The sequence below is a fragment of the Thunnus maccoyii genome, chromosome 8, assembly GCF_910596095.1.
Source record: "Thunnus maccoyii chromosome 8, fThuMac1.1, whole genome shotgun sequence".
NCBI classification, from domain to species: Eukaryota; Metazoa; Chordata; class Actinopteri; order Scombriformes; family Scombridae; genus Thunnus; species Thunnus maccoyii.
The window spans coordinates 30,552,258-30,696,436 of NC_056540.1; the positions used below are offsets into that span (position 1 = coordinate 30,552,258).

At 39.7% G+C, this 144,179-nt stretch overlaps 1 protein-coding gene and 1 long non-coding RNA gene across 4 annotated transcripts; one reads left to right on the forward strand and one right to left on the reverse strand.

Moving 5' to 3' along the window:
* The first annotated feature begins 3,491 nt into the window (after positions 1 to 3,491).
* On the forward strand, positions 3,492 to 119,445 carry fat2 (FAT atypical cadherin 2). 3 transcript variants are annotated; one of them, XM_042418423.1, is made up of 29 exons: positions 3,492 to 3,725; positions 17,114 to 20,380; positions 22,181 to 22,492; positions 31,868 to 31,926; positions 32,466 to 32,777; positions 34,695 to 34,902; positions 46,873 to 47,012; positions 47,947 to 48,009; positions 48,572 to 48,784; positions 49,212 to 49,422; positions 51,189 to 54,856; positions 55,177 to 55,573; positions 58,196 to 58,395; positions 59,284 to 59,437; positions 61,055 to 61,288; positions 66,459 to 66,848; positions 77,334 to 77,545; positions 81,207 to 81,344; positions 81,529 to 81,672; positions 84,967 to 85,164; positions 86,557 to 87,157; positions 88,111 to 88,311; positions 93,103 to 93,257; positions 100,057 to 100,498; positions 104,722 to 104,875; positions 107,222 to 107,327; positions 107,430 to 107,581; positions 108,310 to 108,590; positions 118,409 to 119,445. In XM_042418423.1, the coding sequence occupies exons 2-29, from the start codon at positions 17,128 to 17,130 to the stop codon at positions 118,912 to 118,914; spliced, it is 13,104 nt and encodes a 4,367-aa protein (XP_042274357.1). In that variant the 5' UTR covers positions 3,492 to 3,725; positions 17,114 to 17,127; the 3' UTR covers positions 118,915 to 119,445. The 3 variants fall into 3 exon arrangements, with proteins under 3 accessions (XP_042274357.1, XP_042274355.1, XP_042274356.1); XM_042418421.1 differs by lacking the exon at positions 3,492 to 3,725 and adding an exon at positions 16,973 to 17,015; XM_042418422.1 differs by lacking the exon at positions 3,492 to 3,725 and adding an exon at positions 16,973 to 17,015 and having other exon boundaries at positions 107,433 to 107,581.
* Positions 119,446 to 135,907: 16,462 nt separating this feature from the next.
* Positions 135,908 to 139,940, reverse strand: LOC121902207. The gene is made up of 3 exons (XR_006097493.1): positions 139,267 to 139,940; positions 139,001 to 139,124; positions 135,908 to 136,037 (listed from the first exon to the last, which is right to left on the reverse strand). It is a non-coding gene; the product is annotated as an uncharacterized LOC121902207 (long non-coding RNA).
* Positions 139,941 to 144,179: the final 4,239 nt, after the last annotated feature.

A 144,179-nucleotide genomic window follows, 5' to 3' on the forward strand; every position in this document is an offset into this window, starting at 1 on the left:
TAGATGAGCGTTTTACTGCACATGTTAAATGATTATGATTAGCCCACACACAGAAGATATAACACTGCCAGCTTTATATATATATATATACTGTATGTAAATCCTCAATACATACAAAATACAGGGTCCTAAACATAAACATTCTGGATAGATGTTTTCCTCTTATCATGGTGACAGCACTGACACAGGGGTATAAATGAATAACATCATGGAATAAGAGCATTGTCAGTTCTCTCACATTTGTTCAAAGATAAAGCGTTACAGAGCTTACTATGAGATATGAAGATGCTGCATGAGAAAAATAATGTTGTAAAGTCTGAGGTCGTAGTAAAAACATTATTAAGATAAACTGTTTATCTGACTTAATGCATATTGTCCTGTCAGTAAACTAAGAGACTAGCGAGCTGTGCGAAACAGATAATCACGACACTAAAACCGTCTGAGGAATAACGTGTGGAAGCGTTTTTTTTGGGGGGGGGATTTGACACCATAGATGGAGATTGTTGATATAAAAGGTAAAACCGCCTTTCAGTAACATTCCACAAATCAATTTTACATTAATTTTACAACGTGTTTTTTAAGATTAGGCTACGTGAGCTGCATTGAAATTTTGTTTGGATTCCTTTAAACTTTAAAAGCCCCAGTGAGCACACAGTCGATACACGGTATGGAAAACACGGCTTTTTACTGTATAATCTATGAAATCTCCAAAGAATAAATAAATCTGTCCTTCTGTAACAGACATCTGGCGTAAACATAAAGGTGATGTTAAACGAGATTCACTTTGCCCTGCTGTACTGTGAGTCTAATACTCATCTGCGGCAGGTTTATTTAGCTGTTTATTTAGCATTTCCCTCTGCTCACTGACAAGATAGTGATACAAAGTAGGGACCGGTGTTCTGCAGCACAAAAGGAATTATTCTAGTATTTACCATAACGATGTGTTACCCTTTCATTATACCTTTGTGTTGATCTAATCTGCTATCTCACTTTAACAGTTAACTGTGGCTTTTAGATTTTTGTCACTTACAGGTCGCTGAAAGCTACGCCACAGGTTGTGAGTAGTTCCTCGCTCTTTAGATCTTGATAAGGCAGAAATTACTTAATACCTCTTCATTCAGTCACGTTCTATAGATTAAGATACCACCACCGCCCTCATTATTCTCCCTCTTGTACTATACCACATTCATGGCCCGAGGCCAGGAGTTAGAGAGCTGTATGCACTGAGTTTTATTTGTAGTGTTTACACAACAGCAGCACAAAGCCTGTTGAGTTTCTGCTCTACAAAACTATAACAGCTAATTACCCTTCTCCATTAGGTTGGGATGGTTGGGAGTAGTCTGTTAGTCCCTGCTGTCACATGGTTAAACCCAGACTAGACGGCCAGTAAATTATCACACAATCTACAAAGCTCGATCATAGTTGTAGCTTGCAATCACTTAATTTAAGGGTGAGGTTGAAGTTGTTGTAAATTTTGCTTATTATCTAAAATTCCCATGTCAAGACCGAAACCGACAACGTTTTAGTCGCGATACTTTCTGACTTCCTTATCGTGTCTGTGGCCTCAACCAGTTGGTTCCTACTGAAGACATAAATCTTTAAAAGCTGGACACAAATAACTGTTTAATTTTGTCTTTTTAAACATTCAAACATTTCCTAAAACAGCTGGACGCTGTAGTGTTTAGCAAATGCTACTCAAACAGGATTAAACGGTGCATTTGCAGGGGACTATTTTAAGATGCGGATTAATACACAGTAGTTGGCACTCTAGTGAGTGTTTTGGGCAACAGGACGGCGTATGTGGGATCGAGTCAAAATAAACTACATTATCATGAGCAATGCATGTGCATGCATGTAATGAAATAACATGTCAGCCAGTGCAACGGTGTGACTCACTGACATGTTTTTAATAGATTTTGGAGGTTTGTGTACAGAGGAATGAGATATATCAGGCTTTGACATACTGTGGGCAGCACTAATAATTGGCCAGACTCGTAAAACCTCACTGTCAACAGCTTTGGCTCATTTTTTAATATATTTATTTTTGAACTTTTAATAGATCATCCATTGGAAAAACTGTACAGGCTGAAATCTGTAGATTATCCAGAGTAATTTAGAGTTTTTTCAGAAGTCATTTTCAGCATAACAAATATGTTCTCACATACACTGTATGTGTTTAGCAGCAGGAGTCCCGGCGGCAAATAGCACATCTCAAAAGCTCAGCAAATAAAACAAAATTTATCTACACATCCAGATGCTGCGAGGGGTAAGTGGGGTTTATTTTCTGTCGTTTTGGTGAAGAGACCCTTTAAGTGTTTTTGTTGCTGCAGTTTTATTGATTGTGCTCGGAGGTCTGTACAGGTCACACAGAGAGAGTTTCCTTCCACACTGAGACAATTCAACATTTAATTATTTGATTGAATGTAAAGCCTGGTTCAAAGTTGCTATTAATTGAGAGATTCCCCCAAATACATGAATATGCTTTACACAGACCCATTTAGTTTTATTTCATTATATACATGTAAAGACTTTGTTTGGTTTGATCTGTTGATGTCTGAAAACCTTTCATTAAATTACATCTGCTACAAGGAAAAAGTTTGGAAAACGATTAATCGATTGACAGAATCGATTGGTTCCGTCTTGTCGTTTGTCACCATTTGCTGTTTTTCTCTGTCATACACTCACCGAGCACTTTATTAGGAACACCTGTGTGATCTAAAACAACAGCTCTGCCATAAAACTCTACTTTTACGAAGCTTCTGTATTTTAAGTTTTTGTTGTCAGAAAGGTGATAATTCTACTTCACGTCTATTACTGAGGTCGTAGCGGGTGGTGATGGCGTACCGGGGTGCGTTAAATTGAAAAGTGTTCTTAATGTTGTGCCACCCTTGTGTTGGTTAATGGGATGGATAAAATATTAGAAACACTTTCCTAATAAAGTCGGCGAGTGTAAATGACAGTGAATTGAACATATTAAGGTTTTGGACTGTTAGTCAGATGAAACAAGCGAAAATGAAGCCTCTAAAGACATCATGGATGCATTTTTTCCACTATTTTTTTAAACATTTTAAAGACTACACAATTAATCGATCATAAAAATAATTGTTAGTTGCAGTCCAACTAAATTTAACTTGATGTATTGGTGAGAGATGTACAACATACACTGATGACTCCACACACACACACAAACACACACAAACACACACACACATACACACCCTAGAAGCGCAGTCCTGGCTGAGGCCCAAAGGCCTGAGCCCACAGGCAAGAGAGGGGGGAGGGGGGGGGGAGGAGGGGGGGAGGACAGCCCACAGTCTGGGCACATGGAAGGGGTGTGTGTGTGTGTGTGTGTGTGTGTGTGTGTGTGTGTGTGTGTGTGTGTGTGTGTGTGTGTCACAGAAAGAGAGGAGGGACAGTGTGAGAAATGGGTGGAGATGGGACTCCTGAGGGAGTGTTGAGGTGTCTCAGCAGCACTTTGGTTCAGAGCCTTTTGAAGGCGCTGAAGTTAAAGTTAGCGGCAGTAGAAACACATTCTCACCACTCACTGCATGTGTTTTAACCGTATCTTATCTCTCTTTTTTTTTTATGGACTTTACACCAAACAACTATGGGAGTATACCGGTTGTCATCGTCGTCCTATCAAAGGATTTTCAAAGTTCCTGAAGCGTGAGAGGAGGAAAAAAAAACACAAATATTCCTGGAAGAGTCACCTAACTGGACCTCAGGTAAGTTTTCTCTGTTGTTCAGCGTGCATGCTGCTTCGCTGCACTGCACACTGCTGTTTATTGTGGAGAATAACACCACTATTTAGTATTACAATATTACTAAACACTGCAGAGGAGTAGCTTTACTGTTACACTATAAACAGAGTAGAGGCATCTCAGAAAACTTCACTAAACTTTTCTTGCAATGTATCTATCAGACATTTCACTTTATATTTTTTTAAACATTTTACTTCCTATATCATCTTCTAGCTGTAATCATGCAATTGACATGTGTGTACAGTTTCCTTGTGATGCTTTATGGTTGGCAAAAAGGGACATTTTAAATTAATGAGTGAATCAATGAAGCGTTTATTTTAGACATATAGTCCATATTTAAGAAAGAGTTGAAAGATAAGAGTGTGTGGGCAACCGGCATATGTGTGTGTGAGAGTTTCGTAAAAGATTTTTAAGCCTTATTTTCTGACAGTTTTAGCTTGCAGCGTTTGCACGGGAGAGGTAAAGAGCAGCAGTGAGGACGCATGTCAACGCACGCAGCTGAGCTCTTTGACAGTCCCTCCCTTCTCTTCGTTGCTCCTAGATCTGATTTCCTTTCTGTGAAGTGAAATTTTGCTCAATCATATCTCTGCAGCAAGTGACGTTTCATGCACCCAGTCCTCTAAAATGTATGTTTTACATTCTAGCATAAGAGAAGATGAACATTTGTGGGTTTTTCTCTCCTGCTGAGAGCGGCTCCTGTCACTGAGGCCTGCTTGCACGGTTTGTACTATGAAATGTTGGATGGCGTTTGTGATGGATGGGCGCCAAGATAATCTTAAAAAAAAAAAAACGGACCAATGAATTTCTTTAAAGGTGACTTTCCATAATAGAAAGTGGCGCACAGGTTGTTGTTTCGTAAACCGTATGTGAAAAGAAAACAACACACTTGTTTTCCTGAACCTTATTTGACCTGAAAGCTACCTAAGGCAATATTGTGGTCAGATGTTCAGTTGATGCTTTCGTTTTAAGGCGTGTAGCCAAATAATTGGTTTTCATGACCCAGAAATGGTATATCTCTGATAAGGCGGTATAACTTGTTAAGTAGAATGAAAGCACTTTAGTTTTTCCATCAACTCGAGTTTTTGGAAGGTGCAAGGTTTCTGTAGAAAAGCACGTGCAAACTATTCAATCAGGACTGAGAGCTTTTTAAATGATCTGATGAGTAATTTGGTAAAAAGCCAAGGCTCATTACTGACAGTGCTGATAACGGGGCTGTTTGGAGTCGTTGAGATATGGTCTAGATGTAGCTGGAAGGATGAATGGAACTGGCTGCCATAAAGGATAGATGGACATAACCTTCCTGCAATCAGGCTGGCCCGTTAAGCTCTTCAGCTGACTCGCTGACGGTCTTACTGCCTAAATTACTGACTGACTGAGTGGTTGTTTGCCTGACTGTGAGTGTAAGCTGCAGAAAATCACAGAGGGAAGTTCTGAAAATTAAATAAATAGAGTGAAAACTAGAAAAAACCCATCAAAAATAGTTTGATATGAGTGGAAAATTGGATTAAATGTGCCCTAATCCCAATAAACACACACACACACACTTATCTCCCGCCTCCACCCATCCACCCCACTCATCCCATACAGTCAGGTCCAAACGAACCGTGTGACAGCCTGAATGATTGACAGGCTGAGCTTGTTAACAGGGAATGTTGCCGAGGCATTTTGGACCCTCCCTGTAATTATGGTATTTACTGTGAGGCCTGAGTGACCCTTTGGGTGTGGGTGTGTGTGTGTGTGTGTATGGAGGGGTAGTTTAACTTTAAAGGACACCCCCTGACCCCTCCACTCAACCTCCCACCCTTCACATGACATGACCTGCAGACTGCAGCTCTGAGTTGAAGGGCTCAGATGAAAATACAGTGAAACAAACTGTAGTATTATATTATTGTATGACAGAGTGGAACCTGTCATACAATAATAATAATAAGGGATTTTGTTTGATATGGTTTAATATATTATTGCAGAGGTTCAGTCAGTCAATTTTGTCTAAATGTTCAACTCTGTTAGAGGGGTTAAATAAATATTTTTCAAGTCCAAATGTAGTTTTATTGTCACATGCACACTGTTTATCCGTGTTTCCCACACACAGTTTTTATGACTGAACTACTGCGGTGCGACACCACAACTTTTACAGACGCTCTGACTGTAAAAGTTTTTGTGGGTGTGGACTTGAGCTCGGCATGATGTAAAAGTTGCAGGCATCGGGCGGGTCCTGGGATTGTTCTTGTAAGACAAAAAGCTATAGTTGACATCAGTTAGTTAATATTTTTGTCATTTTTGACCCCTGAAGAAATGCTGTATTATTGTACACAACTGCAGTATGGAGTTAGGAAGAAAAAGTGTGGAAGATTCTGTTATTATTTCATGGTATACAATAGAAATGAAGTGAAAAGTCCATTACATAGTGCCACATAACACATAACACACATAACATGAAGCAGAAAAAAAAAAAATAGCACAGTATATCATAAAACAGTGTGATATGGCTGCATAGTTCAGGGGAAAAAAACACTGTACATGTCTTTTTACAACAATATGATGCACCTGAGGCATTTATTAGGCTGGATAAGGCAAAAACAGACATTTCTGGTTATTTTATCCTATAGTTTCTCAGTTGATTTTCCTGAAATATCACTATATCTTGAGATATACCCATTTTGTGAATACTTAAGTAAATCAGCATCTAAACTTTGCTAAAATGAGGAAATAAGTCAAAGTCTGCTGTCAAACCCCAAACATTACGAGTGAAGACGCTCGTATATTTTGCTCTAGTTGTATACTTACCTCCACACTTGTATTTATTTCAAACAGACACTTCCAGTCTGTGTTCTCAGAGCTTCTGAGTTTAGCCTGACCGCTCTGTAGTCCTGACAGGGTTAAGTTCCTCCAAAACAGAGGGACACAGGGCTCGTCCTAATATAACCACACAGCTCCAGTTTAAAGGCCTCCGTGTCCTGGCTTCATGCTGTGGGTGTTAGAGAGGTTAGGTTTGAAGGCCGCGCCCTTCCCAACCCCTGAACCCTTCCAGACGGGGGGTTAGCATCGTAACCCCACCCAACACAATCCAACTGATCTGAAATTACACTCTTGCAAAGCCATTAGCTGTGAGAGTGGCTGCTTAATGGCATTTTGCAAGAACTAACAGTTTAGATTTAAGTGTAATGCTTTTATGCAGAGTACAGTAAAACAAAAAAAGAGCTTTTTATTCTTAGATCTAGATTAGATTAGAATGATTTAGCTGGAGGCTAACAGACAAAACTTGCAATTAAGGTGGGCTGTGGGCTGAACATATATAAAAAAACAGACTCTCTGTCATCAAACATTGACCCTAATGTTGTATGAAATGTAGTAATAATGCCCCATGAATAATGTAGTCCAACACTAATGCATGACATGAAATAAAATGAAAAGAGAGGAATTATTTCTACCGTTAACTGGAGCCAGTCATACAGAGGTCAAGGGTCAGAGTCATTGAGTGCTGATAACAGTCATGCAGAAAAAAAAGTAATAAAGTGAGAGCAGAGCTAGGAGGCAGTTTCCACAAATGAGAACAAGTCAGAGCGAGGAAAGGGAAATGATGGAGGCTCGTCTAGGCTCATCTAGTCCCACCTCTAACCCCCCGGACCCCTCGCTGCATGATTTAATTGGTATTTGGCAAAAAAAAGGAAGACATATGAGGGAGAGGAGCAGCTGCAAAAGTGAATTTCGAATCACAGTTTGTAGACAGTTGTCTTGTAAAACAGCTCACAGTTTTCATTCCTCTCATGGTGGTCTGGCAAAGACGAGTAGGAATCAATATTCTGTTCAGGCTGTAGAGAAGACGGTTGACAGATTACCTTCTTCTTGTGGACATCAACACACCTCTTGCCTGAATTAGAACGCCTCCAATAATGTATTTATCCGCTAACCTATTTCCTGGGAGTAACCCTGCAATATAAACACTTCTTAAGGGGCCGGTAAACTCCCTCTGAACGCTATTCAACCAGTCTGATGGTTGAATAGCGTAAGAAACGCCCTCCCCCCCCACACCTTTCCGATGGCGATTTAGGGGTGTGTGTGTGTGTGTGTGTGTGTGTGTGTGGCCATTTCTGTAACTTTCCTTCACAGACAAGCCAAGATTCACACCCACTTCAGGCCGGGATTGGCCAGCTGTGCGTAGTTAAGAAAGATTTGAATTTCTCTCTCCAGCTCTCCTTTTTCATTCATGACAAAACTATTTCCGTTTATGTGAACAACCGAGTGCAACACTATGAGAGACCGTCTGAACATATGTGCCGTTATCTCCCTTATTTCAATGATATCACGTCTCCGCTCTCTATGACAATCAGCTTTTCACTCCGCCTTTGAGTGTGGCTGCTCAGAACAACTATAAACACGTTTGATTTCTGACGTGGTCAGACAACATGTCGTAAGAATCAGTTGTGATCAACCATAAATCATCCTTCACAACTCATTGGACAGTGTGCTGTCATTGGACTTTTCCTCTTAGTCTTTATTCAGTCATTAATAGATTTTTTTGGCCACTTGGGGGCAGTGCAGCAAGCTGTAAAAACAACACTGACATACTTAAGCAGTTAATATGGCAAACATATTAGCAAACAGTTGGCTATTAGCATTGATTTGTTGTGTCCACCTGATGATGATCTTCTTTTATCTCTGGTTTGGTCTCCACCAACTCCTGAGTAAACTTGACTGGCGATAACTTCGCCTGTCTTGTCTGTCTTTGTAGTGTTCTGTGGGTTTATCTGACTTTTTTTTTGCTGAAAACTGCAGTTGTATCTGAAAGCAACGCCCATGAGAGCTTCGAGAGTGAACCGAAACAGTAGGTCAGGCGCCGGTAGTTTGTCGTTCGGTCCAACATGAATCATTCAAGCTCAATAACTTCTCAGTGGATGTTTTCCAGATTTGACATTTTGCGAGTCAACGACATAAAAATCCACCCCCGCCCCCCAAAAATAACACACATAAATGTATGAATGCTGAATTTAATCTGTTGCAGAGTATTGTATGAGATCACACAATATAAAAAAAAAAAGGACGTTAATCCCTCAGAGGATGTGTATGGGAAAGAAATAACACAAAGCTCACATTGTGCAGAAACTGCAAGATGTACAGACAGCAGGCATTCAAAAAGCTCTGCTGACAATTGACAGAATCCTCCCAGCTATATAGGGATTAGTATGGATTATACTGTATGATCCTCAAGGATGAAGTGGAGGACAAACCCCCTAAATGCAGTTTATTCACCTTAAAAGACTCATACAAACTTTATGTCATATCAAAGCGGGGACAAAAAAACTTTCTTTTGCTTTACCGCTTTTCTACAACGTGCTGTGACCCTCTGATTGTTGTTGCTCATCACTTCAGTAAAACACTTTCCCAGACACCAGAAGATTTAAAGTGGGAATGAAATGCTAAAGACCTTCACGTCTCACTAAGTGGCTTCAGAAACAACCTTTTATCTGAATGGGACCAGCTGCTATAATATCTTGTTGTAGCGCATAATTGTCAAATTTGACATTTTCAGGTTATTTCACTCAGAATCTTAAAGGAGGGAGTAAAACATGACTTGCACTTTGTAACAAATTCAGGGGTGTTTTTTTTCACCATAATAAAAAAAAAGAGTGAGCACTTAATAGACTGACACCAAGTAAAGCCTCCCCATCCATCACGGCTTAATACTGCAGCACAGAGTCATTACCTTGTTAGATTGTACCAAGTTACAGGCTATGGATGTTGATGCTTTTTTTATGGATAGGAGGAAATTGAACTTGGCAATTATGCAAATAAGAGATAGTCTGAAAGAAAGTTTAGGTTTCACGTGGAGGAAAACGTGTTTGCGTCATTGGGACTGTGCCAGGACAGGCAGATGGAGTATATTTAAAGGACGAGTTCACAATTTTTCAAGTCTGCCTTAAAACAATAGTCAGGAGCCCAAATAAACATTCAAACATGTTTTGTTTGAGTTAATTGTTTCTCCTGTTCATAGTGACCATTAGAGGATTCCCTCCAAATGCACAAATAAAGTGGATATCTTCCACAATAAGTCTTTTTTGTAACAATTCCCTCTTTTTGTCTCAACACAGTGTTTTTCTGTTGATCTGCGGTGGAAGTATAGTAACAAAAAGAGGGACTTTGGAGCTAAAAAAGACTGTAACGTTGAAAGATATCTACTTGATTTGACTCATTTGGACGGTGGAAGCTTCATATTAGCTTCAGATGAACTTGGACTGCGTTTTTTGTAAGTGCATTATGAAGGGATCTTCTAATGGTCAGTATGAACAGGAGGAATGATTATGGCAATAAAAACATGCCTCACTGTTCATTTGGGCTCCTGTATATTGTTTTAGAACAGACTTGATAACCTATCCTTTAAGACTTAATACATTTTTTGTCATCAGCGGATAGAGTTTGCTCAGTTGTCATGAAAAATGAAGAAGAAATATGTATAAAAATGCTTCATTAATAAATATAATAGATATAATTATAACAAGTATGTAATGAATGGATATAATTAATAGGGATGTGCAGAGAGTCCAGTATTTGTATTTGTATATGTATTTGTTGAGGCAGCAAGATTATTTGTATTTGTATTTGTATTCGAATAAAAGTGGAGAGAGGCTTACAAGTCCTGTTTTTGCTTTTATTACGCTTTTAATTTTAGAAAATGTAAGTGTTACAATAAGTGTTTATGAATAAACTACCTTACGAAGGAGGTCCCCAAGCTAAAAATATTTGTATGAAACAAATATTCGTAAAAAAAACGCACTATTTGTGCTTTGCCAAATAATGTATTTGTATTCGGGCATACCCCTAATAATTAATATCGTTATATAAATAGTAAATATTATATATTATATATTCACATACCAGTTAATGATGCTTACGGGAGGAATAGTTGTTGACAAATACATTCATTAACACTTAAAAATGTCCTTAAATCTGCACAGAAGAACATGTAAAGTGGTTTTATGCTGCTTATAAAATGGGTTAAAATAAAGTGTTAGTGGTCAGAGTGTCAGCCTCAACTGTCCGTGACTCGGCTTATCGTAGAGATGTGTAATGTCACAAAAAGACTGCTGACAGACGAATAAAGCTGGATATTAATTTACAGAAAGGTTTCATGGTCCTTCTGTTTTTTTTTTATTACGTTTGCTGATTCCTTTGAAACGCCCACATCCAAAAGCAGCACCTTGATGTGATTTACTTCGATATCATATTTCAGCTGAACCCCAGCAGCGCTCTCTCCTCTCCTTTCTCTTGGAGAATGGAGGTGTAATCATTTCACAAAAACCAGGAAACAAGTAGGAGGGATGAATGCAGTCGGAGGAGGAATAATGCCGTATAGTTTTCAGTGAAAAAAGGAAAATCCTGAAATCCTATAATTCCCTTATAAAACCACTTCTACCATAAGTATTTTACAGCAATTTACTGGTGGAGAGCCTTTGTACAAACATATGGAGATAATTACCTGTATGCCACTGGGCCTGGCAGGGCCTGCTGTGTGCTGTTGGCTTTCAGATCAAACCGCATTCCCTTCCCTCCTTTTATAAAATGCCCCGGGGGGTTAAGCCAGATTGGCAGCTATATGGATCCATGATGGGACTTGTCTGTGTTGCAATAGTCATCACACAGGAAATGAGTGACTACCTTTACATTTGTGTTGTGTGTGGTTAACAGTAATTGCCACGTAAGGCTGAATAAGTGAGGCCAAGAACAGACACATAAACTGAACTATTACTCTACTGAACTATTGATCTTTAATTTTATCATTACAAGCTACCAAAATCATGTCCAACGAAAGAAATGAAGGGAAAACCGAGCAAATCTTCACATGTAACCAGGAAGCATTTGCCTACAATTTTCTTTTATCTTCGAGATTTATCAGATTAACTTTAACAGATAGATTATCAAACGTTCTGTTTTTCAATAAATCAACTGTTTGCATTAATAAAATGGAGATTTAAATGAACTTCAATAGGCCGAATCAATTTACTCTCAAACTCTGAGTTCAGGGAGCGGCCTCAGACGCCACCCTGATGAAGGCGAGTTAGTGGAAAACGTTTACTGGGGTAAAGTTGTGCAACATGTTTTAATTTGCACAGTTTAGTAAACTTATCCATATAATCTGTGATAAGTTTTAAAACAAATGTCTCACCTTGTAAAATTACTAAATAAAGCTGCAAAAGAAATTAGCATCTTATTCCACTGAGTGAGACATGATTCGGTGGTTTGGTGGTGAGGAAACATGTCACCCAGTTTAACGGTGTTGCTCACTGATGTGTTTTTAATAGTTTTTGTAAAACAATGGAGGTCTATGGCACAGAGGAATAAGATATATCAGGCTTTGGATACACACATGATACATAGTTCCAGTCAAAAGTTTGGACACACTTTCTCATTCAAGGCAACAAACTTTTGACTGGTACTGAGATTTATAGAAAATCGTCAGCCAAATGCTTTAACATGAATCACAACTCCAAACTCTCTGCAGCTCTGAGAGTTCATTTCTGTTTTTATATGTCTTGAGAGGGGGGTGTAATTAATACAACAAAAAAAAATACATTAAGTTATGTTACGTATCTACCAAGATAAGTGGCTGCTGGTATCAGTCCGGCTGTACTTGAAATGCTCTGTGCAGAAGTGATGAGCAGCAACTATCACGTGGCCTCAGCCTGCAGCGGGAAGCTGAAACAGAGAAACTTCTCTGAGTTGTGTTTGCAGCAGATTTCAACACTTTTTAGCTTCCAGCAGAGAGCGATGGCCCCGGCCGTGTTCGCACTGACAGACAGAGGCGATGAAGATGAGAAAGGAAAAACCGCTGCAGATACTGTTCTGTCTGCGCTGGGAGCCATAGGGGTGATGGTGAAATGTGATCCAGGAAGCTGGAGCTGAACATGTGGCTGCAGGTTGCTACCTGGAACACACACTAGGAAAGAGGTGTGTGTGTGATGTGGGTGTGTGTGTGTATGTGTGTGTGTGTGTGTGTGTGTGTGTGTGTGATCCGGCTGTGTAAATGTTCATGTATTGAGCTGACCTCAGCAGCACCAGTAATGGCCTGAGGTTTCTGCCCTGCAGCACTGGATGTTTAGATGAAAACATGATTGTTTCCTTTCAGTCTCAATTTCAGGTTCAGTTTAGTTTAGACACTCCAGAGAAACTCTTGAGTGACAGATCAGTTTGCAGCAGAATCATGAAAAGCTTTTCAACAAACACCAACAATCCACTTGCTAGAAACTCAAATATACAATTCAAGAACCAAAAATCAATACAGTTTTGTTTCCTCAGACTTTGGATTATCTTAGATATAAATTATGATTTACAGCTCAGCAACTATAACACCTCGTTTGCAATAAATACAGAACAGCCACTTCCAACAATAACTATCTCTGCATGCGGTGTTTGGGACCGATATTAACGAGTGTGATGATGAGGCAAATAATTCTGATTTGTAGGATTCATTACATGTCTGGCTCAGCGTTCATTATATTGAAATGGAATTCATTATATTTCTGTGTTTTTCAATCAGAGTGTAATCCATCCTCCTCTCCCTCCTCTGGTTGCTCACTAAAGCCTCCAGCTGCTGATTTAACTTTGTTTCAGCCTCATGGGAAACACTACACGAGCAAATATCTGTACAAGTATTTCCCCAGACACTTGTTTTCTTTCTTCAGTTTGTGATGGCTGGTCTGCTTTTATTACATATTACCCGCTCATCAGTGATATGGTTTGTGCGTAGTTAATAGTAGTAATCGTTTACCAAAAAACAAAATTGAATGCGTGATGATTTCTGCGTTGTCTTTACTGGAGATCAGATCATTCTGCTTCTGATAAATCTCATTAAGTTCTTGCTCATTACTTACGGGATAACATAATTGTCCAGTGATTCAGTGTAAGTATTGTCTCATTTGTACACAACGGAACAAAATCTTTTGTACGTCATGTCTGCCATTTGAATAATCAGTATCATCGTAGTATTTAGGGCTATTCGGCATACCGAGCTGAGAGAGAAAACAAATTGACGGCCATAGCATAAACCTATACCGCAAACAAGCTTACGTACTTCATCGAGGTGTGCATTTAGATAGTGTTTACTTGCTTAGTCTTTCTTCAGTTCTGTCTGTGTTTTAGATGTTTAGTATTTAGCCAGTGTGTTATAAATTCTCCCTTGAAAGTACCTAAAGATGCCCAAAGATTTGTGATTTAGCTGTTACATGTGCTTATTCTGTAATGGTTGTCCTCATTGTGATGACATGCACACAATAAAATAGTAATCATAATAAAAATCATTGCTAGTTACCTCTATCTCATCTGTGTTAACCTGATATCCATTTTCCAAGTTAAAGATTTAAAGGGTCAGTTCACCCAAATCACAGAAAGACCTCTGTCCTGTACTGTTATCGAGCTATGCAGAGAGTTTCTGTTTTATTTGCTGATGTGCCAAGAAAATAATGTTTTCTTTACATTTTTGGGTGAACTGACCCTTTAAGAAGAACCTGGTTTGCACTGCTAATTCCTGCTGGAGACACTTATATTTAGACAGATTTGTTTTGTCCACAGGAATAAGCTTATTCAGGTGTTTTCCAAAGATGGAATCTGTCCTAATCCTATAATTTCAGCACCGAGGATTAATTTTAACTCATTATGCCAATCGTGTATATCCATATCCTTGAGACTGAGATCAGTGTGAAATTGAATGTATATGCACGTACTCTAAATTAGAAATATTCCACCGTTGCATGCATTTATGCAGTAAGACCTGCAGTATAGTAATAGAAGTATTTCAATTGATATTTTAGAATAAAATGAAAAATCCTCAAGTGTCTCATGTGAAAGGTCCCTGGCTTAAAATAGGACCAAGCCCGTAGACTAAATTATGCTAAAACCTATTTTAATCCAGCCTGACAGACATAAAATAATAGAAAAAATGACACTACAGAAAATCTGGCAAGATTATAAGATGCCTTAAATCTCTTCTGAAACCCAAACAGTGACCCTGAGACTAGTAATCTGATTATCTGTCACCAAGTGCCCTGACTGGAGATAAAGCCCCACATACCTGTCACCCTCCACTGAAACCTCTAGCGCCAGTCTACCTGGAGACGCAGACCTGAATGTTCAGTACATGGTATACCCAGGGAGAGCTGTTTTCATAAACCCTTATAAATTGTGAGATAATGTATGACACTGGTATTCATAACTCACGGCTCAATTTAAAGACATCTCTTGTCTTGCATTTTTGTGTTTTCACCCTCATCTAGGCACCAGTATACGATCCCCCAACAATGAGGTCAAATGTTGTAGATTTTCTTTCGTATTACTATCTGAACAAGCTTATTTTTGCAGAGGTGTGAAAGGGGGGGGGGGAAACGTGACACAGATCTTTTCATCTCTGATCTTGGGGGACGGCACTTCTGCCCTCCAGACTGAGTTGTGCGGATTGCCTTTAGCTGTAGATGGGCTGTCAGAGAGGCAGTGAAGGGCAAAGTCTTCTGCCCTCCAGTTCTCTCCGCTGTCAGTTCTGAGTGTTGTGAAATTCGAGCTGGCATGGTGTGGCCACGCATCAGCTGGGTGAGACCATTAGCTTGTGCACATTTGGGCGTTTGGTTTCTATTAAAGAGGTTGCATCTTCAAGCATGTGTCAAATCTGAAGAGAGGCCTTTCTTGCAATTCATTATACTTTACTTTTGCACTCCCACATGGGTTTCTTATGTGTGGTTTTATCTATCCTAATAGGATTAATTTGTAAATTGCTTACAGTACAGAATCACCTGTGCTGTGTCCCTTGATTTGTGAATAGCATTGAGTATGGTGTTGATTCATGTCCACCAATAAATGATTAAATTAACTGGTCTAAATCTGTATTTTATAAAGTTCCTGTGTTAGAAAGCGCAACGTTTAAACTGTTGGTTTTACTTATACTCCCTGCTTATCTTAATCCTGACCCCTCTCCTTGTTCTTTTCACTATCACTATGAGGGTCACCAAGTTTACCTACACACAGAAAAACAGCCAGAATAGCCAAGGAATGCTACATCCTGCATTCAAATGAAAGTAATGATTCCAGGGATTTCGATAACATCGGTTATGCAACCATAACTACAACACTGAAATATGAATAACACAGATTAAGATACAGATGAAGTTACAAGGTGGATTGTTGGAATATGATGAGACAGTTTTCTCAGAGTTTAATCTCAATTTCAGTTCATTATTATTATTATTATAATTATCAATTATCAATTTACTTTCTGAACTTGAAGTAACTGCCTTTTCATATTATGTACTCAAAAGAACCTACAAGAACACTTCTATTTATATAGTTTTCAGGTTCAGGTGTTTAAATATCACATCATATCTATATGCATCTATATGTCACACAGTGGAGAAACATTTCACTGCCACTGTCTTGTATAATGTGTATGTGACAAATAAAACTTTACCTGACCAAATCAAGATCAAGAGCATTTTTATGAGAAATGTATATGTCAAAGATATAGAGAGCACTGGTTTTTGTCCTTGACTCTTGATGTATCTTCGATGTTCTATATTGTATCTAAATTTGTTTTATTTTAAACTTCCTGTGGCCATTTTAGCCTGGTCTTCCTGGAAAAAGATATATTGCAACTCATTTCCTGGTTAAATGGAAAGTAGATAACTCAATAAATAACCATTCCAGCAGTGTGTGGAATCCTGATCCTTTGTAGATTATGAAAGCAGCAGTTCAGTGGATCATGCCTCTGGGGACATCTAATGCACACAGAGCAGTCACCAGCACAGACTGACAGTACACATGCAGTCGTTTACACTTGGATCATGACTGAACCACCCACTGTCATCTGCATGATACCGAATCATCAAATGACAAATCCCTCTTGATAGCTCTGCGATGACAAAGGCTTAAGTGTAATAATTTCAATGTTGCTAGTATTTGGCCACCAACGGAATAATTATGGAGAAGAGTTTGGGCTGCCACCTGCCTGAAAAGGCTTGGAGGCAAATTTCTGGTCTTGAAAGGGTGCGTTGCTTTCTTTTTCTGGTCAAGGCAAGTTGGAACAAGTCAGATCCCTCATCACAGGCCTCCTCTTTGCTGTTGTGTCATTGTGTATTCTTTGTCCATTTTGTAGTCCTTGTGGAGCTGGAGCTTGAAATGATTGGTGTATTTACAAAATAGTATGGGTACGATTGTTGTGTGTGTTATGTGTTCATCTGCAGATATAGGTGATACAAGATAGAAGAACCATGACTCACTGTAAGGAAACATTTTATGCCCTGTAAAGGTTTTTCCTGTTCCTGATTTACATTATATCACAAAATGTTTATTTATTCATTTTTGTTTCCTTTTCAAAGGTCTGAGGATCCACATGGAGGCACTAAAGATGGCAGCTTCAGGAACAATCGTCCTTACTTTAGCAACAGTCCTCCTAAATGTGGCCAGATGTCAGGGGAGTATGGGAAAAGGAAAGGACAGCTCACCACTGAGGTTCACACACCATCTCTACAACGCCACCATCAATGAGAACTCTGCCCCGCGGACGTACGTTGAGACGTCAGTGAAGATGGGCATTGAAATGACAGAGCCACTCTGGGAAATCACATATAATGTCGTCTCAGGGGACGACGACGGCCTTTTCCAAGCAGAAGCAGTTAAAGTTGGAGATTTTTGCTTCCTCAGGATCAAAACACGCAGCAGTAACTCAGCTCTCCTCAACAGGGAGGTTAGAGACACTTACACTCTCACCATGGAGGCCACAGAAAGCACTTTTGACTTCCAGGTGAAGACAAAGGTGTTCGTCCAGGTGCTTGACACAAACGACCTAAAGCCTCTCTTCTATCCTGCGTCATACAACGTGGCCATCAGAGAAGACACTCCACTTAAGACAAGTGTGCTTAGGGTTAGCGCTACGGACGCTGACATTGGGAGCAACGCAGAGTTTTATTACTCGTTCACCATCAGAGCCCATCCTTTTGTCGTCGACCCTTTCACAGGCACGGTCAGCCTCATCAAGAGGCTCAACTACACCCGGACGCAGAGATATGACCTCACTGTTTTAGCAGAAGACAGAACCAAGAAAATATCCGGTGTTCAGAAATTCGGTAATGTTGCGAGGGTCACAGTAAACATACAAAAGATGCCTATGGGGTCTCCAGTTATCAAGCCTCCTCCCAAACCCACAGTTTCTACAGACGGCAAAATAACTATCGATATCCACGTGGAAGCAGGGGTTAAGCCTGTGGAATCCCTTAATATTGTTGGAGGGGATCCCCACAAGTGTTTTGAGATAATCCCCTTAGGTGTGCAGGGTTGTGACTTCCAAGTGATCTCTACAAAGAAGATTAGCTGGTTTCAAACTCCTTTTGGGCTGAATGTGTCCCTGCAAGCTAAAGACAGGAACTTCCCGAGTTTACTCTCTCCAGTTACACAAATCCACATACCAGCCTATCATTACAGCCCATTGGCATTTTTGGAAGACACCTACATTGTCACACTGAGTGAGTTTTCTCCCCTCAAAACTCATGTCTTGAAGGTCTCTGTCAACTCAGTCCCGTATAATGTTACTTTTAGTATCAAAAATAATCCAGACAGCGCTAATTTCAAGATAAATCCCAAAACGGGGATTATCATAACCACCGAGAAATTCGACTATGAGAGTAAGGATCGATATGAGTTTGATGTGGTGGCCAATCAAGGTGAAGCGCAGAGTCACATAGTGGTTGAGATCACAGATGAAAATGACAACAGCCCACAGTTCACACTGACCTCCTATCAGGCCACACTGGATGAAAACACCCCCGTTGGCAGCAGTGTTTTGAAAGTATCAGCCACAGATAAAGATAAAGGAAAAAACGGCTTTGTGACTTACGCTATTGCCAACTCAGGCCCCTTACCTTTCACAATAGACCCATTTACCGGTGTTATCTCAACCTTTGAACACTTGGACTACGAGCTGATGAAACGGCGGTACCACCTGAGAGTTTGGGCCTCTGACAGCGGCAGCCCTTTTAGTCAGGTCAGCGAATGTCCTGTGACGATAACCCTGAACAACGTCAATGATAACATCCCACTTTTTGAGAGGGTGGGCTGCAATGCCACCATACCTCTAGATTTACCTGTGGGGAACAAAATCGTTGAGCTGTCAGCTATTGATTTAGATGAGCTGCAGCAGCTGAGGTATGTCATCGAGTCGGGGAATGAGCTCCAAGTATTTGATATTGACTCGGTGTCAGGAGCTGTCACTCTTAAGCAACCAATCCCCCTGCGAGCGGGTTCATTCAATCTGAGAGTTGTAGCTACAGATGGCAAGCATCACTCCGAAGCTTCAGTTGTCAGGGTAACTGTCACTAACAGAGGTGATGATCCAACTCTCCACTGTCAGGAAACAGGTATTTTCAAACAGGTGACTGATAAACTGATAGAGTCGATCAAACCCATTTTAATCAATCCAGAGGAAGACACATTCTCCGATATTCACATCATAAACCGACATTCTCCCAAATTTGACCTGAGTATCCCCAGTTCAATTGACCTCCCTGAGGACCATCCGCTTAATTCCACCATTGTTCAGTTCAAAGCAACAGATAATGACACAGGGTTTAACAGTAAACTGGTGTATGCCATATCCAGTGGGAATGAGGATGGCTGTTTCTCCATCGACATTTTCTCTGGTGACCTTCAGTTAGTTTGCCCACTAGACAGAGAGATTAAGGAGTTCTACATTTTGAACATCACTGTTTATGATTTGGGAACACCGCAAACATCTGCATGGAAGTTCATCGCGGTGAATGTCATCGACATCAATGACAACCCTCCAGCTTTTGATCAGCCCAGATACGTGATACGCATCCCTGAAAACACAGAGGTGGACTCCGTTATTTTTACAGCCCGTGCTAGAGATCTGGACGCAGACACAAATGGAAATGTTCAATACTCCCTGCTGACATCTACTGACATGTTCAAAATTGATGAACTGACTGGTGAAGTGACTGTGACAGGTCATTTGGATCGAGAAACCTCACCCAGGCATGACCTCTGGATCGAAGCCAGAGACCAAGCCAAACTCAGCCCTCAGCTGTTCTCCACCATTGACCTCGTGGTGGTTTTGCAAGACACGAATGACAACCCACCAAAATTTGTACCTAAGATTTATAAAATAAAAGTTCCAGAGGACGTACCGGTGGGCACCCTCCTTGTCTGGGTGGAGAGTGTCGATTTAGATCTAGGCAGTGGGGGTCTTGTCTCCTACAACCTCAAGAACACAGAGGGTGGGATCTTTCACCTCGACTCCTCCACGGGTGCTTTGACCCTCGAGAGGGAACTGGACTTTGAGAGGCGTCCATCTTACAACCTCACGATCCGGGCTGTCGACCATGGCCTCCCTCGCTCCCTGTCATCCTCCTGTTTTGTGGAGATTGAGGTTCTGGATGTCAACGAGAACCTCCATCGACCGGTGTTCTCAGAGTTTGTGTATGATGCCGCAGTGATGGAGGATGCAGCGGTGGGGACAACAGTGGTTACTGTTACGGCTTCAGACAAGGATCTGGGCAGAGATGGAGTCGTCCGGTACCACATCCATGAAGGCTCTGGTCTAGGAGTGTTCACCATTGATGAGGAAACAGGTAATTAACATTATGGTTATGATATTTTTTTGTGTGATAATAGGGGTAGTATTGTTGGAAATAAGAGGAAAATGAGAACATTTATTTTTCTCTTGATCTAATTCTGGGTTCTGCATTTGTCTAAATTAATTTAAAAAAACATCCTGCATAGCCTGAATCTAAATGATATTATAGAATTGACATAGTTTGACTAATTTGTGGAGCCTTTATGTGCCTGACTTGCATGATTAATGGAGGCAATATGTTTTCTTGATGATGTGATACCCTTTCATTTTTATATTCCTTGTCTTTATTCATAATTTTGCCCTCTATGGTGCAGAACCCAAATTAATACTTTTACTCATTGCTTCTCATATGTTTGAGTGCTGTGATTATTCTTTCAGCACGACTCCTCGGTTTTTTTCATTTTACATTATTAAACAGTAGCCTAGTTTACGACTGATCAGTCTGACTCCTTTTTATGAATGCACCCTGCTGGACTACAAGGCAAACTAATTCAAACAGTCTGTTGTGCTTATAGACTGAATTCTGAATTAAAACAGATCATACATGTAATTGGCTGAACTATCTCACCAAGATGACTGTTTGTAGCTGTTCTGTTAGGATAACTTGTCAGCCTTGTTTTGGCTTAAAAGTTGAGATTGAAAGTTCATTCTTCATTTTGGAAATCACTTGACAAAAACAATCACACCACAAGGTCCATTAGTAGCTGTACTGGAGCTTTTGAACATGCATGAAAAGTCTACAATTGAACATCTACAATTCCATGAAAACCCTGTTTGCTGAGGAAGGTCATATGATATGATTGAAATCTCCAGAACAGCTACTTATGGACGTTGTCCTGTCCTGTCCAGTTTTGCCAACTGCTGTTTCCAACATTTTTCAAATCTCAACATGTATTTAATATTTCCCAAAGTTTGAATGATAATGTAATAAAATAATGTGAATAAAAAGTTGCAGGATCAGTACCCCCCTGGCGCAGGATAAGGGTCAGATTCAGGTATAGTCTGCATTAATACCAAAGAAGCATCTGTGCATATTCAGTGTCAGAGACCAATATGTCTACACCACGTTGTCACAAAAGATCTTTAGCAGTACATTTCCTCATGTAGTTTCCCTTTTAGCTTACGATAAGATGAGACACGAGCATGGTTGTACAACATGATATTTCCTCTGGGGTGGATAAGGTAGTTTGTCATTTTTTCCATCAGCATATCCTTTGCAGAGGATACCCTGCGCCCTCTCAACATATCATAGTGCATTCCATTAGCCTGCTGCACTTAAGGCTCAGATAAAATCAGGGCAAATGGAGTTCTCTGTCATAATGGAACCCTGCTGAAATATATCTCCTTTTCTGTGTTGCTGGTGTTTGAGCTCTCCCTCAGGGTATCCAAATTCAAACTGCTTTTGAGGGCTGAACTGTCAAAAAGTCAGTTCTCACACCTCTGGCATACAAAAACTACTTTGTGGTATTCTCTCGCATGCTGTATAGGCTTGAATAGGTTTTGGCAACACAAACGTGTCACCGATGTTGCTCAGCAGAGAAGGCAAAATATTCTTCAACCCACATTTGGGCATAAATCCAGACTTTCTAAAATCCAGATATGCACCTTAAGCTAGATGAAAGTCAAAGTGATTGATATATCCTCTAGGGTGGTTACAGTTATTACATATAAAATTGATTATACTGGTGAGTTATTAATTTCTGAGTCACAGCAGCATGTTTGAAACAAGTAAATGCTGATTTTCTCTTCACACGTGAAGCAGTGTTTTTATTCCCCACCCTTTCATGTGTCTCAGGTGTGATTCGTACAACAGAGACGTTGGATCGTGAGACGGTCCCTCACTACTGGCTTTCTGTCTACGCCACCGACCTGGGAACTGAGCCTCTGATCTCCTGGATTCACATTTTCCTGGAGGTCCTGGACGTTAACGATAACGCTCCAGAACTTTCCCAGCCGATGTATTTTGCGTCCGTCCAGGAGAATGTGGCCAAGGTCAAGTCTGTCATTCAGGTTTCGGCCACAGACATGGACACGTCCTCAGAGGGAAAGCTTTCCTTCCAGATGCTGGAATCTCATCGGACATACTTTGATGTTGATCCCAAAACAGGTAATGAGTAGGAACATTGTCTACCACAAAACCATTAAACAAACGAATACATATGAAAACATACGTATTTTCCAAAACCATATGATGCTGTCACATGTTTTTTTTAGTTCAGTCTTCAAAAACAATATTCTATTTTCATTTTCATTACTTTACCTTTACATTAAATAGAAAATTCTATATAATATTTGCATAGTAACTCATAATAATGAAATTAAATGGAAACTGAACTGAAATTTAAACTTTCAAACATGTAGGCAGGTGCGGTTTAACAGGTCATAATGACCTAAAAATTATATGTTTTATGTACCATGTACCATTTTTATGTAACATAATCACCATTATTTTTTTTTTCACATTCTCAATATGATCCAACAGGAATAGTACAGATTCACAATGGTATATAATGCAAACATTCCTCCCCTTTTCCACCTTTTCCTGATGCCCATTGCCTCCTTATCAAACCCTTACCCAAAGCCTGCTGCCTGCCAATTAAATACACTATTATCATATAAGATAATCAATAAAGCCTGCAATGCAAAAAAAAAGGATTTAGACATATCATGACGATCATAGGTAACTTTTCATTTTCTAATAGTAATTAGGATCTAATTATGAAATTAGACTCTCTGACCTCCAGCTTTGTGAAGGTACGACATTTAAATATTTAGCACAGCCACACAAAGATTGTATTTGAAGCTTTTTTGCGAGCCAACATGCAGACAGACACAAGAACTCTGGGATAGGGGATGAAATTGGATCAGCATGGATAGTGTCATCCTGCCATTTCACGAGACGTTTGGACAGAAATATAGGCTGCGTGCTCCCTTGTGTTTGATTTGCATTTTGATTCAAACTCCCCCTGTGAATACAAGACATCTGAAGGACCTCTGTTTCGCAAATTGTTGTGACATTTGACATTGACATTGACATGTCCCCATGGCAGATTTACATTTTGATTCGGAGGTATTACTGGCAGCTGTAAAGCCTAACAGCAAGATATTTCCAAAAAAAGGGAGTTGAAAAATGGTTGATATCTCCTAATGCACTGCTGCAAGTCAGAGCAGAGAAAGGGATGCAGAACCTGGGTGTGTTGCAGAGCTGAGAGGCCAGAGCTGAAAATAAAACTTCATAAGAAGAAACACCTTCAGAGATCACTCACAATGTCATTCATCCGTGCTCTGAAAGGATGTGCAGTTTTTGGGAGAGAACATGGCACAAAAAAAGGCAAAATTGCCTGTAACCCTCCTCAGGTGTCTGCATGTTCATCTTTGACAGTTTCAGTTGTTGAGTCTCCTGGTGCGGACTTTGATGTTCAGGCAAATTAGTGCAGCATTAGCTCTCACGCCACAAGCTGCAACAAGCCCTTGTCCTCTTCTTATAATCTCCAGGTAGCTCTAGTGTTTGTCCACACCCTAAGGCCAGTATACTGAAGGATTACAGAGAGAGAGGGCGAGCTGTTTTAATAAAGAGACTCCACACAAAGGCAAGCGGGACAGGAGGTGTTGAAACAGCCAGAGTGTGTTACATTAAAACAAGCACTTTTTTTTGTGCAAAAGCAGGTGTATTTGATATTCAATTACTCATGCATACAAGCACAGGATGAAATGTGTTTGACTAATTTTATATCTGTGTGTACTTTGTACATTCTGAGGATTTTCTAATGTCAAATCTTAGCTGTAGTCTGCAGTGTTTCGAGTGTGGGTGACTTGAATTTATGTAGCACAAATACTGCACTCTGCTCTTTATTTGGATCTGTATTAGCCTTCAAAAGCTTTCCTCTGGGGTCAACGTAAAGTAGAAATAAAAATAAATGACAATTTAAAATCAGACAGAATCAAAGACCAATTAAAGAGAGAAAAAAATCACACATGAATATCAGAAAATAAACAGATTTCACATATTAAAGTATAAATAATTTTTAAAAAATCATAAAAAATGTCAAAACTGTAAAGAAACAAACTGAAAAAGAAAAAATGCATTGTAGAAACAATATTGCATTTTTTAAATATTTGCTCAAAATTACATGAACTGCCACTGTAACCTTATGTGAGCTCCAGAAAGACACTATAAGGACACAACTGTCCACATACAGTACTTCTATATACACTCTTGGGTTGCTTTTCATTGATTTGCGTTCTGCCCCTTAGATCCAGTTAAGGGAAGTCTTAATGCTATGACATAATTCTTCCCTTTTCTGACTTGACACTGCATGAAAAACCAGGTCCATAAGGAAATGGTTTACCCAGTTTGATGTGGAAGAACTTGACCTCAACTCCATCCAACACCTTCGGGATGAACCAGAACACTGAAATAAACGGGTCTTATCGCCCCAAAATCAGCTGTGAATGGCATTGTGGCTGAATGGGAGCAAATTCCTGCAGCTCGGTTTGTGGATTGTCCACATACTTTTATCCAGGTAGTTTAAATCAAAAGTGAAACAGCATGTAGGGTATAAAAAGATAATCTTATAATCCAACCTTTTACTTGGAGGCAGCGACACTCAAACTAATGTAACTGATGTGACGACGCAGCAGACAAAAAATACAAGAAAATTCATTCAATGATCCATTTAAATGAAGGAGATTGTGTGCATTGAACAATATAAAGGTGCTGTTGTAACTATATATTTAGAACATGATCGACCTTGTCTTATTCTCACAAATGAACCCACTATTACTTAAGTACAGGATGACTGGTGTAGAAACTTTTCATGCCTCAACAGGATAAAAATGACTCATGGATAAATGCAGGTTTCTGACGAAGCTTTTCTCCTCAAGCGAGTTTATACTTTATACCGCAGCAGGCATTTTCTGTCTGAGTCAACTTAGAGGAATTACTTTATAAAGTTTCAGCAGATAAGCATCTGTTTGAACAAGTTGACCAAAACAACAGGTTTGTGCACTGGATTCAGGGTGTGCCAAATTACCAAAATGACCCAAAATTGGTATGTCTCGGTTATGTAAGATCAGTGTAAGTTTCGTTATGCATTTCACAGAGGGAAAAAAAAAAGGTTGTTTGTTGACAAGGCCAGGCAAGTCAGGAATGTGCCCAATTCATTAGCATGTTGCAACCGCAGATTCCACAAATTATTGTAGAGCCTCTGACATCCTTAAACTGTTACAATGGCTGTCCTGCTTTATCAGCTTTAAGTTCACAAGCCACAAACTGAGAACTGATTAACCATTAAAGGAGAACTTTGTTTCTTATTGTCAACAAATCCGATGAAAACACCGAAAATAACCATGTAAAGATCTACTAACAAGTATTGCGTGTGTATCCGAAGCCTGATATATCTTATTCATCTGTGCCGTAGAGCTTGTTGTCCAAAAACAACATTGTTCCACTGGTTGACATGTTCCTTCATCACCATGAACACACACACCGTCCTGCTGTCAGAAATACTCACTGGAGCACCAAATGTGGAAACTAGTCCTCAACATATGCACAATTTACTCCAGTTTGAGTAATGTTTGCTAAGACCTGCATACAGCTGTTTTAGGGACTGACTGAGCCTTTTTTAATGACAATATATATGTTACCTGTTCAGAAAAATATAGCTCTTCAGTAAGAACCAATGGGCTTGGGGCTATATAGCCACAGACAGAGTCAGAAAGTCAGGATGTACTGAGGGTAACACATTGTTGATTTTGATCTTTTCATGGGATTCTTGACAGTAAGAAAAGCATAGAAAAACTCCGGCTTTATCCTCTACATGTTTCATTCCTTTCCCCCAAGGATCTCTGTCAGTTTTATGTCTATCTGTGCATCGATGAAGTTGAGTATGATTGGGATAACTGAAAATGTTTCACTTCTATTGAAACATTTTCAACTCAAACTTGCAAATCTTCACCTTAATTTAAACCACGTACCTCTAGTATGTTTTGCACAGCCTCTAAATTTCACATTTTTCACCAGAACAGACCTTAAGAGAGAGCCCGTCCATTCAGAATCGCTCCAATGATCAGATATCATCGCTAGTAAGTCAGGCAAACAATCTGATCTGATAACGATGGGTTCCTATAGACCCAGGGATACAGTTTGCTCTTGCAATTAGTGGTGAATTGAGCGGTTTGCTGCTCTTTTCAGGAGCTTGTTTACATACACGACTTGATTTGCATACATTTGTTATTGAAGAAGTAACTCTGTATTCATAGTTAGAGCTTCAGTTCACTTCAGTGCACAAAAGAAATTAACTTTCCAAACCAACCCAGGTGCATTTGGAGACTCCTGTCTTGCAATCATGTTTGACTGACTTTCTGTTTTTTGTTGATCCTGAGAGTCCTCCTCCTCCTCCTTCTCCCTCGTGGATATTTCTGAAATGTTACTCAGAAATGCTTCGTAATTCAATAGACTCCCTTGATAATGCGATTTTTGACAGTGCTCGCCAAGTGAAATAGAGGCAAAATTAAAGAACAAGAATGGAAGAAGAAGAACGGCCGACTGGCAGTGACTCCAGGGAGGGACGAGGAAACAAACAAACCGGGCCCTGACATGCTAGACAACACTGTTTATCTTCACGTGGTTTTTGACAGCAGTCCGCTGAGTGAAAACAGGCGGTGGGTGAGGGAGAGACTAAAGCTTTACCCTTGATTCCCATGTCTGCGCTAATGACAAAAACACACTTTCCAATGTGTCCCACCTGTCCTAATGATGTCCTCACAGCAGGGCTTGTTTGCACTGTCGTAAAAGGACTCAACGACCCTCAGCGGGGTCTCCACTCCACTTATGACCCCCGGCTCTGTCTACAGAGAACAGCTCTGGCACCGGAGATCACGTCTCTTCCTGATTTCTTTAACCTAAATTCTACAAAACAGATAGATGTGAGTGTCTAACTTAAGTGCCTCCCCTTCATGTGTTTATCCTGGATCAATCCAGCGGTAATGTATAACTGTGAACACCCGATGTAGTACAAACAGGAGTGTGTCCGCTGTTAATGTTAGTGTATATCCAGCCTTAACCCCGGTTGAGCTAAACATCTGAAAAATAAATACTCGGCGTTATTTATTTGTGCGCTTTTTCATCTAGATGGTTAGAAGAGTCTCTGAGGATTCTGGAAATACCTTCAGCACACAGAAGTGTTAAGATATGATCCTCAAGGTTTTCTAAAGTTGGTAATGTCTTTTTTTCCAGGAAAAGGGGATACTTAATGTTAATTAACACATGCTACTCCAACTAGTAAGGCCAATGTACACACATCCAAAAAGAACGACCAGTTGCCCATAAAGTCAAAAAAAGTCAAATTGAGAGCAAAAAAGAAGAGCGTTGTTTTCTCTGAGGGCAATTTGGTTGTCAAAATGAAAGAGTGCTATATATTTATAAAGCAATAAATACATAAAGAAAATACACAACTGACACCGTTGTCACCAATGTCGTCAGTCAACACTGCTCACCAAAATCGTATAAAAGAAAGCAACAACAACAACGAAATCCAGAGAAAAAGGTTCATTTACAGCAAGAAACGGCTGAATTATACTTTATTTAAAAAGCTAAAATCTGTCAGGATTAAAGACATCATTTACCCACGGTGTTTTATAGTGGAGGAGCCCCACCTCACCTGAAATAAATTATTACTAGACTTATTATGCAGCAGGGAAAACGAGCCGTGGCGCTGCATCAGAGTACGTTTGCTGTGCGGTAATTAATCAGAGCGGCACGTCACAACGCACTATCTCGGCTTACCAATTTTCCTCGGAGAAACTCCGAGCTGTCACCTTAATAAAACCCCACTTTTGATCAGAGCTGCTACCTTTGAAGGTGGTGTAAAGAAGTTAGTTATTATAATGAGGGAAGGAATTACAAAATTACAAAGTAGTTTTTTTGGTATAAGAGAGGAAGAAAGCGATAGAAAAATAAAATCTCGCAATTACAGGATGCACACAGGAAGCTGCATTTCCTGCTGCGTTGAAAAACAGCAGTGAGAGGTTCACTTAAAAAAAAACAGATGAAGGTGAGGTGAAAGGAGAGTTTAGTGTTCTCCTTTTTGTCTCGAGCTCAAAGCCTCCTTCACTGCAGATACAGAGGTGATCTGTGTAGTTAAGCAGTGAGGAAAAACAGGCAAGGAAAGTGTTTATATTGTACTTGGAGACTTTGAGTTTTCCCTCATTTTCACACCTGTGCATGCTTAACAGGAAGTAGTTAATAGGACTCGGACTCGGGAATCAGATGTGTTTACAGCTGTTCTGAACAGACAGAAAGGCAGAGTGAAAAGCCGACTGTCATAGAGAGTTAATCATCAGAGAAGCGGCTTTCAATTGACTACGGTCTTTCATTTATCGGAGTATACACCAGCATTAAAGGCCTCAATCCGCTTCAAAAGAAGTCCATGTCAGATCATCTAACAGCGTGTATGTTGAGTATGACTATTAAGAGTTATGACTCTAGCCGTGTCCAGACATTGTGTACAAACAAAACTAGTTTTCAAGTATATTCTTAAATTAATTTTTACCCTGATATCCATATGATGTCATTCCCCAATAGCACCCTTCACCTTTAAGCCTAATTACACTTTCACACACATAGTTTATCAATGCATCAACACATTCAACCTGAGTTTTAATATAATTTTTAATTAAACTTCTTATAAAAGTTAATTGAAAAACTTTTATTCAATCATATATGAGGCTGCCACCAAATATTTTCTTAATAAATAACTTAATCAATTCAATAATTTCCCAAGCTGACGTCTTCATATTGCTTGGTTTGTCCAGCCATCAAGATTTTCAGTTAATTAGTTTATCTGACAGAAGAACATCCTCACATCTTGATGAATGATGTAAACGGTTAATCGATCATCAAAATAACGTCCGATTAATTTTCTGTTGATCGACAAATCAATGAATGGACTCACTGTTGCACTCATGGTCATCTGTGATAGTTTAAAGGTTTGTTTCTGCTCATTGGTCACTTTATTGACTGTAAAATGATCGTATTGTGATCATATAGTTTCTATAGAGTCAGACCCACATAAAAATCTTGATTAGCAGCAGGATCCTTATTCTGTTCACTTAAACAACAAACATGGGTTTTCCTCGCTTATTCCTTTGGTGTGAAAGTGGATGAAAAACACACACACACACCCTTGTCTCTCTTGTCTCTCTCTTATCCAAACACCCCCCCTCCCCTCCTCCATTATTATTCTGTCAGCAGCATTAGCAGCCCTCCCCTGCGTCGCATCTGTCCCTATTACAGATAATGGCTGCCCTAATATACTTGACTTTATTTATTTAGATTAGATGAGATGAGGTCAAAAATATACACTCATCAGCTCTACTGGGAAATTTGCAGGAAAAGAAGAAATACAACAAAGTGGGAGCTTTAAACATGAAGTGTCTGTAGTGTGCTAAAAAAAAAAAAAAGATTAATTGTCCTTCACAAGAAGATTGCTTTGCTTTAATCAATTAGTTGATTTTAATCACAAAATATGTCAAGTGCTTTGTTGAGTGTTATTTCTTCTGTGGATTTGAAGAGATCCTTCAGCAGTTTTTTATTTGTCTTTTATTAAAACATATTTGTGAATATAATTTTGATGCAATAGATACGATCATTATCCCGGTAATGACTGATGACTCAAAGCTCATAAACAGACACACATAAATATTCTAATCAAGGGAAGAGCCTAGTGACTGATTAATCAGCCAATCTACTGGGAGTCTTCCACTTTTCATCAGACAATGTAAAACAAAACAACAAACACAACAAAACAAGAATACTTTTGATTGCGTCAGGAAAAAGTTCTGTTTTAATTCAGATGTATTTCATGCAGTTGTTCTCCTGCTGAATGTCCTGAACAGGTTACTCATGTGAGATGAGATGAGATGAGATGAAGAGTCCAAGTTTTCCCGACAGCTGCAGAATGACACACAGAGATTCCCAGCAAAACATCTGTGCAGCTGCCAAATGTGTCTGAGTAACCTGTCGAGCCATGTACTTTATATCTCGTATCAGAAACAAACACACTGTTAGAAATACAGACGCAAATGCTGACTGACCGCGCTGACAGTCTGCCGTCTGCGGCCGATAACGTGTCTTTGAGCGTCTCTGTGTGTTTTTTTCAGTGTCTGGCTGGTTGTAGTCGACCCTTTCGTACTGTTAATTTAACCTGTTGGAAACGAGAAAGAGAGCTTTCTGATTGGCTGTTCAGCCCAGTTAATGTTAGTGATTTTTACATTTCAGAATGTATCTTTTTTTAATCTCCAGGCATATCTTTTCTTCTCCCATAAGTAAACACCACAGCGTGTTTGCAAAGCCAAACTTGATTAACTTTTATCAGAGGCTGCTGATTTATATTCAGACCGTTTCAACAGATTGTCACTGGTTCAAAAATGCAGGTTTAGTTTACTTTTTTGTTATTGTTGTTGTTTGTACAGTCTTTTTTTGGATTGTGAAATATCTAGAGATTTGTTTAAGGGTGTCATATCCTTAATTTGATTGTCTTAGACGGTGTTCAGACTGAAAACGGTACAAGAGGCTGCGTTGTTGGGGGGCCGTGTTGTTTGAGGAACCTGAAATAGGATCCAGGAAATCCAGTTGGAGCTACAGATTAATGCATTTAAAGACTTATCAGAAGCTAAAACACAGCACAGTGGTTTGTAACACTCACAGACAGGATTACAGTTTTGTCTTTCGTTGTGACGATCACGAGGTAAACAGTCGGAAATGGTGTTCACGCAACAAAGTAATCCACCAGGAATGTCCGCTTGCATGTCATCTTGCCAGATGACGTCGGGTTGCGTTGCAGTAAAAGTTGAGCCCGGTTCAACGTTATTTTTGCCGGACAGCCGGTGCAGTTTTTTTGCTGAGCCATCTGCAGCGACACCCCCGCTGCTTCGACACTCTGAATGGGAGGGCTGCGTTTTTTCCACGCAGAAATGATGTCAGTCTTGGAACCTCGGAAACAAGAGGAGGATACTGGCTCTCAACCAAAGCTCATCTCCAGGACAGCTCATTTAGGATTGTGAGATGTGATCGGAAGCTTTGGATAAATCTAGAAAGTGGACATTGAGTTCAAAGATTTAGTTTAACAAATGTTTGAATTGTTTGCATGAAAACACAGTTATACACTCTCGTACTGTAGATACACACGAGGATATACTTAAAGTACACAAGCAAACACACATACACCAGCAGCAGCAGCAGCAGCAGCAACAGCAGCAGCAGGAGCAGAAATAACATCCATAAACCAAAATGTGTTTGCTTAGGTGCGATCAGCTCTGTTACAGCTGTGGCTGATGCACCTACGTAAACACACACACACCTACAATAACAGTAGCAATAAAACTTCTGTTAGTGTTTGTTTGTTTTAGGTGTAATTAGCACTCTCACTTCCCGGGACTTAAGACTCAGACACACTAACGTCATTGATTCTTTTGTGTGCAGGTGTTATCAGCACTCTTTCAGCCTTGGATCGGGAGGATAAACCGGAGCACAGTATCGAGGTGAGACTCATATAAACAGTATTTTCATTTCCCTTCAGATCAAAGCTGAAACAGTTATAGTTTCAGAGTATCAATAAATCCATAATAAAATAATAAAAAAAGTTCTACTGGCAGTTAAAGACAGACTTTTCTGTTTTACACAGTTTGATTTTCATTGCAGGTCTTAACAGTCTGAGATAAAACTATAAAAATCTGCCTTTAGATATGCTGTTAAAATCCAAAAGAAGATGTCATTGTATTGTGGAGGCAGCAAGAGTCTCTGCAATGTAAAGTTTACCTCAAAATCAAACTAAAATTATACCTAAAAACCACCTGTGGTACCTGGAAAACTATGTATCCAGTCCTTTATACATACTGAAGAATTTACTGACTGGAATAAAATCCATAAAACGTCCTGAGACATATTTGGAGACAACATTTGGAGCTACATTTCGGGGTAAATTAAAAGGTTCTGATACGCTACTGAAAGCTCTGTGTGGGAGTAGTTTGCCCAGTAATCATCATTAAAAAGTTATTAACACTCTTATCTTCATTCTTAGGTCATCGTCTTAGATAACGGGTCTCCACCGCTACGCTCCACCGCCACCGTCGTGATCAAAGTCCTGGACGACAACGACAACCGCCCGAAGTTCACGGACAAACTGTTCCACGTCAAGTTACCTGAACAGCGCCGCCGGGCGGGCAAACATGAAGTCTGCAGGATGGTCGCCCGTGACGACGATGAGGGCTTGAACGCCGTGGTGACCTACAAATTGCAAGAAAACCAGGATGAGAGATTTGAGATTGACCCGGTGACTGGCGTGGTGACATCTCACGGTGATTTCTGGCCCGGGAACTACAGTATTCTCACGGTAGGTGTTAAGAGCTGTTAAAAACTACAATCAGAGATGCCAGTTAATATTTTCATACACACTGACATCTCGCTTTTGCTGCTGACAGGTGGCAAAAAAAGTGCCTCCCGTCTTTCGGCGAGAGTAATAATGAGTTTGTATTTCAACAGGCCTGAGGTAAATACTTTCTCTATAAGGAGTTGTGCTTCATTTGCTCTCTCTGTAGAAGGTGTGGAGACTTTAAAGACTTGACCGAGCCCACCAGCTTTGTTAAAGAGGCTAAATTACCCGTGTATAATGCCCTGAATGGCACTTCGCTAACACCTGCTCTGAGACCAGTGAATGTTCTCAGTCCTTGTCATCACTCTGCTTTGTGAAAGGCAGAAAGGTTAATCAGCTGCAAAACAGCTCTGGAGGATTTCAGCAACATCAAAAAACTTTTTTTTTTGTTGTTGGTTCTCCGCTGACACACAGAACACTCAGTGAGATTTTTTTTTCTCTTGATGTTAATTATCTCTTTTCGTCGACAAATCCAATGAAAAGACAAAAACCAACAATGTGTTAATGTGTCCGTTCATCCTTCAATACTTTCCCACTTCCCTACTCTTTCTGTATCATTTTTAAAAAAGGCTCCTTTAACAGCTGGGCACTGAAGTTTATAGCAAGTGTTACATAAACAAGAGTAATAAGTGCATTTATTAGGGACTATTTCCAGTCGCGGATTTATACTTGTTTGCATTAATTCGTTCCAGAATACTAGTGAGTATTTCTGGTAGTAGGATGGACCGGTGTGTGTGGGATTGAGTCATAATAAACTACAGTGTGTATCCATGGTGATGAAGGAATAAAAATACCTGCTGAACTGCTGATAACCGCATGTTCAGTGAGCCAAACAACTCTGAAGCCAAACTTCAGAAGTTTTTTTTGACTTATGCAGTGGCTGAGCAGCTTTCTTTGGAAGGAGCGCCATCACGTAGTCTCCAGTTCAGTACTAGAGGTGGGGGATTTCACCAAAAATCATATTTTTAAGACTTGATCCACGAGACAGTCGAGCAAGAATAATAAAAAGAGCACGGACATCCGGTTCAGTAATGAGATAGCAGGAAACGGCTAGTTAGCTAGCGTTAGTTACCCAATAGGCAGGAACAGATGAATGATGTAGAATCTGCTCACTTTTTAGGTGAGTCCTGTGGCAAGCCAGATAATACTTATAAGTATCGTTGGGTCTCTCTGTAAATTAAAGAGTATGGTCTAGACCTGCTCCATGTGAAAAATGCCCTGAGATGACTTTTGTTGTGATTTGGCGCTACATAAATAAAATTGAATTGAATTGAATTACTTAAGTAAGCCAGGTAATACAACAAACACAAATCAGGAGCTCAGATCAGTGTGCAGTCTTTTTTTCAGTCTGTCCCTCTTAGCCAGGTAACTAGAACAAACTAGTTACCTGGAGTCACGACAGTCCCTTAAAGTGACGCAGCTGCACATATAGTTTAACTTTTCATGTCACAGTTAAAGGGAAGTGACTCAAGACGGTTAATGTTTCCCGCTACTGTCAACATTACTTTAAAATAACTTCTTTGTGCTTGTTGTAAGAACTTGATTTTTATGATGTAGACATTTTACACATTGTGCAAAAACAAAAATTATAATAGATTGAATTAAGCCTTTCATGCACTAAAGTAAAACAAACAATAAAAATATTTTTTACTCTGTGATTTAATAATTCATGCATGAAAGGTTTAATTTGATATAATGTCCAGTATTCTCTACTCATAATAAATCCAAGGTCCAAACGAGCTTTTTTTAAAATTGTGTGTTATGTGGAGCCAGTCTGACTGCAGGTCTTCATTGAGACCTCAGATTGCGTCACAGTTTTGCTATTTTTTATTAAAACTCTCATTAAAATGTTAATTTAATTTCTATGTTAATTTCCAGATTAAAGCTACAGATCAGGGCAGCCCGTCAAAGTCGTCTACAGCGAGACTAGACATCGAGTGGATCGTCCGTCCGCCGCCCTCCGCGGAGCCAATCACTTTTGACGAACCCCACTTCACCTTCGCCGTGATGGAAACGGAGCCTGTCACTCACATGGTGGGCATCATCATGACGGAGACGCATCGACTGAGGTGGTTTGATATCATAGGTGAGAGGGAAGAACACACACACACACACACACACACACACACACAGCGTCTTCACTCTGTTACTGAGTATTGATTGGAAGCTGTTTGCTGTTCAGGTGCGGTGAGGAAAACAATAAACTTCAAGCAGTGATGAAAAACAAGCATCACACAAATGAGAGTAACAGTCTCCTAAAACAAGACAAACGATGGATTACAAAAAAAAAACATGAATTTGTTTTCATGATACACCCAATTTGACAAGAAAGAGGGAAAAACAAAAACCCGGCGCTGAAATCAGACCACCGTGATCACTGTATAACGACTTCTCATAGATCACACACAGTCTCTGCTTATGTCTGTTGTTACGCTCCCATATCCGAGGCATTCGGGACAACATATTAGGAAATAATATCTGACATTCACCATATTGCCACTTACACCAAAGTGCTGACTTGTAGAACGCCGGCTGGCCCGGAGGATACAAACAAAGTTACGACCATCATCCATCTTATGAGCCTCCATATAAACAGGAGACTAGTTTCTAAAGGTCAGCAAAGTTCTGCAACAGTGAATGATATTAGAGCAGAGCAGATACAAACGATATGAGCAGGACTTAAAGGAAGACAATCTACCGTTACATATCATCAATCTTTGAAGTTCAGTGTTTCCAGACGTTTTTTTGTCTTCCTAAATCAAAGAAAAGCATCCTTTTAAAGAAACTCAACCCTGTTTTGCTCCGGGGGTTGTAGAAGTTTGTCTCTGTCCATCTTCCCGAGCGGATTCCTCCCTGAAAGCTCTTTCTCTTTGATCTCTGGGGACTGACAGAAAGACCTCAGTGCATCTCTGGTACATTTTCAGGGATCAAACTCCGCTGGTGCTGCTGGAAAATATTCCATGATGTCATGATGTTTATGTGTGGCCATTTATCAACAGGAAGAAGACACAAAGAAATGTACAGAAAGAAAAGAAGAGCAAAGTACATCAGCAACAGAGTTGTCTCTTAAAGGACCACTAAGAAACTTGTTAATCCAAAAATGAATAATGGTGTTAAAATGCTCTTTAGAGCCACAATGTTAATGGTCTTATTGGAACCACTTTACTTGCAAAGTAGCTTTGTGTGTGTTGGCTAAACCTGCTGTTTATTGGTGTCTCTGTGCTGCCCAGGAGGCTTAGGTCAGGGTAAAAAATAGACTATTATGAAGGTGATTCAAGTTACTGTCAGCAATTTGGTAGTATGGAGGGTTATTGTCATAGAGAGGAGGAAAAAATGGGACTAATTGGGTCATCTTGGTTGGTGGCCTGTTTTAGAAGCTCATTGTTGCTCTCTGGGCTGCTGTCTGGCATCTAAAACCATTTTTAAAAAATGGATGAAAAGCAAAACCTGGAGAACAGCAACAGTGGAAATTAATGCAGAAAGCCCCGAAGGTACACGAAGGCTTTTGGTGATGGTGTTCATGTTCTGTTTGAAAGGCAGCTGAGTTTAACATTTAATCTAAACAAAAGTCCCCTTTGTGGCCTTTTAAAAAAAGACCAGGACATGCCTTAAAGGAGCAATGTAAGGATTAGCAGAAGTGGTTTATGACTGCTGGCTTTATCTGACCCTGTTCACCTTGCATGTTGACACTTATCCCAACATATACAGTCAGTGCACATGCACAGACCTGCACATGAACACAAAAAGATGAAAACATGAACGTTAAACTCTGTTTCCTGATGATAATTTCTGCAAAATCTTCAGAATGAGGCTGTAGACTCATTAAAATAATGTGAAGTGAACTCAACAAAACTATAAATCCTTGATTTGTGTTATATATTTAGTGATTGTGTGTAATAGTTAATTTCTTGACATTTGCTTAAAGGCTTTGCTGGTTTCTCGTTGGTATGTTGGTAAAGTTCCTTGCAGTATTTGCAGAAAGACAGATAGATCGATACTTTAGATAGATAAATCGATAGACTTAAGTAAATACAAACACAAGATAAATACATAATATAATACTGCTGTCACAAAAGGTTGAGAGTTCCCAGAGCGATGGATGAATAGAGGAAAAAAGGAAGAGAGGGAAAAAAAAGATCTTGGTGTCAGCGGTATCAGCAGGACATTTTTTCTCTGTGAGGATAAATCAGCAGCGTTCCTCCTCTCATCACCTGCCAGATCACCACAGGAAGGACTACTAGCCAGTCCTCCTTTCTCCCTTTCCCCCGGCGCCCTCTATTTTGGCTCTTCATAAAAGGTGTATTTACATTTTTTGGTCGAAGTAGAAATCAGCCATCAGCCCTCTGACTCCGGAGGTGTCAGCATCTCCTTCCACCCTTTAAACCTCGCAGGAAAACACATCAGGCTTTTGCCAGGACGTTTCCTGCCAGGAGGGGCAGCGTGTGCAGAGAAAGGACCGAGTTTCCTCCTGTTCGGTTTGCTTTGCCAAGCTCGACCCGCGCCAGAGCACAGCGGAGCACAACAGACTCTGCGCATCCCTGAGGGGACGTTCAGTTGACTCATAGCTGCTGACGCCGGATGTTACATCTGGTGACATTTCTTTGTTTTACGTTATGTCACGAAGCGACAGAGTCCTGATCGTCCTGGTGAGATTTTGGGATGGGTTAGAGAAGAATTGGCTAGTGCGACGGTGTGATATCAGAAGTGTTTATAGCTGTTCCGAGCGGACGCTATGAAGGGCAGAGGGGAAAAGCTGTCCGTCATAGAGAGGAGAGAGACGGGATAATTGAAATATGAGGATATGAGGTCTCCTGGAAGGCGTTCATAGTATTGTTATTCACATGATTAGTGCCAGAGATTGAAAGTTTCATGGCACGCAGCTGGCCAATCACAGCATGAAGTGTGTGTGTGTTGGTGTGTTGGGTTTCTGAAGCTGTTTGACTGTCTGACAAGCAGTTCTGATGGATGATTACTAGCAGCTGCTGTTCATTATCACTCTAAACACGCGTTGCATGAATATAGGTTTCAAACAAAAGACTTGCTTTCTATAAAAAAGACTTTAGCTACAACTTTTCCTTCATCTTTGTCTGTTATCTTTGATTCATCATCAGTGCATTACATTTTTGCATGACCACACTTACAACTCCTTATTAGCCAGAAAGAAATCTGACTGCATTTAATCAATATTACATATCTATTATAGCTACATACATACTCTGCTCTGATTGGGCAGTAACTTTTTCATGTTGACATTATACTGGCTCATGAAAAGTCTGTCATTCAGTATTCCTTTCAACAGTTTTTCTAAAAGAAGTGAAACATATTCATGTGGTTTACTATCATTATTTGATAAGCGAGTATCTACCACAGCATTTCTTACAAGAAGTTGAAACCTTTGTAGTTTTTAAAAAAAAAAAAAAAGTTAAATAACAATAATTTGTTAGCATGTAAAAAAAAATTACAACACCCATGAAAATGCCGTATGTTAGTTTCTTCCATAAACGTAATATCTGCTTATACTCTATCCTGTAATTTTTCAACGTTTTTTTAGCTGTAATCTCTTTAGTTTATATACTTCTGTACTGTTCGGTCCTCTCTGTCCTGCTGTTATTACAGACATATCTGAACTAAACTCAACTCAGCCATTGGCAGGTGACTTTTTACCTGCAGTGGTCTAGGGCTTCTGGGAAATGATGGTCTCTAAAAAAGATGCTAAAAACAAAAACGTTGAGACAGCGAAATGACAGCGACGTTAGTAAATGTTTTAGCAGTGAACTACACAACATATTGCTGAGTGAGGTTATGTTTCAGTGCTGGAATTTTAATGATTTGCTTTATCACAAATGTCAGTGTAATTTTGAATAAAGTTTTCTCACATACGGAACAAAAATACCACTGATGATGAAATACTAGTATAAAAATACTCAATACAATTCAAAAATTACACTTACCTGTAAAACTACCCACATATCAAAAGTACAAACCAGTCAGTCATGTTGAAGAATGATCTTATGTTTAGGATTTATGGTCAATATTTAAAATATTGATGAATTAATGCGTAATGTTGTAAAGTCAGACAAATAAATGAAGTCAGAACTTTATACCATTATATGAGATTTTCTAATGTTTTGTAGCTATAGCCGTTTGATAAATGTAGTTGAATAAAAACAACAGCGCCTCTAAATTATACTTAGTAGATGTTCATTGTCACTTTCCACCTCTGCGTGCTGTGTTTTCAGCAGCTTTGACAGCTCTGTATTCAATCAATCATGAGATGAAGTGTTTGTTGTTTTGTTGGATAATTTTGTTGAGGTGTTCTCCCTGTGTGGTCTGCAAAAATAACTCAGTAATTATCTCCGATGGCCCGTCAGCCGTCAGATGAACCGATCCTTCTCGTCTTCTCTTCTCTCTCTTCTATCTTTTAATTGTGTTTTAATTATGACAAACATGATACTCCCAACCTAAGTTTTAATTTACTTTCTTGCCTCTATGACTACATGATGAGACTGAAGACTGGCCACCATATTTCTTCTCTATTCCACCTCAGTCTGCTCCACAGTCGTGTATCACTGACCCTCATCTGAGCATTGGCAGATGAGGGAATGTTGTTCTGTCACAGGACTCCTCTCCCATGCAGATATGATCAGGTGTCTATCGCCCCGCTTTACCTTCCTCCTCTCGAACAGCAGGACCCAGATGCCTATCGACACTCTCTGGCTCTGAGATAACTCTTAAGGGAGACAAATGAAGACTTCCCTTGCTGTCATAATAACTCAAACTCCTTCTGTGAATCTGCACAAATTATGACACGCTGTGGAAACATAAAATAAGCTACAGGATATCAAAGTGCAGACAAGGGTGGATGGATGCCGTATCCCTCCAGCTTCACCGGACTGTGATCTGTGATCTGTGATCTCTGCGCTGGAGCGAGGCCCAGCTGGGTGTGATAGAGTCGGGATGAGGGTCAGCACCTGCAGGTCCGAGGACGAGCTTTGTCCCCTGCAGGGGAGGGTTGAGTATCTGCTCTGAGTGGAGGAGTTCAGACGACTCTGGGTCTGAATCCAGCAGGGTTTCCTGATAGTTTGTGATAGAAACACAATAAGAATGAGAACTGCCTGCATAAAAAGAATCCTTTCACTTTTATTAAAGGATTGGATTGCAATTCTTAAGGGATAGTAGAATAGACACTTTGGGAAATCCGCTTATTTGCTTTTTTGTTTAGAGTTAGATGAGAGGATCAATACCACTTTTATATATGTCTGGTAATTTACGGATACCTCCAGCAGCTGGTTATCTTAGCTTAGCAAAGAGATGAAGCACTTAGAGAAACGGCTCGTCTGGTTTCATCCAAACTGTAATAAAATCCGTCTAATTAACACATTATATCTTGTTTGTTTAATCTGTACATATCCCTTGCATTTAATAAGCTCAAACCAGAGAATGTTTCATGTTTATTGACATAAACAACCAATATTAAAAATTTTTATGGCTATCCCAGATGAGTTTTGGAAACCCGCTTTTGTTCATCCTGTTTGATCTCTTTCTACAGCGAGATATTTCATTTCATACATCTCTCCCATGATTGTTCTCATCCTCTCTCACTGACATAACATATGATCTTTTACCTTTTCATACTGATCGTGATGATATGTTTGATAGTTTTAACTGTCACTCTGACCAAAGTCAAGATGAGAACTGTGCTCAGATGATGTGAGAAGTCAGAAGAAATGCTGTCTATTGGCTGTTTGGCCTACAGTATCTTTGATATTGAGGAATTCTTGAAATTACAGTTCTATGGGCGTTTGCGGGTGAAGGAATATACACTATATTTGGTGTTTGTAGAGGTGTTTGTAACTGTCTCGCACAGTGGGGAAGAAGAAAGCTAATCGTCAAAGAAAAGACCCAGTCGATCTTCATTTCTGACCCTTACTGGCTGTCGCCTCCTGTGGAGAGAGGCTAAAATAATACATCTGCAGATTGAAACAGCAAAAATGTTTTCTCTGCAGGATAGATGACCTGACTCTTCGTGATACAGGGTCACGAAACATGTCCGGTCTCGCCTCTCTTGGGTGGAGCTGTTGAGGCAGGTCAGGTACCTGGAGGAGGAAGAGAAAAAGGACATCTGTTTCATGGTCATTTCAACTTGCCCTCCTGGACATCCCCTCAAGGGAATGTCTGTCTGCTGCCATCTTAAGAGCATTTCTCTGATATCCGGTTGCACTGTCTGAGTTTGACCCTTTGAGGATCAGGAGAGTGAGTCAAACATGGTGTCAACTTCAGGAGCACAAAATGCTTTATAATCATTCATCATTTCATCCAAATGGCTATTCATGGTGGACCAAGCAAAATGTTATATATGTTTCATACAAGACTTGCATGAAGTTTATTTGAAAAGCCCAGTATTTTTACTGTGTGTGTATTTGGCTTTACGAGCAAGGTTTCCAAATAACCCAAGCTCTTGAAGAAGAAAAATAAAGACTAAAAGTCTAAAAAAAAAGGTGCCCAAAGGCTTTATCTTCTACCCCAACATATAAAAAATGAGGGTATTGTTCTCAGGGTGATTTCTGAGGAAAGGTCAGAAGGACAAAAAAATGATCGGAAAGTTTAGATTGGAGAGCAGGAATGTCAATAAATTTCATGGCAATCTGGTGGCAGGTTTTGTTATTTATTGGAAATATTGGCTTGGTTGTGGTGCTTGTAGAAAGATCAGAGTTTCACCTAAATCATTAGGATTTATTCTCTGGGGACAATGAATTCTCACAGCTAATTATGTGGCGGTCTTGCCAGTAGTTTTCCCAGTATCTTGCTCTGGAGGCAAGTGTAAGACAGATGGCGTCTTTGGGATAAAAATGAAAGATGGATTAATGTTTTGGCCACGAGAAGGAAGAAGAATCTTAAAACAAGCTAACAGACACTGAACCTGGATAACTTGTTATAGCAAAGGTGTAAACAGCATATCTGAGCTGTGTTTGTATCCTCCTGATGAATGCAAAACCAACATTCACTCTCCTTTCAGCTCTGATTTGGTCTCCACCAATTACACAAAAATATCTGGCTCTTTAGCTGCTAGATGTTCCACTTTCTTCACCAGCTTGTCTTAACTTTGTCTGTCTGATGTTCAGCAGGTAGTGTACAAGAGATTTGTCAGAGCTTTTTGCTGGAAACAATGAGATAAAACCAAAATTATGAGCTAAAAGAAGCTGAAACGCTCTGTAGAGTTGATGACGATTCTCACTGGGTTCATCACTATAATAAAACCCTTTCACATTATACAGACTCTTTTAATTCTTTAACATTAAAAATATTGATCACTGACAGTCTTGCTATTAAGTATGACTGCTTTGCTTGAGATGTGTATGTATTTCTGTTGAATTTTTCAACTCTGCCTCTCAGCCTGCCTGCTTCCTGCTCTGAATGTATTGTCCACCTATGTGAACATATCGTGCCACATATAAGTAAATTCTGGGGGAAAGTCAAGGATGACCTGTTAAATGACGGGTGAGCTCCTGACTGCTCAGCTTGCCTTGTTGCCAGTGTGGCCCTGACCCAGATAAACATCTAGAGGATGGGTGGAAGGACAGACAGACAGATAAAAGTGTCAGGGAAATTCCTGCGTTAGTTGATCCTTTTTTTCCGTGTAACATTCGCCGTACACTTTTTTTTCCCTCACAGTAGCATGAGTAAAATATATTTTGCGCATGGCCGGCCCTGTTGGGGAATTGAACCTCCAACCTTGGCAGGGATATCATTTCTTACCAGGGATGATCACTAAAGTGAAAAATTGCTTTTACAGTACAGCGTCTTCTCTCTGTATGCCGAGATGACACAGTGGTGGTGATGCATGATGCTGCGTCAGATTCAGAAAGACTTCCTGGGTGCTCAGAGGAAGTTAATCCAGTGATTTGGGGATCTAAATCGGTTAAACAGACCTGTCAATGTGGCTGATTAGTCTGCAGTGTTTCAGCTAAGTCATTAAGGCGTAACTGACAGAAATAGACCTCTGAACGACTCAATTATCTATCGATCGGGAACAAACAGAGAGGAGAGTGAGTGTGTGTGTATTTGTGTTTGTGTATAATGTAAGAAGAAAGGAGAGAAACAACAATGAGAGGCAGAAAATGAGAGAAATGTATTCATGCTTCTCTTTTCATGAACACAAACATGAAACATGATTTGAATTAAAGTGGTGGAGCCTCAGCCATCACATGATAGAAACATACTCTGTGTGTGTGTGTGTGTGTGTGTGTGTGTGTGTGTCTTTAGCCTTTCGCAAGGTGGATATCTTAATAAACACCATCTGGCAGAGCAGGCATGAGGTTTACCTTTTTCACACATGCACACACACAACCTGCTGAGAGAGAGAAGAAAGATATGAAGCAAGGCTGCAGGATGAAGAGCAAAAAGAGGGAAAAGTAGAAAGGAAAAAGAGCAAGGAGGGAGGGAAAGAAAGAAAGACAAAGACAAGGATAGAGGAATTAAGGGAGAGAAAAGAGAGACAGATGGACTGAGTGAGTCAGTGTTATTGCAGATTTAAAACGTGTGATATGTCAAAATCAGATGATACATAACAAAAGAAAGAAGAAAAACAATCACAGTTGGTAAAATAATCAGATACATGAAGGACAGAACAGAACTAAAAGTACAGTGATGCATAATTTAAAGCAAACCCACCTCTGAACACCTGGTAGTTTTAATTTTATTGGCAGCAACAAGAGCAGAGCAGCATTTCAAAGCCAGACTACGGCTCAGAGTTCAGTTTTCATTTCAAGATTTAGAGGAATATGGAGTTTTCATATTGAACAAAATACATTTTGTGTATTTTCGGTTTCTCACCAGAATGCATCAACCTTAAAGTCTCACAAACACATTGAATACATTTCCTTTCAGAGCCTGATGAGTGAGCCAGGCCGATATTAGCTTCCAGTATTGCAGATATATCAGTGGAAAGTGGTTGGAAAGTAACAAGAAAATGCGGTACAGAAACACAGAGAAACATTACATATCTCCATTACATAGGTTGTTTACTGGAGAACACTGACAAGAATATTTTTCAATTGTGAAATATCCCGTTAAAAACATTGACCGTATATAAAGATGGACATAGTGCTGTGAGACGTCACCCACTGGTTTACATTGGAGATGGTTTGAAGCCCAGAGTCGCTGCTTTTCTGTTTGAGTTGTTACCTTTATCGCTCTGGAAACACGCCCTGCTACCTCGGACCCAAGCTAAAGCTAGCTTACTGGGAACACAGACCGCTGCACGTTAGTTGGGCTAATGTTAACTACTTTAGCTAAACTGTGCTAATAGGGCAGGTATCATAATCAAGTTACATTTAAAGAAACATGGCAGCAACAGTCCGACTCAGTAAGAGTCCCGGAGCCAAAGAGAGCAGCAGGTGAGCCAACTGTCAATCAACATCCACATGGCAAACAACAAAGCTACTATAATTCTTCACATCTCATTAACAGAGCAATCATTTACAAAACAACCACCAGCACACTTATAAGAGGGCCTGAATTTAGTGATTGAGACCATAATAACTTGTTGAAAAAAATGATTGACTTAGTATTTCTAGAGAGAAGTTGATGCTTTTTGAATGGGAGCCAGTTGGAGTGTCTAGAGACCATCATTGGTGTTGCACTTTAAGGTACTTCCACATCGGCTTCAGTCTCAAGCTGCGGTAGTTGCCATTTGGATAAAAAACTAATTTAAGGGACCAATATCAATAATGATTTGTTTATGTGATTATGTAAAAAATGAAAATTAGTTGATACATCATTATCGGATTTTTAACCTTAAATATTAATATGCAGAGTTTGTTCTCATGCTGTGAATCTGCAATGTTTACATTGTATTTTAGTCTTTGCAAATTGGCCTTCTTTACAACACATTACCCATCAAATTATTTGCTCTTCAGCACCACTGGTGGTCACAAACTCCACATGGAAGCTTTAAGTCTGGATTGTATCCACTGAGCCCAACTACATACAGTATTTAGACCACGTGAGAAACATTTTGACATCAAGGTGTTTTTCAAATTGCATGCAAAATATTTTACACATGTTTATTCAGGAACCGATTTCTTTAAATAGTTAACAGCGGGTTTATCAGAGCTGCAGAGCTGAACAGTAACCAGTAACCAACCTGTATTTCCTACCTGTATTTCTGTTTAAGTTTAATTTTTCAACTCTGCCTCTCAGCCTGCCTGCTTCCTGCTCTGAATGTATTGTCCACCTATGTGAACATATCGTGCTACATATAAGCAAGTTCTGGGGGAAAGTCAAGGATGACCTGTTAAATGACGGATGAGCTCCTGACTGCTCAGCTTGCCTTGTTGCCAGCGTGGCCCTGACCCAGATAAACATCTAGAAGATGGGTGGAAGTTACGGATGGATAAATAAAAATGTCAGCGAAATTCCTATGTTAGTGGATTTTCTTCCTGTGTAACATGACATTTGGCGTACACTTTTTTTTCCTTACAGTAGCATGAGTAAAATATATTTTGCGCCTGGCCGGCCCTGTTGGGGAATTGAACCTCCAACCTTGGCAGGGATATCATTTCTTCCTGGAGATGATCACTAAAGTGAAAAATTGCTTTTACAGTTCATCTTCCTCTCTATGTGCTGAGACGACAACTGGTGATGTGCGGTGCTGCGTCAGATTCGGAAAGACTTCCTGGGTGCTGATGTGTGGCTCAAAGGAAGTTAATCCAGTGATTTGGGGATCTAAATCAGTTAAACAGACCTGTCAATGTGGCTGATTAGTCTGCAGTGTTTCAGCTAAGTCATTAAGATAGACCTGTGGACGACCAGGGGTCTGATAACTCATCAAATTATTGCTCTTCAGCGCCACTGGTGGTCACAAACTCCACAGGGAACCTTTAAGTCTGGATTGTATCCAATAAGCCCGACTACATACAGTATGTTTCAGACTAATGAGAACGCTCATGCTTGTATGGCGACATACTCCTCAAAACACCCAGACCATGTGAAAAACAATTTATAACAAGTTTATTAAACTGACTTCTTAAAATGGTTTAGGAAAAAAACTCACACTATTCAAAACCGTCCTCAGCTTGCAAATCAAACAAAAACCAGCAAGAGTCCAGTGAGTGCTGCTTTGTCCAATCAGATGTTTAAAGAAGTTGATTTCTGACAATCTACACATAAGACACTTGTCCATATATATGAAAGACAGACATTACTGAGTAAAGGAGGGAGTTGTTAATTGTCTTTTGTACAGCCTGCTGACAACTAACACTACACCATCCGCCACTACTGTTGTGAGAGAGAGACAATCAAGGTTAAGTATAAAGTCTCAGACAAGCAGATAGACAGGTAGTTAATCAGGTGATCAGACAGGCAGTGTTGCTGCTATTGTGGAGGATTTGGATGTTGATCTCTCAGCTGAGAGGATTTGTCCGTAAAATAAGAAACCATCAAAATGTCCTGCTGTGATGGATGGATTCATATTAAGAGAAGAAAATCTATTTTTCTCTGGATATTTTCTCTGTTGTTTTATTATAGCTCAGTAACTTTAACTGAGTGACTTTATCGGAAACAATTTTACAAACATACACCAAAACCGTACATACATTCAAGCCAGAATGAGACTTTACAATTAACTACATTAATTCGTGATTAACTACCTTATTACAAATGATTTAATTGTTGTGAGAGCATTTACTATACAAGAGCACTTCATTTACTGTGTAAAGATTGAATTTATATAAATAATTTCAAATCTCTTTCTTCAAACTGTGAGTGTTGGTGAAGGAGTTTTGGCCTTTCAAAGGTAAAGTGGATCATTAATTATAGCGCCCCCCCATGGGGGAATCACTGCAATTCTTCAGATGCTGGAGGACGATGACAAGATGCATCTTCCCTGCAACCATTCAAAATCAGACCAGTGGTGTCTGACATATCATCTGAGATATTACACCTGACAGCTGGACACAACCTGATCCATAACCCTCACAGACTGTAACATCAACACCTGACATAAAAAATCTTTCTCATTTTCCCTCCTCGGTCTCTCTCTCTCTCTCTCTCTCAGGTGGTGATGAGGAAAAGGACTTTGACATCCAGAAGAATACAGGAACCATCTCCATCGCCCGCCGGCTCGATGCCGCTCGACGCTCCAACTACAACCTGACGGTGCGGGTCACCGACGGCAACCACAGTGCCACCACGCAGGTTAGAAACATGAACCGTATTGCTTTTTCCAGACTGGAAAGCACACAAAAATCAGATAAATTCATGTCACAAATGTGTGAAAATAAAGTGATTAATGTATAAAGAAGGACCAAGGAAACAAAACAAGTGTGTGAACAAGAGTCCAAAACATCACTGACAATGAAAACTGTATCTTAAGTGTATGAATGACATGCAAATCCGTTGAAAATAGAACTAAATGGAAGATTATAAGTTAAGAATAGTAAAAATGGTAAAATATAAAAGTATAACAAATGAAAATATGTGTTTCTTCTGACACTTGGATGGAATAGTTTCATGTTTAGTTTTCCCAGATTTGTTCATTCAGTCTGGGGTTCAAACCCCATCCTCTGGGCTGCTAGGATTCACAGATAACAGTAATATTTGATGAGCCATGTAACATTTATGTTACATTGAGCCATGAACTGTGGTTTGAGTGGGGACTGAAAAATCCCTTTGGTTCCACATTTTTCCTGTAGGTATCAGGGAAATCCTTCCATATAACCAAACACAACATTAATCTGTCAAATTTAGAACAATTTATTCTCTTGGTTTCATCATATTTAGATAACTGATAAATATTAGTGGCCACAAGATGATCACAGTCATGTGTTGGTTTTAGGGAGACAGAAGTAACTAATCCTCAGTGAGTCAAAGACAAGAAATAGTTCATGTGACGGCATCCGTGAGTCATAGCAACGACAGTAATATTACACCAAAATATCCCACGACTTTATTCATATCCTTATTTGATTTTGAAAATGTGTGGTTCAGACTCTAATCTTAACTCCTGCAGGCAGCAGTGGATCAGGTGCTGCGTCTGAAGCAGCCTCGGAGTGCTACCTTCCATATTTAATGTTGTTCATGCTGAGCATCCATTTTCTCAAACCCTGTGTATTCCATCCCCAAACTGCAGGCCTACATCCGTGTGCTGGACATGAACGAGCATCGTCCCGTCTTCCTGAAGCCGCTATATGAGGTGAGACTCAGTGAAGATCCAGGAGATTATCTGATCTGTACTCTTAAAGGGGAACTGTACAGATTTTACTCATCAAAGTCTTCTTATAGGTGTTGGGGAGGTACTACTGCACATGTAAAAAACGTTGAATAAAACCTTTTGTGTCTCCGGAGGGAGCTGAAATGTGATAAATTAGTCAGTTGGGACTGAAGACTGCAAGTATAAGCATGAAAAAAATCTAGTGTGGAGTTAGAAAGAAGTGAGTTTACCAGACTACCAGTCTATCAGGTTACCAGAAGATATTCTTTACTGTGATTATCAGACAATACGAGGCGGCTGCATCACTGTTGTTTCCTTAATCACAGTAATCAGTCTCGTCTTGTCTCTAGAATTATTAGTGTAACAGGATGATTTCTTGTCCACAAAAGGTTTTCTGTCCTCAAAACACAATGAAAATTGTTTTCAGATTGAAAAGTCAAAGTTGAAGTATTCCATTCCCCATCTGTTGTTTCCTGTTGTTATTTATTTTTCAAGTACATTGAAAAACTTCCCTCATTTCCTCCTCTGTCCCTTTTTGTTTAAGGTGAGGGTTCCTGAGGATACCTCTCCGTGGAAAGACATCCTGCAGATCAGCGCACAGGACGCCGACACCAACAGTAAGCTGGTGTACTCCATCCACAGCAGCCTCCACCCGGACAGCACCAAGTTCTTCCATCTGGACCCAAAGAGCGGCGTCCTGGTGATGACGGAGGAGCTGGACTATGAGATGATCTCCGTCCACACACTCATCGTTATGGTAATGATGCATTTAAATCAATAGAATACACTAAAATAGAGTCTTATGAGGATTGTAATGAATATTGAAGCTCTCTCATCACGTAGTGCAAAACAAAAAAGCAGTTTTCAGTATTACATCAAGTTAAAAATGAGATTGAAAGTTTATTCTTTACCTCAGAAACAGCAATTGACAAAGCAACCTCACTACAAGGCCTTTTACTAGCTGCTCTGGAGCCTTCAATCATATTACCCAGTTTTCTTCAGCAGATGAACTCTACTTTTTCACATAACACCATTAATATATGAAATAGAGCTTAAAGTGAAATATGGTTTGAAGAAACTAAAACAGCACACAAATACTGTACATAAAATTATAGGATAGAAAACTTTTTTTGTGTTTTCAGTCTTACCACCACTGACACAAATATTTTACTGCTCCTCCTCAGGTGCGTGACCAGGAGATCCCAGTCAAGAGGAACTTTGTGAAGGTGGTGATTCACGTGGAGGACTGTAACGACCACTCGCCGGCGTTCCTGAGCCCCCGTTACGAGGCCAGCATCTCCAGCTTGGCCCCCACAGGCTCCGAGGTCATCCGGGTCAAGGCCCTGGACAAGGACATGGGCAGCAATGCCGATATCAGCTACTCTCTGCACTCTGGTGAGCAGCAAAGGGGGCTATTTTTTATCTTTATTTATGTCTGGGTTTTTTTTCAACTCCACTCTGCTTCACATTCATTCTGTTACACATATTCACACCTGGGAGCTGCCACCATTCTCTAATACAGAGCACTGGGAGCTGCCCTGTTCAACTGCAGCCTTCAAATGTCAGCCACTTAACAGCTCCACTGAAGCAAAGGGTTCAAGGACACCATGATGATATCTGAGAGAGGGCAGAGCGTGTCTGTATTACCTTCGCGATTTTCTGTTTGGGATTTTAGTATCAACCTCCTGGGCTCTTGTTTCTGTTGTTTTATTGCCTCTGTGTTTGCTTCTCACATGGATAATTACGCTGAAACATCTTGATCCTCTGAGAGATTTGTGGAACAGCTGAGCCATACATCTTGCATCCTCTTGCAATTGTGTAAGATTTACCAAGGGGATATTGCTGATCATGTATGATAAAAGCAGTTGGGGAAAATGTGTGGCAGAGCACAGCATATGACCGCAATTGCTGCGAGGAATGCATTATGCCTGCACATTGTATTTTTTACTGAAAAGACCATCCATCTTTACAAGTATTATTGTTCCTAGAGCAGTTAATCTTGTTCACATGAAATACAAACTTTCCTTGTTTCCTTGTTCCTTGTTCTAAAAGAATAGTGCAACATTTTGGGAAATACACTTACCGTATTTCCTCTAATAGTGGCCAGGGCCTTTATTTATCTCAACTGCAGAGGGTACCAGGCCTTTATTGGAAGCAAGCTCATATTAGAGAGAGGCCTTTATTTCTAATTCCTTCTGTTTGATAAGTGTATTTGCTATTTTACAAAGCCTCCTCGTTTTCTGATCTGCTTCTGTTTGCTCTGTTAAATTTTTGTGACTGCATTACCAGTAATTACAGTAATCCACTTACTCCGACATGCGGAACAATAATTCTGTTCGAAACATTTTGGCAGTGCACCACTTAGCTGTAGCATGTGGGTAGCATGCCCATGGATGTGCCATATGCTCGTCGGCTTAGCCAAGTTACCCTGGTGCTCACTGCTGTCAAAATATGTGCCTTTATCCCCATATTTAAACGATATCACGTGCCCCCTCCCCTCTCTGTGATGGTTGGCTAGAGCGCTATGTATGTACTCATAGACCTGGAGTTACATCCAGGTAACTACTATATATGTGTTTTCTCTGGCCTGTTCTTGGTTCTTGGGGCCAACTTTTATTTGTTTGTGTACAGAAGTCCAATTCTAGCCGAGAGTTAGATTTTCAGATCAATACCTTTCTTATGTCTGTTTGTTTAATAGGAAGCTGTAGATTTTATTAACTTTCCCAAGTTAACAAAATCTATCTACCAACACCTCTAAAGCTCATCAATTAACATGTTATGGCTCTTATAACTGCACAAAAAAAAACAAGTGTAAAAATGAAAAGTTGTGGTTTTATGAGGAGTAATGTGTCACTTCTACTTCTCAGCCAGGAGTAGAGACTTCCTATGTATTGACAAGAAAGCAAATTTCAAGAAGTGCATTTCACAAATTGTCACCTTATCCTTTAAGAAATACAATTTTAAGACTGAAAACTAGATAAATTACCCGATAAAATGTTTTGTAATGATAACAAATATATTGTTATTATTAAAAAGTAACATAATGAAAGGCACACATGTGAGACACTTCTGCAGTAGACTAAAATAAAAGAAAGACAAAACATGTATCACATTTTGGAGTGGTTCAGTTGTGTAACACACTATTTTATTTCCCTCTGCAGGTAATATCGACAACATCTTCTCCATAGATCCAGAGCTGGGCTCCATCAGTGTGTCCAAACCTTTGGACCTTCAGCCTCAGGATCAGTTCCACTTAACAGTGAAGGCCACTGACCAGGGCTTCCCTGAGCGCAGTGACCTCTGCTCCGTACATGTCCACATCCACATCTCCGACCGAACGCCACCTGCCTTCCCTTTGGACGAATACTTAAAAGAAGTCAGCGAATCAAGTGCCCTAGGAACACCAGTGGTCACCATATCAGCCTCCAGCCCTGCTGCAGTGCATTATGGGATAGAAAGTGGCAATGCAGATGGGACATTTCATATCAACCAATACACTGGGCTGATTTACGTCCAAAAGCACCTTGATTTTGAGAATTGTGCCTCCTACAAGCTCAAAGTAACAGCTTCCACCATGGCTGGAGCCTTGTCCAGGACTGTTGTTTACATCTATGTGATTGATGAGAATGACAACGCCCCTGTTTTTCAGCAGAGGGACTACCTGGGGCAGATTAGTGAGTCAGCTCACATTAACAGCATGGTGATGGGAGAAAGAAACACTCCTCTGGTCATCCAGGCTTCAGATGCTGACAGAGATGCAAATTCTCTGCTAGTATATCAAATCCTTGAACGAGAGGCCCTAAAAGTCTTCAAGATAGACTCAAGTATGGGCACAATCTCTTTAATTTCACCAGTTGACTTTGAGGCCCAGGCTGAGTATCACTTCACTGTACAGGTAAAAGACTCTGGGGAACCATCACTATATGCAGCAGAGCCTGCCAAGGTCACTGTTCGTGTCCTGGACCTGAACGACTGCCCTCCACACTTCACCACCTCAATGTATGAGCAATCCATCATCTTCCCAGCTGTTAGAGATACAGAAGTTGTGCGTGTCATGGCCCACGACCCCGACTCGGCAGTCTCATACAGCATCACCGAGGGGAATTTTCACAATGCCTTTTCAGTTCACCCCAACACTGGAGTCATCACTGTGAGCAATGTGTCTGAGTTTAGGTCATTTTACCAAATGGTTGTCAAAGCCTCTGATGGCCTCTATAAAGACTCAGCTATCGTCAAGGTAAATGTAACAAACTTGACAGCAAGTGATCTTGGATTTGAGCAAAGAGTGTATTCAGCAAGCGTTACAGAAAACCTAAAGACAGTCAAAACTTTGGCGGCACTCAAAGCCACAGGCTGTTATTTAAATGAGCCTCTTTTATATTCTGTTTTAAACCCAGTGGGGAGGTTTGTAATTTCCAAAACATCGGGTGTACTTGAAACCACGGGTATCCCCTTTGACCGAGAAGAACAGGATGTGTATGATGTAGTGGTGAAGGTACAAGACATGAGAACACCGCCTAGGACAGCTATCACCCAGGTAAAAGTTTTTATAGATGATGTGAACGACAACTCTCCTCAATTTCTAAATTTGCCTTTTTCGATGATGATTTCTGAAGACTCAGAACCAGGAGATGTTTTATATCAAGCAACTGCCATTGACAAAGATCTGGGAGAAAATGGATCCATCATGTATTCACTCGAGGAGGACTATGACCTCTTCAGGATCGATCCTGATGTAGGTGATGTATCCCTTCAAAGGCCTCTGGATTTTGAAGCTCTGAATAAATATGTGTTGACAGTTTCGGCTGTAGACGACGGTGAACCCAGTCACAGCACCATGGCACAGCTCACAATTCAAGTGAGAAATCGAACCAACCCAGTTTTCCAGACTCTTCTGTATCCGCTGAAAGTCCCTGAAAACGTTCCTCCATTCACCACCATACTACACGTCCAGGCCAGAAATCCAGAAGGCTATCGGCTCATCTACAATCTCGAAGAGGAAAATGCCTCAAAACACTTTCATATTGATTTCAAAACTGGTGTGTTGACTGTCACCAACCCACTCGACTATGAAAGCCAGACCATGCATGTGTTGACTGTTCGAGCGACTGATTCTGTGACTGGAGCTTTTTCGGAGGCTTCCATTGAAATAGAGGTAGAAGATGTGAATGACAATGTACCAGTTTTCTCAAAGCTAACATACACTGTGAACATTGCTGAAGGGCTCCCAATCAGCACTTCTGTGATACAACTTTCTGCCTCTGATGGGGACTCTGGCAGAAATAAAGATCTGACATTCCAGATAATGAGAACAGAGGGTAACGAGACTGATTTCTTTGAGATAGACTCTCAGAGTGGGTTGATCATTACAAAACAGGTGCTGGACCATGAAAGCACAAATTACTTTAATTTGAAAATCAAAGTCACCGACAATGGGACTGTTCCCCTCAGCAGTGAGGCCCATGTCTTCGTAAATGTCACTGATGTCAATGACAATCCACCAGACTTTGTCAGCTCTCAATATGAAGCCACACTGGATGAAATGGCAAAATGTGGCCACATAGTCATCAAAATCCAAGCCTCAGATCCTGATACAGGTGACCTGAATAACCTCAAGTACAAAATCCTCTCAGGGAATGAAGGTCGGTACTTCAACATCAACGAATCCTCAGGAATCATCTCCTTTTCTAATGTCTGCAAGAGGAATCTAGATCCTTACTACAACCTGACAGTGGCAGTGTCTGACGGGGTGTTTCAGAAAACAGCACCAGTCAATATTGACATGATAAACAGCAACAGGCATAGCCCATACTTCAAACAAAACATCTATGAAGCAGAGTTGGCAGAAAATGCAGAGGCAGGAACTCGTGTGATCCGATTGGCTGCCATTGACCCTGACGATGGGCCATACGGCAGTGTTGACTACACCATCATCAACAAACTTGCAGATGAAAAATTCGCAATCAGTAATGATGGGCAGATTGTAACAACACAACCATTAGACAGAGAAAACCCCAGCCAGAGAGTCATAGCTATTAAAGTGATGGCAAAAGATGGTGGCGGAAAAGTAGCCTTTTGCACGGTCAAGATTATTCTCACGGATGAGAATGACAACATGCCTCAGTTCAAAGCATCAGAGTACCAAGTTTCAATCCAGTCTACTGTAAATAGAGGCTCCCCTGTCATTCAAATCATGGCTTATGATGCCGATGATGGCAAAAATTCTGACATCACCTACACCGTAGATGAAGCCGAAGAGGTGACAGAAGATATTATCGAGATCAATCCTTTCACTGGAGTTGTGAGTGTCAAAGAGAGTCTTGTCGGCATGGAGAACAAGATCTTCAACTTCAAAGTCAAGGCTCGTGACGGTAGCCTTCCTTTCTACAACTCTACAGTCCCTGTTCAGGTCAAAGTCGTTCCTGCTGAGGTTCCTCTTCCGAAGTTCTCAGAGCCTCTCTACACCTTCTCAGCCGCCGAGGACATTCCCATAGGGGCAGAAATAGGTTCTGTGAAGGCAGACTCCGACATGCCCCTCATTTACAGCCTTGTGAACGGGAACACAATTGAAAGCAATAAAGATAAAGTGTTCAGCTTGGACAAAGAAAGTGGAACTTTGCTGCTGCAGAAGACCATTGATCATGAGAAGACAAAGTGGTACCAGATAGATGTGATAGCTCAGGGGAACCACAATGGGACGGACGTGGCATCACTGGTGTCAGTCAGTATCCAGGTCCAGGATGTGAATGACAACCAGCCAGTGTTTGATGCAAACCCATACAGGGCCTTCCTGGCTGAAAACATGCCTGCTGGAACCACAGTTATCCAGGTAAGATAAAGAAAGTTTTGTTGTGTATATGATATTCATGTGGGAAGGGGAGAAGTATAAATGTTTGTTGCTTCAACCTAAAAGCCTTTAAATGTGTCTTCCATACTGAAAGGCAAATTATAAATTCTACTAATTCTAGTATATATTGACAATTTCCTAGTTTTATCCTAATACTTCCCTAAACACATGTAGACCAATATTTATACAAAAAAAGCTAAACAATTATGTAGATCTTATCTTACTCCTGGGAAGAATATTTCTTTAAATACTTCAGTCTGAAATAAAAATTGAATGTTGAAACCGCATGTCTTGACTCCTAGGTGACTGCCAACGACCCGGATACAGACAGAAACGGTCTTGTGACCTACAGCTTGGAGTCACTTCCTGACGACACCATGGTGGACATCATCAAGGTGTTTTCAATTGACGGGGAGAGCGGCTGGATCACCACCATACAGGAGACCGACTGTGAGTCGACCAGGCTCTACAAGTTCAACGTGGTCGCCACGGACCATGGGGGCGAAGTCAAGCTGTCATCCAGCGTCCTGGTGGAGGTGACGGTGACAGACGAGAATGACAACCCACCGACGTTCTCTGATGATGTGTACCGCGGCTCGGTGGTGGAGAGTAGTGGTCCCGGTGAAGTCATCGTCTCCATGACGACCACAGATGCTGATGTATCCCTGGAGAACCGCCTAGTGACGTGTTACATCACAGGTGTGTATGTCTAAATGTGTGTTGGTGGATTTGTAGATGTGAATGTGGGTTTGTGTGTCGACTTCCTTTGTATTTAGGCATTTGTTCAGGGAATAAAGTTGTGTGTGTGTGAGTATGTGTATACAAATGTGTAATTATGTGTCACTCATTTACTCACTTGTGATCAGTAATGTGTGTATCAGCCAAATTACTGTCCTGTTGGAGATTTGCTGCTCTGTGGGATTTATCAAGACATTTATGAGGGAAGTGAAATCTCTTTTAATCGCCCTCAACTGAGTCATGATATTATGCTATTCAGCCTCAGATTAATCTCAAAGAGGACCAGGTTGACTAGCAGACAAGGCTTGAATACCAACTGTATGCCCTGCAGCTAACAACAACAACAAAGCCTTGAATTAATGTAAATCCTCTATTTTCCTCCAAACAGTCAAACCTGGACTGTTCTAAAGGAGCTTGCTGTCAAAACATTGTTTTTCTGGAAAGTGTTACAGAGGAATATTTGCATTGGAATAATTTATAAATGGTGGGGTTAGGCATTGACACTGGCTTGTCAGAATGAAACAAACACACGTTTGAACGTTTGATATTAAATTTACCCACCACCAATATGATTGACACGAGGACATGATTTTAGTTATTCAGGAGTGTCGACAACAGAGCTGCTTCACCCAACAAAATTCAAAATTCATTACTACTGATATTTTTTCTCTCAGTTCAGAATGAAATAAATGATGTGTCAGAGACTTCTTGCCACTACAAAAAAAGTTAATTTAAAAATATAAATAATACTAGGATCATCTTTAAAGATACACCCTGTGTAATTTGTTTGTAGTTGTAGTATTTAAACCTCTTGTCGGGTTGTATAAAACCCTTATCCTCCTCCACAACCCAACCTTTAATACTATCCTCAATGCACCATTTAACCGAATCCTTTATTTTTTTCTTAAAATTCCTTTAATTTACCAATTACTCATCATGAAATTAATGTATTGTCATGGGATCATGGGATTTTAAGGGGATAATTAATGGATAAATTAATGGACTGAAATTAAAAAAAGGTATTTTGAAAGGATTATTTGTTTTTAAGTAGTAAAAACCTCTTAAAATGGACCAAAAGCTATGAAAACCAACCCTTAGGGGTAGATTAAGTAAATTAAGTGTTTTAAATTATTTGAGGGATACACCTCTCCCTCATTGTGCTGTGGGCTGTTTATGTACAGAAGCACCAAATTACAATTTTTGTTCCTGCCAAAGAAAACTGACGCTTCAGACTCAAGACCTGTATCGCAACTTTTTCCTGCTGATAAGAAATCAAAAGCTTCTTGAGGTCGAAGCGTTTGTTCAGCGAACAGGTTAGATGTCTACGGCGGCTGAATCCTCACATGTCACCTGTCAAACAAGGTGGCTGACTGACTGTGATGCAACCTGCTGTAACATCCAGACTTATGGACATATTCACCAGCCGGTGTCAGCTTTTTTTTTCTAAGAGGAAAATAACATGTTCCAAGTTTTCTGTCTCAACTTGTGAAGAGAAAAGTTTTTGGGTAAAAGAAGAAAACAATTATATAGAAAGTACCCACGTGAGTCAACTTAATGTTAAAACGTTTCCCTGCAGTAGAAGACTAAAAAATCAAGATGGCAAACAGAAGTTACTGAATTATTCATCAGAAACAAAATGGCATCGGTACTCGCTATCAAAGATTGTGCTGCCTAAATAGGAAGGCTGGGAATTAAAAAAAAACAAAACTTGTACTGCTTTAAAGGTAATTCAGTGTTAGAGAGACTATTGTCTGCTTGCTTCATTACAAACACTTAGACATGATAAATTACGGCAGCATGAATTATGAACTTCATATCTGTAATATGTGTATTTCCACTATAAGTGTTTCTTCTGTCCTCACCTCATTTTCTTTTATGTGAACAACAAACATTACAACACAGGAGACAAACAAGAAAACATCATTTACATAAACAATAAATGGTGAAAAACAAAATAACTCTAAACGATGGCTCGGGGATACAAACCCACAGTTTGTCCAATATTCTGCTTTATGACCAAAATCTTGCAAAACTAATTTTTATCACTTCTGTGCCTAAGTACAGCTTAGTCGCTAGCATAGCTGTAGAATTTTAGTAATGTTAAGAAGACTTTTCAGTCATCTTTTGGGTTGTCTCCTTACTTTTGTCAGTTAGCTAATTACATTTTTTTTTTTATTAGAATTTTTTCTTTTCCTCATTTTCTGTCCTTTTTATTCTGACAACTGTTATACAGCTAGATATATTTTCTTACAGAGCCTTCACCACAATTTTAGAAATACAGAGGTCATGTCCCCTCATTAGTTTATCTCCCAACATGAAGGTCTAAATTCTATTTCAAAGCCTTCTCTACACTGTCAGAAATAAAACTATAGTGATGAAATACTGTCTCCTTTACAAATTGATCCATTTATTTATTTATATTGAGTTTGAAAATAGTTTAGTAACTTACAAAACACCACATTGTGTTAAATTTCTCTTTGTTACTTCCACCCTTTGTCTCACTAAAGACATTTCTAAAAAGGTTTGAAACAATCTGTCTATCCAGTAACCATCCAGTAACTCAGCTCTTCATCACACGTGCAGATGGAGACCCGTTGGGCCAGTTCGCCATCATCCAGCAGGACGAGGGCGAGTGGGGTTTGATCGTGAAGGAAACTCTGGACCGAGAGACTAAAGATAGATACACGCTGAAAGTCACCGCCACCGACGGGAAGTTTGAGACTCCGGTCACCGTGGACATCCACGTGTTGGACATCAATGACAACAGTCCTCTGTGTGAACAGGTGAAAGAGGTCACGAGTGGTGCTCTGTGTTTTCATTTACAGATTGACAACCGCATCATCACTCCCATCAAAAAAAATCAGCTTGTCGGTTAAACACATTCCCACCTGCAAGATGCTCAGTACAAATCGACTGGAATAGTTAATGACACAGAAATTTAATTGTATTGTCTTTGCACATTTTGTTTACATCTATAGTTGTACCAATAATGTTTTCAGTAAATTAAGTCTTCATTTAATGGCACCCTGCCTGCTTCACAGTGCCTCCTGAAACCTTCACTAATAAAGAATCTCATTAGTTTGGGTTACACTGGAGTATTTTAGTGTTCTCTGCTTGGAAATGGTGTAATTTAGTACAAAAACTGGTCAATTTCTAAAAGTAAAAACTTTTTAATAAGTATTCATTGAATGGCCTGTGTGAAATGAATAGCAGACGGGTGACTCGCGGTCGAGGCTTTGAGGGGAATTATCTTGGGCATTTATCTTGAATTTTTTTGGCTCAAATAAGATTTCTATACAGATTTCATGGTCGAAATTGATGGGAAAGTGATCGTGTATGATGTTTTATTCAGATTTTTTTCTCCAGTCTTGAGTTTTTGACATCTTTTTTTGGTCATTGGACTTTGATGATTTAGGCTAAACTATGGGGACAATTGATCAGATGGCGGCTCCGTTACAACCATCTGAACTTCAAGTTTAATTCTCCAACAGTGAATTGTGACTAGTGCGAAAACATTTAAATCATTGTCACGACCGGTGACTGGAGCCCAGTTGTTGCATTGCTGCTTGCAGTTATAATTCATTTGATTTATTGAGCAGTCGGTAGCTTTATTGAGAAAAGTGCAGTGTGCAAATGGAGACATGATTATTGTTATTATCCTCCTGTTCCAGCTGGTGTACACAGAGGTGGTGATGGAAAACTCGCCCTCCAGCATGTTTGTGCTGAAGGTTTCAGCTTCAGATCCAGACGTGGGAGCTAATGGCCAAATTTCCTTCACCCTCCACGGTCCCGACGCAGACAAGTTCCATCTCGACCACAGGACAGGTATGATGGTGTCTGTTTGGGGTCAAAACACAAGTGCGCCCTCTAAGTGAGCGGCGCTGAGTGTTTTACCGATACCATCGACACTCTGGAGCTGTTCAGAGATCCTCAATGTTGACAAGAGGCAAAAACATTTCTTTTTTTCCATTTTCAGGGGCACCTCACTGATACTCACTATGCTTTGTTTATGTCATAACATCTAAGTCTCATGTCTTCAATGCCAACTGATTTGCTTGTAAGGTATCAGATATGTTTAGTCATGCTAACAGAGAAGCTCCAGAGATGGCAGTGTTAGTCTAGTCCAATCTTTGGTTCAGGTTGAAATATCTTGACAACTATTGGATGGATGAATCCTGCTACTTTGATGATCCCCTGACTTTTCATTCAGAGCCAATAGTTAGGAATATTTACTTGTTAACACTTCATGAGTGAAAATGTGCAAAACTAAAGAGCAGATTTCCCAAAAACTTTTAGCTCTAGATTAATTCTAACATAGATAACATGCTAAAAAATTATCAATATAAAAATTCACACTAACAAGTGTTTAGACCCGGTCACATCAGAAACTAGCACAGCAAAAGGTCCTTGTGTACTTGCAAAATAGGTGGTGTTAGGGTAGCGTAGCAACTATTTCCTAACCATTCACGACCCATGCTAGCTCTGGTCAGTCCAAGTAAAGCTAGCAGGCTTTCAAATAAAACAAATCAATCAGATTAATAACTGTGGTTTTCCCCTCCTTCCTAACACACTTAACACCTTAAACATCAGTGTGTTCACGTGCTGGGGTGTCCTGGTGGTCTCGAGGTTAAGATGTCAACTATGAACTGCAACTGTCTTAACTATTTGTCTTAACTATCAATAAAGACATAAAAAGGCCCCAAAAATACAAATGAAGCATGCTAGCAAGCTAACATACTAAATGGTTCATCTTTAAGAATAGGTGCTAACTTTATCTTGGTAAACATGCTAAATGGTGCGTGTTTGAACATCATTGTTTTGACATTTAGTAGTTAGCATGAATATCTTGAAACAGCTACCATAAGGAGGATAAACCTTTTTCATTTAGGTAACAACATGGCCTCTACTCTGGTGCCACTGTCAGGACAAACATTACATTTTTGTAGCAAAGTTGACGATGTTTCATCCGTCCATTAATTTTGTTTCTGGTGTGTAATGAGCCTAAATAGGCTCCTAGGATGAACCTTTAGTCTTCTTTTCTCATCCAACAGTGACAACATTAGATACACTGATAACAAATGAGCCTGTATGTAGTGTGTTAAATGAAACATGAAAATGAAAATATAAAACATAATAAGCTTTGTTGGTTTCTTCAAACCACATTACACACTCTCTTTTCTAATTAGTTTAAGATCAAATAATAAATAAATAATCTGTATTTATCCCTGTGAATAAACTGCAGCAGGAAATAAATATACAATACAAATAGCAAATTAAGATACATGTATTCATATTTTATGACCTTTAAAATGAAAATATTCATCGAAGTAGATGTTTTTAATGCTAAAAGAAAAACAAGGTCATTTTTTATCAAGGTATATTTCGTGATAAGGTCAGTTTATTATAAATGTATTAATTGTGATCAATCCCACCTTTCCCCAGGTGAGCTGTTCACGCTGGCTGTGTTGGACCGGGAAAAGGTGATCGAGTACAATCTGGTGGCGAAGGCCACGGACGGCGGAGGGCGTTCCTGTCAGGCAGACATCTTGCTGATGATCCAGGACATGAACGACAACCCACCTCGCTTCTCCACCAGCCACTACGAGGTCACCGTGTTCGACAACACTACGGTCCGGACGCCCATCGCTGTCATATACGCCAAAGACCCAGACACAGGTAGGCCGCCGCTGAGTTTTTAAATAACAACACAATAAGACCACAGAGAGCATTATATAGTTTCTCTCAGGTCTGAACATGTTATGAAAAGTCCTGTCAGCCCTGCTGTGTGTGTGTGTTTGTGTGTTATTAGTGATCCTTAACAATATTAAAGCCTATTGCACAGGCTTGTCTTTGTATGTGTGTTCAATGCGGTATTGCTGATCCCAAACATAATAAACGACTAAGCCATTCCCAGTAGAGTTTTGCTTTCTGAAATACCCACCTGATACCTTTCCACTTTGTCATTCCAGCTGTGTTGGTAATTATTTGCTGCAATCTTAACCCTTGCAGCATTAGCATGTACAGTAGCTCTACTCATTCAGTCATTTTAAATGCTGTAGCTTCTGTCAGTTGTTGTGCGTAAGTAGTTTTCAGCTCTAGATTCTAATATCAAGTTCAGGTGTGACGTCTTTTTAATCTTACAAGTACTGAGGCTAAAAGTATGAAAGGGGGGTTTGAGTAATGAGAGTGTGTTTGCAATGTGCCTAAAAATGTTGTGAACATTTTTGAAAGGAAAGCTGATATGATAAGTAAGACTGGGAAGTACCCTGTGGAGTGTTTATTATTATATTGTATGTGTCCTTGAGGCAAACAGTAACAAACCTGTGCATCAATGCATTTCATTTCTCAGAAAACATTTGCATAAACGGTTGTTGTAGAGCTGCAATTATTTTCATTAATTGTTTAGTCTATAAAATGTTAAAATACAGTGAAAAAATTGCATTCACAGTTTCTTAGAGGCCACAGAGATGTCGTCAGTTTGCAAAACCTTATTAAGATATTTTATTCACTGTCATATAAAAACAGTAAATCGCTCCATATGAGAAGCTGGAACCAGAAGACGTTATCCAAATAGTTACTGATTAGTGTTCTGACAATCGATTAAACGTTAAAGCTTTAGATTTTTGAAACACATTTTTGGAACTTGTGTTGGTCACAATATTGGTGGATTGTTATGAAACTGAGAGACGTCATACAGCCTTCATGTCACTTCAGGCTTAACGTTTTTTTTTGCTTTGACTGTTGCTTCACTTTCTCCAGTTGACCCGGGCCTCTGCTGCATCTCGCCTCACCTGCTCACCTTCTTCTTTTGTGTTTTCATGACTTGCCTGTATTACACATCTGAAGTCTTCAGGAATGTGTACGTGTGCGTCCTGCACGTGCAAGTAGTAACTGTGTAACATTGCTCAATCGCACCAGCAGTAGTCAAACACCTCATAGAGGACATCAAAGGTTTGCTTGGGAAACTATTGAAGGGGCTACTAAGGGTGTTTCATTGTAAAGTGTAAATTTATATGGTGGACCATTTGATTTGTTTTTGTGGTCAATTATGAATTCATGAGTTTGGGTCCCTGTGATGCACTAAATTACAATTATTGGTGCCAAGATTTAAAAATGAATAAATAAAAGCAAGAAGCCGTGCTCTAGTGGACACCAGAAACACTGGGAATCAATGTCTCTGTAAATTTCATGGTAATCCAACTAAAGGTTTTCAAGGACCTTTGTGAAATACCTTGAAATGTCACAAACAGGATTATTAAACAGATTAAACAGATCACCAACATACAGTTTACAGTTTAATTACAGTCACCAAACCAGCTTTCCTTCCATTATGTGCTTTTTCATTTATGTTTCTGTTTCCCTTTGTGTATTTCTTCATGACCTCCTTTCTGTTTTTCTTAATTTCTCTCTTTCCTGTGATTTATGTAAACCTCTTGTTTTTTCTAATCTCATTTGCAAAATGTGTCATTCTTGTCTGTCTGTGTGTTTTAACACTGAATTTTATCACTTTGACACTCAACAAACACCAAGCAGATCTGCACCGATCTCTGCTGATAGAAGTGAGCCGGCAAAGTCTGGTACAAATTTCTACTGCAGCGTTTAAATGTTTTATTTATTTGTTGCCTTTGATAGTTGGTTGGTTCATGTGTTTGAACAGTAAAGTCAGTTAAGTACAACGGACAGTTTTCTTCATCTGAAACCAGTCGTAAACTTCAGTTGGTAGGCGTGTGTGGTCTTTGATGTACCATTCAAAGGATGGTCTCTCTCTCTCTCTCTCACGTACACACACACACACATACAAGTATACTAAATTACACATGTAGAAACGCACACATTCACACTTGAACAGTCATAGTTTACACACACACACAAGCAGAAATACTACCACAAATACAAACAATATTCTTCCAACCATAAAGACTGGTAGACTCATATACACACACACACACGCTTCTGAATACACTGAGATAGACAAATTCAGACAGGCTTTCACACGCACACGAACACACACACAAACACACACACACACCAAACACACACACACAAATAACAGAACAGAGCTGGAGCAGACAGAACAGGTAAGCCACTCCTTCAGATGTGCAGCAGCTTGTTCTCTTTCTCTATAATGGCAGTTTTCTCACAGACAACAATGACTCATGTACCTTTGTGAAGGGTTTTTTTTTTTTTTTTGGTGTGTGTGTGTGTGTGTGTGTGTTGCAGGGGAAGAGTGGAAGGGGGAGCAACAAAGCTAAGAGTCTACAGCTATGCTAGTAGCTCAATGAGACTGTTGCTATGTGAAATCACTCCTTCATTCACTCATTCAGCGCTCCTACATAATACACACTCAATCGTGAGCAGTAACTTGAGATTTCAGACACTTACTAATCAGTTTTGTTTTTTTTTGTCAGCTGTAGAGTCACACAACGGTACCACCAGAATTTTATGGCAATCCATTCAATAGTTGTTGCGATATTTTGCAAAAAATCACAGATGTCAACGTCACGGTGGCACTAGAGGAAACGTCAGGGGATCACCAGAGTCATTACAACATGTTGTCTGAGAGTCATACATGTATTTACAAAATCTTATGGTGATCCATGGAGTAGCTGTTGAGATATTTCAGTCTGGACCAATGAATCAGCATCACCGTGGCTGAAAAAAGATGTAAAAAAGGGTAAAGATAGAAATCAAGATGTTGTGATTCTGTCTTGGCAGTTTGAAGATTGTTTCCTGGTATCGAAGCGGTTATCATCTCTCAGAATTAGACTTCTGTGAGATAAATGCATCAGCAAATATAAGAGAGAAAAAAAAAGCAGAAATGACAAGCATCAGTTCAACCACTGATCCTCTCAATTCTAAAAACAAAGACTTTGAAATCTTGACATTTAGCTGTCAAACCATCTCCAGGCTAAGTTTCCAATTCATGAACACAAAAGTTCAGCTTCCCTCACAGGCTTGTCAGAACAACACCACCTGTGAGAAGCTTTTGTTTGAGTTAAAAATGTTGACCTCTAATCACAGCAAACCTATTAGCGTAATTATCCTAAAACGTTTAGGCTTACAGCAAAACTAAAACTCTGCTTGCAACTTAACCTCACAGGTTACAGATGTCTGTGAACTGCGGAGGCGTGTCCAGCGTGTTTCTACCAGGAGGGGCAACAATAGACCTCTGTGTTTTATCAGAAGATGCATCAGTGCTTCCTGTTTTTTCCTCATTTTTGTAATAACGAGCCAAATACCCACTGCAGTCAGATTTCTGGTGATGCTTCAGATAACATTGAGGCCTGTGACACCGTAGAGTGAGGCGGTTCAATCATGAGTGAATTTTTCTTCCTCCCTGAAGAGGTAAAACTGTCTGGTATCCACAAAAAATATTAATAAAAATATAGAGAACTGCCTTAATCCACAGGTTTAAAACCACATTCCTAGAAACCATCAGTCTTGTGTTACCAGTTGTGTGTTAATTGGAATAATGGTGTGGTAATTGGGACTTTTCCACCATTTAACTGGACTTTAACTGGTGATGCTTGTCATTTAGTGGGTCCATCAGCCCAACAGTCCTGAGTAATATATCTCAACATCTACTGGCTTAAGTATGCTGTAGGTTTCCATCCATGGTCCCAGACTTTGGTGACTCCCTGAGTGTCCCTCTAGCACCACTGATGGGACAAACCTTCCAATATTTAATTTGCTCATAAAAAAAACTGAGTGGGAATGCAGAAAATATTGCAAATAAGTTTTTAGCCTTGGCAGTGGCATCAGATCTGTGTGGAGCGATGAGGAGAGTCATGATATTCTCAAGCAGAAATGTCATCATGTCATTTTTCACAGTTTGAGGTTTGACTGGCGCTCTTTTTATGATGTCATCTCGTTACGTCCTCTTCTTCTTAAATGGTTTAATGACACCGACTGGAAAAATAGCACCACCAGCTGTTAATCTCGATGAACCGTCTCCAAAAATTCACAATTCACGGCAGCAGATGGACACACGCATTAACGCGGAAAGTTTCTTTTGCAGATATTCTGAAAAATTTGGATGGAAATCCGGCTACTTTTACAAGAGAAATTTGAAAATCTAAATGTCAGATTGCCATGAAATATGCTGAACACATTCATGCTCCACATTTGATTTTGTGGATGTCATAAAAATCGTTGCCACTTGTAGGGTTTTATATGTTTACTATTTATTTACATCTTCAACATGCAAATCAGTGAAGTGGAGAACAAAAGCTACATGATGCTAGAAAACATTTTCCCTCCAAGTTTGTCAGAATCATGTCTGACCAGTGTGACATTTTCTTGTTTTTGCAAGTCAGTGCAGAAACAGTCTCATCTACTGGATATATATATAGATAGAGTATTCATTTCCCTGTTTAACTCTGATCATTATTATCTGTTTTTTTAGCACATGCATAAAAGTTTCTTCTCAACAGATTTTTATGTTTTGATTGCACCGTTGAAAGTTCTGTGTTGTTTTTGCGTTTCCACTCACTGTGACGACGGTGCTTTGACACCATGTCATCACTTTTATTCATAAACACACTTAGTGAAAAGCCAGATGTGGTTTTGATAAAACGGTAGCAATTCAGTGGCTGATTTGTTTTTCCCAATGCAGGAAGGAATCCAGGTGTCAAGCAGCAGCATGTCTATGCCAATATCCAGCTCATACTCACGTCACGTGACTGAAACTAAACAAAATGATGATTAAATGTGCCGAATGTGTGTTTTATTTAAACAAATACGCCTGAATAATTAAACAAATCCTTTTAAATCTTTTTATGTTGTTGCTAAAAGTCACTTACTGGTCAAAAATGAATGTTTAATGAATGATCTGTATCTCCTGCAGGTATAAACTCTGAGGTGAAGTATTCCCTCCTGGCTGGCGACAGCGGTTACTTCTCTCTGGACGAGTTTTCGGGGATCCTGCGCCTGGAGCGACCTCTGACCCCCGACACCCCTCCCACCTTCGAGCTGAAGGTCAAGGCCACTGACCGCGGCCTGCCTCGTCACCTGTACTCCGTCGCCACAGTGACAGTGGACGTAGTCTCCCTGGACGACTACCAACCTGTCTTCCTGAGCTCGGAGTACACCGCCCAGGTCCCAGAATCCTTAGCGGTGGGTTCAGAGGTGGTGAGTGTCTCTGCTCTAACCAGAGACGGCGGAGGGCCGGATCCTGTTTTCTATCGCGTCATCTCCGGCAACGACGACGGACGCTTCCTGCTGGACTCGCAGACAGGTAAGATAGTTTTTTTGGTTATAATGAACCTGAACAAGTTTCTTTAAAGGGTCATTCCACTAATTTTACACACGAAGGTCAGTTTACTTATCATACTGAGCTCTTTTCAGCCTGTTAAACCAGTTACATCATTTATTCTGTGGTTCTGCAGGAGATTCGTCAAGCCTGAGAAAATCCCCCTGATCACTGGGGAGACCACAGATTTAAAAGAGATAACTATCGAGAAGTGATTTTAATGATTCTGTAGTAACACAGCAGGAACATTCTGCTGTAAATCCTCATGATTTGTTCAACAGCACAAAGCAGGAAGCAATAATAAAAAGCATTTATGCTTTAATCCTATTTCCCTCCGAGGTTGCTGGAGGCTACGCGTCCACTCAGCAATTAGTAATGTCTCTAAATTAATAATCATGTAATATTTTGTTTGTGTTATAAGTGAACACCTTCGAGATCCTGATGGAGGCCAAAGTGTGAACGCCTCAGGCACAGTTAGAAATTAGAATTAGCTCCATAATAATGTTTAAACTGGAGGTTTCCTCTCTCCTGCTTTAAAATCTACAACATCCTCTCATCTGGTTTACTGTTTAAAGAGGTTGTTAGTATGAATAAGCCCATCATGTGTCCTCTTTTCAGTTTTAAAGAGAAAAGTTTTATCATTTTTGCTTAAAGTCAAAGTTAGAGAAGTGGACTTCTGACCTTAAGTAAAGTATCCAGAGTTTCCAAGTTTTCTCCCCTGCTGGATTTAAAAACTTGCAGAGTTTGAACTGTGAGCTGCAGTCTGCCCTTTTGGATTATGTGGGGCCGTCAGGGCTCGCTGCCAGTAAACCATTAAAGGCAGCTGGCCTTTTAATGGTCAGAAGAACCACACTCCCTGAACACTGTCCGCTGCATTAGCTTTCATTATTTGTAGAGAGCAAAGAGTTGTAAAAGTTTGAAAAGCTGAGATGTGTCGATATGAATCTTAAACTAAATTAAAAGCTAAACCAGAGGAATAAACAGACCTTGATAGGAATACATTAAGTTTGTGGAGATTATTGACATTCTTGGTATGAATTCCGGCAGAAAATGTATTTTTATTCATGAGGTGAGTTAAACCAGAAGTATAAAAGCTTGTCTAATGGCATGACCAGGGAAGTTGTCAAGTGTCTTACTGGATAAATACCTTGGGCAGAGTTTGGATGTCTGCGCTGTAATCAATCAAAAATCAAAAAGCAAAACAATCCGACAGTAACAGAACCGAAAAGCAGACTGAGACGGTTGTTAAGAGGATTAAAGTTTTGGTTTTGAGTTCGAGGAACTTATTAGAAGTGAGACATTCTGCTCTGGAAAGCTGCTCTGATCCCTTTTAAAAGTGTAGCCGAGTGATAATAGGAGAGGAAAAAAAACATAAAAGAAGAAGTTGGAAGAAGAAGAACTTTCAATCTTCTGATCACTCGCTCTTTCTCTCTGTATAACTCATACAGATCAATAAATCCCTCGACCGTCCTCTCACACAGCACACGCTGTACTCCCCTTTTTCTTCTTCTTTTGTTTTCTCTCTCAGTACTGTACAAACAACCAGCCACCTGAACAACAAACCCGAGTGTCCTCCGCTTTTAACCTTGTTTCTGATTCATAGTTCGGTTCCAAGCATCTCAGCCAGAATAACTACTAAATAATTGAAGTCACGTCACCGAACGTTGACGTCGACAAGCCTGAACCGCGGAGGAATATATCTGCTGAGTCAGCTTTCGTGTAAAGACATGTCACTGGTAGTAATGAAAATTCATCTAGAATCCAGTATTACCAGCACACACACACACACACACAAACACACACACATATACATGACCCAGATATGAACCTCGTTCCAGAAGTGATCGATCTCACTAGTTGTGTTGTGCTCCTCCGTTTTTTTTATCTCTAAATTTTTATAAATTAATAAAACCCTCAGGCAGATGTGTCCAGAGCTCTAGGGTGTAATTAATGAAAGCTGCCTCTCCTCATTATTGATAATCTAGAGACGGATGGATGATCGGCTGCTTTCCTGAAAAACTGTGATAAATTTGGCAACTTTTCGTTTTTGTTTTGTTATTGTTTTAATGTTAAACAATCACACGCACCAATATTTACTGTAATATATATATATATAATTAATTTTATGTGGAATTTATAACAGTAAAAGCAAAAAGTTTCAGTGCAGAAAGTTTTATTTTTAAATGTGATCAGTTCTGTAACAGCTGGCAGTTTGATAATTAGAGAGATGAATCTTATTTAAGGACTTAATTGCCCTGAAATGTCTTTACTTCCACCACTTTATCACAAGCAAGTGATTATTTTTATGTGATAGATTTAAATTGCTTGAGCTTGTTGATTGTTCTGTTAGAGACAATTCGAGGGGAAATCAGTCCCACACGGGTTCATTTATTTATTAGCAGGGATGTCGGTTTGTTGAGACTGATGTTTGTTTGTATTTGACCTTGGCTTCTTACAGTTACATGTGGGAGGGTGGTAAATATTTAACCATTCTTCAGATCAGTTCGACATTCGTACAAATTTGTCAGGATTGCTTGAATTTGTATTAATTATTACAATCTCAAGATCCCTGAAGAGCAGCGCAGCCGTGATAAAACATCTGGTAGAATAGAGCATTAAATCCTGTTTTTTGTTTATTTGAGGAGCTTACTGTTAATGTTACTGTGCCGCTGCTGTCAACACCTGCTGAACAAGCCGAACAGGAACACACAAAAGGCACAGATCTCTCCTCAGGGGATTTTGTCGCGAGTCATGCTTAAAAACGCAAATCAAAGTGTAGGAGGCAGGTTGAATTTTTGTAAAAGTTTGAATGATCTTTCGTTTTCCACTGCTGACAGGAGAAGCTCGTTGAGAGACCATGATGGATAAATGAGTTTTATTTTTTGACCTCCAAAGAATGAATCCAAATGAATTAAATCAATTATGGATACTCTGCATCATCACTACACATCCTCAAGGATGCTGTTAAGGTGCCGTTGTAATAAATAAATCTCACACCGACCCTGGATCAGAAGGTGTTTTTCTGTACATATTTTACAGCAGGTGCCGGATGAACGTGACAAAATAAATTCGTTGCTGAATCACAAGAGGAGTGTCTGACAGTCTGTTTGTCTCCCTGCGGTTGAAAGTAAAGTGTCAACAAGCTGAATAAACTCCTTACGCATCTGACATGCAATGCAAAGAAAACAGTGACATTTATAATCATCACCATGCACGGCAACTAAAACACACTGGCTGCAAACCAGACGTGCATCGAGACACCCACGCATGTTGTTTTCTTTGTACAAACAAAGTGTGCATCATCAGGATTCACCAGGTTTTTATTTTTGTTTTTTTCAGCGTCGACACATTTCAACTCTTCAGTAAAGTAGCATTTATTTCACTCAACCGATCGGCACATCGCAGAGACTGCACCTCGTCTACAGTCTGTCGCTGCCAGTGTGTGTGTCGCAGTTATGAGAAAAAAATGAAGAAGAATTGCAAGTATATAGTCAGATTTTGAATGTAGGATTTGAAGTATAAATATTACTTTGGTTTAAGCTTGATATCGGTGAGTGAGATTAAATTTAGATGAAGTTTTAGACCTTAAAAGTTGCCTTGTTGTGAGCTGTGGCAAGACAGTGAAGGACATTCAGAACTGTTTAAGGATGAAGTTTTGGTTTTAGGGGTAACATTAGAAGAGGAGACTTTGTTTACTACTCCAGGGCCGAAGTCACCGCTAACTTCGGGGTTACCTCCCTCCACTCTATCAACAGGTAGCAAGCAAGAAACGGGAGCTCAGCGTCGGTCTTGATAAGTCGCAGCATTTATTCTCTGCCGGAACAACTCAAACTGTACATACACTGTACTATACTGTCACAGCTAAACTGCTAACATCACTCTCTCTCCGTGCTCCGGTCGCCGCTGTCACAGTCACACACGCTCGCTCGACTACACACACACGTGTCATGCGCACTTCCTACGCAGAAGTGACTACGCCACTTGTATAACATTATAAAATGTCGGAAATGTGTGAAAAATTCTGATCAAGAGTTCTCAGAGCTCAAGGCGACGTCTTCAAATTTTGTCCGCCTAACGGTCTAAAACTCAAAGATGTTCAGTTTATGATGATACAAAAAGGGGCAGCAAATCTTCACTGCTAACCGCAGCCTCACAGAGCTGCTAGCATGGCTGTAGTCTGTTGGTATGCAGTTGTGATGGTTAAGGTTGAGGCCAAATGATACTTTATGCATCCACATGTGTGACATGAATTGAATCTGCTCATATGCACAATCTATGAGCCTACAAGCATAGTATGTGTATAAACAGAATTGTTTGCACGTCGACTGTCTGCATCTGTGTCGCAGGGTGTCAGAGACTGCAGGATCAGGAGCTAGGGGAACGTGTTAGTACAACAACTGAGGTTGCTTGTAATTATACATGTTCAAATTTGTCTGTGTTTTGGGTTACAGTCCAAGAAAAGTGTTCTCATCTGATGTCAAATTAAATTACCAGTAGCATCCAAAAGGTCTTACAAAGTCTTCAGTTTGAGTTTCTGAACCTGCACGTGTATGTGTTTGTGTGTGTGTATGTGTGTGTTTGTGTGTGTACACAGTGCAGCATGTGGGAAAGTTGACAATGACAAATCACCTTCACCCAGTTTCTTCTTTCTGAGAAGTCGCATCACACTGAGCAGGAAGAGCTCAGACTGCTTTGAGCAAAACACAGAACACAGATACGAACCCTTATTGACAGAAACCAGACAGCGGGGAGCACAAGCAGCCCTGTAAGAGCCGCTGTGTACAAACCATATCTTTGGTTTATATTAAAGACACAGCATGCATGCAGCAGTAAGTCACTGCCATAATAAATTTCAGACATTAGCATAATTACCAGCACAAACATGACTGTTAGAGGGAGGGATGTCAGCCTCTGGTGGTTTCTGCTCTGCAGTTTACATGGTGTGAATGAGGAGGAGGGAATTATTTACTGTAATAGTACAAAAGAAACACAGTTTTTAAACAAAATGAGTTAAAGCTTTCAGAGCTTGTGGTTGTGGCAGATGGTGGAAAGGCTGATGTGAACTTGGTGCCAAGACTTTTAACAAAAGAGAAAAAAAACAAAAAACAGGGGATTTTCACATCATTTCCAAAGCCACAAATAATAGTTTTTCTGTTTATTCTTACTCGGAAATATAATTAATTTCTGCCAAAAGATGGAAGGATCTCAGTTTGATCTCTTCTTAGCTTAGGTTGTACAGATTTTAGGGATATAAAGCATTTTAAGATATTCTGGAAAATGACATCACAATAAGCAAAAATATCAATGTAGGCACTGAGGAAATGTGTCTATTGCAGATGAAACTAACAAAGGACCTTTGCACTATGCTCATAAAAATGAGCATATCTCAAAAACTAAAACATGTATGTAGTTCAAATAACTTATGGAATGTTAAGAAATATTTTGTTCATGTTTCTACATTCAGAAATGTGAAATCAATGTGTTTTGTGTGTTTATTCAGTCAAATTTGATGAAAAAACATGTCCGATTTTTGTATTTTTTTTTTTAAATATATGACACAATTTCAATACCTATATCATACCTATATTAATCATTATGGTTTATTGACTTACATAACCTTTTAGCTTAGGTTGTACAGATTCTAGGGATATGAAGCATTTGGAGATACTCCAAAAAATGACATCACAATAAGCAAAAAATACCAATGTAGGCACTGGCGGACCATTTCTATTGCAGAGTTCAAAGGGTTAAAAGAAATTAGAAGATACATGAACCATTCACACCTTCCAACCCCAACACAGACACAGTATTACAATAAAGCACGACAAGATGGAGAGAAAAAAACAGATAAATAACAAAATAAGAGAGAAAAAGGCTTCAGTTGTAGCCACACAACCAGATTTCAACTGATTGGTTGAATCAGATGATCCGTCCTCTAGATGTGGGGACAACAAAACGTAAAAGATCCATTTTACATAAAGACTCAAGGTTAGAAGCTGAATATTTTATGAATTTTTCAGAAAAACAAAACAAAAACTGAGGCATTGTAAGACTTAAAAGAAGTGTAGCAAGTCTTCATGAGGTAGATAGACATCATCATCGTCATCATCAGGGTGACTGAATCTTTAAAACCATTTTAAAACATCCTTGGAGTCTGATTGAAGAGCTGTCATACGGACACACAGCTGCTGTATGTTGCAAGTCGCTCTGGATCAGAGCCTCCGCTAAACAATGAGCTGAAACTCGCTGTGAAGCTCCGCAGAGCCGAGCGGAGCTGCAGAGTCGCTGATAATTCTCTGTAGGTTCATCACATACGTCTCTCTGTCATTTCATACATTGTTATTATGAAAAATATTGATTATAGCCACTTAAAGGTTTAAGGGGGACGAATGTGATCATGGTTAAAAGAAACTTGAAAAACCAGACTTAACATTGAAAGTTCTTATGCAAACTTTGACATCAGTAAAACAAAAATATGTTTTTTGGCAGTTTGACTTCTTGGTAGGCAAACACATCAGGTATATGTGAGGAAGCCTGACCATAGTGGCTAGGAAGGCGGTAGGAGGCAGACTCAGACTCTCATTGAATGAGAAAAAACTGATTTATTCAGTCCAGTGTACCAAAAAAAACCAAACAAAAAGGTGTCTCAAAAACTGGAATTAACACAAGCAAAATCAAAGTTAACTAGCTTAACTCAGGCATGATCATGTGCACACAGCTACACCATCATCCCCTTAAACCAACATCTCTCCCCTTAAATAGGCCCTCCAATCTATCAGGTAGAACCATATTTATTGCAGGGGTGTCCTTTCCCTTATACCACCTTGTATATAACAATGCTACTTGTATCAGTCAACATTGTTCACACAGAACACATTAAACAACATTAAACCTCAACCTGAGCCAAAACAAGTACAAATCATATCGATACTAAACCAACTATTTAATGAAATAACATAAATCCCCCCTATACTTGGTCTAACCCAGTGACATCACTGATGATGTCACCAGGTGTATACATACAAGAAGTAGTTGGGTGCCCCCTCCTTTTGTTTGTGGAGCACACAGTGGGGACGGTAAGTAACAAAGAAAATGATTCACTTATGAAATGCAGAACTTAACAATACTTGTCTGTGTTTTTACTTTAGCCAAAAATGTTGCTGATATGTGAACTGCAACCAAACATAATGCAAACCACAAACAAACCCGGGATAGTATGTGGCTCTATGGCTAAACAAACAATTAACAAGCATGGTTAAATTCGTAAGCTATGTGGCATTGATGGTGAAAATAGGGACAAATGGTGTGTTCTCACCCACTTCATCACAGTGATGCTACAATCTCATAAACACATCCATATAGCAGTCCTCCTAGTTTATTTATAACAACCAAAGATATGTAAATGATTGTTACTTTGGATCAGAAACTCATGATTGTGACTCAAGTGTGATATAAATGTAAAAACCATCAACTGCTCTAAATAGCCAGTGATAAAAACATCTAGACTGTGGATGTTCTGACCCAGTAAGACAGAGGGGCATGAAGGGAAAAAATGGAGATCAGCCAACTTGTTGTTCCAGTGGAAAAAAGCTAAAAAACATAAATAAAGAAATGAATAAATAACACAGCTCAAATCATTCTGACTCAAGCCGGCTGTACAAATCTCCTTGATGTTAGAGAAAAATCAATAAAATGAGATCTGTACTGTGTGTGTGTGAAGTGCAAATAATTTACTTGTTGAAACCTGGAGGTGTTAAGTTTGAGGGGAATGGTATATGGTTGTTTTTGTTGGATCCCGTGTTTTGTTTTTTATCTTAATGAAGTATGGTTCAGCAGACTGGCTGGCAGCCCAAGAAAATAGGCTCTCTCACCCACACTCCGCTGGATGTGACAAGCTGTAGTCGACAGATACACTCAGGCTTTGTGTGGTGTAATAAGCTCGCTAACAGTGGTATCCTGTCTCCTCAGACCTGTGCAGTGTCCTCCCTCCAAACAATCAAATCTATAAAAACTGGCTGTAGTGTACCTGGCTCACCGAAACACAAATTAGGTGTTTGATTTGATTTGGACGGGAGTTTACGAGTGAGTCGGGAACAGGAAGAGGAGACAGAAAGAGTCGGACTGAAGACATGTGAAGCCAGATAGACAAAAAAAAATGTGTAAAAAGGGAAAGAAAATGGTTTCTTTAGAAGTAGTTATGAGGAAAAATGAGCAAAGAGAGAGCAAGAGTGACAACTACACACTGCTGATGAAACAACAAACACTTTTCATTGTTGGCTGCTGTTAACTTTGAACTCTGTTCTATCGTTTTCTTCTAGGTTGTAATTTCTGTACTTCTGATGTTTTTTTGTTTTTTTTCATCCAATAAAAGAGTATTGGTCTTTTTTTTCATTGATGTCTGTCGTCTTTATTTAATTTTTATAACCTTCTACAGCTCTACTTTATTAAATTATAAGTCTGGTGTTGTTTGTTCTATATTTTTCTTTTCATTCAATAAACCCTTTGACTTTTCCACCTCTCAGCACTTCATTACATTCAATAAAAATATCATCAAAATAGGTGCAATTCATTTTTACATCTGTATTTAGTTGATTGATTAACAGTTTCAGCTCTAAACTCTTCCTCTTCTTTCTTTATTTTCTTAATTACTCCTCCAACATGCCATTCATAACCACCACAAAACCACAGACCAAACATTCAATAACAAGACTCTGTTGATGAAATGACTGGAGGAGGAGAGAGCAGGAGGTGAGGAGGAGAGCAGGAGGTGAAAAGGTCCATCTGATAAAGTTCAGCATGTTTACAGCAGGTCAGATAAACGAGGACTGAAACTGAGTGACTCAATAACAGACAGAAAAAAAAAAAAAAAAAAAAAGTGGACACGACACAGTAAATCCCTTTAACGACTCCGACGCCGCTTTTATTGCCGCCATAAATGAGGTTAGACTTCACACGCCGATGACAGATAACATGTGAAGACAGCAGCCAGCTGTGGAGAGATTTATAAATTCTTCACAGCTTCACTGAGCTGACAAAAGTGAGAGTTCACTAGATATGTCACATGATATACCACACACACACACACACACACACACCAACACTCCTATGTGTATGTGTTTGACTTATGGTGCGTATTACCATCCAAAGAACCTTGCTTATACATCCGTTTTAAACAGTATATCGTATCTGTCACTCTACATAATATATATTCTGCATTCATGTATGAAGCGCGCTCGAGCACAGCGGCGTAACAGAAGTTTACACGGAGAGATGATGACGGTTCAGATGTGTGATTGAGCAAACTGTGTGGATGGAAACGCATGAAATAAAGTCTGAAGAAGGAACAGGGTCATTGTGAATAACTGAGTCAGTACTGTACAAATAAACAAAAAGTATACATATTACTTTGAGTAGCTTTTTACTTAAATACACAGTGAAATAATAAATGCATTTCCACAGTTTTAATCCTGTGTCCCTAAGTTAATTATCTCTTATTATATGCTAATTATATGTAAAATGTCTTCCTGTAAACAAAAATATATCCAATCAGATGTGACTTTGGGTGACTAGCTAACTGAATATATATATATATATATATATATATATATATATATATATATATATATATTAGAGATGTGTCCGATACATTATTCAGCAAAGCACAAATAATGGGGTTTTGAGCTCAGTAGTCAGTGCAGTCGTCTATGATCTGGGAGACTCAAGTTCAAGACCCAGTGTGGGGACCTCCTTCGTAAGGTAGTTTATTTATAAACACTTATTGTAACACTTTAATTTTCTAAAATTTAAAGCGTAATAAAAACAAAAACAGGATTTTTAAGCCTCTTTCCACTTTTCGAATACAAATACAGATACAAATAATTTTTCTGCCTCAACAAATACAGATACAAATACAACAAATACTGGGCTTTCTGCACATACCTAATATATATATATATATATATATATATAAAACCACACTGTGAGTCTTGCAGAGCAGCATCACAGAGGGAAGTGTGAGTTATAGCAAGGGAGCAAAAACTTTGTTTTCATTTCCAAAAAAGATGTGTTGAGATGTAATTAATTCATTTCTCCCATTTTATCCTTCTAGAAAGTCATTGAAGCTGAAGGAGACTTACCTCAGCTGAATGAAATATTCAGACCCAAGATTTCATGTTTTATATGTCTTAATATTCTAGATGCGCTTTGCATCATTTTATCTGTATTTCCCTCGGAGTTTGATGTATCTTTCAAAAACCTTGAAATCTTGACTTTAAAGTTCTGATGAAAGATTTTGAGCAACGATTGTCCTTGCAACATGTTTTTGTAATGATGAACCATGTTTTATGAATTCCGCTCTGTTTTTGTGTAAATGTTAAACCAGGCGGCTCTGTAGAGTTTATGAACTTTTCTCACTTTTCAGTATGAATAATTTATCTGTGATGAATAATTCTTTGCTCCTGTGGTCCGCAGGCTGTCTGACCCTCATCGCACCGCTTGATTTCGAAGTTTCCCGGGAGCACTACCTGTCTGTGGAGGGGAGTCGGGGCAAGTCGTCCCTCAGCGACATCACCACGGTGATCGTCAACGTGACGGATGTGAACGACAACGCGCCGGTTTTTGGACGAGGCGACTACAGCGCTGAGATATCAGAGGATCTGACACCCGGAGGCCTCGTGATGAAGGTAGAGCTCACAGAAAACCTGTACGTACGTGTTACAAACTGATGTAAAAGCCCAACTAGAGGTTCCTTGAAGGCCACACTGCCCTCTGTACCCACCTGGACCAGACAAGCAACAGATCATGTGACAGTTTGTGGTTTTTGGAGGGCCACACTCTCTCAAACAGGGGAGAAGAAATAGTGAAGTTTACACACACACACACACACACACACACACACACACAGTACATTACAGAATATGGGGCACATCATACATCAGAGACACAAAAACATCAGTAATCTTTAATTGAATCACTGAATTGGATTAGACTTTAAATTGAATATATTTCCAAGGTTCAATTTAACTGAAGGACATTTCACTGCTATCTGTATCTTTAGAATAGACTGTCCATATTATGCTTTTTAGCCCCAACACTCTCACACTGTCTTTCTATAGCTGTGAGGACTCACGTTGACATAATGCATTCTCTAGCCCCTAACCCTAACCTGACTTGAAAACCAAAAAGCCTAACCCTAACCTAATTCACACCTTTAAGGAGATTTCTAAGCAAACTAACGTGACCAAACTCTTTGTCGGAAAAGGAACACGTCACCCAGTGCAGCGGTGTGGCTCGCTGACGTGTTTTTAATAGTTTTTGGACAAGAACTGAGGCAGAGAGGAGTAAGATATATCAGGCTTTGGATACACATACGATACTTGTAAGTAGATTGTTGTTCATTGTTGGTTTGACCCTGCACATGAGATTTGTTTACAATAAGAAGAATGTAGAAAATCTCCAGCCATTTCCCTTAACCTTAAAACCAAGTCTTAACCTTTAAACAGTCGTTTGAAGTAGCTGAAACGTACTGACAAAGCAGAAATGTCCTCGCAATGAGGGTTTAAAACTGAATTAGGTCCCCGCAAAGATAGCATTACAAGTTTACACACACACATCACACTTATCATAGGTGTAACAGAAATATCGGCTGTTCATGCGAGCACATGCGCTCTCATTTATTATCTCACTATCTCAATTCACACACACCCCCGCACGAGCACAACATCCACATACATGTGACTAATATGACGGCATCTGACATCTGGCATCCTGCAGACGATTCAGGTAATAAAAAAAAGATTACACACACTCCAACAAGTTTAGGACAAACAGAGAATTCAACACACACACACAAACAGTCTTTCCGTCATGAAACAGGTTAAACACACACACATACACACACGTGAGCACACAGTTATCCGACATGTCAGCCGTCATCTGTCAGGCCAGCAGCAGAGATAACACAGCAATAACACAGCTCAGTGGCTCGCTGATGGTCGGACCACGGCTGAATGATGAGTCTGTAATCATATGGTTTCATATTTGACATTTTTCTTCTCCTGCTCCTGTTTTCCCCCTCCCTCTGTTTTCAACATTTAACTGCAGCGTTTTGCTGTTTGAAATGTTTGAACTCGTATAATTGGGGGAGAGGATCCTCTGTAAGAGGAGAAAATTAGAGGATTCGTTGTTGCAATGAGCCGAAGTCGCGGCGATAAAGAGACAAACAGGGTGAGAAGGAGATCCGTGGTTGAGACGATGGTTTTATTGCAAGACATCACTATTAATGAGTCAACTTTGTCCATTATTGACTCCAAAAGTCTTAAAACGTGAAACAATCTGCCCTTGAAGATTTTTATGGATGTTTCAATAATTTTCTCTTCTGTTAATAATGTAATATCTCAAAACAAGACTGAAGAAAAGTTCTTGAAAAAGCTTAATCGACTCTGATCGATTTTTAAAATTTGTTTTGAGAAAAAAATTACTTTTAGGACTAGTAGACCCCCTGGCATGACCTGCCCCTTCCCCTGCCTCCACTGAAAACCTGACCTCCATACCCAAACCCCTCCACCGCCACCACTGCAGACCAGGACTGCCCCCTCTCCATCACTGAGGCTGATGTTCACTGGTCGTTCAAGCGGCCGCATCCTGAAGATGTGTATTAACAGACATATTTAAGCCGTCCCTCTCCCTCCGGACTGTCTCCACCTGCTGCAAATCCACCACCATCACCATCCCTGTTCCTAGACAGCAGAAAGTGGCCAGTCTTAATGCCCTGAATGTCTCCAAGACCAAGGTGATGGTGGTGGTGGGTGGGTGGGGGTGTTCACTATCAAAGGCACAGTGGTGGAGAGGTTGGCACAGTCCAGCACATCACTGGGTGCGAGCTGCCCAGTCTGCAGGAGCTGCACACCCAGCGGTGCCTCAGGAAGTGCTCGAGGGTCGTTACAGACCCAGCACACCCACACGAGTCTGTTCTCCCTGCTGTCTTCAGAAAGAAGATACAGGTCTCTCAAAACATGCAGCAGCAGGCCAAGGAACAGCTTTTATCCTCAGGCCATAAGACTTCTTAATAACACACACACACATAGACATTACCCCCCCCCCCCCCCCCCCCCCCCTTCCCCCTCACCCACCCACCCACCCACACACACACACACACACACACACACACACACACACACACACACACACACATAAACAAATGCAATCCAACCAAGATTGTATATGCGCCTTTATTGCTTTTACACCTCAATTGCTTTTATACCTTTTATTGCTTTTTATATTCAGTCAGTTCGATATTTATATGCCTTTTACTCTTCATACATTTTATTTCTACACTTTAATTTTACACTTTTGTTTTATATGTAAATGCCTTTTACACTTTTTATTGCTTTTGTACCTTTTGTTGCTTTCTGTTTTTATATTTATATGCCTTTATATATTTATTTAGTGTTTCTGTAGTGGGACCTCCCAGCCAAAGAATTTCACACGAGTGTACCTGACAAAAAATATCTTGTAGTAAAATAATGTATATTTTACTGTAAGATGTTGCTTTCTGCATTATATCAAACAAAAGACAAAAAATAGAGCAGCTGTACTGTAATATCATATCACCATATCCATATAATATCCATATAATGCCCAGCCCTACTAGGAACAACTCGTAAAGAGTGTACAGTGTACAACCAGCCATAATAAAATAAGTTCATGTTGACATCAAGTTAAAAACGAGCTGATATATGAGTTTTAACTTAAACCAGACCTATGAGACAATGTGCTTTAGTTTATTCCCCAACGGATTAGACAATTTTTAAAAAGCACCTGATGTCTTGATCATTTTGGTGATTTTATTTATAACTAATGAATTAACACATCTGCTAATGCATTGTGGCATGAAACCCTCATTACTTCATTAGCTTATATCTTTATTTTCAAGCTAATAACGAAGGTTAACGAAGCTACAACAACAAACACTGAACACAGATGTTAAAGCCATGCAGATGTTTCCTGGCTTCACTCAGTAATCTAGTTTCTGATGTAAATGTTGTCAGTCAAGAGATCGTCCTTCAACCCAAGCGTCTACATTTAAACCTTTGTGTCTGTAACAAGCGTAAGAGATGCTGCTGTGTAGCTGACCATGACCTCTGACCTCACTTTACTTGACGAAGATCTCTTGAAGTGTTTTTCTATTGGATTGAATTTGTCGAGATTTACTGTATTATTACAGTGTACAGATCCTGACTGTTTCCTGTCTGACCTTTGACCCCGTCTCTCAGGAGCGAGACAAGACAAAACACAATTTTCTCACACGGAACGAGTTATTATACTCCTCTCCTTTATCCGCAGGTAACGGCCACCGATCAAGACGGTCCAGTCAACAACCTGCTGCGCTACTCCATCGTGAGCGGAGACCCTCTGCAGCAGTTCTCTATCCACCCTCGCAACGGAGAGATCTCTGTCCGCACCGCGCTGGACAGAGAGGAGGTCAGTGTGTGTTTCAATAAAGACACAAAACATTTACAGTGTATTTTCTGAAAAGCAAGAAATGGAAGATGACTGAATAAAAAAAACACAATAAAAATGAAAAAAGACAATCGGCAAGAAGGAAGAGTTAGAAAAACATAACATAAATCTGTATTTGATGACATATTTTCTTCCTCTTCTTCAGATCCCTCATTACTCTCTGACGGTGCAGGCCGCGGACGAAGGCGATCCTCCTCTGTCGTCAGCCGTTCTCATCACAGTCACTGTCACCGATGTCAACGACAACCCACCTGTCTTCTCCCAGATCAACCACAGTCTGCTACTGCAGGTAACGACAACCTGAACGACTCATCATACGTCTGTTCACACGAGTGGACTCAGGATACCGAAAGGAGACCCGCTAACTCCTCTCGTCTCCCTGCGAAACTTTCAATTTTGAACGCCGACATGAAATTGAAGAAGACTTTGCTTGCTTGACCGCGTGTTTGGATACTCGGCTGATGATGCAGCCACTTAAAATGTTCCCTACTCGACTAACCTATAGTTATCTTTAGCTGTGCTTGGCCCAACGACAACAGCGCTTGAGTGCAAAGTGGTGCTTGATGCATTTCAAACACCCACACCTTATGTTGTTTTTTTCCCTTTAAAATCACAAGCGCTGCTAACACTGAGCGTTGATTCTCACAAAAAAAAAACACATTTTTCCCCCCAGATTGGCTCGACTCCTTCTGTTTACCTGTATGACACATACAGTTACACTAAAAGGATGGATTCTCACTACAAGCGCTGTGTGTGTGTGTGTGTGTGTGTGTGTGTGTGTGTGTGTGTGTGTGTGTGTGAGTGTGATATTTGCAGGACATCAGTGCCTCCGTCTCCACTAACACATATAATCACAGGACCGAACCTGCTGGTGTGGAAAAAAAACTTTTAACAGGCAATTTACTTCCACTTGTGTGTGTGTGTGTGTGTGTTGCTACATGCTTCAGTCTGACGCAGCTGCCTGCATGCTCACATGTGTGTCTTTAGTTTTCTATACCTCACTGCTGTTTCAACCAGGCTGGCTGTTTTTCTCTGCCAGCTTTCCATCACTCCACCTGCCGCAGCTCTGCCAGCTCAGAAACTCCCATCCAGTCACAGAATAGATTGTTCGCGAGCCAAAAACGTCGACACCGCGCAGCGATGAATCCAAACTCCGTCCCCATCTGCTAATGTCTCCTCAGCCAGCTCTGCCTGATGAAAAAAACTATGATTGCATTAAGCAGATGGATGTTACTGAAACAAGAGAAATAAATCTTTTTTTTTCATTTTCAAACAGGTGTTGCACGTCTGCGGCGTGTCCTCCCCTCCGTAGCCATTACATGCCTTTGACTCTCTATTTGACAGTCGGACGCCCACTTTTATGACTCACACATCTGTTGTAGTGAAGCCACGGTGTCGTGTTAGGCTGCAGTTTTATTTGAGTGTTTCAGTAAAAAGCAGCAGATGAACAGTTAATGCAGTATCTACACAGAACGTCCTCCAAGGATGCAGGAGCGCTCGCTGCAGCACAGCGATAAATCAAGTTGCATCTGTGTCGATCCGCTCAAAATGCTGACTGAAGTTTGTCTTCACTCCAGCATGCAAAGCAGTGACACATGAATAATCCATGTGAACGTGTTTGACTCCCAAATTTAACTCCGCTGAGATGATCTGTACCGGACTGCAACTGTTTTATCTTTCTGTCGAGTAAGGTGAATCAGAGAGGAGCTGTCTAGATGACATCTATGTTGAAACTGGGCTAAATTTGATTGATTTGACATTGACGTTGAACTGTTGTTTCAACACGATTGACTGTATTTTAATTGAAACATTGCAATACAGCAATTTAAAATCACTATATGTGGCATTTCCACATTTAAAAAATGTGAGAAGGCACTAGCTTTCACTCATATTGTCTCATTTTTCTACAAACAAACATTACATTACATTTATTTAACAGGCTGTTTTGGTTAAGAGCGACTTATATTTTCAGTCATGCTAGCAGCACGACTCTGATTGGTCCAAAACTGAAATATCAGAACAAATACTGGATGAATTAAGATGGATTAGTGCAGATATTCATCGTTCCCAAAGGATGAATCCTCCTGACTTCCTCTCGTGCCACCATGACGTTTCACTTTTGCTTCTGAGTGAAACGTCTCAACAACTCTTTGATAGATTGTCATGAGCTTTGGTTCATAAACTCACGTTCATTCTGATGAAACCTTTTTTTTTTGCCAAAACTGCTATGACCTGGAAACTGGATCATATTTTGTGATGTTGGCTCTCCTTGAAATTTGAATGACAGCACCTCAGGTGTTGCATGTTTTAGCTCAGTAACTCCAAATTGAATGTTCTTTACTGCCAAAGTGTGCTGTAAGTTTTGAGATTGATAACCCATTTCAAAGGGCACCACTGGTTTCCATCAAATCCAGTATGCTGTGAAAATGAACAGCCCGTAAAGTGGTTTGTTGTAATTGGTAATCCATCACTCTGAGCAGTTTTAGGACTTTATTTTTTTGTCTAAAAGATATGTTACTGTCCTCGGTATTGAATTTATCAGCAAGCATCTGTTGCTCAAGCATCTGTCGCACATCTGTTGTAGTGAAGCGACGGCGTCGTATCAAGCTGCAGTTTCATTTGAGTAAAAGCGGTGGATGAAGAGTTAATCCGGTATCTTCACAGAACGTCCTCGAAGGACGCAGGAGCGCTGCGGCACGGCGATAAATCAAGTTGCATCTGTGTCGATCCGCTCAAAATGCTGACTGAAGTTTGTCTTCACTCCAGCATGCAAAGCAGTGACACATGAATAATCCATGTGAACGTGTTTGACTCCCAAATTTAACTCCGCTGAGATGATCTGTACTGGCTCTGCACTGGACTGCGTCTGCGTCTTCCCAAAAACTTTTCCTGGAGACGCTTTTAATTTTAGAGTCAGCTTTGTAATTTATTTATATTTATTATATATATATCTATAATTGTAGATTTCAAGAGCTCACTGACACTTTCTGATTGGCAGGATTTTTCCCAGAAGTCTTAATATGTAAGGTGCAGTTCACATGTTTCTGTTTGTCTGTATGAACGTTAAAGTTTGCAGGTTTTCTTTTCAAATTTACAGTCGGTTGCCATAAAGCGTTTCATTTACAAGTTGCTGGGAAGTAATTTGAACACACGGGCATTGCAATAAGGTTGCAAATGAATTTAGGCGCTTCCTCTGTGCAGCTTAATACACTCAAATCATGTGGCAAAATGTTTTTATTCTCATGCAGTGGACAAACCGGCATTTATTCATTTTTTTTTAGCGTAGAGACAAGTTTGGAAATCAGTCTCAAAAAGTTATGGTAATTACGGGTCGTTATGGTAACTTAAATTAGTTATGATAACAACATTGTGAATTTGATTCCAGCTCCTGCTGTCAATAAAAGGTTAAAAATTCCCCTAAAAAAGAAAACAGTAGTAATTGATTGATTTACAATTGGTAAGAGATTGTATTGTATGGGGTAAGTATTGTATCATGACTATACTCTAGATATGAAATAAATTAAATATGATAAGATGAGAATAATCAAAGTTGAAGAGTAAAAACAAACATCGTCTCCCGCAGGAGGGCGAGTCGGTCGGCAGCAGCGTCCTCCAGCTGCTGGTGATGGACAAGGACACGCCCAGGAACGGGCCCCCTTTCTCCTTCCACATCGTCAGCGGCAACGAGGACCGCCGTTTCCACGTTGACCAGGGCGGCCTGCTGTCGCTCTCCGCTCCTCTCAGGAAGAAGATCAAACCCCATCATCAGCTCAAGATACAGGTAAGAGGGCTGTTAGTACTAACAGCACATGATTGCAGGAACCGTTCACCTGAGACCTGATTTTGATTCATATGTCTGTTCCAGTTTCCGCTCCTTGCTCTCCTCCTTTTTTCCCATCTGACCTTTTGAACTTTTAAATCCTACGCTGCTTTCACCATGTGGAGAGAAAAAAAAAAAAAATCCATTCATATCCGTCCAACCTCACATTTCACCCCAGGGATTGACGCCCAGTTGTCTTTGCTGAAGTCTTATGACTATAAAATAGAAAATCTCACAAACTGTCACACTGTGAAAGTAACAAGAAAGTGTGTCTTATAATCCCGGTTCAGTGATGAAATGCTGATGCACTGCAGAGTGTCCCTCCTGGCCTCAGTCGCTGTGTTGCTGACAGTGCTGTCATGAGAGATGGCAGTACGGTAGAGGAAGTGATTTTCATTGGTTCAGGAGTGATATGACTGAAAGTTCTGTGGTGCTTTAGGCTCAACAATCAGATAAAAAGTCAATAATTTGCCCTCAGAGTGCTGATGATTGTCACTTTTTTTCATTTGGTTGGGTGCAGGGACTCAAGGGTTACGTTCATTTCAGATTTTTCTTTTCCCTGTTATCGTTATAGTTAGCAGACAGATGTGTTTTGTCCTTAAGGGGTCGTGAAAATCAAGTTTTATTAAGATTCCACCCCTGTGAATTTAATAACAGCGCTGGCTGCCAAGTTTTGACTTCAGCTTAGAGTGAGATTTGTTCCCGCGGTGGGATGAGGGCGGTATTTTAGTAGTATTTAGTTATGTTCATAATAAAAATGAGCATTATGTGTGGTAAATTGACCCATTATACTCCAGATATTACACATACTTTTCTTCAAAAAGTACCACAAGAAAGATCATCATTTCTATCCAAATAGAGGTAATATCAGAATAAATGATCAGCTCCACTGGAAGATGCATCGCAATGATTTGTTGTTGCACGCTGTCAGATGATGATCGGTGCGTTCATGGACAATGCTGTTCTTTTACTTAAAAATCACAAATTTTACATTAGAGGAAATGAAGCATGAGAAAGTCATGTGTGATCTGTGTCAACTGTGTGAGTCTCAAGGTCAAAGCTTGAGACTTGACAGCGGTTCCTAATAGATAGAGGCCTGAAGAAGTAAAGCTATAAAGTATTTATACAAAAAAAATGTTTGAATGTGTGAAAAATAGGTAGATAAATAATTTTTGGTAGAAGAGTTTCATTTTGTCTTATCATCTATCATCTAGTGTCCCATTAGAATCATCTGTTGAACCCTTGTGAAGGATGTCTTGAAGTTACAAAATCAATTGAGACTATTACTAAAAGGCCAAATATCTGTATTATATCTGGTTTTAAGTTGCTAACTGCTATCTGTGCTCCAATCAGGTGACGGACAGCGGCCACCCTCCCCTCTCATCCATCTGTGTGGTCAACATCAACGTCACCGAGCAGAGCAAGTATCCTCCGTCCGTAGTTCCCCTGGAGGTCTTCATCACCACTGCAGGCGGGCTGTTCGCAAACCGGGTCATCGGCAAGCTCCACGCCTCAGACCAGGACCTGCAGGACGTTCTGACCTACAAGCTGGTGTCAGAAAACCCTTCAGGAGGGAGGTTCTCCGTAGACGTGGTCGACGGTAAGATCTGGGCGGATGAAAACCTGGAGGAGGGTTCGTACTCGCTCAATGTCAGCGTGATGGACGGGAAGTTCAGCGTCTGGACTGGGGTCAAAATCCACTTGTGGTCGGCCGCACAGAGGGCGCTGGACTCGGGTCTGACGCTGCAGCTGGTTGGGATTTCACCGGAGGAGTTTCTGAGTGATCACTGGAGAGGCCTCCAGCGCAGCCTGGGACAGGCTCTGGGTTTACCCAGGCAAGAGCTCCACCTGGCCAGCCTGCAGCGGATACCCAACGCCCAGGTCCTGGAGGTTCTGCTGATCTGGAGGCCTCAGAGCGGACTCGTCCAACCTCTACCAACCAGCAGACTCGCAGGTGATCCATCAAGATAATTATTGTATAATTAGTCATTTCATTAAGCTGTCCCAGTGATCCCCAGTCCACCCCATAAGATAAAATAGAGTACTGTGTTGATTCCAGTAGGAAATATGAGATATCTTTTTTTTAAACTCAAAAGGTACAAATATATGTTTTATATGTAAAGAATTAGCTTTTTTTGGCTATCCTAAGTGTCTGCAGCTGCTTCAAAGTATAGCTGGACTTCTGCGTTAAGTGGTTTCTTTGTATCTAAGGCGGCTTCATAGAGACTCCGAAGTTACGCTGTAGTTACGTTGTAGAGAGCTGTGATTGGCTGTTTTCTCCTATAAGTTTCTGATCCCGGTGGAGATTGATGAATGAATGAACGGTAGTCTCCTATTCAGTAATAAGACAAAATAACATTATAAGTTACCTGGATGTTGCTCTGTATCAATGTATGAAATGTATGTATGTATGAAAGAATGTGACAAATTTACTGAATGCAAACACAGTTTCACCATCTGAAATTCATTCTTCATATAGTGGGAAACATTGCAGCACAGGAGCCACTAGTTTAATGAATCTCAGTCAGTTATGATACCAAATATGGTATCATAACTGACACAGAACGTCAGTTATGATACCTAAATACCAGTTCATAACTGGTATTTAGGCCTAAATGTTGAGGGTGGACTGAGACTGGAGGGACTGACGTGTGACATCGCAGTTAGACGTGTGAACCAAAAAAAAGACCCAAAACACAACAGTAATTAGCTTCTAATGGAGAAATAATTGCAATTCACAGCAACAGTATCAACTAGGCTGAAACACAGAGCAACAGACATCAGGTAAAACTCTTCGTGTCTGTATTAAAGCCGACAAGAAATACTTTCAAAAGGAGTCAGGTAATCCCAGTGAGATCAAGAGCCTCTTTGTATGTATAGTTTGAAATGTTGAACTCTTTGATGTAGGTATTATACCGGACATCGAGGACTCCCTGGGGCTGAACATCCTCAGGGTGAGCCATAACGGGTGTCTGGGTCCCGGCTGTCCGCCGCGAGGCTGCAGGAACGCCATCCGGCTGATGGGAGAGAGACTGAGCCATTTCACCACCGCCAGAGTGGGTTACATCACCCCACACCACAGCTGGGAGAGCGTCTGCCCCTGTAACGGTACGTGTCTGTGTGTGTGTGCTGTACCTTTGCTTTGCAGAGGCGTTAATGAGTGTCTGGATATCGACGTGAGAGTGTGTGAACCACGGAGGAAAGCGGCGGCTTTTTTATCAGCGGGAAAACACATTTGATGTTTGTACACACACTAACACAGCTCATCATCCTCCTTTCTTCTGAAGAGCGGGAGCAGCGTCTTCCTGCTGCTCTCACAATTGATCCAGTTCAAATCCGCAGAGTTGATTAAGAAAATGAGCTGTACGTGCGCTCCGGCAGAGTCATGTCAGCCGACTCTCTCAACATCCACGCTGAGCGCACAGCAGAAAACTACATGAAGTTGTTCGATGTAGAAGGCACTCTGGTGCTTTAAATCATACGATCACATGATCTTCATTAGCACATGGAGTTTGCAAAGTTGTTTTTCCCCGAGCAAGAGCTGCAAGTGTTTGTGTGTGAACGCAGCCATGGATCTTCACTTCCATGTTGGCTTTAAAGCTTCAAAGTTCAAACTTTAGAGTTTCAGAGTTCATTCTTGACCTTAGAAACAGCAGCTGACATGACCTCTCAAGATGTTTCACACACAACAAACAAAAATGACAAACGAAGCAACGATTGTATAGTTGTAAGTTATTGCTGAAGCTGTTTATCTTTCCTTATTTCTTTTATGTAATCAATGCTCCGGCTTTGTACTCGTAGAAAAACTCACCAACATCCTCATTTTCTGTTTCCCATCCGGACCAACGAGTCTGATGCAGTGTGCACTATGAATTTGTTGCAACAACAGGAAATACCGTAAACAACATATGTGCAGATGTGTGTCACTCTTACTGCTACTTTTGAATGAAACTTCACGAAGAGAATGCAAAAAGTTTTTGTCCAAAAACATACAAGTTGATTTTTAAAGATTTCTGGAGCTGTCTCACCACCATCTGCAATTTATTTTAATCTTTTACAGCTGTGAGAACCTTTGTGCATTTGACAATAGTGTCATCAACAGCAAACTCACAGATTTGTCTTGCTGTAATCATTCCTCGTGTTCATACTGACTGTTAGCAGATCCCCTCATAATGCACTTACAATGGAAGTGATGGGGGACAAAATCCACAGTCCTCCTTCTGTGAAAATGTATTTAAAAGTTTATCTGAAGCTAATATGAAGCTTCAGCGAGTCAAATCAAGTAGATATCTTTCAACGTTACAGTCTTCTTAGTGCCAAAGTCTTTTTGTTACTATACTTCCACCGCGGCTCAACAGGGAAACACTGTCCGAGGAAACACAAGGAGGGAATTTGATGCTAAAAAGACTGTAAATGTGTCAGATATCCACTGGATGTGACTAACTCAGACTGCTGAAGACTCATATAAGCTTCAGATAAACAGATAAACATAATTTGGCACTAAATGACTGTGAATTTTGGCCTCCATCACTTATATTGTATTTGAAAAATTGTGAACTTGTCCTTTAAAGCAAGCTGCTTTTTTTGACAACTTTTCAACACCATCCAACACTGAGATGTCAGTTGAGGGTGAGTCATTAAATATCATGTCTGGTATTTGTACCAGTCAGGAGGACTGTAGAAGAAGAAAAAGAAGAGCCTAGTGTGTGATTCGTCTTCATTCTGCAGGAATTTCCAAGCATGAAGAACCGCCTTCCATCATCATTTCCTTCAGATAAAATCCCCGCTCTATTGGAAGTAGACAGACAGACTTATATTTTCAACTCAATGAAGACGTCTGTCTCAGCCAGCGATCAAAAGCTCTTCTTCATCTTACCTGTTAAAACAAAGTGAACTCAAGGAGCAAATCCCAGAGATTTCATATAAATCGCTCAGAGCACATTGGGTGTGAATGTGCCCTCAGTTAGCTTCGATTACAGCCGTCAGATCGTCTGAAGGGAACGCTGAGCAGCGGCGCCACCTCGTCGGGTCGTCTTTAGTGATTTTTGTTGGCATTCCTGTGAGGATTAGTGGTGTGCGGACAGAATAAAAGTCAGACAGAGGTTCTCCAGGATGTACACTCTTTATCAGCTTGTTTAGAGTCCTCTCCCCTCTGGAACATCTTCTTAATGTGGTATCGCCACCATATTTTGACTATTCCGGATACCTCTTTGGTCTTAAGAGACTGAAGTCTGCCGATAAGGGGGTGAGATTTTATGATGGAGAACAGGCAAGAAAAAAACGTGTATTTAAAAAGAAGTACAGAAGAAGAAGTACAAGTAATAGTTTGCTAATTTTCATCTATATGGTACCTTCTCTGGTGTTAATTTTAATGATTTATAGGCGGCAGTGTTGGTCTGATTTTCATCCACTTTGGTCCAGACTGAAATATCTCAACAACTATTGGATGGATTGCCACAAACTTTTGTACAGACGTTCATTAATGTTCTCGAGAGGCTGAAGACTGCAGACTTCAGCGTTCCTCTGACTTTTCTTGTTGCAAGTTGTGGTTTCAGAGTGAAATGTCTCCACAGCTGTTGGATGGATTACACGTAATCTAGTTCAGAGGTTCTCCGCTGGTCTCACCCTGGGACCCACATTTTCCCACTGTCATTAAGTCGCGACCCACTTTTACAGAATTCAAACCAAGCAAATCTATTTTTCAAAAATATCCTTCGAAAACACACGTATGTCATCTTTTTTTAACATAAATACATATATATGCACATATATATACACGTCATATTTGTGCTTCACCATCTTGCCTCCGAACATCAACACAAACTTAAAGTGAACGTCAATCAAATGATGGTTTCTATGGCTACGGCGCAAGACTGCTGCACATCTAAAAAAAAATTTTTTCAAAATAAAAGACAAGTCCAACATCAAATGCGTCTTAAATATTATTTATTTCTGACCAGCTGTCTGTGACCCACCCAGAACGGGTCCGCGACCCACTTTTGGATCGCGACCCACCAGTTGAGAATACTGATCTAGTTCACAGATTGATAGTCTCTGTAAACTTTGGTGATCTGTCACAGTCTGTCATGAAATTTTAAAGGTTATTAGGTGTTTTTTTTTAGCTCTTATCCTTTAATTGATCACTGTAGTGTTTATACAGCAATACATTATGTCAAACTTTGCTTTATTCACACTGGTGTCTGCCCAGTACAACCACTTTTTTCTTCCAGTAGCCACTGAGCATGTCTGCATTAATGTCTTTGGGGGCCTATTAACTCGCTGCTCCTTCTTTGTGCATTGTGTACAGGCTTCTTCTGCTGGTTTTCTGTGCTGTAATTCATTTAAAACACAAATAAATGTAGGAATAAACCAATGTAAGCACAGATTCTGTCAACAGAGATTAATATCTGAGTTTATTCCTATATTCTGAAACAAAATTACAATTAATCATGTGGCCACAAACCACATGATGAGCATTTTTGGGGCCCTTGGGATCGTCGCCATGCCTCGGCAGGAGCTACCGATAAACCAGAGATTTTCATTCCCTTCATCACCGAGCCAAACTGGTGATATTTAACTAACTTCATCAAATAATCTGCTTTTCTGTCAAACTTCATCTTTTGCTTTTTTTAGTTATTTTGACGTGCATTAGTCTCTCAATATATATTTTTGCGAACTTGTAAAGCACTTTGATTTGTTTGAAAGGTGCAATTTTAAATAAAGTTTGATTGATTGATTCTGTTACCAGAGAACAGTGTGAACCAAAGGTCAAAATCAAAGTCGCCGGATTAAAACATCCCACATCAGGAAAAAAAAGTTGTTTTTCACCAAGAAAGAGGAAAGTTGCTTTCTTCTCAGCAGACTGTGGGAACGTGTTGTTTCTGAGGCTCCCCACAGGCGCTATTAAAGTTTCATCTTAGAAACACTAAAAGAAAAAAAAAAGTTTTGTCTGTAGACTAATATGCTCCCTTTTACTGTTGGAATCACCATTGATCCGCTGATTCATGAATTTGCTCATCCTTCATCCAGTCCTTCCTCTTTTGTTACTGCTGTTGAAGGTTAAACTTTCTTTCGAGATCCCTTTTCGCTGATTACTTTGTTCTTGTTTTTCTGGCTTTGGGCGTTTTTTTGTTTTTCAGCTTTTGGCAGTTAAAAAACACCAAACAAACATTTATAAAGATTTCTTTTCTCTTTCTTTGCAGTCTTGTCTGTCAGATCTGAGTTTTCTTCTGCAGACTCTGCTGTCACATTTGCTGCAAAGTGAGGGTGGAATAACTGCTGCCTTGAGGATTGATAAAGTTTTCTTATTTAATCTGTTTTGGTTTTTTCTCGAAGCTTTACGGCTTTCACTTGGAATGTTAAAAAAGTTGAATTTGATTAAAGATATTTTGGAGCCTCCGAAAGCTCGCTTAAAGAATTTCTGATTGTGTCGACGTCATCAGGCTCCATAATCACAAATAAGAGAAGACTTACACATCAGAGCTGATCTGCAAAGAATGTTGTAGAAATTATCTGAGCTTCATCACTCGGTTTATCCAGGCGTGTTGTCACCTTCATCCTCTATCAATCACACAATCATTCATGTTCAGTTCCAATAAATGATTATAAAGTTATTTGAGTCTTTACTGCTGTTTCCTTTAAAAAGCTAAAACAGAACCAAACTTCCACAGTTTTTCTGTCGTGACTTTTAAAATTCTGCTTAAAGTTCTGCTAACATTCAAATGAAATGGTTGAAGTTTCCACTGATCATGGCTCCTTGGCTGTAGATTTGTTGATCAGATGTCAGTTATATCTATCTGAGGAAAATGTGCACTTAATTATAAAGTAAGTTTTGTATTGTACATCATCAAACTGTTGCATCTGCTCACTTTTGCTTGTCTTTCTGTTTGCGTGTCTCAGAGTCGGCGGTGAGGTTCGACGGCGAGGCGTATCTGAAGTACCTTCACGGGATGGACGAGGACAACCAGCATTTCAAACTGTCTCTGAGGTTCAAGACTTTCCAGGAGGAAGGTTTCATTATGTCGGCTAACGGCACTGACTGGGGAACCTTGCAGGTATTTATCTCTGTAAACACACCGCAGGATTCTTTCTTCAGCTCTCCGTGGCAGATGTTATGATCTTGTAATTCACAGCTTTTTGTACACAAACAGATGCAGCATGTTTGTTCCAACTGTGCTGCCTGGTACAAGGTGTTCGTGCTGTTCTGTCATCTTGCAGATGCTCTGCTGTAGCTCGTTGATAACATACAGTATGTTGGGAATAGAAGTGCCTGCAGTTAGGACAGCCAATCCACTGGTGAATTTAACAAAGTATTTACTCAAGTACTGTGCTTGAGTACAGTTTTGAGGTATTTTACTTGATTGTTTCCAGTTTCTGTAACTTTCTACTTTTACTCCACCACATTTATCTGACAGATCAATGATACAGCTACTAGTTACTATAAGGATTAAAACATATGGCTAGCTTATAAAATATGATGCATTACAGACTTAACTACCTAGAGCTGCAACAATGAGTTCATTAATCAATTAGTCAATCACCAACTATTCTAACGTTAAAAAACTTAAACCAGCTACGATATGAAAACACTGCGTACACCTTGATGCATCAGTAATAATACTCTAGTAATATTGGGCTGCAACTAGGTATTGATTTATCAGCCGATTATTTTCTTGATTCATCAGTTAATGGTTTGGTTTACTGATAACAGTGAAAAATGTCTGTCACAGTTTCCCAAAGTTCAATGCGATGCTAACGCTAAATGACGGGCTGGAACTGGGGAATGTTTAGCATTTTTGTTTTAAAAAATTACTTAAATTATTAACTTATAATCAAAATCGTTATTTTTCTGTCAATCGACTAATTGACTAATCATCGTTGCAGCTCTACAGTAAAGTAATAAAACAATGAGAAGGGTCAAACTGCTGCCAAATGAGTACTTCTGATACTTTGATTACATTTTGCTGCCGTTACTTTTGTACTTGTACTGAAGAATGAATGCAGTACTTTTACTTGTAAAAGGGTATTTTATGGTGTTGATATTGCTGGAGCCAGTCAGACTTAATGTTGTCTCAGCCAATCAAATATCAGCCCCCCATACTTTAGGTCTAAGAAGAGCAAATTTCTCATTTTCAAGCATTAGATATTTGTTTTTGACTGAAATATTACATGAATATGAAATACAGTTAAAATGTGTTTTCTGAAGGGATGTAAAAGTTGAAATAGTTTGGGAAAAGTTATCAGGATCCCAATAGTGAAAAGAAAAATCCCTGTGATTGGGCTGGAGGAGATGAAGTTGGCTCTCAAGCATAAAACCCTGATTCAGATGAAACGTTTACATTTTAGCTCATATTTTCAACTAATTGAATCGTGCTCTTACTGGCGGTTTATTTGCATCAGTACATGTTGGGTCCAATGATAAACCACATCTGTCAGTGTTCACATGAGACATAAAGCTCTCAGATCAAATGAAAAGAACTCACGCAGGCAGCAGTTCGGTTACAACAGATAGTTTTTCATTATTTGAAAGAAGTGTGAATATTTGTTGCGCCCCCCCCCCATTGAGACAGCAGATCATTTACTCTTGGAGTACCGCTGCTGCTGTGGGGAGATAAAATCTCTTCCCTAATTTTCAGACGCTGTTAGTGTAATGTTGTTGTTTGACACTAACTTACTCTGAGAATGATAAAACCGACGACGAGTGAAGCTTTTCAATCCAAAATGTTCACATTCACATTCAACAGTACTAACTGATACTTTCTAATATGGCAATATTTTATCTGTTGCTTTGTGCCAGCATGTTAACAATACAGGAGCCAGATTCATAAACGATACATACACACAAAAACCATGCATATAAACTGGTACATATTCTTCAGGACAGGCGTACACACGTCTATCTAAAGCGATCTGAAGGTGATGTAATGAGGTGGAGATGAAATACAAGTGATTTATTTGAGTTTACACAGATCTATAAAATGCAATCAAACGTACATTTACAAACGTAATACTGATTAATCATATAGATATCCCTGCAGACAATGGTTTACCGATCCATGTGATGAATTAATGATATAGTTGGTGTAAAGAGCCGTGTGTAGTGACTGTTCTGAACCTCGTCAGTGCGACACAATCTGTGAAACTGCACTTCTTCTTTACTAACCGCGTTTTTAACCCAAACCTAACCGCGCTCGCGAGAGTTCATCCTCTCCGCTCCATCCGATCTAGCATTTACCTTTCTCTCTCTCACCAAATCCAGAGGATTGAATTAATTGGATGATCACATGTTAGAGCATATCAGCTTTCCCTTTATCTCTGTGTGGCAGATTGTTTCGTGTGTTTATGTGTGCTAAATGCCTGATTGAATATCAGAGGCGGCGGTAAATTCCCGCCCTGCACACATTTAAAGTTCCAGATCGGATTATGAAGCTTCCGATACAGGTCTGGTTTATTATGCCTTTCTTTTTTTCCAGCGTAATCATTTCATCAGTGCCCTTTTAACTGGAGTTGTGATAACTGCTGGCTCTGAAGCAGCACGTGAGCTGCATGTTGCCCTTTTCTCTAAAAACACATGCAGAGGGAACCAGCGAGACTTCTGCAGGAGTCCTAATAAAAAAACTTCCCTTCTTCAAGATTTATTGACGTGCTTTTTGGGAATTGTCAAGGGAATTTAGGATTCATCTTATAACACTACAATACAAAGTCTACGGCACCATATTAAATGGGCACGTTGAAAGAGAATAATGAATTGTTGTATTCTTTGAGAGACATGAATAATTCTCCAAACAGATAACAAAAAAAAAAAAAAACGGCTTGATATGGACTTGAAATGCCGCATGATGCCTCCCCTCGTGGGCTCTTCTCATTTGTGTGACATCCGTGTGCACTCGGGCAGAATATTCAATCATTTTGATTCTAGGAAAAATTTCAAAAGCAGCATTCAGTCTTTCCAAAGGCTATACCTCCTGGGTTTTGGATCTCGGCTCGCACAAAAAAAAAAAAAAAAAAAAAAACGCGTCCCTGCCTGATTCATTGTGAGCAGAAACGGCTTCAAAAGGAATTTATGAACGTGGTCATCTGAGAAGTCCCTCGCCAGGTTTTTTTTGTGATGACTTCAGAGAAACTTCCCGGAGATACACTGTTTGTGTGATTTTATTCCCATCAGGACACGAGCTGCCTGTGGCTCCCTATGAACCGTCAGACCTCATCAATACGCTCCCCCTCAAGAGCCACACCTTTTTGAAGAAGAAGATACGAATTTAAGTTCAGACCTATTTGCTGCTGCTAATTCTCTTTTATGTCTGCGCACATCTCACTCCCAGTCGTCACCTTTGAAATGGAAATCGAGGCCGCTTGCGTCGAAAAAACCTACTGTGACGAGCCGCGCAGAAGAAGTAAAGGTGACTTGTCAGAAGGAGGAAAACACCCGTCAGTGATGAGGAGTGACAGCTCAGACTTGACAGCCGAACAGTTTGCAGGCTTGGAGGTGAACAAAGATGTAGAATCACTGGACCAGCACTCATCACTCATGCTCCTTGTAGTAACACAAACTGATTGACTTTCATGTCAGTGCGGGCTTTTATCTTTACCACATGTGAGCAGGAAGGACTCAAGGACCCGCAGAATAAAGCCTGAGACCCTTCACTCAGTGGACAGTCTCTAATGATGAGGTGCCTTGCTTTACAAATTTATGTGTGTAGGAGCCCAAAATCAGCGGACCTTCTGATTTATAAAACGTCTGGATAGTCTTCATTTCTGAGCTCATTCCTACTCAAGTTAAAGCAGATATTGAGCCTGTTGTAGCTAGGTGTTCAGAGGTTTAATTCATAGTATTATATTTATAATGCAGACAATTGCCTGTGTGAAAAATACTCAAAAATGCTTTTTCTATCTAAATAAAGTAGAAATATTTAGTTTAGAAGTTGCTCCTGCATTCTGCTTCCTGTTACAGTCCGTGACCATCGGTTATGTATAAATACAGACGATACGTCTCCACTTCCTGTCACTATGCAAAAGTGAAGCCAAAATATCTCCTTTCCAGGAGCCGCCATCTTGCTTGTGTGCACACCCCCTTCTTTATATCATCAAATAACTAATTACAAACAAACTTATGAGAAAAATGAACATCTGGACCAACGTCAGTGTGATAAGAACGACCTGAAATGACAGAAACCATCTTTGGGGAAGATTTATTTGACGTGTGACCTGATTTTTTTTTAGTTTGGCTCGTGTCCCACCTTCCAACATGGAGGGGGCAGGACTTATGACCTATACTGCAGCCAGCCACCAGGGGGCGATCGAGATATTTTGGCTTCACTTTCGGGGGAGCTGTCATGACGTCCATATTTCAAACAGTCAGTGAGTTTGAGAAGATAGACTGGACTAATGACCACAAGGGGGCACTAGTCTTTCACTGTCCATCTTTCATCCTCTGCTGGATTCCAACAGTGTATTCAAATGTCCATACAACCTTATTTAAATTTTAGATTATTAGTGTACATGTAAATGTTGTCGTGATGGTGAATCCATCCCCATGTTACTCAGTTTTTATTATGTACAACAAAACCAAGCGAGCGCTCTCAGTGAAGCTTTTTATCACTGCAGAGATGCAGCGCTGCAGTGCAACACCTACGTTTGTGTGTGTGTATGTGTCCATAAAGCACATGCAAGCAGAATGCACGAGTGCAGCAGCCGTTGTTTGTCATATTGAACTTTACCACACTGCATTAAAGCTCCCTGCAGGAACCTCACATTTGCTGCAGCGCTCTGGCTCTGTGATTTATGAAGTCATGAAGCACTGATGCTGTAGAGCTTCGGTCTCTGCGGAGTTTGACTTGACACACTGCCTGCGCTGCTTCGGCTGTGCTGATACTGTAAAAAAAATCCTCAGTGAGTCAAAATGCTATCTCTCTTCAAATATCCACCCATAAATCACAGAGAGAAGTCACACCAAGTCATGTAAAATAGATTAAAAGACAAGCAATAGGCGCCTCGGATGTCTCCAGGTTTTCACTTGTTCTTCTGCCAGTGCTTCAGCATCTTTCCATGATAAGGAAAAGCCAAAGCAGCCCTTATCAACCTCCCCTTTCCATGTTTGCTTTCACTGATCCATGTGAAGAATTTTACACGTCCATCCCACCAAAATGAATCATTCCAGTTGTTTATTTTTTTCATTGCTCCAGTGATGGGGAATTGAATGAGACGGCCTGAATGAGCGACCGGTTCATGCTTTATTTTCGAATGAAGAAGAAATAAATTAAAAAAACAAACTCCAAGAAAGAAAATACGTATGCAAGACAAAGAAGAGAAAAGCTCATCGTCCTGCAGCACTTAAAGAAGCCGAGCAGATTGGTATCAATAATGCATCACAGCCTTTGGTGTCCGATGGGGTGATGCTTGGCAATTTGCAAGATACACACTCCGTCTGTATTTTTTAATTGGGAAGCTATGAGGAGTCTTCCGTTACATAAAGAAAACATGAATAGATAAAAGTGTAGGAAAAGCTGCTGGCTTGTTAGTTTGTATGAGCGCTGAGTGAGCAGAAACGTTAAGAGGCTCCCGCTGATGTTGATGAAACGCTGAATAAATGTGTGACTCTGTGCTCCATGTGGTGTTATACAGGGAGAACATCAGCAACATGAGGAGCTGACAGCAAACGCAAGATTTTTTATTTGTAACACAAAACACTTGTCAACTAAAACACAGCCTGCAGTTTCCAAAGGCTGAATGTAGATAAGTGCACTCTGTAGTTGCTGAGTATGTTTTGGCGTGTACCTGCAGGGTTTTGATCATTTGTTTGAATTTAACATTTAAAGTCTACTTAAAGGCTTGTTTATTTGTCACTTTGGTATATCAAATTCTGCATCAATAGCAGAGTAAATGTGCAATCTCTGAATATGGATCTTGAAGGTTTAGACCAGGTTGAAGTAAAAATATGAACATTACATTGGTGATTTGCGAGTCAAAAGACATCTAGACGTTTAGTTTAAAACTGGGCTACATTTGGTTGAAAAGTCTAGGTCATATTTGATCATAAAGTCATTAAATACATGTTAAAATATACTGAGATAATGTGGAAACAACCGTTATATGCAACCTAAACACTTTCATCTTTCAACCAATTTTGCTAGGTTTTAATCAAGACATCTCCTGACCTGCAAACTATCAATCAATGCTTCCTGGAGGGTCGTAATGATGGCGGTAAAAAAATTGCTATAATTTTACAAACAAATCAATACAACAGGCTCCACAACGTGATGCATATCCATAAAATAACAGAATGTACGAGGAACATGTTAAATGCCGACTAAATGCAAACAGGTGACGAATTAAAGTGTGTTTAACCTTTTCCAACATCTGTATGTGTCAAACACAGGTAAACCATGAATTACTGTTAACATCTGTAAGGTTATGTTCTGTGAAAAGAGACATTTTTAACTTTATTTTTAAATCAAAACACATCAGCTCCATACAGGACATTTATTATTTAAAGCTGAATATATTATTTGTTATTATTTTAAAATACAGTGCAAAACAATATTACCAATCTAATTTCCTTGTTCTCACCTTCCCACACCGTCCCGCTGTTTAAAGAAGTGTTTTCTGGAAAAAAAGAAAGAAATAAAACACTGAGAGAACATACGTTAAAGTTCACATAAGGTGAAAGTCAAGGATTAATCTTGAGCTTCTACACAGCTGATAAGAGTTGACCAGATGTTATCAAAGTGGACAAGTCTATCCTTTACAAAGAACCCCATTTTCAAGGTGTAAGAGTATTGATTAATTCATTAAGCCATAACTTGACTGGGGAAGTTCTTCTTGTTTGCTGACTGAACTTCATTTTCCTTCCTTCAGCTGAGCGGTGGAGAGCTGCAGTTCAGATACAGCTGTGGAAACAACTCTCCTGGTTCGCTGCTGATCAGATCTGATTCACTATCAGACGGCTACTGGCACAACGTCCTACTGGAGGTCAACTCCACCTCCTTGAGACTGACCTTGGACCAGCATCATCCAGCCTCCATCGCCTTGACTGAACCATGTCGGATGATGCGCTCCCACGGTGCTTTGCTCTTTGCTTCCGTCACTCAGGGCTCCGACAGCCACCCTCGTAATTTCATCGGTTGCCTTGAGCGCCTTGAGCTCAATGGGGAGCCAATCAGAGTGGGTGACGTGGCGGAGTGGACGGGGCCGGGGATCAGGAGGGTGTTTGGGGTGTATCAATGCTGCGGCGCGGTGGGAGCCTGCGACAACAACCCCTGTCAGAACGGAGGGGCCTGCAAGGAAGACGCCAGCGGAGGTGAGTGCACCAAGGATGTAATTCTGTAAACTTCATTTACATACGGCTTTAAAAACTAAACAGGTAGACCTTCCTGTAGTAGCAGGACACTCTCCCCAACACATCATGCCATGCACGCTTCCAACAAAGTAGAACAGTTACGCGAGCTGTTTCCTCTAATAAACCATTGGGTGTCACCAAGCAGCAACTACCACAGTGCCACTGACGCCTGCTAGATGCTCCAACTGACTCCCATTCACAAATTTCTTTCTAGAAACACTAAGTCAATCATCTTTGTCAACGAGCCATGGTCTCAATCACTAAATTCAGGACCTCTAATAAGTGTGCTGGTGGTCATTTTGGAAACTATTGCTCTGTTAATAAGATTTGATGACTTACAGTAGCTTTGATGTCTGCTGTGAGAGTGTTGATTGACAGCTGTGATTGACAGTTGGCTCCCCAGCAAGACTTGCACTGAGTTTAATTGTCTCAATATTTCACTAAGTTTAATGTTACTCGATTACTATAGCTGCCCTGTTAGCACAATTTAGCTAAAGTAGCTAACGTTAGCCCAGGTGTGCGTTGCTCAATGTTCCCAGTAAGCTAGCGTTAGCTTGGGTACAGGGTAGTGGGGGTGTGTTTCCAGAGCGTGAAAGGAAACACCCCGCGCTCCTTATTTAGAAGGTCCTGGCTCCAAATGGAAAAGATGAAGATACAGACTATTGGGGCCACAAGTAGAGTAGGGAAGTCAAAGTATTGACGGACTAACATGTTGTTGTTTTGGTCTTTTGATGGCATTTGTTAATAATAAGAAAAAATAAAGAATAACAGCAGCCGTATCCTTGAAACAAGGGGATGTTTCCACAGAAATATTCTTTCAAGGGGCCCAAAACACAAGAAAGAAGAAGCAAGTAACATGAAATATTTACATTTTACTCAATCAACACTGTGAAAAGTTCTTCGGGCAGCAGTTCATCTTATTCAGGGACGAGCAGTGATAGATTTGTTTGGCCTCAAATCCTTATCTGACCCTTTATGTCACATTCTTGCTTATTGCCATTTTAGGTTATCATAAATTTGCCGAATACATCAGTTCTTCGTAAAACATAAAAGATAACAAATTGGTGTCTGAGAGGTTTGCAATGTCTTTTTTTTACAGTATATATCATAAAAGATAAAATCTGCCAGTTTGACTTATTCTTTACTTTGAATAGCAGCTGATAAGCGCACCTGCGTTTTTACAGATAAAAGAGCAGCAGCTTTAAAATAATATTATTTTCATGAGTTTGAGTGAGACTGAGGCAGTATGTCCTTTTTGTATGAAAGTGAATATGAAACCAAACATAAAGTTGGAGGAGATACACATCTGTGTACTTTGGAAGAGCAGTGTAAACAAACAAACCCTAAAGTTGTTATCAAAAACCTGCCGCCTGTTGATATTTATTTACTGCAGGTTACTGAGCAACATGTTTTCTTATTGTCCTACAGTACAATAAGAGAAGGTTCACTGTGGACCGGACAGAAGGTTACAGCCAGGTATTACTTTTCTTAGGACTTAATTCATCATCATGTCAAATTACATTTCAGTTATGCTTCAGGCACATATTCTGGGGTGCCATATTGACAACAACTATTAAATGTTATTTCCCAAAAGCTCCTTCCAGGTCAAGGAAATGTAATCAGGTGGGAAAAACAATGTTGGTCCTGGTTGTTTTTGTTTTTTTGTCAATGCATTATGAAGTTGTTCCCCACCGTTTTACTGAGACTTCAATTTCTTTGCTTACTGACACAGGAGGAGGTAACAAGGCAGACAAAAGTAATAAGATTCAGCTTGTTTTCTTTTTCTTCTTACATCCGATTTGAGCCTATTTAGGTCTCGGTTTATCATGTCAAAAAATGCCAGTTAAACAAACAAGAAAGATAAATAACAAATAGCATGAAAGCTCAAAGATTCACTTACTAGCTCTCAGAGATTTCAACCAGCAAATGTGTCAGATGTCATCATAATGACATCGCGTAAGAACACAACATCAGTGAAACGGCAGGGACCCCGGACGACAGACTGAACAAGATAAACAGACATCAGCTGTCTGTGAACTGGGAAGGGATCAGAGGTCATCGATCAGCGGACAGCCAGAGAGAATCAGGGAGGACATTTACATCTTTCAGCAGAGACAGAGGTTATCAACCTTTACCTTATAAAACCACCTGTTGTCATGTGACTTTACTGCCATACTTAGGTAACATGATGACAACTGATTCAGCTTCATTTATACTGAAGACTGTGAGATGCTGTTTCAAGTAAAACCTGACAGATTGATTGATATTGATCAGCTGATATCCACAGACAAGATAAACATTTCTGAGAAGGATTTAACTTACCAACTTAAACTTGGTAATTAAATAATTAGTACTGAATGAATTTTACAGCTGAAAAATAAACTCATCAATGTTGATTCACGGACAAACTATAGCTGTGTCTCAAATCACATACTTCCGTTAGCACACTTCCATGTAGTACACTGTGTACACTATGTACTTACTTGCGTAGTGCGCAAATTTTTGACAGGGTAGTGTTGTCTCAAATCAAACACGGTCCTAGCAGAAATGACGATCGCAAATTAGCATTAGCTAGCGTTAGCATTCGCGTTATTGTTCGTGCCATTAAATCATTACAGATCTGACTACAGTTTAGTGGTGCTTAGCGCTAAAAAACACATGTTTAACGTACATTTGTATAATGTGGCGATGTTCACCGTAGTTACAACGTCCTCGGCAGCCATTTCCAGTTTGAAAAGCGGCCCCTCCCCTTCCGCTACGTAGCCAAGATGGCGACCATTGAGGGCGAGAAGTGTCCATAGTTCCATACTCAACTTTTTGACCGTTCATACTTCACAGTGTGAACGCACTTATGCACTCAAAATGTTAAGTGTAAGTACAAAAGTATGCGATTTGCACTATATACCGTTTCTAAATTAGCTAAATATATCTTTGGTTTATCTGTACGACAGTTTCTTGTTACTTATTGGCCAACATAGATCAGCCAATATCTGCTGGTATATTGACTAGCTGATTTATTGGTGTATCTGTAGTTAAAAGTTACGAAAGCTAGTAAGTGGATGTTTGGGCTTTATTTTGTTACTTTTTCTGTTCTCAAAGGTCAATAATGAAGTTCCGTGCATGCATCTTCTTAAAAATGAAACCAAAAGCAGGTGACTGCTGAATGCTAAATTAATGAGACATCTCAGATTATTAACATACAGATTAGACATGGATGTGTAGCAATCGGGAGGGTTGTTGGTTCGATCCCCAGCCCTTCCTGTCCTCAAAAAAGTGTCCTTGAGCAAGACACTGAAACCTCAAATTGCTCACCATGTGCCTGAATGTAGAGGAAAAACAGGCAGTTTGTACAAAAGCGTCTCACTGTTATATAACGAGAGCAAATAAACAAAAAGAACCCACAGGCAGGCATAACGTCATTGATAAAAACTTTTCATAACAAGTTTAATTTCAAACCAACACCAAAATGTTTCCTTTTAGGGACGTTTTTGCTGCATTCATTAGTAAAAATTTGTAAGCACAAACATTTTAGAGGCAAACCAAATAAGTTTAAGTACTATGGTGACTCATACCTGTAATAAAAAAATATTGTACTATTTCTTGTGAGGATGTGTCATTTTAGAGCTAAAACCCTTCTGTGGTTTATTTGAACTTTGAAAGTAAAGATCCACCTTACTTACTCTAAAACCAAGTGGTTATTTCGAGGTGTCATTGACTTGTTACTGCTTTCTTACAGTTTCCAAATGTTGTCATCAAGCTCCGGTAATAGTTCGAAGATGAAGGTCATGCCCCTTCCTCAGAAAACATTGTCATTGCTGCATTGCATTCTGGTCTATTTCCTGCTTTCCTGACAAAACGTGATGTTTACTGTTGGTGTTTAGGAAACTATTTCTGTTATCAGACTCTTTATGTGACTCTTTTATAACTTGCTGGCCTTGATGTCACGTTTTTTTTGTGTGTTTGGCCTGTTATCCACAGGAGAAAGAGAAAAAATAAGGAGGAAAAAAAATGCTGTTTTAGGGTGATTTTTTTCCTTTCAAATATCAAACACACCTCCCGTGTTCTCTGGCTAGATCAGTTTGACCTTTGCTTTGATTATTCACCGCCTGTGGGGGGAAACTCACCGCGGCTTTGATCAGTCGCTCTTGTCTCAGACATCTGAGTGTGTTTTATTTACTCCGCAGAGTTGCGCTGCAGGTGCGCGGGGCTCTTCCACGGCGCCCGCTGCGAGCTGGCCGACAACCCTTGCACCTCCCAGCCGTGTGTCGACGGCAGGGTGTGCGTGCCCAAGGCTCAAGGTTATATGTGCAACTGCTCTCTGGACAACACCGACGCATGGTAAACACAAACAACACGCACGTTTTATTTATTCATTTATTTTTCATGCATATTTGAATGTACCACGAATGAAACACGTGTGCTGGATTATCCTTACTTCAAGAGCAGATAACTGTAAAAAAATGATTAGCCTGGTTTCACTGGAGAGTTTTGGTGTCCAATATTAATTGAAACGCTGCTGTAGAAGCTCTTACAGAAGATTAAAACTGACTCCTAAGTTTGCTATAATGAAAAGATGAATGATTGATAAGTGATAAATCATTAAAGCTGTCTTCATTGATTTTTATTTTTGGCCATTTGAGGAAAGCAAAACAAACTCTAAGCACAACAAAAACATATTTACACCAAATCTGATGTTTGAAAAAAGTTTGTTATTTACACATCCAGTAGTTGTGTTTGTGCCCATGTGCCACAGTTTTGGACTGTTGGTTGCCCTAACAGGTCACTTTGGGGTCTATGTAACTGTGATGACATCTTTCACTGTATTCTGGCATTTTATAGACTAATCAATGATACTTGATAATGAAAATAATTGATGATTAGTTGCAGATAATCTAAAAAGAAGACATTAATTATTGTTGAAGATAACAGCAACATCAAACAAATGACATACACTCACAAAATCATAATTACCTACACTGAGGTGTCATATTTCAATGAGGCCCGGCTAAACATGAAAACCTGCACAAGCCTAATTATATGCAACATCATTTGCAGTGAAGTACACGCTCGCATTCTGAAAAGTACCATATGCATGGCCTTGAATTTGCATGTATATGTGATTGGACACACTTATTAAAACTGTGAACACACACACACACACACCTCTTCAGATGTACACCAACACACGCATGTGTTCATCGGCCTGCAACCGGCTGGTTGTATTCCTCTCACACCACCGCCGGCTGCCCGAGAGAAAGAGTCACGTTCAAACAAAATCACTGCAGCATTTGCATATTCCTCCTTTCATTAAGTCCGCCTGTGAGATTGCGTCGCTCCTCGCGGGTATTAACAGCGTCCCGTGTTCCAGGTGGAGTTTTGATTAACTCAGTGGATGAAAAATGACCACTGGTGGTTTGTAATTGTGGGAAGTGGGAGTTTGCTGTGTGACTTGTAAAACACACAGATAGATCTTTTATCATGCTGTTATTTTTTTTTGTGTGTGTGTGTCCGATAATTACCTTAAAATGTGAGTCACATTGTAATAATCCGTCTGTGCAGTGGACGCATCACTTCACACCAGTGTTGGACAGCAGCAAATACTGTAGGAGAAAAAAATTAATTCCATGAGCAAATGTCGTCCATCAAAACAAAGGGCTCCAACAAACAATTATTTTCATTTTCAATTATTTACTGGATTAATCAAGTAGTCGTTTGGTGTTTAGAAAATGGTGAAAAATGGTAATCAATGTTCCCCAAAGCCCAAAATGCAACTTAAAATGTATTGTTTTGTCCCAGTCAACAGTCCACAACCCAAATATTCAGTTTTACTATCATAGAAGATGAATAATTTTAGCCTTTTTCTTTAAAATAAAGACTCAAAATGATTGATAATTGCAATTAATTTTCTGTCAATCGGCTGATTGTTGCGGTTCTGATACAATCGGCAAAGAATTAAAAAAAATATATTCAAGATTTGAGTTAATCAGAAAAAGTTTCCTCCCTTTCAAACTCCTTGTCCAAGAAAAAATAATGAATGCTGTATTTTGCTGTATAACTGCTGGAATATACTTTCAGCACAGTTCAACGAGGGAATTCAACACCTGGGAAATGAACGGGCAAAGCTGAACACCAGGCAGTTTTATGTAAAACAAAATGATAGGTTTTTGTCAGTAGCCGCAGCAGCGGCACTTAGCAATCAGCGCTCTGCCAGTAGGTCCTCTGGGTCATGTTTCATGCATGGGCCTGGAAGATGGAGGGCCGCAGTGAAACTCTCAGTGTCATCAGCCAAATTTAACCTACATTCTCCGGCCAAGGCGGCGGCGGCGGCGGCAGCCTTTGTAGCGCTCCTGTTCACACTCCACATTGACAGATACAGCAGTTTGGTCATAAACACTAACTCTTCGGAGGGAAACTGCCTGATTTTGGCCAAAAATTTGGACAATTCCAGGAGTTGCAAAGTCCAAGTGAGGGGGGAAAACACACAGGCTTGTTGCTGCTGTCATGGGAAACTTTTCAAACTTTAAAACTTACTTACATATTTTAATTTCAGCAGAAGGATAATTTGATTCCTTTGCAGCTTGAGGAAAAACAATTACATTACAAAAAAATAACATTAAAATGCTAATTAAAAGCATGGTCCTCCCTGTCATCTTCAAATCCCTAAGACTTCTTGTACACCCGTAGGTGCCACAATCAGATCAAGGACAGACTGTGTTCGCCCAATCCCTGTCCTGGAGGCTTTGACTGTACGGTATCTGATGGCTCCATCCACTGCGACCCGCTGCCTCAGGTCAGTCTGAGCAACAAATGATGATCTCATTCCACAGTTTCACAAAATACTTATAACTGTTGAGTGGAATGACACTTTACATCCGTCATCCTGTCTGTCTAGCAGGTATCTCCCATGATTGGCTACATGGAAATCATGGAGATCAGTGCCAGTGTGCTGGGATTACTCTTCCTGGTTGCCATCTTCGTTTGCGTCAGGAAACGTTACGTTCAGCAGAAAAAGAAGAAGCCCGTCTGTGTTCAGGACTCCAACGGGTAAGAACAAATTACTCAATATATTCTGTTAGTCCGGATTATGCTTTGCTGAAATCAGAATCGAAAAGTAATCTTGTATTCTACAGACCTATAATGGCTGTAAAATCCCCAAATTCCCGAGCCACTTCTACTCCAGAATGTTAAAAAGCTGGAAAGTTCCCACTGCCACAAATCAATAGTAAAACAACTTCTCAAGAGTCGATTTTGAACTGTAACTCTGCTACAATGAGAGTACAATCAGCGAGAGTTGTCCTGCAGCAATCTTGACTCTCTCTGCACTGTGCATTGTGATAAAGACCTCATGCATCCAGAGGAAAGCTGAGGGGGAAGTAGCTATCAGGAAGAGAAAGAAACTGGAGGGGAATATGATTCCAGCACTAAGCAGTGTGAAGTTGTGAGGGGATGTTCAGCAGAAAAGCTCTTTGAAAGATGTTTTATTTGCAACACAGCAGACTAAAGATCGATCAGCTTCCTGAGTCTTGGAAGTTTATCTATTTCTTTTTCACTCTTGTTCCCCCCGCAAGATCGATTTTTAGCCACTAGAGTGCAGAAGACCCAGAAACTAGCTGACAACGGATGCACATATTGTATTAATGTTAACTATGCAGCAGACACTCAACATTAAGCTAGCTAGTAAAGAAAGCAGGAATTCAATTATCACTAACGACTCTACAAAGATTCATATTTAACTAAAACCAAAACTTCCCTTCTCTCTCACACACACGCAGCTATTTCCAGCCTAGTTTGGCCAAAAGCCTCAAAGCTGACAGCCAGGAAGTCGACCCCATTCAGATGAGCACGTTGGTCGGTACCAACAACGACCTCGACCACTCACCGTTCAGATCGCTTCGCCCACATAGCCAGATCTATTCATCGGGAGGCGGGGTTTCCTCTCCGAAGACGCAGGGGCCGGTTGTGTGCAGCGTGGCCCCGAACCTTCCCGCCAGGCCGCCGTCCAGCTCTGATAACGACTCCATCAGGAAGAACCACTGGGACATGGACTATGAAGGTGTGTGTATGTGTGATTTTGATTGTGTGTGTTATTTTAAACTCATTTGCCAAGTTCACCGCTTTGGTTTTCATTTTTTGGAGTTCACCGCCACTTCTAACCGATCTCCTGGTGGAAACAGCTTTCATATAAACTAACAAGATAATCTTTCATTATTTGAGTTGCAACTAATGATTATTAATGAGATCAATACATTGGCTTTGTCAAAAAAAAAAAGTCAGAAAATTGTGAAACATGCCATTCACAATCAGTCCAAAATAATTAAAAAAAAAACAAAACTAATTATTTACGACAAAGAACAGCAATTAATCTTCATAGTAAAGCAGCTGGAACCAGTAAATGTTTGGCATTTTTGCTTGAAAAAAATGACAATTAATTGATTACCGTAATAGTAGCAGATTAAATTCCTGTTGATCAACTAATTTTTAGCTCTAATCATAAAAAAATGTTGTACTTCATTTGACTTTTATGCTTTGTTTCACATAAGTGAGCCGAGACCTGAAGGAAAATGTCCCAAGTTTCTAAATATGATTAATTAAAACACTATAAATCATATATTATGCACAATAGAAAATGAAAGAAGACCTGCATGCTGACAGTAATCAAACTTTGAAACGTTAAACACCAGAACATATTCCACCATCATCTGTGGGGAGTAATTTTCATATTATAGAGCAACATCAACACTTCAAAAATGTAGTAATTTTCGTTTAAATGCCAGCGTTTTTAAAGATGCTCTTTGTCGACACATAAAGCTCTGCATTTCAAGCCAGAGTTAATATACAGATTTAGGTGATACTGCAATATATAAACCCTGATATCAAACTTTCAACCGGTAGATATTTTGCCATACTGTACATGCTGTGGTAGCTATCACTTTAATATTTCCAGTGTGACCAGTGTGGCTGATGTTGATGGAGCGATTTTAAGTTCTATTGGATTTTAATAGTAGTTTTTACATCAATTATTTTATTTTGACATGTTCTTAAATGAATTTCTCTGATAATGGACGACATCACAACATATATTTATATTGCGGTATTAAATTACATACTCTGAGAGATGATTGTATCTGTAATAACCCAGTCCTAGTGTTGGAAAAATAATTACATACAACATGCAATGAAGAAAAAAATCTGTCAGTAGACAAAAAAAAAATAAATCACACCCGTGTGGTTAGACGGCAACACAACAGGTCAGAACAGGCTGACTGATTCAGTCATTCAAGGTCATTGTAAACAAGTATTTAAATGTCACGTGGAGCAAAGCATCATGGGAAACACCAGGCTGCCTGTACAGTCGTCCATCAACGCACGACGCTGATTAAACCGTGGAAGATAAAAACATTCATAGACGAGGCAGAACGATACGATAACATCAGAGAATAAAGTGATTTCTCTGTTTCATCTCTCAGCATGTCTTTACTTTCCACTTTCTCTTTCTGTGATTGCTTCTGCTTTTCATCTCTGTCTCTCCTGATTTTCATTTTTTCTTCTATACTACTGAATCCATTTTACTTCTATAATATCCTCCTTTATTCAGTCATCCTTTGCTCTTTTCTTGCCTGTCTTCTTCTGTAAATCTCTTTTCTGTCTCTTTTGATTTTCTCTCCCTCTATTTTATTTTTTTATATATTTATCGCCCTCATTCCCTCTACCTTCCCTTTTGCAAAACGTTTCTCTCATACCCTCTAAATCCCTTTCATTCAGCCTCATACGAGAAGCACTCGTACAAACAGATTTGTCCTAATGTCTGATGTGCATCATGTTGACAGGCTTTTTTTTGTTTGTCTTTTAAGAATTTATTGGAGTATTTTAGCCTGCTGACAACATACAGTTAGAAAAATTCTCACAGTCCGACAGCTGCCTGGGGATCTTTATGCAGGCTGTTATCCTGTTGATGAACATCCTCTGATATAACACCTGACAACTGTGTTAAAACACCTGTAATGTAAAGTATTCTCTCATCCATCTCTTGGCTGTCATGTGACCTTGACTGCCTCGCTGTTTTTAGACGTCTCACTTTGTCAAACCCCGAAACCACAACTGCTGAATTATTACTATAATCTTCATCTGCAGATGTCCAACAGCAGGTAAAATAATATGTATGCACTAGAATACAAATACATTATTTGGCAAAGCACAAATAATGGGTTTTTACGAATATTTGATTCATACAAATATTTTAAAAAATATTTGTTAGTCAGAGATCTGTCTGCAATGAGGCGATGAGTAAAGTTTTAGCTCAGTAGTCAGCATAATAAAAACAAAAACAGGATTTCCACTTTCATTCGAATACAAATACAAATAATTTTGCTGCCTCAACAAATACAGATACAAATACAAATACTGGACACATAGTTAGAAACATATACTGTCTTTTTTTCAGATTTTTAAAGCATTGCGTTCACACGGCTCTGTTTTCTCAATCATAATGAAACCTGAGCCGCATTTCCACTCTTCACAGTTACCCATAAATTAATGCAGACAAGCCTTTAATCACTTGTATATCAATAATTCTGCCTGCTCAACCACTTATTGGACCTATTAATGAAAGTAATTTTACTGATCTGTTCTCCAACAATGCCAGACGGCTGTCATTAATCACAGCTATTAGCTATTTATAGTGCCTGCGATATCAATTCATATCTGTAAACCATCATCACCGTTGATGATCTCAATCATCATCATTATTAAATGTCAAAGATAATCTATGATTTAGTTTAAAGCACCGTTACTGAAACAAAGTGCTTCACAGTTAAGGATAAAATGAAAAGAACATTAACGCAGGGATATAAAACGATGTGTCCAGCGTGAATCAAGATTAAGTTTATAAATGTTTGACATTTTACAAATCACTGTGCAGACTGCAAAAAAGAAAAAGTCTCTTACTTCATACTTAATCTCCACCTTATAACGCCACCCTCAGGTCTCTGTAGAGAATCGTGTGTACACCTGTCTCGCTTTGAGTGGTAAATGGTGTATACATGGTTTTTTTTGTGCAGGCCCATATTTGACCAAAATTCCTGAACAAGTAGCTACTCATCGACAGGTTGTATTCGCCAGGTTTAAAATGACACATTAATACAGTTTAATTGGTTTTGGAACAAAGCAACAACAAAAAACAGAAGTTGAGAAGTTCAGGTGACATTAAAGAGAGCTCCAGAGAGCTCCAGGCAAAAAAAAAAAAACAAAAAGTCAAACCGGGTTCAACTTTTGCTGCGACGTAACACACAACGCCATGCAACAAGACGCTGAATTCCTGGTGGATCACTTTGCAACGTGAACCTCGTGTTTCTGCTGTTTACCTCGCGATAATCATCCCCAACGACAGATAAAATGTTGCAATAACTTTGCAGACTTGTGCAATTGTTGTTTTGTGACTATTACAAACAGCTGTGCGCTGTTTTGGCGTCTGATAAGCCTGTAAACGCATTAATCTGCAGCTCCAACTGGACTTCCTGGATCATATTTCATTGTCTTGCAGTGTTTTTAATGCGGGGCTGTTTTCAGTCTGATTGCAGCTTAAGAATACAAAGCTGTTTTTTTTTTGCATGAGGCCAATAGTCGCTCTTCTGTTTTTTTTTTTCTTCCTTCCCCTCATTTCCTCTCGTCGCCCGTCTTTTTTATCTTCCTTGTCATCCTCTAAATCGCTTTCACAGTTCTTCTGTCTCACCTTCTATCCTTCGCTCTCCAGCTTTCTCTCTTCATTTATCCCTCCCTCTATCTTTCTCTGGTCCATTTGTCTTTTTCTCCTTCCTTCTATCACGCCCCTCCTCTTTTGTTCTTCTGTCATGTTCTCTCTCTGTCCTCCTTGCCTTTTCTCACACTCTCTCCCCTTTTGTGTGCAGCTTTTTTTTCCTCTGCATGTAACAGATCAATACCACTGAGCCGTGACTCATACATCCACTGCTATGTTTCTCGAGACAGATGAAGAGAGGCACATCAGGCGTTCGTCATGCCATTGCTCCCCAGGCAACGCCAGCCTGGCAGGTCATTCATCTGCTTGACCTTATCACAGAGAATAAAGGACACATTCCTGTAGTTCTTTACTTGTTATCTGGCTCGTTGTTAAAGGGGGACGGCAGCTGAATCCTCTACACTTTGCTTTTGGTTCGCCCTGTGACCCTGATGCTAAAATCTCTCTGGATCTTGACCACACCTGACATGTCCTACAGGCACAAAACAGGTTCCCTCTGTTTGAGATTCACAAAATCGCTTCAGACAGTAGATAGAACTAGATAAAAGATAGTACTGTTGGTATCATACATAATAGGAAGTATATAAAATAAGTGGTGGGTTTAAAATTAACATTATCATTGCTATTATTTGATCTGTGATAAAGCGTCCAATCACTGGGCGCTGCCAAACCGCCGGCCATCATGAATAAGAGCTATCGAATGTCAAGCTGTTGAGATTATATGCTGCTCGGGAGAAAAAACAGACAGTAAAAAAGAACAAAATTTAAAGTCTGCTGCTATTCAAAAGACAAATTCATCTGTAGAAAGTTGTTTTTTTATTATATGACTATAGAACTTAACTTAAACTTTGTTTAAAAGCCCCACCAACCATGTGACAATGATATTTTTTACATTTTTGCACTAAAAATGATGAGTAATTCTTAAATATTACATAAAGTAATAGGCTGGTGATTCTGTATTTGCACATGGGATTTTTTTTGAAAGAAAAAATGTAGAATATCATCAGATTTACATATTTAATGTGCAGGATTGAACATTTATAGACTAAATCCTGATTCTGATTCTCAGTTTTCAAGGTTTTTTTCACTTGAGTGTCACTTATTAGAAAAGACTAAACATGTACAGCACCAGTCAAAGGTTTGGACACACCTTCCTGTTCACTTGAATGAGAAAGTGTGACTTTTTGAACAGTACTGTACCTGCGCTTGTGATTTCAGCTTTCAGTAAGTGGTTATTACTCACATCTTTTAGTCTGGATGTGCAGGAGGATGAATGTCGGCACCGAATACTTCTTTCATTCTCTATATTTTTTGAATTAAGTGCTGGATAAAGACTCGTAAAAGTTGAAGAGCGAAGCCGAAACGGATCTGTAGTTAAAACATGCACAACGTCACGGACGGCTGAATGCCATTGCCTCAAGTCTGACTCTCGCTTTAGCCTTGCTTAGCCTTTCTCGAATCTTTCCGCTATTTGCGAACCCCAGCAGCAAACCTACATGACCTTTCAACAAATCATGATGTTTAATGTTCAGGCTGCTTTCATAACCAAATCTAAGAAAATGACTCGAGGCGTATTTTTGTTAAAAGGAAATGCTGCTTAAGTCTTTCTGGCTCAGCGGCCTACCATAACTGACGTGACACCCTCTCCACCCCACCCCCCCCACTGTGCTGTAGGCGTAAATATACACAGTAGTGCCACTAATTATGATTTTTCTTTTCCTTTTTAACGCACCAATTCACTGATTAATTGTAGGGAAAGGCCCAGAGGCTGCAAATATTCATTACTTTCATAGGTAAAATGCAAAGACCTCAACAAATAAAAACAATGTATTTGCATAGTAGACAGTTTTATCCACATTTCATGAGGCCTTGAATTACTTTTGAGGGCATTTTATTCCCACCAGGTCTTCCAGTTTGGTGTAAAAATCTTTAAGTGAACAAAGTTACTCTGACATTTATTATCAATGGTGCAGCCGGCGGCGAAGATCCGAGACGTAGTCCTCTGTTCTCTGTAGCGTTAGAAAAAAGAAAACCGCTCTTGTTCTCAACTATGTATTGAACCGGGCAAAGTTTGAATCTGAGCTGAACGCCGTCTTTGATGTCTATTAAGCCTACAGAGGGGATTATAGATTTAAAGACGCTGTCAGTTTTTATCTCTTTAGCCTGGAAACACCTTCATCATTGTGCAAACACTCGTTCTCTATCTCGCTTTCTTTATCTTTCACTTCATCTGTCTCTCTTCCTTTATCTCTTGTTGTCTGTCTCTTCCCTTGACCTTCATCTCTCTTTTTTTTCTCTCGCTCCGTGTTTCAAGTCTTTCTCTCTCCCGAGTCTCTGTTTTTTTGACACCGTTTATCCCTCACCCCCTTTTCGTTTTGTCTCCCTCCACCTTTTACTCTCTTGATTTCCCTCCTTTCCTCCGCCATCTGTCTCTCCATCTCTTGTCTTTTGTCCTCTCTCTCTCTCTTTCTCTCCGTCTCACAATGCGAGCAGCTGGGAGTCTTCTTTAGTGTTCTCAGTAACTCAAGTGACAATAAGAGGCTTTTTTTTAATGCTGTTTTGTTTGAACAAACTGTATAATGCATCTGCCTTGTTAGTTTGAGATTTTGGGGGGATGACGGGCAGGAATTTATAGTGGTAATCCTCAAAAATCCTCATTTTGTTGCCAGATTTTTCCTCCCATCTTCTCTGCTAACCGCTCGTCGCCGCGGGGTGTTTCCTGTCAGTCGAACAGTGTGAGCCGAGCTGGGGCGCTGAACTTTTTTTTTCAGTCTTACCAGCCACTGTGGCTTTGACTGCTCACGCCAACTACTCAGTTTTAGGGCGGTTGATCAAAAGCAAAGTGAAAACAGATAAATAGATCACTTCCTGCGGGCCTGACGGACGATGTGTTTCCATCAAAGCTTTTCATGATTAGAGTACGGGTTGAATCTTGAGCTGGGTGTCATTTTATCTCTTTTTTGGTACCAAAAGGAAACTTTTTTTGACACTTAACTTGGAGAATTAACAATTCCATGCAACAAAAGAAGCCCAACTGCTCAAATGTTAAATGAATTAAATGAAACAAGAACTTTAACAGAATAAAATACAGTCAAAAATGGCCACACTGGTGCATCCCAGTAGCTTACTGGTTCTCTCTACTCATGTTTTCTGTTTCTCTGTACTTTCATCTGTCAAATGACAGCAAAAGATGCCAAAAAAAAAGTTTTGAAAGGTGAAATTATGCTTTCAATCGGAAACTGTGTGATTATAAAATAAATGTCAAGGAGAGAACAAATCTGACTAGAGAGTCAATGCCAACTTTAGGTACTTGACAGTTTTGGATTCTCGGTGTTACAGACACATTTTGTTCGGTACAAAAAGAATATTGACTTTTAATATACAGCTCTATTAAATAACAAAGTTAAATACTGAGATTTCTGAAGTGATTATCACAGAAATAACGGCATCAACTGTGTATTAGAGACGGACCCTTAATGATATGATATCTATATTTGAGAATTTAAAAATCTGTTAGTTTGAATTTGTATTTTAACATCAACAAATAAACATAAACTAACATTTTTGTTAAGGATCCCTTGAATCTGGTTGTGAAGGAGTTGTGACCGAGATACAAATTAAACTGGACATTTACATACAGTCTTGCAGCTCAAACACCTTTGGCATTTCTGTACTGACATTTCTTGTTCCTGTTCGGCCGACACGCAGTAGTCTCTCATTTTATTCTGCCGCTCAGTCAGCGGGATCATCACCATGGTAACGGCAGGGGGGAACTTCAGTTCATTTGCAATGCACAGATACCAATATATCTGTAATAAGATTTTTTCTCTCTTCAAACTTTCCCAAGGCAGGGACTCCGTCTTTCTATAAGTTGTCATTTCTGATGCCACTATAACTTTATTTGAATCCTCTTTTTCCCGCCCAAAGCCCTTTAAACTGTGTCAATCAACTACACGATCACAAAATCCATGTTGATCTAAACTAACCAGACATACAGTATTCTCCAAAAAAGTTTGCTTAAAATACAGACATTAGGGAAGAAGTTGGCAGAAAAAATCTTTAATAACACACTTCAGTTTTATCAGTAGAAATTCATTTGTAGACCCCAGTCTGGATGTGCAGAGAGCCCAGTATTTGTATTTGTATCTGTATTTGTTGAGGCAGCAAAATTATTTGTATTTGTATTCGAATAAAAATGGAAACAGGTTTAAAAATCCTGTTTTTGTTTTTATTGCGCTTTTAATTTTAGAAAATTAAAGTGTAACAAATAAGTGTTCCCTTGGGAGCGCTTCATTTGTGTCAGTATTTCAGCTTTATCTCTGGGGAACACTCTGGGAGTGATGTCCAAATTAGGAAATGTGCGTCATGTAGCAGGTGGATGTGACTCCCCTCGTTTAGACCTGCTGATAGACGTAACAGCGGAGCAGAGGAGAGACATTGAGATAGCGATGTAACCGACCTGTAAACTGGTATTTAACATGTTTTATTTTTTCTTCCTGAAAACAAATAATTTTAAAAATATTTGTATAAAACAAATATTCATAAAAAAAAAACAAAAAAAACAAGCTTTGCCGAATAACGGATTTGTATTCGGGCACATCCCTGGTAGCAAACCCCATTTTTAGACTGACTTTCTTTTCCATTTTATGTTAATAAATACAAGCAGCTGAGTGTCAACAGGTTCATGTGCCAGCAGCATTTTTACAGCTTTTTCCTCGCTGACACATTGAACAATACTGATTTATACATTCTATGCATGTACAAATGATATAATACACAGAGAGGCGATGTCATCTGAAAGGGAAAAACAAGTATGATTCACCGCAAGGTCGTCAACAAGCAGCGTCCTCCGCAATCAGACCGAGACTATTCATCCGCCGCACAATGCCGCTGCTAAACCCGCAATAGCAGATATAAAACATCTATCACATATAACTTCTCATTGAGGATTATTATTAAATAAATATTTCAAGGTTGAGGACTTCGCTTGAGTTTAGTGTCAGGAAAATATTTACATCATTATTATTATTATTATTATTATTATTATTATACACAAAAAGCTGAAGGAGCTCACCATCAAGGTTGCCCTTCAATTGTCTGGATTGTAATTCTGTAGATCCGAGACGGGAGGATTTTTTTTCCGCCGCTGCTTGTCACTAGAAGTCTAGATCTGTCATCTCATGTAAAGTTAATGTGGTGACTTCTGGACACTCACCTTTACTTGGACGTCTCCCCTTCCTCCTGTTTATGCTAATTAAACCCCACACTACTTTAAATCTACAGCGAAGGATTTAATATGCATCATCAATCAGTCCTGCACAGACACACACACGCCGCCGCACAGCAGCATCTGTCCCACTGTTTATTAGCATTAATCTTATAATGACAATAAGTGTTGATTGAAGTTGTGCAGTCTGAGAGCTGATGCGACTCCGTGGCTGCTGTTCAAAAACTAAACAGGGAGGAACAACTCAGTGTGTGTTTTTAAGCTGAGGAAACTTTTCTAAGATGCGTTTTTTTATTGCTTGTTATACAGATTATATGATTGTGAGAGGAGCTTTTATTAAAATATACTCATCCAGCAGTCCTCATGTTACCTCACATTAAAACAAGTTTAAATTTGGGAAAAGAGGAAACTGTTATCGGTTTGGTACTATTTGTTGAAAAGAAGTTGGAAAGGTTCATCCTTAATATCAAAATATACAGAATTAAAAGTGATAAATTGGATGATAAGAAGATGAATTTGCATTTTTTGCTGAAGATTTTTGTTTGTGTGGGACATTTCATAGTTGAAAAATGAACTTGGATAAAATCTGTAATGACAATACTGTTTCTAAATTACATCAACGCATTTGAGCATTTCTGCTCTCCAGTTTCTCATTACACACACATACGGATAATCATGCAATAAGGTGATATCGGATGATATATCAAGATCAAGCTCTACTTTCAATTTCATCTTGTCTGCATCATTTATTCAACCTCTGCTCTCTCTAATCTGTGTTTATTATATGATATTACAATTGTTATGCTTAAAATGTTCTCTCAATGTATTTATGATGCATTTAAAAGGAAACAAGAACAGAAATCCTCATGTTTCTTTCTATCTGTCTCCTCAGTCTACCCAGCAGACCCCGACTATTACGGCCGCCCAACCGTCCAGGAGTTCCCGCAGTTCGACATCGTAGAGGACACCTACTCCACCTCCACCATGGACTCGCGGAGAAACTCTCGATTCGGCGGCTTCCCGTTCCCGCTGGACCGCTGTGACCGCCGGGCGCCGCTACCGCCGTGCTACAGCAACCAGAACCTGGATGACTTCCTGGGTCCGGATGGTCTTCCTCTCCCAAGCTCTCAGTGCCCCAACGAGTACACCGCCATCAGTTACTACCCCACCCAGCACACCCGTAGCCTCGACAACGTTTCGGGAGGCTACAAGAGACTCAGCATGCGTCTGAGCGTGGCTATGCCGTCTTACGCCGAGCAGACGAGCCCGCCGCCGCCGCCGCCGGCACCTAACGCCGCCCAGCCTCAAACGCGACCGGCCGGGCATAACCCGCGAAGCTACGATGGCTCGAGCATGGTGGAGAGCGATTACGGGAGCTGTGAGGAGGTGATGTTTTAAGACGAAGGTTAGGTTTGAAGGCTACATCTGTTTTGTGGCAAATTTGCGTCCTTGCCAGTAATTACTCACTTTCATACGGGAGCTTAAAGACTGCAAGTACACGCCATCTATCCACTACTCCTCCATTCTAAGGCAGCTTCTCAGATGGGACTCTTTGAACAGCGGCTCAGCAGTGTCTCGCTGTGAGATCTGAGTATTTTTTTTTTTGATGGAGATGAAAGTGCCATGTGAGACAATGGTTCAGATGTCTTTCATTTGTTTGACTTTTTAAAGTAGTGCAGTCTTGCTGTGCCAGACTAAACGGGGGTGAAGGGGTGGGGGGGGGTGGGGGTAATTCAGGACTCCTCCAGACGTTTACCTCTGCGGAAGAAGTTCAACAGAAGTTCATCTTCGTCTAAGAGACGCCGCCGAGAGCGCTCGTTGACTTGTTGGAGGTTATGAAATCGTGAACAGTATTACTGACTGACTGGACTGTTTCAAAGTCAAATCAAGACATTTTTTTTTTTTTTGAAGTTTCAACATGAAATCTCAGAAGAAGAGTCCGCTTTCAAAACATGTCCATCTATATCTCCTGCATTTTCACTCCCCCAACCACTTGTCTGACAAGCCGGCCCCATTCGAAAAACATCCATTTCTGCTCTGCCAAACATTAATAATGATATGTATACTACACACCGTATGATGTGATTGAATGTGAAACAGCAGGTATGAGGAAAACGCCGTTACCGTGACAGTCGCCAGCGTGACATTCAGACGATGCTCAGAAATGTCTTGCTGATGAAATCCTGATAAAGAGCTTTGATGAGGACTGTTGCGTTGGGTTGATCATATCCACGTCCTGCTGTGTGTTCATATTAAATGTATTTGGTTATTAAAAAGAAAACTGCAAGAATGTCAGAACATCACCACTAGCTGTGTCTAGCATCGGCCCACTATTTCAAATCTAAAAAAGGTATTAAAAAATGACACATTTCATGCGGGATAAACATTTCATTGAACTCTTTAATCTGCTTGTTTATTGTTGCTGTCTGTTACAATGAAGGGGGCTGGATCCTCATTTAAAAAAAAAAAAAAAAGATGAAAACCATTAATGAGTGACAAGGTGATGTAAGTCGTGTCGTACATGTATTTTATCAGAATATCAGAGCTGTTTCCATTATTGTACATTCTGTAAATTTTTAAATCTGTAAGCATCTCCTCATGGATGTTAATTAGTGTGGACTAGATTACAGTATTTTCTTCGGAGGAGTAATTGGTGTTTTTGTGATCAAGTTCTGCTGTTTGGTGAGAACACTTAATGTGGAGTTGTTTTTTTTTGGTTTGTTTTTTTTTGCCAGCAGTAAAGAAATGTCCATGCAGCCATTTTAAATGGTGTAAATATGCAAGCAGCAGATAAATGATAATGTTTGTTTTGGTCAACAGCTTGTTGTGCAGTATGCAGTCAAGTGAATGTGTTATACTGAATAGTAGATTTCGTGTTTAGCCTGAAAAGCATCTTTTAAATAAAACTGTGTAACAGTTTCCACGATATTCACAACGAAATCTGACAAAAATACTTTAACATGTTTTTTTCTATAAAATTCAACAGTAAAACAAACTTCAATATTAATCTGCCAAATGTTTCTCCATCATCTGGTCAGAGTCCAAGGTGACCTCTTCATCTAAAACCACTGTACTGTAAGACAAGAAAAAGACGCAAATTCTGGCATTTTAAAAGAACTTGCCCCCAAAAATGTTTATCAAAAACCCAAAGGTATTTCATTTGATATAAAATGGAGAAAACAAGTAAACATGAAGACTTTTTTTATGACTAATCAGTTTTCATTTGCGTAGATTTTTAATCTAATCAACTGACTTAACATTTCAGGTCTTAAAGCTCTTTTATCTAATTGACTCTCTAAAAACAAACCCCCCTTTTAGTAATAATAACCATACAGTATGTGGACCGTATGTGTACTTTGTTTAGGTACAAAGTATGTTAGCATAGCATACAGAGCCACATACATTATGTATAAGTTGACACAGTCAGTGTAATCAAAACAGATGTTTCAGCGCTCAGCAGTCTATTCTTCAGTCTGTATTCAGACACACAGCTCAAATCTGATTCGTTCGTGCCTCCCATCGCTATAACAACAAATGTCAGCAAATGATTATACTGTCCAAACATCACACAACCTCGATCGGGACGTTTGTGAATTCCAACGCAGATAGTTGAACCTCAAAGATCAGATCTCAAAGACAAATCAGATTTTCCAGCTGTTTGGACAGTTTGTGTTTTAGCAAAGGATGGAGCGCGCGGAGGGGGGGGGGGGGGGGGGGGGGGGGGGGGGGGGGGGGTTGTTGGGGGGGGATGTGTACACAGTGTTTACTGCTGCTGCCTCCATGTAAACGTGTCGGGCGTGCAGATGATGCTCGCAATATCAAAACCTGCATGAACTGATTTTTTTTTTTTTACAGAGCTCTCAGAGGTTGGGGAGATAAACAGGACATGAGGGCACTGTTTGTGCTAGAGGAAGGCATTTGTTGTGACTTGTAGGTGCTAACGGACATCAGGGTGATTCAAACAGGAGTGAAAATATGTTTTTTTTTAGTCACAGACAATGTTTCTGTAACTCTCATTTGTTCTTAATGTCCCCACAGCCTAATTTGTCCCATCTGGCACCATAATGAGCTAAATCAAAGCGCACACTCTGCAAATATTAATACGAACTGCTGCTGCTGAGCGTTGGGAAAATATCAGGGAGAAGACTGAAAGAAATTATGATTTGGAAGCATTTGCAGCACAAAATTCAGGATGCATTAAAAGAGACTTGCACAGCGACCGCTGTACGTGCACATCATGGATTTTTAGCTAATGATCATTTCTGTCTTCTGTTTATCTGATGTACTCGGGGGCTAAATCTTGTCTGAAATCTGCAATCTGACCTGCACCTCAAGCATAAAACACGCCAAAACAAAACAATGATTAAAAAATCTGACAGAATATCCTGAAATGACATTGAGGGTATACTCAGCACAAAGAGAGACAACAAAGACGACTTCTAGCCATTATCATAAGCATAATCTAGCCTCTGGACTTCTGTGCAGTTTTCCCATCATACATTTTATTTTGTTGTTTCATTCTCAGCTTTTTAAGGCAATATTTGTATGCAAAAAGTAAGATTTTTTTGAAGATCAGGTTAAGTTCTGTATCATAAACAACTTTAAATCATGCTGTCATGCTTTCATCTCTGGTATATTCAGTTTTTCCAAGTATTTGACTAAATTTGCACTCAAATGCGACAGAAACATCACTGAATCCTCCCACTGAGCTGCCCTCAGCGTTGTATGTCGCGGGTTAATGCAGAATGTCCATCACTGGTGGTTTAACTGTAACTGCTGTTTTGATCAAAACAATTTTTTTTTTCAATTTGTACAAAAAAAAAAGATCTTATAATCGAGAGTTATTGTGTTGTACATACAGTCTGCATCTGTGTGTCGTTGTTTGTGCAGAATGTGACTTCACTTGAATGTACGTTACATTTGTTTTCACTCATTTCATTCATAGTTTATTTTTGTATCAATGTGGGCCTCCCCATGTTCTGCCCTGTTGTTTCTCTGTGAGAGATTTTATTAAGATGCTGTCTTTCCATTTTGTTTTTCAATATTGTAAAGACAATACGAATAAAGATATTATCTTCTATGATCGCTGATTTGAGGATATCTGAGTTCTTGCAGACGAGGTTTTTAGAAAAAACAAAAAAAAACATCTGTGGGTTTTGTCACTGTCTGTCTGGAAAGAAAAGTGGAGAAAACTTTATGCTCTCTCCAGACGGGATTAGTGTTATCAGAGGAAATCATGGGTAATTTGAATCTGCCCATGCACATCAGTGATGTAAGTCACCCAGACAGCAAAATCATTTTCTGGGTTAGTACTGAGAAACTTCCTGGGCCAAACAGTTGGAGGCTGGATCAATCAGCATGTCATGGGACTGTAGTTCAGATGATAACAGTGAGCAGCGCTTTCATTTAAACGTCCCCTCCAGGCGTGTTTTAGGACATAAAAATCCTCTGCAAGGAATAATAAATCGTGTTTGATGTGTTTTTCACACAAAAAGCTTTCCTTGTTACCTTGTTAAAAACCCTTAAAATGACACCTGCTCTTTCTCCCTTGTTGAAATTATTTCATTTCAGAAGTTGAACTGCTGGACACAAGATGTCTCCTACTTCACTGTAAAGTTCATTCTCAGTGTTTGTGCACTGGAAGCTTCAAGTTCCCACATCACACTTGCGTAAGCTGTATAATGGACCACGACCAGCTCCGGAGTAGAACATGATTTGTGAGATCACATATGTCACAAATCATGTTTGTACCGTAGCTACATGTCTTTTACTCAGATTTAAGGTGAGCACAGAGACACTTTCCTCCTTCAGCAGATGAATATGAGAACAAACTCTGCACATACATCATTCTGCACCGTGAAGGTCAAACATCCAACTGAAGAAACGAGAAGCAAAGGGGGCTTCTTAAGTAGGGCTACTTAAACTGAGTGCCCCCTCGTGATCGACATGCATGTTGATTGTGACAGAAGCGATGTGTTTTGCAATATTTTAACATATGAGTGACAGTTAACAACTACATTGGTTCGCCAATGGTGACAGGCAGTTTCATCTGAATGCCACGGCGATGGTGGTAGTCCAGCCAGCATCCCTGCTTGTTTAGCCTCAATAGTCTTACAAAATGACCAATGGTTATGGAGACCACCATTCTCTGACATAATGCACTTTTAAATTCACCTAAAATCCTACCCTCGCCTAAGCAAAGCTGCTTATCAGGCCTCATATTTACATGATATCTTCTCAGGCTGAACTACAGTGGCTGGCTCAAGTGGTTTGATAGGCAGCTTCATCTGAATGCAGGTTTCAGTATAACCGACGGCCCAATGGTAGGGGCCAGTAGAGGTTTAGGCAGGGCAAGGACGGACCAGTGACAGCCAATCAGAGTCTGGGACGTGAGCATGTTTTAGGAGATGTCATCGTTTTCAAGACACGTGACCGATGAACTGCATCATGGTTTGCTGAAATACAGGTGGGTAGGGCAGCACTCTTAGCCCGCTAGCTTTTTACCAGTGAATCTGATGGGTCACCAAATATGGTGTATCACCAGTACTCGAAAAAAATGTCAGTGAAAGAAAAGGCTACAACTTGCTAACTCACTAGCCGGTTATCATCCTCACTGCGTAACTATGTGCATCACTCCATCCTCTGCAGGAGACACACAACTCTCCGTTTAAGTGTTAATCACCAAGGTTTATAAAAGACAACATATACAGTTTAGTTACAGCCAACGAAATGCTTGCTGCTGATCACCAGGAGTATTTTTCTATGACATTATTAAGGTTTAGCCTTCATCTCTGTGGCTCCTGCCAGCTTTGTCAACATCTACAGCAGAAATCTCTCCTGAAGTACAGATATTACAGCTGTTGCTCTGTGTCTGTTTGTTTAACTGCAGTTAATATAGGTTTAAACCTAAAGTAACTAAACTGAGGTTTAACCCAGAGTTAACACAAACAAATGCCATTCTGTTCTTTCTCTCACTGTTCACTGTTAGTACATTTCTGCAGATCTCTCAGCATTTATTTTATTGTTAATGTTGATGTTGTTAATGGTAATTTGTTTGAGTTTATTATCAAGGTTATCCATACATAAATTATCTTCTCTTCTCCTTATGTATTCCACACTATCTGGCTTTACACAAGATATGGAGAAACCTACATTTATACACCATTCACTTACTGATCCAATATGTGCCTAATCTTACATTTTGCATATTTGTATCAATATTACATATCAATAACTAAAGGAAAACAACAAAACTACTGGCCAAGTGGGCCCGCTCAGTTGTCCAGCCACCATCACCGTTTATCTGGTTCCACTAACCTTACAGGCAGTCACCAATTAACAATCATCCTCAGCTACCTCACCATAGCAAGCAACAAAGCAAACACTCCTGTCTTAAACATCACCAGCTAACACACTAGCCAACAGCAACCAGGAATTTGAACATACATAGACAGAAAGAAAAGCTTGGATCTCTGTAAAGGAGCAAACCACAACCCTTTCACAGCATATAAACTTTGTTGTCAGCAGGTGTTTGATACTTAAAAGATTAGAAGATCTAGACTAAGTCTTAACTAGACTTAGCAGGTTTTAATTAAGGAGGATTGAGCTTCTGTGTAGGGTTTGATAGAATTTGATCAAAATCAAACCCATGTATTGAATCTGAATCCTTTCAAATCCCTGATCAAATCTAATAAGCTTTCAGTATCTGCAAGTCATTTAAGTACGTGGAGAAACTTTTTTTTTGTGACCAACTTTTTTTTAATTGCTTTTTTCCCCCATATAGTTTGGTAAGGGTACAGGGCGCACAACACAAAAGGACCTCACAGCCCCCCCCCATACCACCTGGCTGCAAAGAGAAAAGGAAAAGGAAAAAAAACAAAAAAAACAAACAAAAACCACAGACTATAGCTGCCAATCTCACCATATAATCTATTTATACACATATATTCAAATATACTGTACGCCAAATTTTTATTCCCATGACCCACCCTACTCTGCCTCTGATTGGCTAGTACTTGGTGCCTTCGTTGGTTGGGTTGGTTAGGCATGAGGAGTGAGATTGGTTAGGGTTAGGATAAGAATATCAGGGTAAGCCAATCAGAGGCAGAGTAGGGCGGGTCATGACTTCGTCATCCTGGGAAAAAAAATATGGCATACTGTACATAGCATATATCTACTGTTGATGAGTATACAGGATCTTGAAATCCACAGTCCAGTCACCTTTGCTCTCCATTGAAACATGAAGTATAAAGTTTATGGGGAGGTTTCCATCTCATAGCCAGGATTTGCTTTGCTGCTGTTAATCCTGCAAACAAAACGCTCTTCTTATGTACAGGTTGGGTTATGGTTTACTCATCATTCAATAACATGATTTGGGGTAGACCGGGTGCAGAACTATCCAGTATGGCAACCTTTGTCTTAAGCAAGTACACTTTTGGGCAATCACACATCATATGGATGTAAGTACCAATTGATTTTGGCGCGTAAAGGGTTTTGAGTAATTCTTCAGTGACATCTTTTTCTTGGTGTTAAGTAAAATCTTTGAATTAACTTGTAGTTCAGTGATTGGTTATTATAATTGCGAGCAGAAAGAGTCATGTTGTTCCATAATCTGCCAATTCACTTTGAAATAATACTCTTTTAGATCAACGTTCCATACAGAAACACAACCTACAGGTCTGTTCAGTTTGTTTTGTAATTTTATATTCAGGTAAGAGACAAAAACAAGTTTTGAGTTTACCACAGTCATTAAATGCAACAAAGGATGAAGTGCCAAGGGTTGATGTCAGGGGACACTATTGCTGTACATAGCTGTAGGTACATGACGAAGGAGCTGCTAGCCAAATAAAAAAGTCCATCTTCATTAAAAAGGTCTGATAAAGTATGGAGTTTTTGTTTTTGCCATTACTGATAAATAACCGGATTGCCACCAATAAGTAAATGATTGTTTCTGAAGATGGTTGTGTCTTAATTCCATTTTATATCCCACTGACCTATTCTAGCAACCTGTTTCTATGCATTAACTGAATGTGCAATGATTGGTCCAAAGTTATTCAAACAAGGAAAGATCAGAAACCTCCTGCCTGTCTGCTATTGTGGATTGTAGATTTACTCATTCTTGGTTGTTTGTCACACCAGATAAACTTGAAAATTTGTGCTTTCAGTCTCTTCCAAAAACCTACTGGGGGTGGCCTCATGTTTGAAAAATATATATATTTTAGGTAATATACATGGGTCCTGATCACTAAGAGTCTGGAAGCCAAAGTAATAAGTGATGATTTTTGCATTTCCTCTGTTACCATGTTTATTAATATTTTGTAGTTTCTTACAATTTTGTCAATTGATGAATATATCTATACCCAAGTATCAAAAATGTACTTCTATTGGTGTCCATCATCAAAGTCAACATCAGCCAATGCTGAGTTCAGAGGGAGTAGGGAGGATTTGTTCAAACTGATCTTGTAAACCTGAGATTTAGGTTTGATGATATTCAGCGCTGCTGGCTAGGATTGTGGCACACTGTCATGAAATAATAAATCATCAGCATATAAAGCCAATTTATGATATGTCATGTTGACGACAATATGCTCCACCTCTATGAATATTTCTGATCTTCTGTGCGAATGGTTCAAGAGATAAAAGGTGAAGAGTAACACTGACACAGGACAGAAATCCCCGTCTGGATCCTCATTCAACAGAAAATTATATGGGACAGTCATTAGGTGTAAGTACTCTAGCTGTTGGGTTGTATCTATAACCTTTTCTCCAAAACCCATATTTTTCATTGTGTACCATAAATACTTCCATTCAAGTCTGTCAGATGCTTTCTTATCACCGACAGACAGCGCTGCACATGGGAACGGTATTTTAGATGCTGCATCTATAATATTTAAAAGTCGTTTCAAGTTATCTGCTGCAAATTTTTGTTTAATAAAGCCAGATTGATCTGGGCAGATTAAAGTAGGCAGTACTGATTCAAGACACGAAGCCAGCACCTTGGAATACAATTTTATGTCTCCATTAAGTAGAGACACTGGATGGTAACTTGAGCCAAGTCAAGTCCTAAAACTGTGATAATAGCTGTATTTACATCTCCGTGGAAGCTTCCTTCTCTAATGACTTGCTGGAACATATCTAATAAGAGAGGACCCAATTCCTCCCAGAGAGTAAGATAGAGGTCTGGGAGGGCGGCGGGGGGGGGATACCATCCCAACCTGATGATTTACCACAATTCATTTGTTTCACTGCTTCATATAATTCATAGGGGAGTAATAGGGAAGTTAAGTGAATTCATTTGTTTTATTGTTAATTTTGGGAGATTGAGAGAATCTAAGTCAGAGTTTGTAGCCCGTACTTCCCATATATAAAGCTGTTAAAAATAATGTTGGGACTCTGCATTAATTGCGGCCAGATCATAAACCAAAACTCCATTCTTTGTTGTTATATAAGCAATATGTGACTTTTGATCATTACTGTGATTTCTTTGTTGTTAGTAAGTAACTAAGACTACTAGCCTTTAGATATTCTGTTTGTCTTGCTCTATGAACTCTGCCTTTCATGTATGCACAACATTTAATTCAGCTTTAACCCTCAGTAGATCTTCCTCCCTCTCTCGATTATAATTCTGTTGTTGCTGTTCAATTAATAATACTTGCTTACTTTCAAGCTCTAGTACTTCTTGGAGCTGAGCTTCATTACAGGCAGATGTGAAGGCTATTGTATTATCACGGATGAAGCCTTTCATTGTATTCCATAAACATCTCACATTTGTAAACATATTCCTGTTTATTCCAATTAACTCTGTTAGCTCTGATTTAAATTGTGAAACACACTGTGGGTCCTGCAGTAGCGTTAAATTAAAACATCATCTTAAAGCACAAACGTTTTTTGTTTCCAAAATCAAATTCACATGTGTTAGCATAGTGATGATGCCATATAAATAATCTCTGCTTTCTTTATATATGCCGCCATATTGGCTGAAAAAAAAAAGATTAATGTCTCGCTGAGTAAAAAGCATACTGTTTCAGGTTTGCGTGATACATTCTCCAAACATCAATCAACGAATGACTCATAACAAGATTTTTTTAGTGCCAACGTGGCTGGGTCGTTGTTTTGGCCTGACCTATCCATACAAAGATCAATGGCAGAGTTCATGTCACCTTAAGACTATCATGCAATCTGAAAATCCTTTTAAAATGTCTGTCAAACTGCAGTAAAACGCAGGATCTTAAGAGTTAAGAGGGTCATGTACAGATAACAAGGACACATTTTTACCACCAAGAAGACCTCGTCCACAGACTGTTCTGCCAGTCATGTCATTCCCCTTTTTGACGATGTCAATTCAAGATTTTAATGTATTAAAATGATCGCTCCCTTTGTTCTATTTACTGCTGAGGAGAAAGATTCAACTACATATCTATGACTTACCAGTTTATTTATATTTTGTGACACTATGTATGTGTCTTTTGGTTGAGGAGAGGGAGCGCTGGTAACGTTAGTGAGGAAGCTGGTGAATCAGATCAATAAAACGTTATTTTCTGATTGTTTCACAGCAGTTACAAATAAATGAGCCTTCAACCACACAAAACTGCGGAGGTGCACTGCAAGGCCCGATAATGGCATTAGTCTTGTCAAGCTCCTTCATCCCTTCGAGATAATGAAATCCAAAATATGTCCAAATGGTTGCCTTCATTGCCAATGGGGCAGGTTGTATTTGTTTTTCTGTCAGGTACTCCATTGCTCGCGGTCTTCCTTCTTGCCCCTGGAGTTGGGTCAAGGAGTAAACCCATGCGGCATCATTGCGCCATCTATGGGATTTAGCGAACTAACTTATGTCAGGAAAAAATGGAAAATAGCACCGTGGCAGGACTGAAAAATGTGAATCGATTCTGAATCGGCAGAGATAGAATCGCGATTCTTATGTGAATCGATTTTTTTGCGCACCCCTACAATGCAGACACCTGAGAACCGCTGTAATATCTTCAGCTTCCTTGGATTTTGTTAGAACTCTAGCAGCAGCATTCTGAATGAGCTGTAGCTGCGTTCTTGCAATAACGCGATATCAATCTTTCTCCTATCAAGATATCTTAAGTAGCCGATGAACTTCTGATGACTATTTAATCCCTGTACATTCCATGAGATAAAAGATAATTTTACCATTAAAGCTAGTAAAGACTTATGAGATTCCAAAGTAATTGATTCAGTTATCATAAGCTTGCGCATATTTCTATCAAAATAAGAGAATGTTTTTAAAATAAAATACAAAAACATAAGCAAAAGAAAATAAATATAACCCTTTCCTGAAGTACAGCCATCTAACCCTCCCACACCTGAAGAGGGTAATACAGGTGAAACACTGTAACCGCGTCCCCCCCGACTCTTCTTCAGACTTCCTAAGGCAAGCATTACTTAGCAAAGCCGTGGCCTTGGACTATGCTGGTCACACATCACCCTCTATTGTTCTCCCACAGTCATTAAGTCTGAATAGTCCAAACAAGAAATCAAAACAAGAAACTCCACAGAATGAGTTCAGTTAGGAGAAAAGGTAGCTGAGAGCCAACTGTCCAAAGTTTTATCACAGTCATGTAGAACATCTGATGCTGATGTAAATTCATGACTTTTATTCTCGAAGGTGATGATCACCTTGGAATGGTAGGCCAATCCATTGCAGAGGTCTGTTTTGCACAAGAGCGCTCTTAGTTCGTCAAATGATGCTTGGTTTTTTTTCTGTTGTTCTGCTGTAAAGTCGGGAAAGATGCTGATCATGTGCCTTTTATATTTCAGCCCCTCTGGAATTATCTTCTTTATGACCGTGAGACAAATAACGCACTGTCTCATCTCGAAGCTGTTCAATCTTTCAATCATGCACCTCTGCGGTTTGTTTTTCCCATCCCTGTGCGTAGTAGCAACCAGAGGTGGTGTTCCTGGTACCTCGGATCCAAAAAGTTTATATAGCATCTCATTTACAAAAGATACTGGTCTACCTTTTTCCATTCCCTCTGACGGTCCCAGTATCATCAAATTGAACTCTCTGCTGTGATTCTCAAGGGCTTCTGTTTTTTGTTTCAATGTTGTTATTTCCTCCAGTAATGTCTCATTTTCCTTCTCCAATTTGGTCGTTCTCATTCCGGTCTCATTGGCAGCCATCTCAAGCACTTCCACTTTGGTCACACACACTATTACCTTTGATTGAATCTTAATCAGATTCTCCTCGATAGGCTTCAGGGTGGATTGGAGACCACTGGCTATTTCTTCTCAAACCGTTCTCCTCTCATGAGTGGAGCCAATTCAGCGTTCTCCATTGTAAACTTTGTCTGGGAATGTGGCCATATGAATGTTAAATTGTTTGTTTATTGATCCATGCCAGAAAGACATAAATAAAACCAATTAATCTACTGCAAAAATAAAACAGAAGCTGAGCTTAAAGGACGTATTCTTGAAAAATTGGAGACTTTTACATTTTAGATGGGATTATAGTTTGTTAGAGCCTGATGAGGCACCAGATAGGACTGTTCAGAGCCACCAGAAGTTCAGACACAGTTTTGAGTGGCAGCCTAATTTATGTTCACAACCTACAAAAGTCTACAATGAACAAACACCATACAAAGATAACAACTGGAAATATAAAACTGGTCACCCACAATATATATTATTCTTGTCTATGGATATCAAAATAGCCTTTATCTCTCTTAGGCCCAGCACCAGGATGAAAGGACTGAGAGGGGGCATTTTTTTTCATAAATAAAATTAATTGATTTAACCATGCAAGAGTCTCAGAACAGCTAAATAACAACAACATAAGGCTTCTGTTTCAAAGTCAAAGAATGCATTTATGAATCATATTCAGGCCATAGTGCTTTCATATCTGTTTCACTTCTTCATGTTAACATCTGAGTGTTCTGAAACTTCATTACAAATCATTACAAATTCATTGATATATATATATTCACGTCATTCAATGTATGATTATGTTTTGAATACTCTCTTACTGAATTGTTGAAATTTTATTCATCCACCACATGATTAGACTCTCTTTTTGATGACAAAATGTGATTAAAATATACAAACACAGAATTTTACCTACCGTTACCCTGGTGTCAGTCACACAGGCTATCGCTGTCATCATTCTTTCTGCTATGAGATAACCACTTCAAGGCCTTGGAGCCTGGTGGCTGCAGGCAGATAACTTAGAAATGAACTGAAAAAATGCCTTCACAGTAGGCTTAGTACCTGAGCCTACTGTCCAATATGCAGCACTGCCTGACATGCCCAAGATGACTGAGATAGATCCTGAATTACAACTGATTATAGAAATCTTCTGTGTTTACTGCAAGGTAAAGACTAAACATGCTATTAAGTTAACCACCATTTCTTAACATGACATTGTTTGTAGGGGAAAAAAAGTGTCTTTTGGGGGATACAAAAGGTTTTCCACCATATACATGGCTAAAATCAAAACAAAAACTCAAAAAATAAAACCATTAAGGGGCATTGAGACCACAAGTTGGTTAATAAGAAACAAGTGATTTGTGAGCCTAAAAAGGTGTCCAGGAAGAAATCTGTATGATGTATTGAATGAAGTATTATATGAATTTAAAACTGCTCTATGCCTGAAATCAGGCACCGTGCCTGAGAACTTTAAGTCCCGCACTCTTAAAACCTTGTTATCATTGGTTCCTACAACATCTAGCAGTATATTTATATTTCCATTTGGCTTAATAAATAATTGATAACAGTTTTATGAAACTGATATTTCACTAAAGGAGGAAGGAACATACTGACTACAAACATACAAAGTGAATTTTTAATGCCTGGAGGCCTGAAATATATCATCAGTCTGGGTGATATATCGCTATTTATTTTTTTGGGTGAACCTACTTTCCCCTAAACTTCTTCGTCTATTTCTGCTTGAAGTTGGTGATTTTCCAAAATTCCTTTGAACAACGAACACTCAAATATCTGGATGTGACATACCACCAACATTTACTGTGATCTTATGAAAGAAAAACACCTTCAAACTTCGACCATATGTTCAAAGAACATTAAGAGATGCTCTTGTGAACAGTTTTAGAGGATTGGATTACAAACAGTTTAAAGGAATAATTTCACATTTTGGGAAATACATTTATACATATCTGTGCATTAAGTTTGGTGCTTGAGCCAGGAGGCTGTTTAGATTTAAAGCTGCAACAATTAGTCAACTAATCGATTAGTCGATCGACAAAAAAATTCATCAGCAACTATTTTGGTAACGGATTAATCATTTAAGTAATTTTTCATTCAAAAATTGTCAGATATTCTCTAATTTCAGCTTCTTGAATCAGAGACTCTTCTGCTTTTCTCTTTTATATTATTGTAAACTGAAAATCTTTCTGTTTCAGTTTCTGATTGTTGGTCAAACTAAACAAGCAATTTGAAGACATTTGACCTTGGAGATTTTTCACTATTTTCTGATGTTTTACAGACTAAGCCTTAAATCAATTAATCAAAAAATCAAAAAGATTAATCGATAATGAAAATCATCTTTAGTTGCACCCTTATCTAGCGTAGTATAATGCTGAGGAGAAGCAGGGGGGAAACAGTTGGCCTGCGTCTGTCCATCTCACTAATTAACATTTCGTATCTCGTTTGTTTCATCAGTACAAAAACAGAAACTGTAAGAGTGACAAAATGTAGTTTACGCAAGTTACATGCTGCTGTTTAAGTATTTGACTATTTCTCTTATCTCTCTGTACTTTCAACTGTCAATTAAAGGAAAAGAAACGCAACAGAAAAAGAGAAATTTGTGCATGCATCATAGTTTCACAGGTGAGTTTAAGCGCATGTGTCCAAATGGTGATCATCAAACTAAGCCATGCCTGGTGTCTGACAGTGCACCTGATTGTGACTGACTAGGCTGTTTGTCTCTGTACTTTTCCCCACATTGCAGCAATCTGATTAATTACAGTGAACAAACAATGTGATCGACCAATCAATCACCTGCTGAGCTGAACCAGACAGACACTGACTCATCTTCTTATATAAGTAGTTACTAGATGAATGAAACAGTTGCGTTTCTCATTGACTACACGGCTGTTGCTGGATGATGTACTTCCCGTCTTCCCTCATTAATAAACCTAATATTATATTAATATAGAAGGTAATAACTTCCTCTGTCATTAGTGGAGGCACTTTGTATCTCAGGCGGGGTGGAAGCCTCCACAATAAAACTCATCCAATCTGCCCCAAAGTTCTCATGTTTGAGTCCAGGCTTGAATAAATCTGCATGCCAATATTGAGTCATATTGGCATGCACCTATTGACCACAGGAAGTCATGAAAATTACATGGTGTGGTCTACACATGATATACAGCAAAATGATGTATAATTACTGGGTGTTCTCCTGCGCCAAATAGTGGACACAGGAAGTGATAGTTATCTCCTACATGCAATGTCCAATATTCATGAATAAGCACAGCAGTGCCAGGTGCCCTCTAGTAAATGTATTGCTGTATCATGTTGCTCTGCAATAACAGCAGTTTGACTGCAGAGTAGTTCGACTGTGGCACACCCCGATGTGCATGAAGGAGTGAGGGCCCGATCATCACTGCTTGCAGCTTTAATTTGATTTGATTTTGCCATAAACAGTGAAAACGACTATACATAAAGGCAATTACAGAAGGCACAAACATTAATGGCTGTTGCAGAGGAATGTCAGCCATAGATATATGATCAAAAATTGGGTTTGATATGGTAAATTGTAATAAATATATCTTTAAAATGTGCGTAGTTTAATATCCATGCATTAAGTGCCCATGTGTGCGTCTATGAGTTTAGGGCTGCAACTAATAATTATTTTCATTGTGGATTAATTTGTTGATTATTTTCCCAATTAATTGATTAGTTGCTTGGTCCATGAGATGTAAGAAAATTGTGAGAAATGTTGATCACTATTTCCCAATGCCCAAGATGACGTCATTAAATGTCAACCCAAAGATAATCTGTCATAGAGGACTAAAGAAGCCAGAAGATATTTTCATTAAAGAAGCTGGAATCAGAGAATTTGGACTTTTTTTCTTAAGAAAATGACTCAAAATGATTAATCAATGATCAAAATAGTTGGCGATTAATTTAATAGTTGTCAGCTAATCAATTAATCAACTAATTGCTGATGCTCTGTATGGGCTTACATCCTCTTTCCCACAATGTTTTTTTCTCACTTTTTTGTCATATATAATATATATATACATATAATACATACAGACATATATACTCTTTTTTTCTCTTCTTACACACACACACACGTTGTGTAATACCAGTTCTTGTCTTTAGACCCCAGCTGTGGAGCTGCCTGTCCTCTCTAACCAGCTGTCAATCACTCTTTCCATCTCTGTCATTCATAGACACACAGTGTAAACACATGAAAACACTGGTGTCAGACAGCAAGGGTGTAAGTGTGTTCGGTGATAAGTTCAAAGAGGAAGACATAGAGGAGAAACATCACTACATGTTTTGACTGTTGTCTTTGTGCTCTGACAGGCATCTAGCCTTTACCGCCGAGCCCTATAATTTATCATTTTCATGCTAGACGCAGTCACAATATGGGTGTGCAATCAATCTTAAATTGCCTGAGCTCATGGCTGAGCAAGACCCATGACAGACAATAAAAAGGCAGCAAGCTTGAGGATTTTTATGCCTATAAACGGACAAATCCGCCTATAGTACACTGGAAGCATCAGGGCCTGAATTTTATCAAATTATTTATTTATTCAATTATTTATATAGCACCAAATCACAACAGAAGTAATCTCAGGGCACTTTTCACATAGAGCACAGTGTTTCCTCTATAATTGTACAGGCCTGGTGGGCCACCGGGCCAACGAGAACCCCCACCAGGCCAAAAAATCTTTTTGTCATTTTAAGTCTTTAATATACCGAGAAAACAAAAATTTGAATGCAAATATAAATTGCAGACCACCTGCTGCGCCACCTGACCGAAGCCGACTGCGCAAATATGCCTCGTCCCTTTAGGGTTAATTTACAGACACTCAATATTGCAGCAAACTGTCTTGACCGGTTGGGTTTAGAGCATAGACTGTATATAAATATAGACGATGTGTCTCTACTTCATACCGTTATGCAAAAGTGAAGCCAAAATATCTCCTTTCCAGAAGCTGCCATCTTGCTTGTGTGATGTCATCTGGAGCCAGAGTCTGAACGGTTCAGTTGCGCCGCCTGACAGACGTTTGAGCTGACGCAGCTGTTAATCATGACGTCAGACCCCCCTTTTTATATCGTCAAATAACTAATTAAAAACAAACTTAGCAGAAAAATGAGAACTTGGACAAACATCAGTGTGATAAGAACGACATAAAATGACAGAAACCATCTTTGGGAAAAATTTATTTGACGTGTACTTTGATTTTTTTAGTTTGGCTCATGTCCCATCCACTAACATGGAGAGGATGGGATTTATGACTTAAACTGCAGCGGGCCACCAGGGGGCGATCCAGATGTTTTTAGGGAGCTGTCATGACGTCCATCTTTATATACAGTCAACGGTTGAGAGAGAAAGAGGGACACAGAAGCACAACAACAATAATAATGATAATAATAATAATAATAATAATAATAATAATAATAATAATAGCAGGTGTGGGTGTCAAGCAGGACCACAGCAGCAGGCAGCCTGCAACCACATCCCATGGTAGCCAATGATCCATAACCAGGCGGCCTGCGACCAAGATCCACAGGAATTTCAGTGCGGGATCACGGGAATGTGCATAATTTAATCAATTCCCACAAATCTAGCAATCACAATATGGAAAATTCCCGCACACATTTGCACACAACAGTTTGCAGAGACGGTGTTCCATGAACACAGTGGTGTATTTGCTGAAATGGAGAAACTCATTAAGATGATATATGATCATACCAATTGCAAGTGTGTCATGTGAACGTGGATTCGGCACACGAAACAGGATCCAAACCAAATTGAGAAATTCACTGAGTAATACAAACCTCACAAATCCAATGCTCTTCTCAGCGCTCGGCCTTCCCCGAGAGCAGTTCGATTTTTTTTTTTTTTTTAACAAAGTTGCGATTAAGTGGAAAGAGATGAAGCAGAGGAGACGGCGTACAGGGAGAGAACAGAGCATGGAGACAAGAGAGAAGACGGAGCCAACAAAAGAAAGACTCCAACAGGGGAAACAGCCCCCCCCCTCAACCCCTGTCACCCCTCTTCCCACTTTGAAAAATGAATTTCAGGCCCTGGGCATGCTAACAAATGCTACCTAACACAGCATAAAAATCAGGTTGGAAAGAGATTCACAGTCTTATGTTGTTCACCCGTCTGAATACATCTCATCGTATTCAGAGGTGTTATTTTTTAATCCCCTGAAATGGATTAAACCCAGAGTTAAGTCTTGACAGGTTGAAATGAGGATTAGAAAAGAAAAAAAAATATGTGTCACATTTGTCATAATACTGAAAGCTCATCCTTCTGTTCGCTAGAATATTATCCCTGATATTTAATATTTCCGGCTTTCTTCTCCTCACGCTTTTTCACAAGTCCATGTGTGGTGACTAGTAGACCTCAGCAGTTTCACAAGTAGCATATTTATGAAAAAAAAAACCCTGCTACACAACTGTAGATATAATCTTTCAAAAGCTGAGGGAAACATCAGCGATTCAGAGATGCGTCCAGTCTCACCCTGCTGTCTGGAAGGTGCAACATGAAGAGCTGAAGGTTTATGGATCACAGCTCCAACGCAGGTCTGTCGCAGATGTTTTAGAGTCAGAGCATCTGTTCTTCTGCAGCCAATATTTTATGTATTTTGCAAGCACACTGAAAACACATTTGCAGATAATTTAGATGTGATAATATATGCTGGCGGCTATACTCTGTTATGACAACCTTTTGTTGTTTCTTTCTCTATGATTACTCATTTTAAATGTCGACACAGCCTTTCTCACAACACAGTGGCTTTCACTCTATTTTTGTTTGTATTCTGTCAGAGAATGTAATGATCATAAAATTATGATTTATATGCAGCGCACAACTTGGTAGTATTTATGAGAAAATCAAGTTTTATACTCATCCCATTATTGGACAACAGGAAAGAATGTAAATGAGAACAACTTAATTGTGACTTTAGCTGCAGAACTGAGCTGATCCGGTCTCTCTGCCACGCTTCTCTCTCTCTCAGTAATTACAAACACAAAACATGTAATCATTAAACATAACTTTCAAGTCATTAGCCAATAAATACAGTAATGTATATGCAATCACCAATGAATTTCAAGCTACAGAGACATGAGCTGCTGCAGCAAAAATGGACCCCGTGCTCACAGCTGGAATCCAGCACAGCTAGATCCAGTGAACATTGGTCATTAGTGATATCTGATACCAGACTAGAGCTGCAACTAACAATTATTTTCATCATTGATTAATCTGACAATTATTTTCTCGATTAATCCATTAGTTTTTTGATCCATAAAATGTCAGAAAACGGTGAAAAATGTCAATCACAGTTTCTCAAAGACTAAGATGACGTCCTCAAATGTCTTGTTTTGTCCCAACCAACAACCCAAAGACAGTTTATTGTCATATGTTACAGCTGAATGTGTTGCCTCCTGTTTATTGCTCTGCCCAGGTCATCTACGCAATCAGTCCACAATGAGGTGCACCTGGCCTAGGGAGGAAGGGTTAAATGTTCCAGGTGTCTGCTGCAGGGAGAGGCTTCTTGATTGTCTCTCAGCCTGGGATTTTATGTTATTTAGTTTTTCTGTTGCATTTTGATTATTTATAGCATTAATTCGGTGTTCTGGTTGTGTTTTTCAAAAGGCATTTGTTTGTTAAAAGAGTTTTAAATTGGGTAAATGGTGGATTGTTGTTCGCTCCATAGGGCCGACTGAGGGTAAGGCGTAATGAAACCAGAAAATGTTCACATTTAAGAAGCTGGAATCAGAGAATTTAGACCATTTTACTCAGAATGACTCAAAACATTTAATCAATTAGCAAAATAATTGGCAATAACTTAAGAGTTGGCAACTAATTGATTAATCAACTAATTGTTGTAGCTCTATACCAGACCTTTGAGGCATGTGTCCAGTACAGAAGTCAGAGTATCAAGGCTTGAATTGCTTTGCGATTATGACATCATTGTATACGTTTTAAGCTTCATTTCTGGTATTTTTTTCACACAAGTTGATTGACTGCAGTCCTCAACCCAAAGATATTCAGTTTACTATCATAGAGAACTAAAGAAAACAGAACATTTTCACATTTAAGAAGCTAGAATATTATACTTTTTGCATTTTTTCTTATTAAATGACTCAAAACGATTAATCAGTTATCAAAATAGTTGGTGATTAATTTTCTGTCCATCAACTAATTGATTAATTAACTGTTGCAGTTCTATACAACCTTCCAACACAACATCAAAACCACTGTGTTTGCCACTAAACTACAGATGAATTGGTATTTTTTTATGTTAAGACTTACTTCATAGTTTCCTGCTGTGAATTCTTTGGAGCACCAGGTGCCCCTGAAGCCATGAGCAGTAAAACCAGTGCCCCTACCCATCACTGACCAGCAGCAGTTATCTCATTCACAATCTCTGCCGTCTCTGACCAACAACAAACAAAACACACAAAGACAGCACAAGATCAGCAATGGCCAACAAAAAACCAACAACCAACAGCAGCTCACATTTCAGTGACTTGTTACATTCTTATCCAGCACAGCCCAAAACATGGGGACGCACTTACAGAAGAGAGCAGTGGGATTAATGTCCTCCTCTAGATAAAGATGTAGGCTGCTTCTGTACCCTCGCTTCGATGCCTCCATCTCCTCCAGCACTCTCATGTTTACCGTAATCAACACAACAAGAGACAGATAATACACTCCTCTTGTAATGACGGTGACAAGAAAGCAGTGGCACCACAAAGGTCTTGTATTCCTTAAAATATGCATGACTTCTTTTACTGTGAGTTGAAAAAAAAATCTTGTGCACAGCAAGGAAAATCTATACTTTTGGAAAGCTTAGTGATTTATCATATTGTATTTATTCTGCATTTACAGAAGCCAACAAGGAGACTGAAGGAGCTGAGGGTCACTTCAGAAATATGGCTGTGCTATATGACGATATATATCGTGTGACGATACGAAAGCGTCCATCATTTCATTTATGCTCTAACGTTTATTTTGTGTCACAGATGACATTCCTTACGGCATTATTGTCATCATTTGGAGTCTGTCCATCTTTTGGCGGCATGCAGCAGCTTCTCTGGCTTCTGGTTATGGTGTAATGACTGTTGTGCAGTTAACATGACCAGTGCAACTAGGCCCAGAAGGTACAGTCCAACCAAACTGAACATTATCAACAACTCGTCCGCCTCACTTCCACCGAAGCTTAGAGCGGCGTTCAGCAGACTGCAGCTACTTATGGAGCTTTTTCCCTATCTTTATTCAAGAGTGTGGTATATCAATTTGAGAGCATAATTTATTGATTACACGTTCAAATTTTGTAATTTGTCCCTCAAAACCCTGCCCCCTCAGATTTCTTCTCTGCTTTTGGATTTTTTGTGCAACAATCCTGTCAAAATCCCCCAATCAATAGAAGGCCAGGTTTAGTGTTGACCAATGAAATGATCCCTGCCTCCTTGCGAGCTTGTTCGCTTTACTTCTTAGAGCATCCCGTACGGGCCGGGTTAACTGGGTTCATCCACTCCCGCCCTCCAGGACTTTATTAAATGTACCTCCCTTCCTTTATTTATGACTTTTGGAATAAAAAGATGGTTCATTTATGCACCAGCACCCGTGATTTTTACTGTAGTACATGTATGCTGCATACAGTATTGTAGTAGCCGCCTACCTATTGGTGTGCTGGAGGAGAAAACAATGTCACTTTCATCATAAACGTTTCTATGGTTACGCCCGTGCGAGAAGGCGAGATGGTCGCTTGAACTTCATTTTTTTTTAGCGTTACAAGGACCCACAGTTGTAGTTTCCTCAGGCCGATTAGTAGCTCCTCCATTCGGACTGCTGCTAGTGCAAAGCCACTGACACAGTTAGCTTAGCATGTTAGCACCTGCTACTGCCAATAGCGTATTTAGATCAAATCAGGCAGTGCTGCGTTCAGCCGCAGGGTCGAGCTGAGGTGTGTGGGGTTGTGGCCGTGTTTATTTGTGCTCTACAACGTAACCGCTGTGAAACAATCAGAAAATAACTTTTTATTGATATGATTCACCGTCTTTCTCGCTAACAGCGCTCCCTCTCTCCATTCATAAAAACAAAGATAGGGAAAAAGCTCCATACTACTTGGCTTAACAGTAACATGTCAGACTCGTTTCACATCGGCAGGTTGCTACTCTTCCGTGCAAATCGGAATCAGTTGTCGGAGAAAACCTGAGGAGATTGACTCTGCATATAATTATCTTTAATTATAAATGATCTGTTCCTTAGATGACGTAGGAAACCCTGCCTGACTGAATGCTTGTTTTTGAGTCTGTCTTTGTTACACTGCAGTTTCAAAGTGGAAATGCTCAGCTGTGACATTCACTGCTTATTTCACTCCTGATATGTCTTGTAGCATATGAAAAACACCACATGGACATGATAACAAGGTTAAAAACTTGATTTTCATTGGAGGGGGTCTTTCAGGCTGTAACTGAATCTGATTTCTCCAAGTCAAATCTGATTTTGCAGAGGGCTGTGAGGCAACAGAATATTATTTCTTGGAATTTTTTATGGCTTCTGACCAAATTACACTATATTTCAGCACAACATGATACAGCAGCCATCCCAGACTAAAGATTATGAAATAACATACCTATCTATCAAACTCACAGTTTAATCCCTTTTAGAGCTGCAACAATTAATGATTAAATGATTAGTCGATGAACAGAAAATTAATCGCCAACCACATTGGGCTGCAGCTAAAGATTGTTTTCATTATTGATTAATCTGTTGATTATTTTCTCAATTAGTTGTTTGTTCCATAAAATGTCAGAAAATGGTGAGAAATGTTGATAACTGTCTTCAAATGTCTTGTTCTGTCCACAACCCAAAGTTTACTATCACAGAAGACTAAAGAAACCAGTAAATGTTTGTATTTAAGAAGTTGGAAACAGAGAATTTGGGCATTTTTTTCTTTAAAAAATGACTCAAAACCATTATTTGATTGTCAGAATAACTGGCCATTAATTTTCTGTTGATTGACTAATTGATTAATCAACTAATTGTTGCAGCTCTAAACATTGTGGTGTACATGAAGGTAGCGCTGTCGCAGTAAAGGACTATCTCCTGTGGTGATTCAGGGTGGCTCAATAGCGTGGTCTTTGCTGTCTATGCAAATTAGCACCTTTTTTTTTTTTTTTTGTGAAAATCAGGGTATGTTAGTCTGATTATGTGTCAGTCAAATGGAACAGCAGTACTTGACGTACACGGAAAACACTATAAATCGTGTTGTGGCAGGAAACAACGTTGGCTTACAGCCAAGTCCCCTTAAACCTGGGATTTATGAATGGAGTCTTTGGCTGGTGTGTTTGGCTGGTGGACAATTACTTTACCTCGCAGGTTAGATGGCAGCCTGCTCGGCCGTGCAGTGACCCAGGAGATTTTAAACACATAACCGAGACAAAATATTCATACAGACGTGTTTTTAAATACCAAGCATCAGCACCGACCCCCGGTCAGCTCACCCCTGGTTTCCATATTGTACGTTTCAATAAAAAAGCTGATCCAAGAAAGGCCTCCACAGGTTTATGAAATCCTGAACATTTCAGAGTTAGCACAGAGTTAGTTCTCTTAATGCAGAAACACATTAAAAACCTCTTTACAACACATCATAGCAGAAGTAGTGTCCTTATTCCATCTCAACAGGACACATTTTATTGCCGAAAGTAGCAGTTTATCGAGTAGTTTATGTTTCAGAAAAGGACGTGACACACTTTTAGCAGGTAGACTCAACAAAAAAGAAGCCTGGATCTTTCTTAAATGTGATTTTTAACATATTACTAACTTCTTTGGCTATAGAATTCCAAAACCATGAAATGTATTTGCATTGCTAAAAATGATGAAAATAATTCCCTTGTCTTTTCTGACATTTAACACATAGAGGTGATAGATTATGATCCATTTTATTTCGAATAACTGGAGTTATGTGTAACCTATGAAGAATTTTATAATTTCCCTCAATCTACTGCAAGTGAAGCTTCTTTTAATACAATCCACAGCTTCTTTCCATCAAAAAAAAATTTCATAAAATTCTGAGATTTCAGCACCACTCCACGTATAACCATGGAGCTCTTTTCTAGTGGTCCTCGGATCTTGAGCTTCTCTTCTGACTAATTTTCTTACCGCTCAATCAGCAATATTGCAAGGAGCTCCTGTGTGTAGCCGGTTGATGGTGGAGTGATGCTGCTTCCACTCGCAGATAATGGCCCCAGTGGTGCTCATAGGAACATTTAGGAGTTGAAAAATCAGTCAGTAATCTGTGCCATTCCTACGGTGCTCAGCAATCTTGTTGCAAAGGTTTTGGAAGAGCTCTTTGCCTCTTATCATCATGAGATGGTTCTTGCATGACAGCTTGGTAATAAGTAATATATTCACAGATGTCTAACCCTTTTTAAAAGAGTGGAAGTGCTAACAGCCACATGCACTGACCCAGCTGATTCTAATTAGCACAGATAAGAGGACTAATCAGTGGAACCACCTGGTTCAGTGCTTTTTCATACTTCATGTTCAAGACTTTTGTCCTGTGTCATTCCAATTTAATGCACATAACTTTTCTATTGATTGGAAAGTTATGATATCTTAAGCTGAGTTAATACCAATGTCTGGTCTTAATTTCATATGAATAGCTGCACTGGAAATATGTTAACTGGAAAAAAATGTTGTAACATAATGTTACATCTTCTTACCTTGAGGACGGCAGACACCCTGGTTCGCCTGTTAACCTGCTCACAAGTGGCAGGAAACAGTCACAAAAACTGGAGAGACGGTGTCCGCCCTGAGCTGCTTCCTCCCGTTATCACACCACGGTGTCCCTCTCTCCCTAACCGTAATAACAGACCCGGATGACAGCGTTTCTACCGGTCTAAAGCTACTGTTAGCTAGGCTAAATAGCTTCCTAACATGCTAACCTCTTAGCGGCTACAAACACAGCGCTTATCACAGGAGTATCTTTACTCTGACTATAAAATTTAGTAATTACCTCTCTTTTCTTCTTGACACAATAAATCCACATGACAACTTTCTTTTACAACTTTTCTCACTCGTTTTATGTCCTGTCAACTGACTCAAACTGTTTTTTTTAAGTCTAACCGGCCGACAGAGGGTGCATGCGCACACACATTAAAAAAAGCTGACCTAACTGAACGTCAAAACATATTTTTCAATAAAATAACTTAAAATATATCTATAAACAACAGCAAGATTATAGAATAATAAATTCTTCATATAAAGATCATTCTTCATATAAGATAATTTGTCAGGACAAAAAAGGATTCCTCTTCTTTTTTTTATTTATTTATTAACACAGAAATATAAATCCAGCTTCACTAGAGCCCCCGTGCAGGCTGCTGTGCCTGGTTACTGGTTGCTGTTTGCTATTCAGGGTTTGTGAATGGACAAAAAAGCGGCCAACTGAACCAACTTGTGTGTGTGTCAGACTGTGTTG

Bases quoted from the DNA above. Each gene is read 5' to 3' on its own strand.
- fat2 (XM_042418421.1), top strand. The intron at 87,158-88,110 runs GTGATCCATCAA...TCTTTGATGTAG, and splicing joins ACCAACCAGCAGACTCGCAG to GTATTATACCGGACATCGAG. The intron at 108,591-118,408 runs GTGTGTGTATGT...CTGTCTCCTCAG, and splicing joins CTGGGACATGGACTATGAAG to TCTACCCAGCAGACCCCGAC.